Source organism: Procambarus clarkii, chromosome 7, assembly GCF_040958095.1.
Source record: "Procambarus clarkii isolate CNS0578487 chromosome 7, FALCON_Pclarkii_2.0, whole genome shotgun sequence".
NCBI lineage: Eukaryota > Metazoa > Arthropoda > Malacostraca > Decapoda > Cambaridae > Procambarus > Procambarus clarkii.
In genome coordinates, this window is record NC_091156.1 from 55,287,073 (window position 1) to 55,431,251 (window position 144,179).

At 41.4% G+C, this 144,179-nt stretch overlaps 1 protein-coding gene across 1 annotated transcript; it reads right to left on the reverse strand.

Annotated features, from left to right (window-relative positions):
* Positions 1-28,826: 28,826 nt before the first annotated feature.
* On the reverse strand, positions 28,827-94,739 carry LOC138358431 (uncharacterized). Its single transcript, XM_069316281.1, has 2 exons — positions 93,890-94,739; positions 28,827-29,007 (listed from the first exon to the last, which is right to left on the reverse strand). Exons 1-2 carry the CDS (start codon positions 94,584-94,586, stop codon positions 28,829-28,831), a joined length of 876 nt encoding a protein of 291 aa, XP_069172382.1. The 5' UTR covers positions 94,587-94,739; the 3' UTR covers positions 28,827-28,828.
* Between the last annotated feature and the right edge of the window lie 49,440 nt (positions 94,740-144,179).

Genomic DNA, 144,179 nt, shown 5'->3' on the forward strand with positions numbered 1-144,179 from the left:
TCCTTCCTCATCAACTCTCGCTTCTCTGGGCTGGCCCTATAAGCGCTCTGCTTAATGGGCCTGGCGTCCCTCACCTCTACCTCGTGCGTTACACTCTTGTGTCGTTGGGGCACTTCGGTAAAGAGAGAGGCATTCTCTCTCAACAGGTCCGTCAGGTCCACTCTCTGTTGTCCTTCCAGGTGTTGTAACTTGTCTTCGATATTCACCATACTCTCCGAATTGGAGAGATGGGTGCCGTCCGCCCTGGACCACTTTCCTTCCTCCGCTGGAAGTTCTTGCTCCATCTGCATGCACAAAACCACTTTCTGCTGGGGATCTCGAGTCATCGTTCCGTCCTGCACGGCGGCTCCTCCTTCCTCAGGGAAGAAAGGCTTCAGGCGGTCAATATGACATACCTGTGTCTTGCGGGGTCTGTCCGGCTTGTTAACTTCGTAGTTCACTGGGCCCAACCGTCGTAGTACCTTGTACGGTCCCTCAAATCGTGACTCAGTCACACGGCTCTTCCCTGGCAGCAAGACCATAACCTGGGACCCAACCTGGAACTCTCTTGGTGTAGCTTTCTTGTCATAACACTCCGACATCTTGCGCTGCGCCTCCTTCAAATGTTTTCCGGCTAGTTCCTGTGCCAAAGCGAGGCGCTCCTTAAACTTCTGAACATATTCGTTGACCGTTCCTACGGTCACTCCTGGTGCCCATTGCTCTTTCAACATGGACAGAGGACTCCGTACCCCATGTCCAAATACCAGCTGGAACGGTGAGAAACCTAACGATTCTACCACAGCGTTTCATATGGAAAACAATGCAGGGTACACTGACTCATCCCACTCAGTTCCTTGTTTTTCACAGAACACTCTCAGAATAGTTTTCAGGGTGGAGTGAACCTTTCGATCGCCCCTTGCGACTGCGGTCGATAGGGCGGCGACCGAATCTGAGTCACTCCCCAATTTGTCACGGTCTGTCTGAACCATTTGGACTGGAATACACTTCCACAGTCCGTGTGGATTTCCCTGGGCATTCCCACCCAAGAGAAAAAACGTTGTAACTGTCCGGTTACACTTTTCGACGTCAACCGTCGCTTCCGGAATCGGGACAGCTTCCGGAAATTTTGTCGACGCACACATGATGGTCATCAGGTAGGTATTTCCTTTCTTCGTCCGTGGCAACGGTCTTACCCCGTCGACCAACAGACGCTCAAATGCAGACCCAAATGCAGGAACAGGGACTAACGGGGCCCTTGGTATCGCGGGTTGGCTCTTCCCTGCCCTCTGGCAAGGTAAGCACGTCTTACAGTAACGCCTTACGTCGGTGTCCATACCCGGCCAGTAGAAATGGTCCCTGATCTTATGTAAAGTCTTGGTCACCCCCAGGTGACCTGCAGAATCCACGGAGTGCGACATATCCAGCACTGTCGCTCTGCACTGGGTTGGCAACACTACCTGGTGCCTCGTACCTAGTGATTCTTCTCCGGCCTCCATTCTCACAGGCCTCCATTGTCTCATCAGCATTCTGTCCTGCATATAAAAATGACTGGCCCTCTCAGGACCAACACGTCCTCCTTTGGCCTCCTGAATCAAATCTGGGAACTCCACCTGCTGCAACTCCCCCAGACGAGTGCGGTCCACTCCAAGAGAACTGGCGAGGGTCACTCGTAGCTCACCATCCGGGCTGCCATCGCCCTCCACTTGTCCTCCGGGTTCCACGAAGAGGTGATCGACTCCCAGGCTGTCAGACGACTCTTCTTCAGCCCCATCAGATCCATTCACTTCGTGTTCGTTACACCGTCTTGGGATCACAGCACACACAGGGAAAGCCACCTCGGCGATTTCCTTCTCGTTCCCACAGGCGTCCAATACTCCGCCTTTCTCTTTGTAGTGCTCCAAGCACTCTTCACTCTTCACGAGGTTAGGGAGGACACATCCTCCACAGGCGTCATTCCCGAGGATGACAGGATGACTTGCGCCTCCATCTTGGGCATCGAGGCACAGACCCCTACCACTAGAGTCTGGCAGCTATAGTCAGAATCTAAAGTCACCTCGTGCAGGGGCATCCTCACTGGGCCTCCCACAGTGGTCACAACAGCCACACCCCACACTGGTACTCTCATAACCCTCGGGGAACAGGGTTCTACTCACCAGGGTAAAATCAGCCCCAGTGTCTCTCAATATCTTCACAGGAATGGGGTCTGCGTCCCCCATCCTTACCGTCCCCTCACACACGAACGGGTGAACTCTTTTCTCCCCACTTGGTACGGGCTCATCCCGCACCCACTCGGCCTCTTGGTCCTCCACCCGAACGAAAGCAACGTTCCCCCGCTGCTTAGGGCGTCTGCATTCTCTCGAGATGTATCCCAATCCTCCGCAGTTGTAGCAGCGGGCCCTCCTTGGCGGTGACCTTCCACCACCGCTCAGCCTGGCAACGCCTCCAGAGGCAGTTGCTCCGTGGGTTTTCCTCGCACCTTCCGTCGTCTCCTTCCCAGCGTCTCTCGTCACAGCAACAACTCCTGCACTCTCAGCTAGGGGCTTTTTGGCCGGTTCCGCAGAACTCTTCGATCCCCTACCGTCTCCACTCGAGAGGTGGGACTTGGGAAAACTCGTTCCTGTCCTCCATCCGTCCATCTTTCTATAACTTCCCCCATATCCGGAGTATACTGGCGGTCGGTGTGGTCCCTTTCTGTGCGGTCGCATGGCTTCCTCCAACATGTCAGCCCTGTCAGCAGCAGCCCTCAGGTCCTTTATGTCCGCCTCCTTGACTCTAATCCTGATCTCAGGAAAGAGCATGGACATAAACTTCACCATGACCATTAACCTCTTGACATCCTCAGCTGACTTCGCTCCTTCATATTCCAGCCACTTCAGGAATTTTCTCTCCATGTCCCTCGCCGTCTCTGCATAAGACTTACCTGGCGAACGGGTACATTCTCTGAACCTTTTCCTATAACATTCTGACGTCAGCTTGAAAGAGTGGAGCACGGCTTTCTTCACAGCATCATAATTGGTGCATTCCTTGAGGTCAAGCATGTTGTAGGCCTCGCGAGCTTCACCGGTGAGCCTACCATGAACCAGCTCCGCCCACTCTGCTCTCGGCCACTTCTTCAAAGTAGCGACCCTCTCGAAGTGGTCAAAGAAGCCCTCAGCTTCATTGGGCACAAAGATCGGTAAATCTTTCTCTCGCACTCGGCGGTCTTCCTGCAGTGCAGGGGCAGGTGGGGCTAGCACTAGTTTAGCTCAACCTCTCTGTTAGCTTCAATTTCTTGCTGTTTCAGCTTAGCTTCCAGTTCGCGCTCCTTCCGTTTCAGCTGTGCTTCTTCACGCTTCAGCTGTGCTTCTGCTTCTCGCTCTTCACGCCTCAGCTGGGCTTCGTTTTCACGCTCTACCCGTCTCAGCTGTGCCTCTCGTTCTTGTTCCTCACGCTTCAGCTGTGCTTCTCGTTCTTCATGCTTCAGCTGTGCTTCTCGTTCTTCATGCTTCAGCTGTGTTTCTTCTCTCCTCAGCTGTGCTTCCAGTTGCAACTTCATTCTCTCCAGCTTGACACTGCGCCTGCTGCCGCTGGATCCCCTACTGCTTCCACCAATGCTCAAGTTCTCCCCTGCACTGGCAGGTGTCTATGGCCGTTCCTCCCCCAAAGCCTCATCACGGGTCCTCAGCTGTGCCACAATCTCAAGCCTCCTCTCTCCCACATTGGAGGATCTCAACTTTATCCCAATGTGGTCAGCTATCACTTGCAGCTGCGCCTTGGTGCAATCCACCAGCACCTTCTCATCCCTGGTATCAATAAACTTTGCCACCTTATCGTCCTCCATACTTATGCTATGAGTGATTATCTACTACCTGTACCTGATACTATGGCCACTACTGAGTACCACACTCGCAACAGTAATCGTTATCCTTGATCGTAATCCTGGCAGGTCGCTAATGTCGGGGTTTCGTTAGTCAGTAAGTAACATAACCGTACTTAATATCCTGGCAATATCGACAATGTCGGGGTTTCTCTACCTCTCACCAGCCACTACCAAGTACTAGTACTACCAAGTAGTACTAGTAACTGTTACTTACTGTAGCCCTGCGGGTCTTCACTCCATCCTCGAGGTGCCACTGTTCACCTGGAGAGCATCCCAGTCTACGTCCGGCCGACCTTATAACCTAAAGGCGAGAGGGAACACAATCTACTCTCTTGATCGTGTGCCCGCCCCGACAGAGGGCTCTACTGCTATCTGAAAGGTCGCCAACTGGTGTTCTCCGTGTCCAGTAACACGTCAGCGGTATTGTGGAATTGAGGTAATAGTGGCAGAGAGCTCACTAATTAAACCGAGTAACAGGCAGGTATGTATCTCAATCACTCTCTCTCTTTCAATGGACTCAATATTCTCAATAGCAACAAGTAATGGAGGGATAATACAAACACTAAGGTGGTTTTATAGTTTACTTAAAATATTAAAGTTTTATAGCACTGGATCCGCAACAACAACGAAGTACATGGCGTCATATCACTCCTTCTTCATAATCTGGACACTCAGTGACGGCAACACTCCCTCTCCTGTCATTCCCAGCTGCCACGCCCCCTCACTGTATGATCTTTTTGTACTTGTTGTTCTTGGCGTTAAGCGCCTATTTCTTTAAATTCACAGTAAACACAATACTGGCAATCAACACAATAACTTGCTATAATGGCGTTAAATGCAATAATCAATGCACTGGCCTTAAGCTCAATAATTCATTTCAATGGCAATTAACACAGTATCTCACAGTAATGGCATTAAACACCACACCGTATATCACAATAATGGTAATAATTGCAATAAAACACTGTACTGGCCTTAAACACCATAAGTCACTTCAATGGCAATAACAGTAAATCACTATACACATGAATATGTTATTCAATACTCCAGCATATATATAGATCACTTCTTCAATTAGGCAAATCGGGCCTTCCATAGTAGGCTGAGAAGTGCGTTCTGGCTACTAGGTACGACATATATATATATATATATATATATATATATATATATATATATATATATATATATATATATATATATATATATATATATATATATATATATATATATATATATATATATATATATATATATATATATATATATATATATATATTGTGATGGTAAAGCGTTGGTGTTCGGCTGTTTCAAAAGCTAGGGGCAGGGCCTCGTCACATAATCAAAAAAAGAGAGAAAAGTTGGTCCTTTCATCTGTGGTAAGGTAATGGGAAGACACACACAACACAAGTATATAAACAATGAAATTTTAATTACTCTAGAAAAACAAGGCATGAATAAAGTTAATCACATAAAATATGCAAGACAAGTCAACAAAAAAAAGTATATGAATAATCACTGGCAAATGAAAAGTTACTTTAAGACAAGTTAGTTACAGTGATAGCAAAATAAAATATTAGTGGTGCTGGAATACTGGCTTCGAGCTGCCACCTCCCTTAGTACACGAAAGCCAAGGCTTAGTCTACCAGCGAGAGATGTCAACTGCTTGGAGCACTGAGATATTCTGACGATACTGGCACACTGCAGCCCAGACGTCGACTTGTGGTGGAGGCGGAGGGCAGGTGCGATGGGACACCAGCCAATCAGCGACAGGCAGGCAGAGGATGAGTAGTTAGCTGGTTACGGCGGTGATAGCAAGTGTCACTATGTGCTGGGTACGATTTGCTCTCTGGGCAAAACGTTTGGCTATACTTGGAGGACGTATTTTCTATAGTCTTGTATATTGACGTACTTATGAAGGGAAGAGCAGGCTCTATCTCTCTTGAAAGAGATTATCGTCACAATATACATATATATATATATGTTTCTATAAGAAGCTATAAGTGCTATAAGAAGTGCTATAAGAAGACACTTGGACCGTTGGTATAATTCAGAACCTAGAACAGAAACCACAACACCCCCAATAAAATTATATTACAAATCAACCATGCACAGTGAACATATAAAAGAGGAAAGAATAATGAAAGAAATAATCCGTAAAGGAGTAAAAAGCACTACTCCTAACCAAAACATAAACCTGATAATATTCTACAAAACCAAGAAGACTTCCGAACTCCTTATCAAAAACAGCCCGAAGCCGACGGAGAACCCTCTACAGCAGTCAAGCGTTGTATACATGTACACTTGCCCCCACGAAGGATGTAACCTTCAATGTAAGTACATAGGTATGACGTCGACCAAGCTGACGAGGCGTTTGACATGCCATCTTCAATCTGGTGCCCCTAGGAATCACATGAGACAAGCCCATGACATTACTCTAACAAGAGAAATGTTGAACAAGAATACTTGCATAATAGACAAAACCCAAGATTCAAGAAGATTACAAATTCTTGAGGCAATTCACATAAGAATAGAGCGACCTACCATGAACACCCAAATCACGGAACTATTTACTCTACCCACCATGAGAGTAAGGACAAGACAAGAACATATCGATGCCAACACAGAAGACAATGTCCAAACATAACAGGCCAATTACACTGGATTAATCTTTGTGTTTAGATAGGAGATGCCTCGTATGGGCCAATAAGCCTTCTGCAGCCCCTATGTTTATCCCTTATGTATCCCCCCATGTTTTTCACCTTCATTGTATTATCACCTGACCTAATGCGGGTATAAAATCAACTAGTATTGTAAGATCTGTTCACTTGAGAATGAACCATGGAGGTTCGAAACGTCGTGCAAATTATACAAATAAGTGTAATACACTCTATAGTAAATCACTTCTTTTCTTCACCTTAAAAGTACGAAAATGAGTTTTGGAGAACTCCTATTCCAATTAAGCCCTGATGCTAAGAAAATAGTTAGAGGGATAGAAGCCCTAAACCAGAAAATAATAAATACAGAATATGCGGTCATATTCAATGAAACATGTTTGAAAGAAAACCTGCTGCCAGTATATATATATATATATATATATATATATATATATATATATATATATATATATATATATATATATATATATATATATTATATATATATATATATATATATATATATATATATATATATATATATATATATATATATATATATATATATATATATATATATATATATATATATATATAAAGTTTGTGAGGGTACCACCTCTGGTGCCAATGTGGGGACCCATAGCCTCGGAGAAGAAAATAAAAAGTATTCAGAGGAGACCTACTGGTTTCTCACTGAACACTAATATTATCTTCTCCTACCACCCCCCTTCTTTTGTATGTACACACACACACACATATATATATATATATATATATATATATATATATATATATATATATATATATATATATATATATATATATATATATATATATATATATATATATATATATATATATATATATATATTTATATTAGTATATTTTGGTAGCAGTCTTTCCTGTAGACATATATTATTAAATATGACCGAAAAAGTAAGATTAATAATTCTAACACGAATTTTCTCAATATTTCTTATATTTCTTTTCACTGTTGATGGTAATTGAAAAATCAATTCTCCAAAATTCATTTTTATTTCTAGTCTGACGCGACACTTGAACGCGTTTTGTAATAACATTACATTTTCAAAGACTTTTAGTTTTCACACACACAACTATAACCTGCAAACACTAGACAGAGTTCTGACTATTCTATGATTTAATCAGCTTTCATTTTATTTTATACCCGCATTTTGGGTGAAGTGATATGTTACAACAGTTTTGGATGAGGTGAACAAAACTTTCAACACAAGACAGAACACGAAACAATGGGTATTAATTGGGTAAATTGAAGGTAAGAATGGAAGTAACTGCAGAGGGCCTATTGGCTCATATTTCTTGATGTTTCTATATTGGAGCGGAGTCTTGAAGTGGGTAGAATATAGTTGTGCATTAATTGGCTGTTGATTGCTGGTGTTAACTTCTTGATGTGTAGTGCCTCGCAGATGTCAAGCCGCCTGCTATCACTGTATCTATCGATGATTTCTGTGTTGTATGCTAAGATTTCTCTGGTGATGGTCTGGTTGTGGGAAGAGATTATATGTTCCTTAATGGAGCCCTGTTGCTTATGCATTGTTAATCGCCTGGAAAGAGATATTGTTGTCTTGCCTATATACTGAGTTCATTGAGGCTTACAGTCCCCAAGTGGGCATTTGAAGGCATAGACGACGTTGGTCTCTTTTAAAGCGTTCTGCTTTGTGTCTGGAGAGTTTCTCATGAGTAGGCTGGCCGTTTTTTTGGGTTTTATAGTAAATCGTCAGTTGTATCTTCTGATTTTTGTCTGTTGGGATAACGTTTCTATTAACAATATCTTTCATGACCCTTTCCTCCATTTTATGAGCTGTGGAAAAGAAGTTCCTGTAAAATAGTCTAATAGGGGGTATAGGTGTTGTGTTAGTTGTCTCTTCAGAGGTTGCATGGCGTTTCCCCTTCCTTCTTATGATGTCTTCTACGAAACCATTAGAGAAGACGTTGTTGACTAGGACCTGCCTTACCCTACAGAGTTCTTCGTCGACTTGCTTCCATTCTGAGCTGTGGCTGAGAGCACGGTCGACATATGCGTTAACAACACTCCTCTTGTACCTGTCTGGGCAGTCGCTGTTGGCATTTAGGCACATTCCTATGTTTGTTTCCTTAGTGTAGACTGCAGTGTGGAAACCTCTGCTCCTTTCAATGACTGTTACATCTAAAAAGGGCAGCTTCCCATCCTTCTCCATCTCGTAAGTGAAACGCAACACGGAATTCTGCTCAAATGCCTCCTTCAGCTCCTGCAGATGTCTGACATCAGGTTCCTGTGTAAAAATGACGTCAACATACCTGCAGTATATGGCCGGTTTCAAGTTCATGTCGACTAAGATCTTTTGCTTGATGGTACCCATGTAGAAGTTCGCAAACAGGACACCTAGGGAAGAACCCACGGCGACCCCATCTACTTGCTTATACATGTGCCCATCCGGGCTCAAGAAGGGTGCCTCTTTAGTAAAAGCTTGGAGTAGTTTCCTTAGAATGTTTTCTGGTATGTCAAGAGGAGTACAGGCCAGATCACGATACACTCTGTCCTCTATCATCCCGATTGTTTCATCCACAGGTACGTTGGTAAACAGTGATTCTACGTCCAACGAGGCTCTTATCCCTGTGGCCCGTGTTCCCCGCAGTAAGTCAACAAATTCCTTTGGAGACTTCAGGCTGAAGGCGCAAGGGACATAAGGAGTCAGCAGGCCATTGAGTCGCTTCGCCAGTCTGTACGTGGGTGTGGGTATCTGGCTGATAATTGGCCGAAGTGGGTTTCCAGGCTTATGTGTCTTGACATTTCCATATGCGTATCCAGGTTTATATTCCCCAATAATCTTTGACAGGTGGAGTCCAGATTTCTTGGCGTTCACAGTTTCGATCAATTTGTTGACCTTTGCTTTCAATTCGGCTGTAGTGTCCTTCGTTACCCATTGGAATTTCGTTTAGACAGAGAGAATGAGGTTCCTTTTCGCCAGATATTCGACTATTTTAAGAATGACGTATATTGGCGACTTGTCACCTCTCGTGACGACTATCTCCTTGTTCTCACGAAGGCTCTTAGCTGCCGCTATGAGCTCGGGGGACAGTATGGTGCTTCTGGAGTTGCCTCGATTCTTTCCTCCTTCCGCAATAAGTTCTGCTTGTAACATGTCTTTGGTGGTGACCTTCTTTTGTGTCTCGAGGTCGAATATTTCGTCCAACAGGATCTCCAACTTTACTCCACAATGTAATAAGTTATTACGAAACGCGTTCAAGTGTCGGGTCAGACTAGAAATAAAAATGAATTTTGGAGAATTGATTTTTCAATTACCATCAATAGTGAAAAGAATATATATATAAGAAATATTGAGAAAATTCGTGTTAGAATTATTAATCTTACTTTTTCGGTCATATTTAATAATAAATATATATATATATATATATATATATATATATATATATATATATATATATATATATATATATATATATATATATATATATATATATATATATTAGTATATTTTGGTAGCAGTCTTTCCTGTAGACATATATTATTAAATATGACCGAAAAAGTAAGATTAATAATTCTAACACGAATTTTCTCACTCGTTCGTACATTACGCTTCACTGTTGGAGGTAAATCAAAAAGCACTTCTCCAAAATTCATTTTTATTTCTAGTCTGACGCGACACGGGCCAATTTTATTTCTAGTCAATAACGGCTTCTCCAATGGTTTCATCGAAGACATCATAAGAAGGAAAGTGAAAAGCCATGCAACCTCCGAAGAGACAACTAACACAACACCTATACCCCCTATTAGACTATTTTACAGGAACTTCTTTTCCACAGCTCATAAAACAGAGGAAAGGGTCCTGAAAGATATTGTTAATAGAAACGTTATCCCTACAGACAAAAATCAGAGGATACAACTGACGATTTACTATAAAACCAGAAAAACGGCCAGCCTACTCATGAGAAACTCTCCAGACACAAAACAGAACGCTTTAAAAGAGACTAACGTCGTCTATGCCTTCAAATGCCCACTTGGGGACTGTAAGCTCCAAAAAATCCAGTATATAGGCAAGACAACAACATCTCTTTCTAGGCGTTTAACGATGCATAAACAACAGGGCTCCATTAAGGAACATATAATCTCTTCCCATAACCAAACCATCGCCAGAGAAATCCTAGTAAACAACACAGAAATCATCGATAGATACAGCGATAGCAGGCGGCTTGACGTTTGCAAGGCACTACACATCAAGAAGTCAACACCAGCAATCAACAGCCAATTATTGCACAACTATATTCTACCCACCTCAAGACTCCGCTCCAATATAGAAGCATCAAGAAATATGGACCAATAGGCTTTCTACAAACACTTCTATTCAATACCCATTGTTTCTGTTCTGTCTTGTGTTGATACTTTTAATACCCTATTAATATCCCCTAGTGTTCTGTCTTGTGTTAATGCCACATCACCCTTCCCACCTCACTCAAATGTAATGCCACATCACCCTTCCCACCTCACTCAAAATGTAGATATAAAATCAGGGAAACGCAAGTTCTAATCAGTTGTGTATTTGTGAAGTCTTTGAAAATGTAATAAGTTTTACGAAACGCGCCCGTGTCGCGTCAGACTAGAAATAAAAATGAATTTTGGAGAAGTGCTTTTTGATTTACCTCCAACAGTGAAGCGTAATGTACGAAAGATTGAGAAAATTCGTGTTAGAATTATTAATCTTACTTTTTCGGTCATATTTAATAATATATATATATATATATATATATATATATATATATATATATATATATATATACCCCAGGAGTGACTCGAACCCATACTGCCAGGAGCAACGCAACTGGTATGTACAGGACGCCTTAATCCGCTTGACCATCACGGCTGGACATAAGGAAGTGATACCCGAAGCTATTTGAACCACTTCCCCACCGGCACTCGGATGGTAATCTTGGGCATAGCATTTTATCAAATCACCTCATTCTTTGGGGCAAACGTGAGGAACACAAATGCGAACAAGCCTGAATGGTCCCCAGGACTATATGCAACTGAAAGCTCACCCCCCAGAAGTGACTCGAACCCATACTGCCAGGAGCAACGCAACTGGTATGTACAGGACGCCTTAATCCGCTTGACTATCACAACCGGACATAAGGAAGTGATAGTCGAAGCTATTTGAACCATTTCCCCGCCGGCACTCGGATGGTAATCTTGGGCATAGCATTTTATCAAATAACCTCATTCTTTGGGGCACACGTGAGGAACACAAATGCAAACAAGCCTGAATGGTCCCCAGGACTTGTTAGACGACCCAATCCGCTAAGAAAAACGTTAAATTCGTGAAGGTGGTTGCGGTTACTGAGGGACGGGCTAATATACTACTCAGCACCGATTAAACAACTAAGTGATCGCACATTTAGTAGAGGTTGAGTCGTTTCTAGTCTAATTGTTGCCGAAAGTGGCGAGATGTTCTGTTAGAATCTAGGTGGTCGCAGACCCTAGGCTAGGCGTGGTACGGCGAGTCGGTAGGAGCGATTATAGGATTAAGTCGAGTGACTCTTTAATTAAGTGTAGTTTAATTTAAATAATGTATTTCCCGCATATTTGTGTTTTCTAGATATTAAAGATTTCCCCCAATTTCAGTTCCCCTGTGTTATAAATTTCCCAAGTGTTAAGTGTTCTCCCCTGAAAATTAGGCTGAGTCCACAAAATTATTATTTCTTTCCCAGTTGAAATTAGTCTAAGTCAAAGGCGTGTTTTCTAGAGCGTAGTTAATCCTCTGGACTTAGTACTTCATGTCGGTCACTACCTGTACGGTGAGTGAATTTATGTTGTTGAATGATAATGATTTTGTTGTAAAAGTTTGACCGATCTCGTGGAAAATTCCTAAGTATATTTTCGGGTAAAATTTTGTCTAAGTCCATGTTGGAAAATTCGGTTAACTGTGATTAATTTGTATTCATAGATCATGGGTATGATCCGGGTTTCATTAGGATTCCTTAGTCGATGCGAGTAATGTTTTTCTAGATTTACCATTAGGACAGTAGAATTTACATATTTTTTTAGACTTTAGAAAATTTGTTGGAAAACTTAGTTTGAAAAATTCTAAGTCCAGCTTGGGCTAAATTCTGACTTTTGGTGAAAATTCTAATTTTCGAATATCGGGAGTGTTCCAGGGCCAGTAGTGTTCCAGGGCTCTAGTGCGCGCAAGTGACGTAATTCTGGTCTTAAACATCAGGTGGTGTTAATTATATTTTTTGGCAAATTAAGTGATTTTTCGAGAAAAATCTTGATGTGAATTTTTTCAGAGTCCTGCTTGGGAGTAAATACAGTTTTTTAGGTGAAAATTCGATTTAATTAGACTGATGCATGTCCTGGGTGTCTGTATTATTTGTTGGAGCGTGTTATTAAAGTAATTTTTTCTATTTTTCCTTCAAATATACAATTTTGATTTTTAATCGTTTAAGCGAAAAAAACGTGGGACTTGTGTTTTTAGCGCGGCTGAACCCACTCCTTTAATAATCAGTCGCCATGCTGTTCACTTCAAGTACTTCTAGTGTACGAGCACAGTAAATAATCTTTATTAGCCCATCACGAGTGCAGCGCGATAGTTACTTTATTTTTTTTAATTGATTTATAAAAATAAGATTCTTTAATTTTTTAAAAGTAAACGACTAGTGTGTGGTCTGGTCAACATACTTCAGCCACGTTATTGTGACTCATCACCTGCATAAACGACTCAGTTTACAGTAAAAGGACCGCGGATTATTTCACGATCTGGTACTGCTGCAGTGCAGGCGCCTTCATTAATTAGTTTCACTTAAGTCATTCTCTCGAATAATCGACGTATTCTTATTTTTGGAATTTAGATAGTTTTTTTCTTTCAAAAAGAGGGCTGTAAATTTTGTGCTATTTGTGTAGATCTCGGTTGTAGTGAGAATCTGGGTCGTGTGTGAGGTGAATTGTAGTTACGAGAGACATGGTGCACCGGGAATTACAGGGAATGTTTAACCCAGACAGGGACCAGTCAGTAGGGGCCATGGGGGTGTACGCATAGAGGACGGCACCTCTACCGATACTACAGGGGATCTGGTGGACCGTTCAGGTAGCCTAGCTGGCGTTACAGGTGGAGTCAGTGGAGCTGAGGCGACGGTGCCACGGGTTCTGGGTATGACTGGGGAGTGTAGGGTGTTTTCACGTTCCAGTACTGACTGGGTGATAGATATGAGTGGGGAATCATTAGAGGATTCGTCCCAAGAGTGGGGGGTGCCGTCTTGGGTTCCCCCACCTACAACATCGAAGCCATTCCAACAGGAGATACAGGGGGCATCATTTAGCATGGTAGGACGTCCCGCTCCGTTAAGTAGGGAACATGACCAGCAATTTGTTCAATTAGAACATGAACCACACCCACAGCAGGAACTACCTCAAGTAACACCACTACCACAACATCCACTTATACCCCACCCATCACTGCAACATCAACCCCAAGCCACCCAACCCCAACCCAACCCCAACCTCACGCCCTATCCCAACCTCTAGCCACCCAGCCTCAACCTCAACCTCAACTCCTGTATCAACCTCAACCTCAACCCCTACCCCAACCCCAGACCACCCAATATCTACACCAACCCCCAGGCCACCCTTACCATTCCCCTACCCCAACCCTAGAACACCCAACACTTACCCCAACCCCAAGCCACCCACATCATACCCCAACCCCTGGCCACCCAAACCCAACCTAAACCCCAACCCCAAACCACTCACACCATACCCCCAACCTCAGGCAACCCAACCCCAACCACAACCCCTATCCCAACCCCAGACCACCCAATACCTACTCCAACCTCAGGTCACCCAATACCTACTCCAACCCCAAGCCACCCACACCATACTGCAACCTCAGACAATCCAACCCTAACCTCAACCCCTACCCCAACCCCAGACCACCCAGGCCTACTCTAACCCCAGGCCATCCACACCATACCACAACCTCAACCCCTACCCCAACCCCAGAACACCCAATACCTTTCCCAACCACAACCCCCTATCCCAGACCACCCCATACCTATTCCAACCCCAGGCGCCCCAACCCTAGCCTCAACCCCTATACCAACCCCAGGGGCCACCCACTTCCAGTAGCCTCGCTTCACACACACAGGGAATTATGAGTCAGGGGCCGGATTCAGGAAGGTACTTACGAAGGTTTTTCCTCTTAGCTAAGAGCGTTTTCCGTCTTAGCGCCTTCGTGGCGGCTACGTCCGTATTCAATTAACTACCCTAAGTGGAAAAACCTTCGTAAGTTCATTCCGGGATTTAAGTGTGGTTTCGAGCACTCGTAGCTTTACGTAAACTGGATATAAGTCATTTTTTCTCTACTACATAACACTGGGATCGATTTATGATATTGGAACATGACCAAAATATTATAGCTGGTGAATCTAGTGAAGAGGAGTCCTTCGTGTTAGTTATATATGCATTCTCTGCTTGAAACTTGAAGTAAATATGTGTTTGATGATAGTATAATTAGTTTTATAATAGCAAGATATTATACCAGTAGTTATTATGTAAATAAACACTGGTGAACATGAAATATGAGAGAAGGTGATGAGCCCTGCCTGATGGGATCATTTACTATCACCAAATGCCCCTGTTCACCTAGTAGTAAGGGTGTACCTTAGCTATACATACCCATTTCTAATTTATTTAGTTTGGTTTTATTTTGAAATTAAATCTGGGTGAGACATAAAATAAAAATATGCTGCACAAATGATGTTAGGTAAGGAAAAGGGTAAAAATGTCAAAAACTTTATTCATTGAATACTTAAAGCTATAATTATGACTATATAGATTATTAAAAAAGAGAGAGGGAAGTAGGGGTCCAAGACCTCTTCCTGTTATACAATTTGGGTGTGGAACAAGTAATTATCAAAAGAAGGCACCATGCCGGGAAGGCTATGTAGCAGTAAGGCAGTGAGGTGAGGCAGCTACTTATTTGAGAAATGCTTATTTTATTTACCTTACAAGCTGAGGCAACTTATTTTATTTGAGGAATACTCAGCTGATTCCTCTACATTTAGCATGGAACAAATTTGTGTCCAAGACCTCTTCCTGTTACTCAATTTGGCTGTGTGTAACCAAACTAGAAGTGCTCTACAAATCAAGGGACCCAGAATGTGGAATGACCTCCCGAATCATGTCAAAGGCTGTACCTCTCTCAACCAGTTTAAGAGTTAAACCAAGTACTGCCTAATTAACTCCATGTAACCTAACTTACCTCCTAAATGTCAACCCATGTCTTGCTATTTTTTAAACAACGCTGTTCACCAACATGTGCAATTGCTGATTTATGCTATGTTAACCCCCTTTTTGTATTTTTTATTCCTTCTTTCAACACAATTTATACCTAATCCCGATTACTATTAAGTTTTAGTCTGTGTTTTTTTCCCCCCACACCTTGCCCGAAATGCTATGAGTATTAGTGGCTTTAGGTATTGTATGTACTAGCTCTGCCTATAAATCCAACATTATGTTTGTAAATCTACTGTATGTACTTTTCCTGAATAAAATGTATTTATTATTTATTTTTTAATCAGTAAGTATTAAAAGAAGGCACCAAGCTGGGAAGGCTATGTAGCACCATTATGTGTAACAATAAACCAAATTTATTTTAACAAATAATGCACCTGTATGGGAAAACAAATCCTGTCAGCTGTAAAAATATTGATGCAGTTATTTAAATGAAAAATATAATGCAAGAAATATTACTGGTTTATTTTTATCCTATCTTTTTGTACTGTACAGTATATCCAAGGAAGTGAAAAATTGAGACATAATGCACAATTTAATGAATGATTAGCATGGATTAGCAGTTCAAAAGAAATATGACTTGTATTACATATCAACATGAGATCTTAATGATCCATGGTCAACATGATTTAATAAGGATAATACAGTACTGTATTTGTAATAATACAAACTATAATTTAAAATCTTTATTACTGATTTCTTTTATTAAGAAGATTAGGTATACACAGCAATGTGCTGCTACCCTATTCTATATGGAATATTACACAGTGTAGATAAAAAACTAGCTATAAGTTTATCTAATACTCCCATCTCACAGGATGGTTAAACATACTGTACATGGAATCAATTTAGAAAATACCAGCATCAATACAAAAAACAAATCAACTCTGACTAAACAACTCTAAGCAATTTTCACAAGAGGTAAGCACTGAATCATGGAAACATTATATTATAATTACTCTTACCAGTTTCTACAAAACTCCTCTCAAACAATGTATTTTTAAACATGTTTAGGTATACACAGCAATGTGCTGCTTCCCTATTCTGTATAAAGGACCACACAGTGTAGATCAAAAACCAGCTACAAGCTCACCCAACATCCTCACCTCACAGGATGGCCAGTCATACATGGAATTAGGAGAGAACAAAATACTTAATGCTGATCTATTAGTCTCCACTGGCAAAATCTGGGTGCAGCACAAGAATATCTTCTAATATTCCTGAGTGTATGAAGTAATTACAGAGCTCAAAATATCTCATACCATTTGGTATGAAGTCACTGATAACAGGACAATCACAGATATAGTGTTGGAGAGTATGTTCTCTCAAGTAGGACTGAAAACAGATGTTTTTTTTCCACCAAGAGGGCTATAAACCCATGGAACCGCCTACCCGCTGAAGTCGTAAATGCCAAATTCCAGCTAAAAAATATCATTAAGACAATTGGCGGGCCCTTTAACAAGCCGCCGGCTTTCTGTCCTCTTCGAGGTCACTAGATAGTTAGTGGCCCTTGGATAAATTCAGTAAACATATATACAATAATTGTCAGCGCATCTTCCGAGCAACAAGGACAGCTACACAGTATCTCTTAGAATTACGTAGGTAAACAACAAATGTAACATATTTGTTTACTACAATGTTGGTGCTGGCTATAGAAGTTGAAAAAACATTGTTTTACTTCGAAATATACTAATTTTATAAGAAAATTCGACGTAAATAGGAGGCAGTAGAGCTGCGATAAGCCAGCGCTAAATCTTCAATATGAAGAATGTTGCTGCTCTCTGATTGGCCAAACGAAACACAGTAGTGACCTCTATCGGCACGCAGGTGAACCAACAATTTTCTTCCTTAGTATACCTTATTGAATCGCACCTAAGCATCTTCTTAGGGCGCACTTAGGAACCTTCGTAGCAAACCCACTTACGAAGAAATACACAGAGCTTCCTGAATCTAGGTCCTGATTCCTAAGATGACTCTGCCGACACTCAGAGGTACGGAGTTGCCGTCCAACAAGGTGGAACGCAACCCCCGGGTGGAGGACTGACTGTGGAAGATGAGTGCGATGCTGGAGGCCGTCCCAAATGATGGTCTGAAAATTACTCTCGCCATGGGGGTTTGCGTGGACGTAGCCGGCCCACTGGCGAGGTTGAAAGAGTTTCGGCACCTGACGACATGGCCTCACTTTGTCCAGGCGATTAAGGACAGACATAAGGAGAAAGTGTCGGCAGATGAAGCTCAGGCATACCTTCAGTCACTTAAGAGGGACGATTGCAGTACAATAAAGGATTTCGGGACGTTGATAATGAGTAGGGTTGACGACCTTACCCAGGAGCTGGGGTACGATGAGAGTCAGGCGGAACGATTAGCTAAGCAGTTGTTCTGTAGAGCGTTACATCCTACCATGGGGCCGTTTATAGCTGCAGAGGGAGCGTTATTGAGTTTTTAGGAATTCGTCCAACATGCCGCCACAGTTTTGGACATTGAGATGAGAACAGAGAGGACTGGGGCTCAGTCGTCCCCATATGTTTAGGCGGTACGTATAGACGAGGAGGGAAAGACGAATGACTGTGGCGCTGGTTCGTCAGGCAGGAAGCAGACCACAGCTGCACGTTCGGGCCACCCTCCACGGTGTACCAACAGGGACCCGCGGGCGTGTTATTGGTACGGTAAGCACGGATACCTACGGATTGATTGTCCGAATGTTAGAACAAAAGAATGAAAGATTGCCCCTAGTGATGGTAGGCCTTCCTTTGAAGTAAAAGTGGAAGGTGTGAGATTGACAGTTTTTGTTGACACTGGAAGCTAGGCTAGTTAAAAAGTCAGCCTTCAGCAAATTTAAACATGCACGCCTTAAGCATTGTACGAAGACACTAACAGCAGTTAATGGGGAAAAGATTGATATCTTGGGTCAAGGTACCATTAACTTTGAAATTAATGGGGAATTGTAACCTCACACATGTACGATCGTTGAGAACCTTGATTTTCCTGGTCACATCTTAATGGGGACTGATTTTCTGTCTCGGTTTGATTACTCCTTGTCTGCACAAAAAGGGGCTAGGAACTGCAGGATGCAGTTGGGAGAGACTTCCTACCCAGTGGAGATGATCGACCATCCCCCAGTTGAAGCTTCAATTAAGTGGAAGCAGAAATATAATGCGCACTATCCAAAATTGATTTTGAAGTCTCTTTCAGACACCGTTAAGAGGCCATGTGGATTGCATGCATTGACCAAGCAAAGTTGTCCACCTCATTCTGTTAAATTTATTAAAGTAGCCTTGGGACGTAACATCCAACCAGGTACCACCCTTCAGGTGGCTGGGAGATGTGATAGTTTATTAATACCCCATCATTTAATTGTAGTGCTTAATAAAGGTGCACTCATTTCAGTAGTCAATCTCTAACGTAAGAATTTTCGCTTCAGGGCAGGTGATAGGGTATCTCAGGGAACTATGGTGAATGACACAGAAATCTTTCACAAGGAGCCGGCTGAGACGCCAACCATCACAGCACAAGGTAATGCTGTAAACATGACAGACAATAAGACACCATCAAAACTAAAGTATGAGATAAATGTTTCACGTATCGTAAAAGATCTAGAGAAGTTTATTTCGGCACTCGATTTGCAATATGTTCCACAGGCAGATAGAAAGTTGTTGAGAGGAGTTTGCGAAAATTCCCGAAATTGTTTGCAACAGAGGATGACCAGATTGGTCTCCTTGATAGGATTGAGCACACCATTCCAACTGGTGATCATTTGCCTGTGTACACAAGGCAGTGGAGGTGCCGGAACAGGCAAAGAATATCATCAGGGAGGAATGCCAGAAAATGTTCAGGCAAGGCGTGATAGAGCCTAGTACGTCACTGTGGTTCTCTCCTGTTGTGTTAGTTCGTAAACCTGATGGTAGTTATCGCTTCTGTGTTGATTACCGGAAGGTAAACGAAATAACTAAGGGTCACCCGAGTCACCCGAGTCACTCAAACATCAGCCACTAACTTGGACCACATATGTACAAACATAACAGCTCCCCTTGTATCTGGTATAATCTACGACAGAACAACTGACCACTATCCTACCTTTCTCATAGCGAACATGGACATAACACCACCAAAAAGCAAGAAACTTTCATTTAGGCTACACAGTGAATCAGCTTTAGACAATCTTACAGAGGCACTTTACAATATTAACTGGGATTCTGAATTCAATAATACCCATGATATAAATTCATTAGCTAACCTCTTCATCTCCAAAACTCTAAGCCTCTACAACATTCATTGTCCCCTTCTTACCAAGCAAGTAACTGACAAAAGATTAAACAATCCATGGCTCACAAGTGGCATTCTCAACTCAATCAACAAGAAACATAAATATGAAAAGAAAGTTAGGATTGGCCTAGTTTCAAAGGAAGTAGCTAAAAGGTACTCATCAATGCTTACCAGTATCATAAGAAAGGCAAAACTTGCATATTATGTGAATAGATTCAATGAAGCAAAAGGCAACATGAAAAGCACTTGGAAAACTATCTCTAGTATCCTAGGAACAAAACAACACTCACATAACCAAATAAAACTCTACAAGGATGGGGGTATACCGTCAACTGACTTAGAAATGGCAAATGAATTTAATAGTTTCTTTTCATCGGTTGGTGCTAATCTTGCCAGTAAAATCCCACAGACTCAGACACATATCTCTCAGGCAGCTATCCAAACTCTCTTCTCCTTTCACCAATCAGCCCGGCAGATGTTGTGTCCATCATACATTCTCTAAAAACCAAGGCAGGGAACACCAGTGAAATTCCGTCCATTGTGTACAAGAGAGCCTCCCATGCCCTTGCCCCACCCATAGCACTACTGTTCAACAAATCTATAGAGTATCACACCTTCCCTGATATCCTCAAAAAAGCAAGAGTAACGCCAGTCCATAAAGGAGGCAATCCGGCGGACATAAACAATTATAGACCAATATCAAATCTACCTATTCTATCAAAAATATTTGAAAAAATTATTTACAAACAGCTCTATTCCTACCTCGTAAAATTCGACATACTCAGCCCCTGCCAGTTTGGCTTCCGGTCCCAAAAGAGCACCAATGATGCAATCATTAGTCTCCTTGACATTATCTACTCAGCCCTTGACAAAAATGAGTTTCCGATTGGACTCTTCATTGACCTAAGAAAAGCCTTTGATACTGTTAATCACAACTACCTCTTACTTAAACTCCAGCATTATGGAATCCGAGGCCTTGCCCTTGACTACATCCGATCCTATCTTAGTGACAGACACCAATATGTAACCATCAATGATACAACTTCTTCCACTCTACCAATTACCGTTGGAGTGCCACAGGGCAGCATCTTAGGACCTCTTCTATTTCTTATATATATAAACGATCTGCCTAATGTCTCTAATATTCTCAAACCTATATTGTTTGCTGACGATACTACCCTTATCTACTCAAACCTCAACCCACATACACTAAATAATGTTGTGAATAATGAATTAAAAAAAGTCCACTTATGGATGTCAACGAACAAACTAACATTAAACATCGAAAATATTTACTACATCTTATTTGGAAGCAAATCATCAAATGCAATTCAGCTACAGATAGACAACATTAACATCAGTAATAAAAATGATGGCAAGTTTCTTGGCCTATTCCTAGACAAGAGACTCAACTTCAGCACCCACATTCAACACATAACTAAGAAAGTCTCTAAGACAGTTGGTATACTCTCCAAAATCAGATATTATGTTCCTAACTCTGCTCTCCTCTCACTATATTATGCACTAATCTACCCCTATCTTAATTATGGTATCTGTGCATGGGGGTCTACCACTGCAAACCACCTTAAGCCCATCATCACACAGCAAAAATCTGCTATCAGAATAATAACTAACTCTGCTTTCAGACAACACTCAGCTCCCTTGTTTAAACCCCTAAACTTGCTAAATATTAACTCCCTCCACACATTCTCTTGTGTCAACTACATTTACAAAACCCTGTTCTTAAATGCAAACCATGCTCTGAAACTCTCCCTGGACAGATGTAATAGGACCCATTATCACCACACCAGAAATAAATATCTCTTTGATATCCCCAGGGTCAAACTTAATCTGTGTAAACACTCTATGCAAATTAAGGGGCCTAGTCTATGGAACTCACTCCCTAGTGAATTGAAAAACTGTAAAACTTTTGCCTTATTTAAAAGCAAAACCAAAAAGTACCTAACTTCATCTATTTAGTTTCCTACACTGAGCTTTAAATTTGCTCTGTACCTAGTGTTACCCAATCTCCTAATTTTTATGTAATATCAAACAACCTTATTGTGTTCATTGCTGTCTTCTTTTATGTGCTAGCCATATGCTGTATTGTGACTACCAAATTTTGTCAACTACCATTCAAGCTGTCATTGCAATCAATCTTATATTGTTTCTGCTGTATTGTGCCTACCAATTTGTTGTCAACTACCATTTTAAGCTGTCATTGCAATCAATCATAGCTACCTATGTGCTTTAATATACTGTACCTATAATTTTCTCTCATCTTTTTTTTTCATTCCATGTAATCTGTTATCATTTTTTTGTCTATAAATTTTGCAAGTATTTACCACCTTAAAATTTTCTTAGATTAAGGACCTGCCCGAAACGCTGCGAGTGCTAGTGGCTTTACAAGACTGTAATTACCATATTTGTATCCTCACATTCCTTATGTACATTCTTGTATATGCATAAATAAAAATAAAATAATAAGTGATGTGTATCCATTGCCCCAAATACAGGAGATAATCGATCAGTTTGGTGCTGCAAAGTATTTCTCGACTCTTGACGCGAAATCGGCGTATTGGGCGATTCCCGTTGCAGAACAGGATAGGGACAAAACAGCATTCTCGGATGGTAGGCAAACTTATCAATTCCGTAGGATGCCGTTCGGGTTAAAGACAGCGCCTTCGTCATTTCAGAGGGACATTAACTTCATACTCAGTCCAGTCTTGGGAAGACATTCATTAGCGTACCTGGATAATGTTGTGATATATTCCAGGACGTTTGAGGAACACCTACATGACTTAAATGAGACTTTGACTTTGTTAGATCGGGCAGGTTTCAAGCTGAACGTCCAGAAGTGCACCCTGGCGGCCCAGAAATTCAAATTTCTGGGGTTCTAGGTGTGCCCAGACGGTATTTGACCTGACCCAGATTCTTGCCGCGCCATTGCTGACATGCCTACTCCAAGGACAGCAAAGGACGTGCGCAGGTTTCTGGGGGCGGCCGGATATTTTCGTCGTCACATTGAAGGTTTCGCTGGCATTTTAGCACCCCTGACTGATCTAACAAAGAAGAATGCGAAGTTCGTTTAGAAACTTGAACATGACGAAGCCTATCGGAAACTGAAGAGCCAACTAATTACGACACCGGTACTGACCATTCCTGATTTCGATAAAGAGTGGGAGGTGCACATTGACGCCAGCGGTATAGTTATTGGCGGGTGTTTAATTCAGCGAGATGCGGATAATTTCCCCCATCGGGTTGCCTATTTCAGTAAAAAGGTCAAGGGACCTGAAGTTCGATATTCGGCCACGGATCGGGAGGCACTGGCAGTAGTAGAGTCAGTTAGCTATTTCGAGCCATACCTATTTCAGCGCTATTTCGTAATTTACACCGACCATTGTGCTTTAACACACATTTTTAAAAAGCGCACTAAATGCCCACGAATGTCACGCTGGTCTCACGAACTTTCGGCCCACTCATTCCACATTTTGTATAAGCCTGGTCCAGCGCATGTTGTGCCGGATACTTTGAGCAGAAATATCGCATCAATTAAAATAAACCAGAATATTGAAACCATTCCATCAGATAAAATGAGAGAATACCAGATGAGCGAGCCTGGGTGGAAAGAGATTATTGAGTATTTGAAAGGGGGGAAAATACCCTTCAAAGAACAGATAATTACCTATTCATGAATTTGAAATGAAACAGGGCGTCCTGTATTATGTAAATAGCCAAAAAGATAGGGCAGTATTCCAGCAAGTTATTCCAGACGCGTTTTGGTCATCGGCGTTAAAGCTTGCACATGCATCTAAAGTTGCAGGGCATTTGGGTGTCTTTAAAACTCACTTAAAGGCAAAGACTCTATTTTATTTCCCAGGGTTGCTTTCTGAGGTAATCAATTATGTGAAGTCATATCTTCATTGCCAGTGGAGGAAAGGTACCCTTAAGGTACAAGCCCCACTTCAGAAATTTCCTGAAATTCGTGAACCATTAGATCGTGTGGGGCCAATTTGATTGATTTACATCACAGTCATTCGCGTAACATATACGTGTTGGTACCTGTTGAGCATCTGTCTAGGTACACTACTCTAGTTGCATTACCTCAGAAAGATTCTCGTACGGTTACAGATGCGTTCTTGCGTAGGTTCGTTACTGTATTCGGGCCTCCTAAAGTTTTAGTCTCTGACCGAGGTCAGGAATTCAACGGGAATATATTTAAGGAAGTTTGTAGAATTTTAGAGAGAATTTCGGCTTTTACAACAGCCTACCACCCACAAGCAAATGGCATGACGGAACATACTAATCGTTCAGTCAAGGATATGCTTGCAATCCTTGCTGATCATGATGAAAATTCATGGGAAGAACACCAACCCAATGTTCAGTTAGCTTTGAATACTGCCATCCATCAATCGATTGACACCCAACCCCTTCTTTTGTTTACTGGTCATTCATGCAATTTCCCCTCAGGTCTGCTTAACAGACATAATATTGCATACGGTGAGGACTATCCTTCAGAGGTCCTTGGAAAAATGAGAAATGCTTGGAATATTGCGGCGTCCAAGAAAGCACGGAATCGTTATGCTCACTTTTATGACAAGAAAGTGCGCCCTCTAAAGTTGAAAGAAAATAGCCTCGTGTTGAGAGTGAATGAGGTTGCGCCCGCCAATCCGAGTAGGAAACTAGCTCCTAGGTGGCGGGGTCCGTATAGAGTAATTAAAAGAGTGGGGCCGGTTAATCTTGTCATAAAAGGAGTATTCGAGGACCAGGTGAGAAGGACAATTCATGTAAATATATTAAAACGATATCATGCTAGAGAGGAATTAGAACTGCCTTCAGCAAGTCTAGTTCCTGACTCAGCAGTGCTGACTCATGGCTTAACCAACGAGTCAAGGGATGAGGATGACCCTCTGTCATCGCTCATCAGTAGTCAGGTGCAGATCTCGCCACCCTATGGTGACGAGATTTCGCGCTATACAGTAACAGTAAAGTAACTTCCTTGGTTAGTATAATTTAATATTCATTAGATTTTCCTGTAGAGGCAATGATGTGAATTATTACTTGTACTTAACTCGGGTAGCAGCTTTTACCGTGCTCTGGGGTTCCACCTCCATCACCCCCAGAGTTATATCTATGTTTCCGCCATGTTGTGTCTGTCTGTTCCCAGGTCAGACTGGTACACCGAACCAGCTGGTCCAGCCACACGTGAGCCCTTGTCTGTAAAGACCGAGGGGGGGAGGCACGTTACACAAAGTCCTCCTCCCCACCAGACCCAATAACCCACACATCAGTTACTTTTGGGTGGGTGACTGTCCAAGAGTAACCCGGCCGACACCTCACGTCACTAACGAGGTTGTCCGGGCCAGCGGACTGTCCACATTGAAGCAGTCACCGGATGTCAACGTCTAACACCGTGGGTAGCTGTCTCGAGGTCACCACTACCCACCAGCTGCATCGTCGACAAGACTGCAGCCATACCAGCAGTGTTTAGGAGAGGTCAAGAGAATAGGTGAGCCAGTAGCAGTACTCAAGAGCTTTCGTCAGAAGATTAATGATTACGTCGTCTGAGTTACAAGGAAGTGGAACTAAGACGGTCACAGGTGGAAGACACGGTCTCCCTACAGAGTTCCGGGACTTGCCATAGAAGGTCGCAAAATTGCCTCCTTTGGCCTAAAGTCAGCGGTACGAGGGTATACACAGTTGGTGTTTACGGCCTAGTAACCTCATGACATCAAGAAACGCCTGAGACGACATGAGCCATGATGGGAGGCGGGATCCACCGTTCTGCAAACAAGCCACCCGCCTTAACGACCCTCTGACACCACTACTTTCACGAGACACCGTTAGTACATCCAGTCCTGCTCTTCTGTGGTCATCTGCACCGTCAAGTTTACACCAAGACTGCCGTGTGAGCTGTGATTGGTATGAAGACGTGTGAACTGTTGGGAGTCAGGTCAATGGTCGAGTGACAGTATTCTACAGCTGGCACTTGGAGCTCCGCTCTGCTACACTCTGTCGTCATTCAAGAGTACCGGGAAGGGAGTACAAGAGGACCAGGGATCTACATCAACACATGGAAGAAGCAAGATCGTCATCGACACCATTGACATCGACTACATTCAGTTCATCATAAATTTTTTTTTATATATTTTAAAAGAACAATTGAAAAAAAAATAAAGTGAAGTAGGCTCTGAACACCTTTATTAAGCGCATCTGGACACTTCTGTTTAAATGTTGAAAAAGAGATTTAGAATCAAAATTATTCTGGTATAGTGAAAAGGGGAAAATTCTCCTATATAACTTGGTCACTAATTAAAAAAAAAATCCTCTGTGATTGTCTAAGCCCAGAACAAACGGTTATGGAAAATTATGTTGTGCTATTTTTTTCGGAGTTTTGAACACAGGAGGGGCGGATCAATACAAACATTGACACTCTTAAATTGAGTGCGGACACTTGGCTGTACAGTCAGCTGTAACCTGTGATTTAGTTGTAGAGAAATTTTTAGTTATATGTAATAAAAACTAGGTTGTTTTTATTGGCAGAATGTCAAGCACGACATTGGTTAGGGAGTGAATGATACACGATGTGAACTTCGTGAAGTTCAGTGTTCCGCTCCCGGTTCACTGGAAAGTTCAGTCTGTATATATTTGTTGTTTGTTTTGAATTGTGTGTCCGGCTCTAGGGAACACACGAGGTTGATTAATGAAGAGTTGAGGAATTTTAATAGCTAGCTTCTGCTGACAGATTAGGGATATTTTGTTTAGCTAGGTCAGGCAGGTGTAGGATGTATGTTTTCAGGTGTTGGATGATTGCTGTCAGTTGACAGTCGGGATTTTGATAAAATTAGTAATGTTTATTTTATGATGTTTGCTGTACAATCTGATGATTGTCATTTTATTAGATAGGGTAGCTTTTTGCTTGAGGCATGGGTTTATTGATTGTTTAATTAAGGGTTTGGATACTAAACCTCATTTTTTATGACATTAAAAACAAGGTTTATTAATTTACTTATGCGTGGTGGTGGTAACAGCTGAAGCTGTTTTAAATAAGTGATTGTATGGAAGGCTGTGGCATACGCCCTTATTCAAAATATGCAGTGACAAGGTAGTTGACCTGACTTTGGAAGCATGGGTTATCTCTCCTAGGATTTAGGGATTAACACCTTTAAAATACAAGATGGCCATCTCCTTTGTTTATAAGCAACATGTAATATGTCAACAAGATGCAGTAATAACTAATTTGGCTTATGTAGGTGTGTTAGGTTTACATGTAGGTAGAATGAAGGTGGAGATCAGGGTCGTATACAAGCAGAGAAATGACGGCATGTGGAGGGACTAGTTTGGGTCCTGGTTGACTCACCATGACAAAGATCACGCGGCCCATGAGAGTGATAACATTAGTAATTCACAAAGTTCAAATTCAGATCACTAGCAAATACTGTAATTGGAAATAGCCTTTCCATAATATGCCTGTACAATTACCATCAGTTTTATAAGGGTTCAACCAGCTGGGTTGTTCAGTACAATAGAGATTAGTTGTTCAATTTAAACCCTGCGTAGTAAAGTTATTAGACCTGGCGGAGTGATACTCACTAGCCTCAGTTGTGAGGAGAGGGCTAGGCGGGTCAATGTGGGTTCGTTCAGCAACTGGGGAGGTCAATCATTCTCACCTCTCCCGTGATCAGCATTCCATTGGCTGGTTCCATAGTAAAAGTTGCTGAGTTTTGTTATAGGGAAATAATTCATTCGTGTCTCAATAGGGAATATTAAAAGTTTTAAAGTGTTGTTTGGGAGTGTTAAATCAGGGAGTGATTTTTATTAGTTGTTTTTTTAGATTTGCATAAATAAATGATTAGATTGTCCCTCGGTATTTTATTATTTCCATCAATAACTTTGCATGTGTTGATATCCTTGCCATTTGGTCTCCACGAGTCTGTAAGGTTGTAAGCCTAGCCCAGTTTAGGAGCTAATAAATCCCCTTGTTTTCTGTAATTCCCCACTTAACGTAAATTCATCCCCCCCCCTTTTCCAAGTAATTTGGGGATTAATGCCCAAGGGTTAAATGATTGATTAATTGGTCCAGACCCCGATTAATTGACAGCTTTTGGTTAATGGTCTGGTAGTGGCGGCGTAAAGAGATCCTTGAGTTTTCAAGAAAAATGGTACGATGTCACCTGCCTGTAGAATCTTAGCCGATCAAGCGGTTAAGACCACGTAGCGTGGGACTTGGCTGAGAGTTAGCTCTGGGGTCCCTTGGAATTATGTTTAAGTAAACATATGCACGGGCCGAGTAAAGGACAAAGTAGAGCCAATACTTATCCCGTGTTACAATAATTTGATTTAATAAATTTGCAAAGTGCAGCATGATGCTGTCACATCGCCTGCTTTCTGAAGCAATATACAATCTGATGAATTCTATTCTGCTTTCTTTATAATACAATATTTTTCTTTATGGCATCATGGATAATAGTTGGAGATGTGGCAAATTTTAATCCCACTAATCCCATTTACAGTATTCAAAATTATTGGCTCAACTAAAACTGGCAAGTAGAATAGAGGACAACAACATAGAATATATGACAAAGATATTATTATCTTTTGTTTGATTTATCAAATTAAGAAGTAAACTTAACATTTCCTTTATTGTAACAATAGAATATCATTTGTCAAGTTTCCCATGGATCCGTGAATGAGCGTACTGGCCGCTCCTATTTCAAGCCAAGAATATTTAGAAGTATTATTTATTAAATATTAGGTATTAATAAATGTTGATATTTGAGTGAAGTCTTTCGAGTGCAACACACATCCCAACTTACCACAAGAAAGTTCGTCGGAGTTATCATCGCAGTCACGGTCACCATCACATTGCCACGTCATGGGTATGCATCTAGAACCATCCAAGCAGCTGAATTTATCCTCAGCGCATGCACCTATGGAGAGAAACAAAACTATTGATACACACGCTTTACCCAGCAATGCGTTGTTGTGGTTCAGCAACGCATGCACGTTGCTGAGCCACATCAATCATTCCCTGTCTGTCAGTCCTCCCCACCATTCCTCCCTCCCAAATCCCCTCGTCCTCCTAACCATTTCCCATTCCCCCGTCCCCCCAACCATTCACCCCTCCCATGTTTCCTTTTCCTTCCCACCATCCTCCACTCCTGTCCCCTCGTCCTTCCCACCATTCCCCCATTTCCCTCGTCCTCTCCACAATCCCCCCATCCCCGTCCCCTCGTCCTCCTCACCATCCCCCAATCCCCTACACCCCTTTCCCTTTGTCCTCACCATTCCCCCCTCTCCTGTCCCCTCGTACTCCCCAATATCCCCCACTCCTCTCTACCCTTGTTCTCAGTACCACTGTCCCCTCATCCTCCCCACCATCCCCCAATACTGTCCCCCATGTCCTCCCCACCATTCTTCACTCCCTCAACCGATGCGTTCCCAAATGATCTGATGTTGCCATCACTGAAAAATGAGAACAGTTAAAAAAATCGAAATGAAAAAAAAACGAAAAAATAACAAAAAACTATACTCACAAAATAAACGATATGGTAAACAACACAGCTCAATTCCAATGCAGAGTCACCCAAAATAATTAAAACAAAATGAAAATAAATTGAAATCTATGAAAATTCAATTTATCAATGCCATCAGAAACATTGAAATGGAATCGTAACATATTTAGAATATCATGTGTTGCTTTTACGTGCAAAAGATGGCATTGGTTTTTCCCCCCCCAAAAATTGTTTTTACCTGTCACAGGTGTGGCATGTATATAGTAGGTATATAAAACCCCATGTATATTCGAATATAACGTGTCAAAATTTCAAAGCAATCAAGGAAGAGCTTTAAGAGATTGCAGGGTGTGTTTCTTTTATGTGCAACAGATGGTGGTGTTTAAAAAAAAACATATTTTGACCTGTCACACGTGTGGCATGTATATAGTAGGTATATAAAAACATGCACGTATTTGAATGCAACGTTGTGTCAAATTCGAAAGCAATCGATAAAGATGTTTCAGAGATTTCCCACACATGAAAACTCACATGAAAAAAAAAATTAAAGAAACATGTTTTTACCTGTAATAGTAATTTCTATATAGTAGGTATATCAAAACACGCTCATATGCGAATGGAACATTGTGTAAAAATTTCCAATCAATCGGTGAAGATCTTTCGGAGATTAGCAATTTTGAACAAACGAACATTTACATTTTTATTCATATAGATTCTATTTTACACTATAAAATCTACTTGCAGCCTTTGCAACATATTTTTTTTCGTTATAAAACTCAACATTAATGGTATACACAGTTTTGCACTATAAACACCGCTCACAAAAGAAAGGGCACATAATGATAACTACTCTGGCAATGAATTTTAATGCTGGACTATTTTCTGGACTACAGAATACTTGCTGGTTGGTAAACAAGCTACTGTTGTTACCATAAAAACCATTCCTAAGGAAAAACAGGCCATAAATCCAACACCAAGCAAATGTATTATTATCACAAAATTTCTAAGTAACCAATGGTCAGGTTCACTTCTTACTCGGTAAGCTCTCTTTTGATAAGTTGCTGACGATTGCTTTCGTCGGCCGCTGATCTTGCCAGAACGGATTTATGTCTCACACTCTGGTAAATAATATTGTACACACTGTGAGGAATCCGTCAAGTGTAACCCACCCTTATTAGCCTTAGGAGATCAGAGCTTTAATTATTTGATTTGTTACCACACAAAGGCAATCTTTTAAATTTTATAAATATGGGAATTTTTTCTTAAGTACATCTGGCACAAGGGGAAATCCATCAGTGGTTAGGATGGGTCAATGGCTCCTGGAAACCATGGCTCATTACCTGGGCCCTTCACAGGGTAGGATATGGGCGATCCTCGGATGGTCCTCGTTTTTCCACATTTGTATTCATTGCTGCTACAGTTTCTTTGGCTCTGACTATATTCTCATTCCTTTCATGATTACGAAAATTGTTTTTGGTGCTGAGTTCGTAAATTGGCTAATAACTCACTTGTTAATCATATAAATTCAACTGGGTCTGGGACTCGATGAAGTTGCGTTCGAATTCTTGAAAAAGACATGTTTACTGTTGAGGTTTGTTCGTCATGACCGAGAATGATATTGTTACTGAACTAGCGGATCATCAGGCCGTTAACAAGAAGGTTATGACAATGTTGTTGAATAACGAGTGGTGGAAACTCATTCGTTAAACTTACTTTTGGATTAGAGAAAAAGAGTGTTAATTAGCAATTATTAGAAGGAGACTGGGAGTGACTATCGACGAGTGAAGACGTGCTTTGACACACACCAGTCAACCCGTCCTTGGACCAAGTCCGTTCTATCCAGCGGTCGACCCCAAAAAGGGTTTCATCAATTTTAACATTCTGTTTATTCAAAAGAGAACTTTTTCATATAAGTTAATATTATTATATATTAGCATATTGGTCATATTTAGGCACTGGTTAGGATAGGCTAGGTGTCTAGGTTCTGTTGGCAAATATTTGTAGTATGTGGGTGAAGCATTTACAGCACTGTAGTTCAAAGAAAAGTCGGCAGCGAAGCACTTGTTCCGGAAGTTTTCGGACGTCACCATTTGGTAGTCATGTGTAAACCGTTTTTCATTCATAAAAAGGGGGTTTGGCGGTTGCATGGAATGGATTTTGGGTCTTTGTTTGGAGGATAGGCTGCTCCAGTTGGTGGTTGATGGCCATGTGATTTGGCTGTCCATGATTTGGTGTCTACGAGTTCTCGTTCAACGCAGATGTAAGACCGCGGATGTTTATAATGGGCGCTCGTACGAATTCTTGAAATAGACATGTTTACTGCTGAGGTTTGTTCCTCATGACTGAAAATGATATTGTTACTGAACTAGCGGATCATCAGGTCGTTAACAAGAAGATTATGACAATGTTGTTGAATAACGAGTGGCTATGCCGGTCAATCTCAACTGAACCAGTTGGGCCCATTCCTCTTGTGGCCACTCCTTGATTGCACAGAGAAATCACACTAACGTGATACATCAAATGAACAAATCCACAAGGGCCGTGACGAGGATTCGAACCTGCGTCCGGGAGCATCCCAGACACTGCCTCAATCGACTGAGCTACGACAGGGTTAAAAGAGTTGAAACCGAAGTTCTACTGAACTTACTGGATCCCGTAGCCTCTCCGAGGCACAAAACCAGGATTTTACACAACTCCCCCCTGCACTTGAACTATGTCAATAGGCCGTTCTCCCTCTTCGCCCTTACATCATTACACACAGAAATCCCACTAACGTGATACATCAAATGAACAAATCCACAAGGGCCGTGACAAGGATTCAAACCTGCATCCGGGAGTATCTCAGACACTGCCTTAATCGACTGAGCCACGACAGGGTTAAAAGAGTTGAAACCGAAGTTCTACTGAACATATTGGATCCCATAGCCTCTCCGAGGCACAAACCAGGATTTTACACAACTCCCCCCTGCACCAGAGCTATGTCAATAGGCCGTTCTCCCTCTTCGTCCTTACATCATTACACACAGAAATCACACTAACGTGATACATCAAATGAACAAATCCACAAGGGCCGTGACAAGGATTTGAACCTGCGTCCGGGAGCATCCCAGATACTGCCTTAATCGACTGAGCTACGAAAGGGCTAAAAGAATTGAGTTTGTGCCTCGGAGAGGCTACAGGATCTTGTGGATTTGTTCACTCCTTGATATTGGCTACATTTTCGAAATACTCGAAGAATCTCTCTGCCTCTTCGGGCACAAACAGGGGAATATCCTTTTCCCTAACCCTATTATCTGGTGGGTGTGATACCTGGGTGGTGCTCTCTGGCAACCCATATTCAATCCTTTGTTCAGCCAAGGTTCTATTTGCTTCTATCTGCATTTGTTTGGTCCTCACTTTCTTTCTCCACCTTTAGTCTGGCTTTCTCTTTTTCTACCTCCAGTCTGGTTTCCTCTTTTCTATCTCCAGTCCGATTTTCTCTTTTTCTTTCCCTTGTTCATTTTTCATCTGCAGTTCTAACTTCAACCTTTCCAGTTGGAACTGTCTCTCCTCATGCTACATCTGGAGCCCTAGCTGTAATCTTTCCAAGCTCCTATTCCGGCTACTCCTGCTACTGGGATGAAGTAGCGGCTATCTGCGGCTACTCTTACTACTCCTACTTGATCCCTGGGATCTCACTTCATCCTGCCCATCATCCTCCTTTCCACTTTCAGCTCCTTTTTTGGCTCCTTGCTCTGCCGCTTCACTATGGCTCTCAGCTGCCTCTAGATCCCATCCTTCATCCCAGCCACTTTAGATGCCTTCACCCTGATGACACATCTTTCCGCTATCTGTTTCTACTGATCCCTGATGCAACCTTCGAAGTCCTCAGGCTTGCCTGACTCCACAAACGCTTGCACCTTATCTATCGTGTCCTGTGAGTCTTCCTAAGAGAGAGAATATACACCTGCAGGCACAAAGTCTACTTATTTCCACAAAGGGTGTACCAATCCACTCCCGGACAGGGTGTGGGTGTCAGTTCACTCTCCCGGACACAGGCCCCAAAATATTATTATGTGTCGGTCAGGTGCATACATCCCTTCCGTATAACCAACCAAAACTCGTAGAGTGCTTGTACTTTGGTCAGGACCTGCTACCTTGTACGCTTCCTGCTCTTGGAGAGGGGCTCAGCATCACACATTTAGGGGGTGCGGCTCCAACATTGGCCTCGTTGTCATGTGTACACACCTAGTTCGAGCCGCTGTGACTCCCCACTCTCTGCTTGATTGGTATGACCTCCTCAATCCGCCTTTCTTTGAATTATAATTCTGTACCACCCTGTCTACAGCTGTGGTTCTTTCTCTCTCTTTCTCTCCTACTTTCTGGGAAGCCTCACTAGGAAATGGGCAAACACCGGAAAACTATATATATTTACTTAGACAGTGAACATGTAGAACATACATTCAAGAATAATAATATGACTCCAACACTCTATGCTATTATAGTCAGGTTGCATTTAATCCCATCAGGACTATCAGCTGCTTATATCAAGTGGTAGCCCAACTCCTGGCTTGCCATTTATGCTACCAACGTCACCTAGTGGGTTAAATCTTGTAATACAATATGTCACTATCAGCTCTAGAATATATATAAATATACACAAGGAATCCAGCCTAAGGCTGCAACAACATAAACATCAATATAAATATTCCTTGAATCAAACGTCCAATCACTCACCTTCCACTGCGTCATGCACGCTAATTGTCACGGACCTTGGTGCCATCTACAATCCTGGCGCCAAACTATGGCCGTTGACCCTCCCATTATATGGAGTTTCCCATCTTTTAGTCTGCCTGGCTGAAAGGTAACGAGTAACCAGAGGCAGGCTAGGGAAGTGAGTGAAGCCAGGACAGTGGAAGACGTAGGTCGACCTAAAGGTGATAGCCAGTTGGGCTGGACAAGCGCTGTGGTCTTTACTCCTGGAAGGACTAGCCAATTGGGCTGGTCGAACGCTGTGGACTTTAATCCTGGAAAGGCTGGCCAAGTGGGCTGGTCGAGCGCTGTGGTTGAGCACTATAATCAGTGAGACTAGATGAACGCTTCGATTGATCGCTGTAGACTACGTTTCTGGAAGGTAACAGCCAGTGGGGCTGGTCAGGCGTTGCCAACTTTGTTGCTTGAGTGTACCAACGGGTGCGCAACGAAGACCTCATCAGAGGCACCTTGTGGTCGTCATCCGTGAAGCAGGCAAGCATAAGGGCTAGCAACGCCAATCCGGTTGACATCGCATAGACTTGTAAATATTATAATGATGATGGGAAAATAATAATGGGGTTATTTTAAGTGTTCTTTTACTTTTACCTTTAAACATTACACTATATTCCACCAAGATTAGGTTTCTCTGAACTTGAGTAGGATCATAGAGATTATGAAGAACCCGGTTACGAAGGGTTCGTAACACTAAAGACACTCAAACACTATCAACCCTCTATCAGTGGACATTAAGAACCTCCTCTCTACATCTAGAGGTCCACTACCAAGAATGTCTCCAGTTTCCTCCACAATTATCTACCATGGTCCTCTACAGCTCTTCCAGGCTGCTGCACTATGAAGTTTTCCCGGAACACCAATGATGCTTCACCACTGGTATCTCAGAAGCCCGTGAAACTCCACTCCACTGCTTCTCCTCTCACAGCCTGAGGTCCAATTCCTCACTATGGGACTGCTCTTCCACAGAGCTCGGTATTTCTTCAATAACCTTGGAGTTCCATCCACAGACTCCTCCTCTGACCTCGAAGTTCTCTCAGGAACTCCTTCCCTTGACAAACCTGCAACCCATTGACACGCCATAAAGATCTTCCTCTACAAACATATAACTAAAATAAACTGCACAATAAATGTCTCCACTCGACATCCCTCTGATTCCCACCTGCCATAAGGTGACTCCCCCATGCCCGGGCGAGTCCATTCTCCACCCTCCCGTGGCGGTCCCCCTGAGACTGCCAGCCAGCGGGCCCAGTCAGTTACCTCCAAGCTTTCAGCAGGAGATGATGTGCCGCTACTCTCCTCAGCTGGTTCCCTCATCTCTATTCTCTTATTTAGGCTTTCTACCTTAATAAAATATGCCTAATATATCAATAGACACTTGCTACGGTCGCTGGGCACACGACCACCACAGGCAATCACTGTCAACTGGTTTAAAATGGCTTACCAAAGAATTTGGTCCGCTCGTTGCGTTCACTGACTGAGCGGTCACCACCAGGGCACTCTAAGCTGCCCGCAAAACAGCTTTAAAGACTGCTCCACACTCTCCCTGCAGTCCATGACTTGAGCGGACACGTTCACAGACTTATTCCACAAGTGAGACGTCTGTCCACTTCCTTCTTCTTGAATGTATATCACTCTGGGGTTCTTCTTCAACAGGGGCTCAAATGGAGCACAACCTCCCCTCTCGATTTCTGCAGCTCAAGTAAGGTCAAACCCCTCTGAAACGAGCCTCACACCTCACTCAAATTCTCCACATCCCATATCAAGTCGTTTATTTATATTATTATTCACTGCCCATACTTTTAATCTAGTCGTCAAATTTAATCAAGTGTTTACTATATGTATTTTCAGGTCTATATTTCTTTAACCACGTAGGTCAGGCCTGGCAGAATAACTCTCAGGGCTAGACTCGTTTTTCAGCTACCTGGGATCATAACACTTGACATAACCACCTAGGCGTATGAGCGGTTGTACTACTGCATATTCTCGGGGTCCTCTACTTATCATGAACCCTGACAAGTTTAATTTCACCTGTGTGATTGGTTTTAATTTAAGTGCTTCTGCCGCTGTCTGAGTAATGAAAGTTTTCTGGGTCCCTAGTCGAATAGGCCACGAATGGTGATCTTGGTCCCTTTTTTCTTGACTTGGAGTAGGGCAGTGGACAATATTGCATTTACTTGAGATGCTGGTTATTGTATGATGTAAACTTCTCACACCTTGCAACACTGAACTTGTTTGAGATTTCTATCTCTTACTGTCTTCTCTAATTGTGCCGGATCGCTTTTCCTTTTCCTTATGTTTCGTTTTTCTCCCCCCTCTTCTCTTATCTGCTTGTCGTTTCCTGCCGACCTTTTGCTTGTTTTGGATCTTTCTTTGGACTTCTTCTATTTTGACGCCCGGGTGCTTGAGGAGGCATACTCTTGCACCCGTAGAACTGTAGTACCCAACGTCTCGTGCGAGGGGAACCTTTTATTGTCAATCCCCCTTTCGTCACTGAACCCGATCTCGACGGACTGACGGTTCTTAAGGTGGCGTTTGTGGGGCGTATACTCACGACGCACCCCTAGGGGGCCCCGGCATGATCGGCAATAGCTTCCTGTTGGATGTCCTGCCTCTTATTGTGGCTCCATGGTGGGTATGGGGGCACATTCGTGGATGAATTTCTTTCTTCGTTTCTATGTCGTTGAATGTTTCCGTTGTACCCTCTCCGGCTCGTGGGGTGGGCGACCAAGCCCCCGAGTCGGCCTGTATTGGAAGACCAGGCTTTGTAGCTCCCGCTGCGTTGGGCCCCGACCTTGCTCCTCCTTTGACCGTCCTGACTTCTTCCCCCAGCTCCCCTCCCTCCTCTGTGGTTGGGTCGAGCCTCCAGCCCCCGGTGGTGACCACTTCGTCCCCTGGTGCGGCTAAGTCTCTCGTTGTGACTACTGCGCCTTTTGACCCCTCTCTCTCTAGGGGTTCTCAACGCCGTTCGCGCCCCAGCCGCACTCGCTCGATTCCTTCCCGTGCTGATGAGCATCAGGCCTTGTTTGGTCCTGCTTCATGGGCCAAATACTTTGATCTCCCTCTTGATTCTGCGCCTCCTGATGATTTCTCCCTCCATCGGCATCTTGTAGATTCCGTGGATGCGTCTGTTACTTTCAACCCCACTCGTCTCGGTACACGTGTCGTTGCTGCTCCTTCTCAGGATGCGGCTTCCCGCTTGGCTGCCTTGTCTTGCCTTGGCGAGATCCCTGTTCGGGTCTCCAAGAATGTTCAGATGAATGCCAGTGTTGGCACTATTCTCCTCCCACCCCATGTTGCAACCGGTGTTCGGAATCTGCAGGATTGCCACGATGATATTTGGCATATCCTTGATGCCCAAGGCCATTCTGTCCTCCAGGTTGACTCGTTTACTCGTCCCCCTCGTGGTCGTCGCCGTCAACCCCTTCGCGTTGTGAAGATTACCTTTGATGGTAGGACCCTTCCATCCTCTGTCATTCTTGCTGGTGCTAGGTGCTCTGTCCAGAAGTACATTCCTTCTCCTCGACTTTGTAACAAGTGCTGGAGGTTTGGGCATGGTGCACTCCGCTGCTCTGGGACTGTCTCTCTCTGTCCTTTGTGTGGGGGTGAAGGTCACTCTAAGTCGGAGTGCACTTCTCCCCAAGCTCGCTGCCTCAACTGCGGTGAGGCCCATCCTACCTTCTCCCGTACCTGTGTCCATTACAAGCTTGAGGCAGGCGTCCTCAACCTGAAGCACCGGGAGCGTTTATCTTTTCCTGTGGCGAGACGCCAGGTTCGCCGGCTCCCGCCTTATACTAACATCTCTTATGCTCACGTGTTGCGCTCTTCCTCTCCTCGTCCTTCCCCCCTTCCTCAGACTCACAACCGTTTCCGGGCCTTGGACCCTGATACGCCCACTGCCCCCTCCTCTGTCCCTTTGTGTTCTGTCCCGAGGGGTCCCCCTCCTGGTCCTCTGTCTGGGGTTCCCCTTCTTTCTACCCGGTCTGTCATGTCTCCTGTGTCTTCTTCCTCGTCCCCCTCCGATCCTCCTTCCCATCCTCTTCCTCCATCTATCGGCTCTCCCCGCCGCCTATCGGTGCAGGCGGATGTCCATCGCTCTCCTAACGGCCGTCGTATGTGCTCTCGTTCAGCTTCTCCTGTTGAGACCCTGGAATCCGTTGCCCGGTACATGGTTGCTGGGACACCAGTCTCTTTAAGTCAGAAGCGTAAGCCTGGCTTCTCTCCTTCCTCCTCCCCGGCGGGTAAGAAGGCTTCGCTTTCTTCCTCAGCTCCTACTTCTGGCTCTGTTGCTCCTTCCCCTCCCGTTTCAGTGATTGCGCCCCCTGTTCCTGCTATGGAGGTTTCTTTGGCCCCTGCTTCCCTTTCGGTTGCTGCTCTTGCTGGGGTGCGCTCCCCTCTTTCTACTCCCCCTCTTCCTGCTGCTGTCCTTGACTGCTCCTCTCCGTTGTCTCCTCCTCCTCCGGACCCCGCCCGCCCACCTCTGATCTGTTCTCCCGTTTCCTTCCCTCTGTCTTTGCTCAGTTTACCCATGCCCCCTAACCCTGACTTTGCTGACCCTGATATTCTTTAACGTGCTCTGTTGCTCTTTCGCCTCTGTTTCTTCCTTGTTCTCTGTTTTTGTCCTTTCTCTTCTCGTCGTTGTCCATTCTTCAATGGAACGTTCGAGGTTATTACGCCAATTTCCTCGAACTCCAACTTCTGATTTCGCGGTTTTCGCCCCTTTGTGTCTGTCTCCAGGAGCCGATGCTTGGTGCTCGTCCTGGTCGTTTTCGTGGCTATTCCTTTCTCTCCCCCCCCCCCCAGCCGTTGCTGGGGCTTCTAATTCTTCTGCTCTCTTGATTCGTGCTGATGTTCCCTTTGTTCCTTTACTTTTTCCTTCGCCTCTCCATTGTTCTGCTGCTCGTATCTTTGTGGGGAAATGGTACACAGTTTGTTCCATTTATCTCCCCCGAGTGTCCCGCTCTCTCTTCCTGATTTGAAACACCTCCTAGACTCCTTGCCGGAGCCTGTGCTCCTGCTGGGTGACTTCAATTGTCGTCATTCTCTTTGAGGTGACGTTCTGACGAATACCCGGGGTCGCCTTCTTGACCCCGTTTCTTGACCCCTAGTTGCCGTTTCTCCTCTCTTCTTCCCTGTCTCTTCTGAATTCTGGTGAGCCCACTCATTTGGACTCTCGGACTCGCACCCTTTCTTGTCTTGATCTGCTCTTCTTCTCTTTACTTAGATTTCACGTGGCAGGTTCTTGATGACCTCCATGGAAGTGATCATTTCCCCATCCTTGTTTCCTTTTTCTCTTTTCGCCCTTCCCTCTCTTTCCCTCGGTGGCAGTTTGCTAAGGCGGACTGGACCCTATTTACCCTCAGTGCTGCTCTCTCTGACCTCTCCCTTCTGCCTCTCTCTCACGCTCTCCTCCTTTTCATTGACACTGTCTTCAACGCTGCCCTCCGCTCTATTCCTCGCTCTTCCTCTCGGGGTCCACGGAAGTGCGTTCCCTGGTGGAATGCGGACTGTGCTCGGGCTGTCCGCTGTAAGCGTGCAGTCAGGAAGAGGCACAGCCGTAGGCAGACGACCGATTCTTTTCTTTTCTTTCGGAAAGCGAGTGCGGTGGCCCGTAGGGCCATCCGTACGGCTAAACGTGAATGTTGGGCATCTTATGTCTCAACAATTACGTCCGAAACCCCTCTGGCCCAGATCTGGAAGCGTATCCGCAAGATAGCTGGTAAGTTCGTTCCCGATGTTTCACCGGTCCTTCACCTCCATGATACTCTTGTGGCGGACCCGTTGCAGGTCGCTTCCGAACTGGGTTCCCACTTTTCTTCTGTTAGCTCTGGTCTTCATCTTCCCCAATCTTTCCTTCTTCGTAAACCTGTCCTAGAGTCTCGTCCTTTAGATTTCTGCACTCATCTTCAGCTCCCCTATAATGATCCCTTCTCTCTCTCTGAACTTCGTTCTGCCCTGGCCCTCTGCGCTTCTACGGCGGCGGGCTCCGATGGTATTCATTATGAGATGCTTCGCCGTCTCCCTCCGTGCACGTCTCAGCATTTGCTGAGTCTATAATCGGATCTGGGAGTCGTCGTCAGTCTCTGAGGACTGGCTCGATGCCGTTGTCCTCCCTGTTCGCAAACCGGGGTCTCTGGGTACTTCCCCTAAGGACTTTCGCCCTATTGCTCTCACAAGTTGTGTCTGCAAACTCTTTGAACGTATGGTTAACGTTCGTCTGATGTGGTTCCTGGAACACCATCACCTCCTCTCCCCTTCTCAATTTGGTTTCCGCAAGTGCCGCAGCACGACAGATGTCCTGGTGAACTTGGAGGTCTATATTCGTACTGCTTTTGCTGCGAAGACCTCCGTTGTTGCCGTCCTTTTTGACCTGGAAAAGGCTTACGACACCACTTGGCGATATCATATTCTATCTCAACTTCATTCTTTTGGCCTTTGTGGTCATCTCCCTCTCTTTCTCCGCAGCTTCCTCTCTCGTCGTTCCTTTCGGGTGCGCCTTGGTACCGCTCTCTCTGCCTCTTTTCAGCAATACGAAGGTGTGCCCCAGGGTAGTGTTCTGAGCACTACTCTTTTTCTGGTTGCCCTCAATGGTCTTCTTTCCTCTCTTCCTTCTTTTGTCTTCTCCGCTCTCTATGTCGATGATCTTACCCTTTGCTGTCAGGGTGATGATTCGCCTCTCCTTCAGCGCCGGCTTCAACTTGCTATTGATGCCGTGTCCTCTTGGGCCACCGATCATGGCTTCAAGTTCTCTACTTCTAAGACTTGTGCCATGACTTTTACGCGGAAACGGGTCGTTCTTCGTCCCTCTTTGTCACTTTATGGTCATCCCCTTGAACACAAAGATTCCACGAAGCTTTTGGGGTTATTCCTTGACACTTGTTTGTCTTGGTCTCCCCATATCTCTTACCTCCGTGTTGAGTGCTGTAAGGCCCTTACCCTCCTTCGGGTCTTGTCCCATACTTCTTGGGGGGCGGATAGGCGCACTCTCCTAGCTTTACATTCCTCTCTCGTCCTGTCTAAGCTCGATTATGGTTGCCCTGCTTACTCGTCTGCTTCTCCTTCTACTCTTCGCCGTCTTGATGCTTTGCACCATACTGGGTTGCGCCTCAGTTCTGGTGCCTTTCGTTCGACTCCCATCCTTAGCTTGTATGTTGACACTGGCTTCTTGTCTCTCCAGGACCGCCGTGCTCGCTACTGTCTTCGCTATCTTGCGCGGTCCTTGCAACATCCTTCCTCTCGCCTCTGTCGTGCTTTAACTTTTACCCTTCCTGCGGTTAATGTTCCTCTTCACCACCTCCCTCTTTCTGTCCGGTTATCTCGCCTACAGGATTCTCTTTCCGTTCGTATTTCTGATGTTTCTCCTCGTGTTGTTCCTTCTTTGCCCCCCGTGGAGAGTCCCTCTTCCGCGGTTTTGTACATCCTTGACCCGTATCACTAAAGCTTTTACCCCTCCTATGGTTCTAAACCGCCTTTTCCTCGAGCGCTTTTCTTCTCACTCCCGCTCCGTTTCTGTCTTCACCAATGGGTCTAAGTCTGCGGATGGTGTTGGCTACTCTGTTGTCTTTCCTGATCGCACTTATATGTGTCGCTTACCTCCGGAGACTAGCATCTTTACAGCAGAGCTTTATGCTATTCTCTATGCTCTTCGTCTCCTGCTTTCTCGTTGTCAGTCTTCCTTTGTAGTTGTTGTTGACTCTCGTAGTGCCCTCATGGCTCTCGGGTCCCTTAATCCGGTTCATCCAGTAGTTGTCGAGATCCAGCATTGGCTGTTTCTTGTTCACAGTAAATTTAAGTCGGTTGAGTTTTGTTGGGTTCCCAGCCATATTGGTGTGTCTTTAAATGAGCGTGCGGATGCTGCCACCAAGGAAGCTGTCCGCTTTTGTCCCATCTCTCGTAAAGGTATTCCATATTCCGACTTTTACCCGGTTATCCATTCCTCCGTCCTTACCCGTTGGCAGGCTTCTTGGTCGTCTGTTACTGGTAACAAACTACGTACTCTTAAATGTTGTGTTTCCTCGTGGCCGTCCTCCTACCACCATAACCGGCGTTGGGAAACGGCTCTGGCAAGGTTGCGTATTGGCCATACTCGCTTAACCCATGGTCACTTGATGGAGCGCCGCCCTGCTCCTTATTGTCCTAGTTGCATTGTCCCTCTTACGGTCGTGCATGTCCTTCTTGAATGTCCTGACTTCCAGGACGAGCGTGTGTCTTGCTTTCCGACCGCCCCTCGAGGTCACCTGTCCCTCAATAGAATTCTTGGTGGCTCGGATACTTTTGATATCGTTTGCCTTATGCGTTTTTGTTCCCGTATTGGCATCCTTGGTGATATTTAGCGCCCTCTGATTATTCTGCACATTTGATGGTGCTACATAGCCTTCCCGGTTTGGTGCCTTCTTTTGATAATTACTTACTTACTTCTATCTCTTGCCTTGTGATTTGTATAATTTGTTTTAATAAATTTGCAAAGTGCAGCATGATGCTGTCCCCTTCTACACCTATTGCATGTGTTCAGTGGGGTCTTACAGCTTTTAGTATTAAGTGTTTGAGACACCTGGTACATTTTGTAACTGTTTGGGTCGTCTGACTCGGATGTCTCTACTAGGATAATTTATACATTTATATAAAGAATGTTTTTGATGACAAAACAAACACAACCCCCAGCCTACAGCATGCTTAAGGTTCACCGGTTTAGGTGAAACATTGTCTACAGGTTTTGAAGACTTTGTTGTTTGCATGTATTTATTAATTTATTTTTTTGTGAGTACTTGTTGTACTCTTGGGAGTAGCTATTGAGTTCTTGGGTGCACTTATTGGGCTCTTGGGAGTACTTATAGTACTCTTAGGTCTCACTGATAAATCAGTGTTTAACCTGTTAGTATTACATTGATTATTAGTACCCTTAATACCTAACGATTGGGCCACTTTAGGAGTTTCAGTTAAGGAATTTAATGTGGGTACAATTTCTGTTGATTCAGGGGTGGCATTAATTTATATGAATTTATATTTACGTTAATTTATATACTTCGATAGCAATTTGTATAATGATAAGTGGACTGTATTTCTGCAATAATCTCATAATCTCACAAATCGATCCTCTACACATTAGGGGGGTTTATATTAATTAAATTTGTATATATGCAGCCAATCAAACTACAGTAATAGACTACATACATTGAAGAGGTTCCTTATCTTATAGTACAGCAGGTTAGTCCACCAGGTATAACTAGGGTGTAGACACCAAATTATCCTCTTTGAGGTAGCTTCCATCACCCAGTAACTGATGACAAAATCTTGCTTCCTCGTCTTGACCTGTCAAAAGGGCGCTAACTGTGAAGCCAGATACCTATATATGACAAGCTATATCAGAGAAAACACTATACATGGAACAATAAAGACCTGGCTTAATTACCTTTAGTTTGAGGCTATGTCGTGCTCTAACCGGTTCACCCTATATAATGACATTAATGGCCATAAATGAAAGATACATGGGTTTCGGAAAGAACACTTAACTTGAATTTGTAGACAGCGTGTTGAAAATGGTACACCTTTAGTTTCCATAACACTACGTCCAAGTAAATTAACAGGAGCCGAATATGCTCCCGTGTGAGCCTCTGGTCTAGTCTCAACAATGGCTGCGTCTAACACTCCATACTATTGACGCCTGGCCGACATTGTCCAGATATGATAGGAGCCGAATTTGCTCCACGCGTCTCGGATGTGACACAACAATGGCTCCCTCCTTCCTCACTCACGCCTGGCTTACATTGTCCAGATTTCAGAAAGTGATAGAAGGGTCACATTTACTCTACTTTAATATTGATAATTAAGTTAATTTATATAAGATGTTTTTATGATGGTAAAGTCCAAAGACTAATGTATTTAAGAATAATTCCCACCATAATAGGTGGTGAATTATAATAGTATGTGGTGATGATATCCCGTTTTCTTTAAATGGTAATTCCACTACAAGTTACGTTTTCTATGGGTAACTTGTTTATACAACACAGCTATTATCTGTCTGTATAATATATTAAATGGTGTCGGATTTTCCGACATAATTCCCCAGGGGGCTGCTCACGGGTCGAAGTCCTCTTTGGAACAGACGAACACCGATACTCCTCCTTCGAATTATTAGATTAATTTGATGTTAGTAGTTAGTAATCACACATTTGTGCGCCTGTTCGTACAGGACGGATGTCCCGTACTAGAGTTGCAGGGGTTAGAAGTCTAACGCGATTTCATTTCCCTGTCAACTCTTGAAAGGCTAATATTCAAGCCTTATTACATATTATTTAACCCAGAAGACTGGATGTGATCAAGTACTACAGTCAAGTATGATTCAGTGACTGCAGTGAGATCAGTGACATTAGATATAACTTGAAGTTTGTTCAGGTAACTGGTCACTGATATATAAACACTGAGGCCCATGGAATACATCTTGATTAAATAATAAATGTATCAAATCAGTCATCATATTTATTGGGGTTTAATTTAGTTAATTGATTCAGAAGATTGAATAGCTCATCATTAAAGTAAAGTATGGTTCTGAGATTGCAGTGGGTTCAGTGACATTGGTCGCAGTGACTTGTAGCTGTTTTAGGCTACTGTTCACTGATTTGCCACTGAGGCCTCATGAACTCATCTTCAGCTTTAAATGATGATACTAACATCAACCTCTGTTGGTATAGTCAGCTGTAATCTCCTTAGTATAATGCTACTGGAGAAATATAATCAGCTGACAAATTTAGATTTCTACTGGTATTGTTTATCTGCAGGCATAGGTCTCCTCAGGCTTGATACTGGGCCTGAGAGTAATTTACCTCCTGCAGAGTTTAACATGGTTATACCCTGATATTTAGTAGGGCTACCGATGAATCGATGACAATAGTCTGTCCCTACAAGGAGACCGAAGTCGGTGAGGTGATCAGACTTAATATTATCTGCCAATTTTATTCCTCTATTTCTCAGGAATTTGGCTGTTGCTCTCAGACCTTGAACTTGTAGGTCTACTGGTATTTTGTCCACCACAATGGCTTGTACTCGACAGACGTACCTGCCTAAACGTACTGATGGTTGTACCACCTGGTAGACTTGAGGTCCTGCATCTGTTACAAACCCTGAGATGTTGAATGACGTCTGGGCTACAGGCCTTAATTGTAGTTCATCTGCCAGCTTTTTAGTGATATATGTTCTCTGGGATCCTTGGTCAAACAACCCACGGGTATGGACCTTGGCCCTCTTATTCAGGATGGTAATTTGGGCAGTAGGCAAAGTCGTATTACCTTTAGACTTTGCCGATTGGACACTCTTTGTTTGTTGCACCTTGCAGTACTGTACTGAGGTGGGAATGCTATCTTCCACCTTGGGGTTTGGAGACGTTGTTTTGGTGTCTCTGCACAATGCTGCATGGTGCTGACCTTTGTTACACCTATTACAGATGTGTAATTGGGTATCACAGTCGTTGATGTTATGTTTCCTGAGGCACCTCGTGCAATGTTGCAAATCTTTGAGTCGCTCAACACGGGCGTCACTATCAGGAAAATTAGGGCAGTGGTACATTGAATGTTTCTCATTGCAGAACAAACATGTTCCATAGCTTCCAGTACCCTTTGGTGTCACGTTCTTGGGTGACACAGTAACTATAGGCTTGGAGGGTCCCACTGCATATACGCCCACACTGCTACTGTTCCACTTTGGTGTTGAATTATATTGTCTAGATTGATTTGGAGTACCTTTGGTACTCTGTGGTTTACTATTATTGGTTTCTGAGGGTTTACTTGGTGGTTTTAATTTGTCATGTGTTCGTAATTGATGAACTACTGACTTTAAACCTTCAGATATTTCATTCATGGATAAGATACTTTTATTGTAATGAGCACTCATTTGTCTCAATATGTCCCTAGGTATTTTCTCCTGGACAATTATTTTCAAGACCCACTCAGCCCCGTTTGTATCTGCTGTCAGGCTGAGGGCATTGATCAATGATTCTATCTCCAGCTTGAAAACTTGGAGTGAATCAGCTGAAGCCTCCGGTGGGGGTAAATGCAACATCTCATGAACTAAATGTGATGTTCTTACTTCTGGATCAGCATAATTATCCTTAAAGAGTTTTACTGCCAGATCATAGCCGTCATTAGTTAATCTCAGATGGGATACTACTGTTTTAGCCTCACCTGATAATTGGCCTTGCAAATAAGAGAATTTACTACTCTTTGGTAATGATTGTTTTGAGTCTACAAGGTCAACGAATTTGTTCCAAAATTCGTCCCAATCTTCCTCATCTTTTCCTGAGAAAGTGGGTAAATTAATTGGAGGGAGTCGAGCTTCTGCTTGACTCGTATTAGATGCAACTGTTGTTGTTGTTGCTGTTGCCTTGTTCTGGGCAATTAATTTGACATAAGGCTGTAACGTGGCCTGAGTGTGATCTTCATAATTCGCAAGATCAACCATAATGTCGTCTATTTCTGTTTCTGATAAATTGGTATTGGCAAGTTCAGCCACATATGTTGCTATTTGACATTTGATTTGCTCAAATTTACCTGCAGCTGCTTGATAATAGCTTTCCAGGTCAGCATAATCAACTTGAGATTGTTGTGACAAATCTTCACATTTCTTGATCTGTCTTGTTAAGTGGCCTTTAAGACCTGCAAGGGTTCTTTTCATTCTCCCTGCATTATTCATACTGGCTAGTTGGTGAAGCCTTGTGGGGCTTGTACTTGGGCTGCTCATAATACTGAACAAGCACTGATGGTAGCCTAGGGTCAAATTCTGCACTCACTAGGCAATAATCCTACCTCTACTAGAGGTTAGCACTTAAAATTAATACACATTATATATATACAATCATACACACTAATGATTTGAGTGATAAACCAGTGTCACTGGAAGTACCTTTAGGTTAGCTTTTCTATATCACCCTAGGATGGTAGAGACACTAATTAATCACTCAAAGGTGTAATGATCATAAGTAAATTATTATATATACAACTCAACTCGAGTTGATAAATATTACACCCAAAATAGGGTCTGGACCATTCATTAATGGTGTTAGGTTGTTGAATATAGTACAACTGACTATGGTAATAATGGGACTAGGATGAGCAATAATAGTTCAACTAGTCATATCCTACCCTGTTGTGGGTTGGCAATTAGTAAATATTATACTGTGATCACTAGTGCAATATATATTAAATAATTCTCTATTTTGGAGAAATAATATACACAATTATTGATAATAGCCTCTTAATTAGCCTCTATGAAACTTCTAATATTATCAAGAAGTATTAAATATTATTAGTGACCTCGCGAAATAAAGTCCACAAAATTCGTGGATAATCTCTCGCGAAATGTAACACCACGAAATCCGTGAACAATCTTGCGAGGACACAGCCACTAATTTGGCTGGCTTCTATATTAGCGCTGTCATTTCACGAAATAACACGCCACCAAATATCTGTGGGTGTCCCTGAAACCGCTGATGAGGCAGATCTGAACTGAGCGGGGCTCGTGAACTCGCACGAGTCAACGCCGCCGTCTTGACTGGCTTTGTTTAAATAACACTGCACTAGTATATTTAATGAATCCACTGGTTAACTGGTTCATCCGGTACTAAGATGACCAAATGTGGGTTCAAAGGACCGAATATTCCGGTTCCGAAGGTCCAAATAATGTGGGAACCGACCTGTGAGATTTATATTTATTTAATTTATATGAATTTATATTTACGTTAATTTATATACTTCGATAGCAATTTGTATGATGTTAAGTGGACTGTATTTCTGCAATAATCTTATAATCTCACAAATCGATCCTCAACACATTAGGGGGGTTTATATTAATTAAATTTGTATATATGCAGCCAATCAAACTACAGTAATAGACTACATACATTGAAGAGGTTCCTTATCTTATAGTACAGCAGGTTAGTCCACCAGGTATAACTAGGGTGTAGACACCAAATTATCCTCTTTGAGGTAGCTTCCATCACCCAGTAACTGATGACAAAATCTTGCTTCCTCGTCTTGACCTGTCAAAAGGGCGCTAACTGTGAAGCCAGATACCTATATATGACAAGCTATATCAGAGAAAACACTATACATGGAACAATAAAGACCTGGCTTAATTACCTTTAGTTTGAGGCTATGTCGTGCTCTAACCGGTTCACCCTATATAATGACATTAATGGCCATAAATGAAAGATACATGGGTTTCGGAAAGAACACTTAACTTGAATTTGTAGACAGCGTGTTGAAAATGGTACACCTTTAGTTTCCATAACACTACGTCCAAGTAAATTAACAGGAGCCGAATATGCTCCCGTGTGAGCCTCTGGTCTAGTCTCAACAATGGCTGCGTCTAACACTCCATACTATTGACGCCTGGCCGACATTGTCCAGATATGATAGGAGCCGAATTTGCTCCACGCGTCTCGGATGTGACACAACAATGGCTCCCTCCTTCCTCACTCACGCCTGGCTTACATTGTCCAGATTTCAGAAAGTGATAGAAGGGTCACATTTACTCTACTTTAATATTGATAATTAAGTTAATTTATATAAGATGTTTTTATGATGGTAAAGTCCAAAGACTAATGTATTTAAGAATAATTCCCACCATAATAGGTGGTGAATTATAATAGTATGTGGTGATGATATCCCGTTTTCTTTAAACGGTAATTCCACTACAAGTTACGTTTTCTATGGGTAACTTGTTTATACAACACAGCTATTATCTGTCTGTATAATATATTAAATGGTGTCGGATTTTCCGACATAATTCCCCAGGGGGCTGCTCACGGGTCGAAGTCCTCTTTGGAACAGACGAACACCGATACTCCTCCTTCGAATTATTAGATTAATTTGATGTTAGTAGTTAGTAATCACACATTTGTGCGTCTGTTCGTACAGGACGGATGTCCCGTACTAGAGTTGCAGGGGTTAGAAGTCTAATGCGATTTCATTTCCCTGTCAACTCTTGAAAGGCTAATATTCAAGCCTTATTACATATTATTTAACCCAGAAGACTGGATGTGATCAAGTACTACAGTCAAGTATGATTCAGGGACTGCAGTGAGATCAGTGACATTAGATATAACTTGAAGTTTGTTCAGGTAACTGGTCACTGATATATAAACACTGAGGCCCATGGAATACATCTTGATTAAATAATAAATGTATCAAATCAGTCATCATATTTATTGGGGTTTAATTTAGTTAATTGATTCAGAAGATTGAATAGCTCATCATTAAAGTAAAGTATGGTTCTGAGATTGCAGTGGGTTCAGTGACATTGGTCGCAGTGACTTGTAGCTGTTTTAGGCTACTGTTCACTGATTTGCCACTGAGGCCTCATGAACTCATCTTCAGCTTTAAATGATGATACTAACATCAACCTCTGTTGGTATAGTCAGCTGTAATCTCCTTAGTATAATGCTACTGGAGAAATATAATCAGCTGACAAATTTAGATTTCTACTGGTATTGTTTATCTGCAGGCATAGGTCTCCTCAGGCTTGATACTGGGCCTGAGAGTAATTTACCTCCTGCAGAGTTTAACATGGTTATACCCTGATATTTAGTAGGGCTACCGATGAATCGATGACAATAGTCTGTCCCTACAAGTAGACCGAAGTCGGTGAGGTGATCAGACTTAATATTATCTGCCAATTTTATTCCTCTATTTCTCAGGAATTTGGCTGTTGCTCTCAGACCTTGAACTTGTAGGTCTACTGGTATTTTGTCCACCACAATGGCTTGTACTCGACAGACATACCTGCCTAAACGTACTGATGGTTGTACCACCTGGTAGACTTGAGGTCCTGCATCTGTTACAAACCCTGAGATGTTGAATGACGTCTGGGCTACAGGCCTTAATTGTAGTTCATCTGCCAGCTTTTTAGTGATATATGTTCTCTGGGATCCTTGGTCAAACAACCCACGGGTATGGACCTTGGCCCTCTTATTCAGGATGGTAATTTGGGCAGTAGGCAAAGTCGTATTACCTTTAGACTTTGCCGATTGGACACTCTTTGTTTGTTGCACCTTGCAGTACTGTACTGAGGTGGGAATGCTATCTTCCACCTTGGGGTTTGGAGACGTTGTTTTGGTGTCTCTGCACAATGCTGCATGGTGCTGACCTTTGTTACACCTATTACAGATGTGTAATTGGGTATCACAGTCGTTGATGTTATGTTTCCTGAGGCACCTCGTGCAATGTTGCAAATCTTTGAGTCGCTCAACACGGGCGTCACTATCAGGAAAATTAGGGCAGTGGTACATTGAATGTTTCTCATTGCAGAACAAACATGTTCCATAGCTTCCAGTACCCTTTGGTGTCACGTTCTTGGGTGACACAGTAACTATAGGCTTGGAGGGTCCCACTGCATATACGCCCACACTGCTACTGTTCCACTTTGGTGTTGAATTATATTGTCTAGATTGATTTGGAGTACCTTTGGTACTCTGTGGTTTACTATTATTGGTTTCTGAGGGTTTACTTGGTGGTTTTAATTTGTCATGTGTTCGTAATTGATGAACTACTGACTTTAAACCTTCAGATATTTCATTCATGGATAAGATACTTTTATTGTAATGAGCACTCATTTGTCTCAATATGTCCCTAGGTATTTTCTCCTGGACAATTATTTTCAAGACCCACTCAGCCCCGTTTGTATCTGCTGTCAGGCTGAGGGCATTGATCAATGATTCTATCTCCAGCTTGAAAACTTGGAGTGAATCAGCTGAAGCCTCCGGTGGGGGTAAATGCAACATCTCATGAACTAAATGTGATGTTCTTACTTCTGGATCAGCATAATTATCCTTAAAGAGTTTTACTGCCAGATCATAGCCGTCATTAGTTAATCTCAGATGGGATACTACTGTTTTAGCCTCACCTGATAATTGGCCTTGCAAATAAGAGAATTTACTACTCTTTGGTAATGATTGTTTTGAGTCTACAAGGTCAACGAATTTGTTCCAAAATTCGTCCCAATCTTCCTCATCTTTTCCTGAGAAAGTGGGTAAATTAATTGGAGGGAGTCGAGCTTCTGCTTGACTCGTATTAGATGCAACTGTTGTTGTTGTTGCTGTTGCCTTGTTCTGGGCAATTAATTTGACATAAGGCTGTAACGTGGCCTGAGTGTGATCTTCATAATTCGCAAGATCAACCATAATGTCGTCTATTTCTGTTTCTGATAAATTGGTATTGGCAAGTTCAGCCACATATGTTGCTATTTGACATTTGATTTGCTCAAATTTACCTGCAGCTGCTTGATAATAGCTTTCCAGGTCAGCATAATCAACTTGAGATTGTTGTGACAAATCTTCACATTTCTTGATCTGTCTTGTTAAGTGGCCTTTAAGACCTGCAAGGGTTCTTTTCATTCTCCCTGCATTATTCATACTGGCTAGTTGGTGAAGCCTTGTGGGGCTTGTACTTGGGCTGCTCATAATACTGAACAAGCACTGATGGTAGCCTAGGGTCAAATTCTGCACTCACTAGGCAATAATCCTACCTCTACTAGAGGTTAGCACTTAAAATTAATACACATTATATATATACAATCATACACACTAATGATTTGAGTGATAAACCAGTGTCACTGGAAGTACCTTTAGGTTAGCTTTTCTATATCACCCTAGGATGGTAGAGACACTAATTAATCACTCAAAGGTGTAATGATCATAAGTAAATTATTATATATACAACTCAACTCGAGTTGATAAATATTACACCCAAAATAGGGTCTGGACCATTCATTAATGGTGTTAGGTTGTTGAATATAGTACAACTGACTATGGTAATAATGGGACTAGGATGAGCAATAATAGTTCAACTAGTCATATCCTACCCTGTTGTGGGTTGGCAATTAGTAAATATTATACTGTGATCACTAGTGCAATATATATTAAATAATTCTCTATTTTGGAGAAATAATATACACAATTATTGATAATAGCCTCTTAATTAGCCTCTATGAAACTTCTAATATTATCAAGAAGTATTAAATATTATTAGTGACCTCGCGAAATAAAGTCCACAAAATTCGTGGATAATCTCTCGCGAAATGTAACACCACGAAATCCGTGAACAATCTTGCGAGGACACAGCCACTAATTTGGCTGGCTTCTATATTAGCGCTGTCATTTCACGAAATAACACGCCACCAAATATCTGTAGGTGTCCCTGAAACCGCTGATGAGGCAGATCTGAACTGAGCGGGGCTCGTGAACTCGCACGAGTCAACGCCGCCGTCTTGACTGGCTTTGTTTAAATAACACTGCACTAGTATATTTAATGAATCCACTGGTTAACTGGTTCATCCGGTACTAAGATGACCAAATGTGGGTTCAAAGGACCGAATATTCCGGTTCCGAAGGTCCAAATAATGTGGGAACCGACCTGTGAGATTTATATTTATTTAATTTATATGAATTTATATTTACGTTAATTTATATACTTCGATAGCAATTTGTATGATGTTAAGTGGACTGTATTTCTGCAATAATCTTATAATCTCACAAATCGATCCTCTACACATTAGGGGGGTTTATATTAATTAAATTTGTATATATGCAGCCAATCAAACTACAGTAATAGACTACATACATTGAAGAGGTTCCTTATCTTATAGTACAGCAGGTTAGTCCACCAGGTATAACTAGGGTGTAGACACCAAATTATCCTCTTTGAGGTAGCTTCCATCACCCAGTAACTGATGACAAAATCTTGCTTCCTCGTCTTGACCTGTCAAAAGGGCGCTAACTGTGAAGCCAGATACCTATATATGACAAGCTATATCAGAGAAAACACTATACATGGAACAATAAAGACCTGGCTTAATTACCTTTAGTTTGAGGCTATGTCGTGCTCTAACCGGTTCACCCTATATAATGACATTAATGGCCATAAATGAAAGATACATGGGTTTCGGAAAGAACACTTAACTTGAATTTGTAGACAGCGTGTTGAAAATGGTACACCTTTAGTTTCCATAACACTACGTCCAAGTAAATTAACAGGAGCCGAATATGCTCCCGTGTGAGCCTCTGGTCTAGTCTCAACAATGGCTGCGTCTAACACTCCATACTATTGACGCCTGGCCGACATTGTCCAGATATGATAGGAGCCGAATTTGCTCCACGCGTCTCGGATGTGACACAACAATGGCTCCCTCCTTCCTCACTCACGCCTGGCTTACATTGTCCAGATTTCAGAAAGTGATAGAAGGGTCACATTTACTCTACTTTAATATTGATAATTAAGTTAATTTATATAAGATGTTTTTATGATGGTAAAGTCCAAAGACTAATGTATTTAAGAATAATTCCCACCATAATAGGTGGTGAATTATAATAGTATGTGGTGATGATATCCCGTTTTCTTTAAACGGTAATTCCACTACAAGTTACGTTTTCTATGGGTAACTTGTTTATACAACACAGCTATTATCTGTCTGTATAATATATTAAATGGTATCGGATTTTCCGACAAGTGCCTATGCAGGCAATGAGTCACAATAACGTGGCTGAAGTATGTTGACCAATCCACACACTAGAAAATGAAGGGACGACGATGTTTTGATCCGTCCTGGACCATTCTCAAGTCAATTAAGTGACTAGTTTGCTTGTTTATTATTTACTATAATACGCAAACCTGTTAACACATCTTGTATTGTCAGGACGGTATTATTCTGATATGAATATAATTCATTTAGCACTTCGCTAGACAATTTTCTTTGGATGACAATTTTAGTCATCCACTCAGCAGCTGGTTAATCCATTTCAATGCTGAAGGATTTTAACAGTGACTCGAATTTTAAAATAAATGTTTGCAAGGAGTCAACTGATTGATCTGGTTGAGATAAGTCCAATAGTTGATGTACAAGATTTATGATACCTTTCTCATTCTCAGCACTTTCTCTAAAGAGCTGGATAGCTTGATTGATGCTAACACATTCGGTATTACCTCTGGAGGTGCCTGACAGCTGAGTGGACAGCGCTTCGGATTCGTAGTCCTGAGGCTCCGGTTTCGATTCCCAATGGAGGCGGATACAAATGGGCAAAAAGTTTCTTTCACTCTGATGCCTGTGTTACCTAGCAGTAAATAGGTACCTGGGAGTTAGACAGCTGCTACGGGCTGCTTCCTGTGGATGTGTATAAAAAAGGAGGCCTGGTCTAGGACCGGGCCGCAGAGACGTTAAGCCCCGAAATAACCTCAAGATAGGAGACTGGTTTGAGTGATTAAGACTGTCACTAACTTGGTTTAAGGCTTCTTGCCTAGCCTCAGTTTCAATTTCAGCTTCAGCTTTTAATACAACTTCAGCTTTCAGTTCAGCTTCAGCTTTCAGTTCAGCTTCAGCTTTAATTTCAGCTTCAGCTGCATCTTCATCCCCTGTTTCAGCTTCACTTGTTTCTCCAGATTCTTATGGAGAAGCTTGTCAATTCAGTAGCCTCACGGATTGAATTCTCAGAATCCATGGAAAATATGGATATAATATCTGAAAACTGTTAAGATCCTGTTAATGAGTCATTCGGTGAAATTGTATTAGAGGAGACTGTAGAAAATGAATGTTTAACTTTAATTATTGATCCTTTGTAAGGGTCAGACTTGATTAGAGGAATATCCTCATCTTGAGGTAGCTAATTTATTTCATCTGATGAGCTTGTTGCTTGTAGTATTGGTATACTATAAGGATGTTCTAATCCAACAGGTGCATTTTCTGTTGCAAGCATCTTATTATAGTAATTCAATCTGGCCTGAATTTTGCCTTCATAGTTAACTACGTCAGATATGACTAGATCTATTTCGTCTAGGTCAGTATTACTGACATAAAGTGCACCTATGTACAACACAATAAATTCTTGTACCTGTTTGAATTTCTGGTTAGCTATTGTTGCTGAGAATTCCAACGATATGAGATCAACTGGGGCTACTTCTACCCAGCCGTCACATTTGTTGATCACCCTTGTCAAGTGACTTTGAAGGCATATCAAAATTCTTCCAGTTTTTTCTGATGTAGCCATGTTGGCTATGGGTTGAAGCCTTATAGGGCTTATATAGCTAATTATACACAGCTATGATACTTGCTCATAAATGTGGAGCAGGTATGGTTATTAATATCCTAATATTTGATTTCTTGGTTAGGCTGATTGTAATTTACTAGTAATAATAATTTAAGCTAACCTCATATAGAAGTTAGCTTACCTACCTAATGGTAAATAGCTATGATTTGAGTGTTTCTTTAATGCCACTACGGTTGTACGACCAGTTAGCTCTTCTTTATCACCATCAGTTGGTATAGTGACACCTAGTAACACTCAAAGATGTACAGTAACTATGTAATAAAATATAAGTACACAATTGTGTGAAATAATAAATTCACCCTACTTAAGGTTTGCACAACATTAAATCATTAAATAGTAATGAACAGTATTGTCTAACCCAGTACTAGTTAGAAATCCACTGAACTGCGCAAAGCGCCTGCAGGTCATCGACGGGGGGGGGGGGGGGGGGGTTGCCCAACGCGCCTCCCGGTATTTTTAGTTTTAGCGTATGATTTAACACTCCCGAGGCTACATGGATTTCAAATCAGCTTCCTCAAGACTCTTGTAAACAGGCGCCATTTAAAAAAAAATCGTCGGCAACATTCCCGTGTGCGCGGACCTCAGTACTGAGTGGGCAACCAACGCTGCCGCACGCAGCATTAGCTCACAGCACTGCTGTTAAGCTTGTGGCCACAGCATCGCCTAATAATGTCAAATATATATATATATATATATATATATATATATATATATATATATATATATATATATATATATATATATATATATATATATATATATATATATATATATGTCGTACCTAGTAGCCAGAACGCACTTCTCAGCCTACTATGCAAGGCCCGATTTGCCTAATAAGCCAAGTTTTCATGAATTAATTGTTTTTCGACTACCTAACCTACCTAACCTAACCTAACCTAACTTTTTCGGCTACCTAACCTAACCTAACCTATAAAGAAAGGTTAGGTTAGGTTAGGTAGGGTTGGTTAGTTTCGGTCGTATATCTACGGTAATTTTAACTCCAATAAAAAAAATTGACCTCATACATAATGAAATGGGTAGCTTTATCATTTCATAAGAAAAAAATTTGAGAAAATGTATTAATTCAGGAAAACTTGGCTTATTAGGCAAATCGGGCCTTGAATAATAGGCCAAAAAGTGCGTTCTGGCTACTAGGTACGACATATATATATATATATATATATATATATATATATATATATATATATATATATATATATATATATATATATATATATATATATATATATATATAAATATATATATATATATATATATATAACTTTAGAACACTTTCCCACCAGGAGACTCGAACCCTAGCCAGCACAGAAGCCTTCCAGCAACTGGCATAACAGGTACGCCTTAACCCTCTCCACCACCTGCTCAGACCCTTAAAAGAGATGGTAATTTCGGAGTATTTAAATACAACAAAGATCACCACCTCCCAAGAGCACTAGAGCAAGTGAGGGGTCATTTAGATGTTAATTTCATCAAGTCCCTGTTAATATGGGAAGACACAGTGTCTATGCTTAAGGCACAACTCTCCTAAACACGAGAGTCAAGTATACAACTTTAGAACACTTTCCCACCAGGAGACTCGAACCCTAGCCAGCACAGAAGCCTTCCAGCAACTGGCATAACAGGTACGCCTTAACCCTCTCCACCACATGCTCAGACCCTTAAAAGAGATGGTAATTTCGGAGTATTTAAATACAACAAAGATCACCACCTCCCAAGAGCACTAGAGCAAGTGAGGGGTCATTTAGACGTTAATTTCATCAAGTCCCTGTTAATATGGGAAGACACAGTGTCTATGCTTAAGGCACAACTCTCCTAAACACGAGAGTCAAGTATACAACTTTAGAACACTTTCCCACCAGGAGACTCGAACCCTAGCCAGCACAGAAGCCTTCCAGCAACTGGCATAACAGGTACGCCTTAACCCTCTCCACCACCTGCTCAGACCCTTAAAAGAGATGGTAATTTCGGAGTATTTAAATACAACAAAGATCACCACCTCCCAAGAGCACTAGAGCAAGTGAGGGGTCATTTAGACGTTAATTTCATCAAGTCCCTGTTAATATGGGAAGACACAGTGTCTATGCTTAAGGCACAACTCTCCTAAACACGAGAGTCAAGTATACAACTTTAGAACACTTTCCCACCAGGAGACTCGAACCCTAGCCAGCACAGAAGCCTTCCAGCAACTGGCATAACAGGTACGCCTTAACCCTCTCCACCACCTGCTCAGACCCTTAAAAGAGATGGTAATTTCGGAGTATTTAAATACAACAAAGATCACCACCTCCCAAGAGCACTAGAGCAAGTGAGGGGTCATTTAGACGTTAATTTCATCAAGTCCCTGTTAATATGGGAAGACACAGTGTCTATGCTTAAGGCACAACTCTCCTAAACACGAGAGTCAAGTATACAACTTTAGAACACTTTCCCACCAGGAGACTCGAACCCTAGCCAGCACAGAAGCCTTCCAGCAACTGGCATAACAGGTACGCCTTAACCCTCTCCACCACCTGCTCAGACCCTTAAAAGAGATGGTAATTTCGGAGTATTTAAATACAACAAAGATCACCACCTCCCAAGAGCACTAGAGCAAGTGAGGGGTCATTTAGACGTTAATTTCATCAAGTCCCTGTTAATATGGGAAGACACAGTGTCTATGCTTAAGGCACAACTCTCCTAAACACGAGAGTCAAGTATACAACTTTAGAACACTTTCCCACCAGGAGACTCGAACCCTAGCCAGCACAGAAGCCTTCCAGCAACTGGCATAACAGGTACGCCTTAACCCTCTCCACCAAAACTCCACTCTCCATCTCTTTTAAGGGTCTGAGCAGGTGGTGGAGAGGGTTAAGGCATACCTGTTATGCCAGTTGCTGGAAGGCTTCTGTGCTGGCTAGGGTTCGAGTCTCCTGGTGGGAAAGTGTTCTAAAGTTGTATACTTGACTCTCGTGTTTAGGAGAGTTGTGCCTTAAGCATAGACACTGTGTCTTCCCATATTAACAGGGACTTGATGAAATTAACGTCTAAATGACCCCTCACTTGCTCTAGTGCTCTTGGGAGGTGGTGATCTTTGTTGCATTTAAATACTCCGAAATTACCATCTCTTTTAAGGGTCTGAGCAGGTGGTGGAGAGGGTTAAGGCGTACCTGTTATGCCAGTTGCTGGAAGGCTTCTGTGCTGGCTAGGGTTCGAGTCTCCTGGTGGGAAAGTGTTCTAAAGTTGTATACTTGACTCTCGTGTTTAGGAGAGTTGTGCCTTAAGCATAGACACTGTGTCTTCCCATATTAACAGGGACTTGATGAAATTAACGTCTAAATGACCCCTCACTTGCTCTAGTGCTCTTGGGAGGTGGTGATCTTTGTTGTATTTAAATACTCCGAAATTACCATCTCTTTTAAGGGTCTGAGCAGGTGGTGGAGAGGGTTAAGGCGTACCTGTTATGCCAGTTGCTGGAAGGCTTCTGTGCTGGCTAGGGTTCGAGTCTCCTGGTGGGAAAGTGTTCTAAAGTTGTATACTTGACTCTCGTGTTTAGGAGAGTTGTGCCTTAAGCATAGACACTGTGTCTTCCCATATTAACAGGGACTTGATGAAATTAACGTCTAAATGACCCCTCACTTGCTCTAGTGCTCTTGGGAGGTGGTGATCTTTGTTGTATTTAAATACTCCGAAATTACCATCTCTTTTAAGGGTCTGAGCATGTGGTGGAGAGGGTTAAGGCGTACCTGTTATGCCAGTTGCTGGAAGGCTTCTGTGCTGGCTAGGGTTCGAGTCTCCTGGTGGGAAAGTGTTCTAAAGTTGTATACTTGACTCTCGTGTTTAGGAGAGTTGTGCCTTAAGCATAGACACTGTGTCTTCCCATATTAACAGGGACTTGATGAAATTAACGTCTAAATGACCCCTCACTTGCTCTAGTGCTCTTGGGAGGTGGTGCTCTTTATTGTATTTAAATACTCCGAAATTACCATCTCTTTTAAGGGTCTGAGCAGGTGGTGGAGAGGGTTAAGGCGTACCTGTTATGCCAGTTGCTGGAAGGCTTCTGTGCTGGCTAGGGTTCGAGTCTCCTGGTGGGAAAGTGTTCTAAAGTTGTATACTTGACTCTCGTGTTTAGGAGAGTTGTGCCTCATATATATATATATATATATATATATATATATATATATATATATATATATATATATATATATATATATATATATATATATATATATATATATATATATATATATAACTGGTATTATTTAGCCATGATAGTATTACAGAAGAGCCTGAGTGTGATAATGACTGTGTACAATGTTCATATATCAGTGAATCAATGCTGTTCACGATGTTCACAGCGCTAGCAACAGCATTATTTCGTCCATCTAGGAATCTTCAAGCAACTTCATGTTACTCTACAAAGAAAACTTGTGGTCATTTATTCGTTTACGGGATTTAGTGACCAGGATTGTGATAATAGTAGGATAGTGGTGATAATTAGCGCTGTGCTTAGTATTGTGGAAGGAGGAAGTTTGGTGAAGGAGGGAGGAAAGGGAATCCAGATAGCGACACTGTGTGTAGCAGCCACTCTTGTTTTGCTCACCATACTAGCTTAGTGGTTTGCTATGGTGAACACACATGCACATGGGTATATACAATGTGTGTATATACCCTTGTACATATGTGCGTAGTATTGTAGGAGGAGGAATTTTGGTCGGGGGAGGGAGAAGATCGAGGTAGCGTCACTGTGTGTGGCAACCACTCCTGTTATGCACATCATACTAGCTTAATGGTTTGCTATGGTGAACACATATATACATGGGTAAATACAATGTGTGTATATAGTGTAATAGCAGCAACAGGAGTTTGGTGGGAGGAGCCTTTTTGGTGAGGGAGGTAGCGACATACCCGTAGCATCGTCTGCTGGCTGCTGTGTGATCTCTCATGCAGTGTATGATGGCCACTATGCTGTTTGGACACAATACCAGCTTACTTGCAGAGTTATGGTGAATAAAATATGTAGATACGAATACATAACGTGTGTAAATCTATATAAATAAAAATGGAAATGTTCGTTTGTTCAAAATCGCTAATCACTGAAAGTTCTTCACCAATAAGAACATAAGAACAAAGGTAACAAAGGAAGTCTAAGAAATAAAATTAACGAATTAAATGCTCTTGTCTGCACAGAAAAAATAGATATTATTGCACTTACCGAAACGTGGATGAATGTAGAAAATAGAGAACTATTAGCTGAATATCAAATATATGGATTTAAACTATTTCACACAGATAGATATATTAGACGAGGAGGTGGAGTAGCCATATATGTTAGGGACAATTTGAAATGTAGTCTCAAAGAGGGAATCAAAACAGAGCCACACACAGAAACTATTTGGATTGAATTAAACGAAAAAGCTAATAATATTATAATAGGAGTAATATATAGGCCACCAAATTTAGACAGAATGGAAGCAAAGCATCTATGGGATGAAATATCTAGAGCATCTAGATCTAACAGTATTTATGTCATGGGTGACTTTAATTTTAGCGGAATAAACTGGTTGAACAAAACAGGGAATAGTGAAGCAGAAGATTTTCTAGAATTAATTGACGATTGCTTTCTTACGCAACACATTAAGGAACCAACACGGGAAAATAATATTTTAGATTTAGTGTTAACTAACAGGGAAACGCAAATTAATGACATCGAAATAGGGAGTGAGCTAGGGAGCAGTGATCACAAAGAAATCAGATTTAGCATAGAATGGAATAGACCAGTAGGAGAAAATTCTGTTAAAGTGCCAGATTTTCGAAAAGCTGATTTTAATAGCCTAAGAAATTTTTTGGGTCAAATTGATTGGAAAGTCTTGGGTATGGGGTGTGGGCCGGTCTTGGAGCGAGACATGAACCCAGCGATAGGTGACTTAAATGGGGATTTCGATGTGGATTCAATATATAACTTATTTAAGAATATTCTAAACAAAGCACAGGAACGTAGTATACCATACAAATTGAATAGATCGAATACTAATGACCCAAAGTGGATAACAAAGAATTTGAAGAACCTTATAGGTAAAAAGAGAGCTTGGTACAAAAGGATTAAAAATGGGGAGGTCACTTTAGAACAGGAATTCGTACAACTGGTTAGAAATGTTAAAAAAAGAGATAAGGAAAGCAAAAAGAAACTATGAAGTTTGCATAGCAGGGCAAGCAAAGACAAATCCTAAAGGGTTTTTTCAGTTATATCGTACTAAGACTAGGGAAATGATAGGTCCATTAAAAACTGAGACAGGTCAAATAACAGATAGTGATGAAGAGATGAGTAGTATCTCTTTTTGAGTAGCAACATTTGCAAATTTGCCGATGATACGAAAATCGGTAGGGAAATTAATTCGGAGGAGGACTCACTATCACTTCAAGTTGATCTAGATAGGGTTTTGAAATGGTCAAAGGATTGGCAGATGCAGTTTAATGCTGATAAAAGTAAAGTTCTGAGGTTAGGTAATGATGATAGAGTTACAAGATACGAGCTAGATGGTGTTGTGATTGCGAAGTCGGATTGCGAAAGGGATCTGGGAGTTATGATTAGTAAGAATTTAAAACAAAAGGATCAATGCATAAATGTTCGTAATAAGGCAAATCGGACACTTGGATTTATTAATCGCAGCGTTAGTAACAAGACACCTGGTGTGGTTCTCAAGCTATATCTTGCTCTAGTTAGGCCCCATTTAGATTATGCAGTTCAGTTTTGGTCGCCATATTATAGAATGGATATAAATTCACTTGAACGTGTCCAGCGTAGGATGACTAAGTTAATTCCCCAAATTAGAAATCTTTCATATGAAGAAAGATTAACAAAGCTTAAGTTGCATTCACTGGAAAGGCGAAGAGTTAGGGGTGACATGATAGAGGTTTACAAGTGGTTCAGTTTTGGTCGCCATATTATAGAATGGATATAAATTCACTTGAACGTGTCCAGCGTAGGATGACTAAGTTAATTCCCCAAATTAGAAATCTTTCATATGAAGAAAGATTAACAAAGCTTAAGTTGCATTCACTGGAAAGGCGAAGAGTTAGGGGTGACATGATAGAGGTTTACAAGTGGATGAATGGACATAACCGGGGGGATATTGGTAGGGTGTTGAAGGTGTCAACACAGGACAGAACACGAAACAATGGATATAAATTGGATAAGTTTAGATTTAGGAAAGACTTGGGTAAATACTGGTTCAGTAACAGGGTTGTTGATTTGTGGAACCAATTGCCGCGTAACATTGTGGAGGTGGGGTCCCTCGATTGTTTCAAGCACGGGTTGGACAAGTATATGAGTGGGATTGGGTGGTTATAGAATAGGAGCTGCCTCGTATGGGCCAATAGGCCTTCTGCAGTTACCTTTGTTCTTATGTTCTTATGTTCTTAAGTGGATGAATGGACATAACCGGGGGGATATTAATAGGGTATTAAAAGTATCAACACAGGACAGAACACGAAACAATGGATATAAATTGGATAAGTTTAGATTTAGGAAAGACTTGGGTAAATACTGGTTCAGTAACAGGGTTGTTGATTTGTGGAACCAATTGCCGCGTAACATTGTGGAGGTGGGGTCCCTCGATTGTTTCAAGCACGGGTTGGACAAGTATATGAGTGGGATTGGGTGGTTATAGAATAGGAGCTGCCTCGTATGGGCCAATAGGCCTTCTGCAGTTACCTTTGTTCTTATGTTCTTATGTTCTTATGTATTTTTAATAAATATTTTGTATCTGTATTTACTAAAGAGGAACTTAACAATATGCCTTCAGCCGAACAAGTCTATGTGGGTGGGGACGAGGACAGGTTGACGAGTTTAGCAGTTACCAGGGAGGATGTTCTTAAACAAATAGTAAAACTCAAACCAAACAAATCCCCAGGGCCGGATGAAGTGTTTGCCAGGGTGCTTAAAGAATGCAAAGAGGAGCTTTGTGACCCACTGTCAACCATATTTAATAAATCAATAGAGTCAGGCAGAGTGCCAGAGTTTTGGAAAGTTGCTAATGTGATACCAGTTTTTAAGAATGGAGATAGATCACTTGCTTCTAACTATCGACCAATTAGCCTAACGTCTATTGTGGGAAAGTTACTCGAATCTATAATAGCAAATAAAATTCGTCTTCATCTTGAAAAACGTAAATAAATAATTGAGTCGCAACATGGTTTTATAAATGGCCGTTCATGTTTAACAAATTTGTTATCTTTTTATTCTAGCATTGTTGAGGCAGTTGATAGTGGTAAGGATTGCGATGTTGTATACCTTGACTTTAGCAAAGCTTTTGATACAGTGCCACATGAAAGACTGATTAAAAAGATAGAGTCTCATGGTATTGGGGGTGCTATATTAAGCTGGATTAGGGCATGGCTATACCAAAGGAAACAGAGAGTTAGTATAAATGGAATCAAGTCAGACTGGGAAAATGTTGTAAGTGGAGTGCCTCAAGGCTCTGTCCTGGGACCTCTGTTGTTTATAATATATATAAATGATTTAGATTCAGGTTTGAGTAGCAACATTTGCAAATTTGCCGATGATACGAAAATCGGTAGGGAAATTAATTCGGAGGAGGACTCACTATCACTTCAAGTTGATCTAGATAGGGTTTTGAAATGGTCAAAGGATTGGCAGATGCAGTTTAATGCTGATAAATGTAAAGTTCTGAGGTTAGGTAATGATGATAGAGTTACAAGATACGAGCTAGATGGTGTTGTGATTGCGAAGTCGGATTGCGAAAGGGATCTGGGAGTTATGATTAGTAAGAATTTAAAACAAAAGGATCAATGCATAAATGTTCGTAATAAGGCAAATCGGACACTTGGATTTATTAATCGCAGCGTTAGTAACAAGACACCTGGTGTGGTTCTCAAGCTATATCTTGCTCTAGTTAGGCCCCATTTAGATTATGCAGTTCAGTTTTGGTCGCCATATTATAGAATGGATATAAATTCACTTGAACGTGTCCAGCGTAGGATGACTAAGTTAATTCCCCAAATTAGAAATCTTTCATATGAAGAAAGATTAACAAAGCTTAAGTTGCATTCACTGGAAAGGCGAAGAGTTAGGGGTGACATGATAGAGGTTTACAAGTGGATGAATGGACATAACCGGGGGGATATTAATAGGGTATTAAAAGTATCAACACAGGACAGAACACGAAACAATGGATATAAATTGGATAAGTTTAGATTTAGGAAAGACTTGGGTAAATACTGGTTCAGTAACAGGGTTGTTGATTTGTGGAACCAATTGCCGCGTAACATTGTGGAGGTGGGGTCCCTCGATTGTTTCAAGCACGGGTTGGACAAGTATATGAGTGGGATTGGGTGGTTATAGAATAGGAGCTGCCTCGTATGGGCCAATAGGCCTTCTGCAGTTACCTTTGTTCTTATGTTCTTATGTAACTGCAGAAGGCCAATTGGCCCATACGAGGCAGCTCCTATTCTATAACCACCCAATCCCACTCATATACTTGTCCAACCCGCGCTTGAAACAATCGAGGGACACCACCTCCACCACGTTACGCGGCAATTGGTTCCACAAATCAACAACCCTGTTACTGAACCAGTATTTACCCAAGTCTTTCCTAAATCTAAACTTATCCAATTTATACCCATTGCTTCGTGTTCTGTCTTGTGTTGATATTTTTAATACCCTATTAATATCCCCCCTGTTATGTCCATTCATCCACTTGTAAACCTCTATCATGTCACCCCTAACTCTTCGCCTTTCCAGTGAATGCAACTTAAGCTTTGTTAATCTTTCTTCATATGAAAGATTTCTAATTTGGGGAATTAACTTAGTCATCCTACGTTGAACACGTTCAAGTGAATTTATATCCATTCTATAATACGGCGACCAAAACTGAACTGCATTATCTAAATGGGGCCTAACCAGAGCAAGATATAGCTTAAGAACAACACCAGGTGTCTTGTTACAAACGCTTCGATTAATAAATCCCAGTGTCCTATTCGCCTTATTACGAACATTCATGCATTTGATCCTTTTGTTTAAAATTCTTACTAATCATAACTCCCAGATCCCTTTCGCAATCCGACTTCGCAATCTCAACACCATCTAGCTCGTATCTTGTAACTCTATCATCATTACCTAGCCTCAGAACTTTACATTTATCAGCATTAAACTGCATTTGCCAATCATTTGGCCATTTCAAAACCCTATCTAGATCAACTTGAAGTGATAGTGAGTCCTCCTTCGAATTAATTTCCCTACCGATTTTCGTATCATCGGCAAATTTGCAAATGTTGCTACTGAAACCTGAATCTAAATCATTTATATATATTATAAACAACAGAGGTCCCAGGACAGAGCCCTGAGGTACTCCACTAACAACATTATCCCCCTCTGACTTAACCCCATTTATACTAACTCTCTGTTTCCTTTAGAATAGCCATGCCCTAATCCAAGTTAATATAGCACCCCCAATACCATGAGCTTCTATTTTTTTAATTAGTCTTTCATGTGACACTGTATCAAAAGCTTTGCTAAAGTCAAGGTACACAACATCACAATCCTTACCACTATCTACTGCCTCAACTTTGCTGGAATAAAAAGTTAGCAAATTTATTAAACATGAACGGCCATTTGTAAAACCATGTTAAGACTCATTTATTTATTTATGTTTTTCAAGATGGAGACGAATGCCTTCAGCCGAACAAGTCTATGTGGGTGGGGACGAGGACAGGTTGACGAGTTTAGCAGTTACCAGGGAGGATGTTCTTAAACAAATAGTAAAACTCAAACCAAACAAATCCCCAGGGCCGGATGAAGTGTTTGCCAGGGTGCTTAAAGAATGCAAAGAGGAGCTTTGTGACCCACTGTCAACCATATTTAATAAATCAATAGAGTCAGGCAGAGTGCCAGAGTTTTGGAAAGTTGCTAATGTGATACCAGTTTTTAAGAAAGGAGATAGATCACTTGCGTCTAACTATCGACCAATTAGCCTAACGTCTATTGTGGGAAAGTTACTCGAATCTATAATAGCAAATAAAATTCGTCTTCATCTTGAAAAACATAAGTTAATAATTGAGTCGCAACATGGTTTTATAAATGGCCGTTCATGTTTAACAAATTTGTTATCTTTTTATTCTAGCATTGTTGAGGCAGTTGATAGTGGTAAGGATTGCGATGTTGTATACCTTGACTTTAGCAAAGCTTTTGATACAGTGCCACATGAAAGACTGATTAAAAAGATAGAGTCTCATGGTATTGGGGGTGCTATATTAAGCTGGATTAGGGCATGGCTATACCAAAGGAAACAGAGAGTTAGTATAAATGGAATCAAGTCAGACTGGGAAAATGTTGTAAGTGGAGTGCCTCAAGGCTCTGTCCTGGGACCTCTGTTGTTTATAATATATATAAATGATTTAGATTCAGGTTTGAGTAGCAACATTTGCAAATTTGCCGATGATACGAAAATCGGTAGGGAAATTAATTCGGAGGAGGACTCACTATCACTTCAAGTTGATCTAGATAGGGTTTTGAAATGGTCAAAGGATTGGCAGATGCAGTTTAATGCTGATAAATGTAAAGTTCTGAGGTTAGGTAATGATGATAGAGTTACAAGATACGAGCTAGATGGTGTTGTGATTGCGAAGTCGGATTGCGAAAGGGATCTGGGAGTTATGATTAGTAAGAATTTAAAACAAAAGGATCAATGCATAAATGTTCGTAATAAGGCAAATCGGACACTTGGATTTATTAATCGCAGCGTTAGTAACAAGACACCTGGTGTGGTTCTCAAGCTATATCTTGCTCTAGTTAGGCCCCATTTAGATTATGCAGTTCAGTTTTGGTCGCCATATTATAGAATGGATATAAATTCACTTGAACGTGTCCAGCGTAGGATGACTAAGTTAATTCCCCAAATTAGAAATCTTTCATATGAAGAAAGATTAACAAAGCTTAAGTTGCATTCACTGGAAAGGCGAAGAGTTAGGGGTGACATGATAGAGGTTTACAAGTGGATGAATGGACATAACCGGGGGGATATTAATAGGGTATTAAAAGTATCAACACAGGACAGAACACGAAACAATGGATATAAATTGGATAAGTTTAGATTTAGGAAAGACTTGGGTAAATACTGGTTCAGTAACAGGGTTGTTGATTTGTGGAACCAATTGCCGCGTAACATTGTGGAGGTGGGGTCCCTCGATTGTTTCAAGCACGGGTTGGACAAGTATATGAGTGGGATTGGGTGGTTATAGAATAGGAGCTGCCTCGTATGGGCCAATAGGCCTTCTGCAGTTACCTTTGTTCTTATGTTCTTATGTTCTTATGAATTGTATTTGCAATTATTGATTCAAGTAACTTTCCCACAATAGACGTTAGGCTAATTGGCCGATAGTTTGACGCAAGTGATCTATCTCCTTTCTTAAAAATTGGTACCACATTAGCTACCTTCCATGACTCTGGCACTCTGCCTGACTCTATTGATTTATTAAATATGGTAGACAGTGGCTCTGAAAGCTCCTCTTTGCATTCTTTAAGCACCCTGGCAAACACTTCATCCGGCCCTGGGGATTTGTTTGGTTTTAGTTTTTCTAATTGTTTAATTACATCCTCACTGGTAACTGCTAAACTAGTCAACCTGTCCTCATCCCCACCCACATAGACTTGTTCGGCTGAAGGCATATTGTTAAGTTCTTCTTTAGTAAATACAGATATAAAATATTTGTTAAAAATACTACTCATCTCCTTGTCATTATCCGTTATTTGACCTGTCTCAGATTTTAATGGACCTATCCTTTCCCTAGTCTTAGTTCGATATAACTGAAAAAAACCTTTAGGATTTGACTTTGCTTGCTCTGCTATGCGAACTTCATAGTTTCTTTTTGCTTTCCTAATCTCTTTTTTAACATTTCTAACCAGTTGTAGGAATCAACTGGTAGGAATCAACAGTAGGAATTGTTACTTGAATCAACACAGGACAGAACACGAAACAATGGATATAAATTGGATAAGTTTAGATTTAGGAAAGACTTGGGTAAATACTGGTTCAGTAACAGGGTTGTTGATTTGTGGAACCAATTGCCGCGTAACATTGTGGAGGTGGGGTCCCTCGATTGTTTCAAGCACGGGTTGGACAAGTATATGAGTGGGATTGGGTGGTTATAGAATAGGAGCTGCCTCGTATGGGCCAATAGGCCTTCTGCAGTTACCTTTGTTCTTATGTTCTTATAATTCCTGTTCTAACCTGACTTCCCCATTCTTAATCCTTTTGTACCAAGCTCTCTTTTTACCTATAAGGTTCTTTAAATTATTTGTTATCCACTTTGGGTCATTAGTATTCGATCTATTCAATTTGTATGGTATACTACGTTCCTGTGCTTTGTTTAGAATATTCTTAAATAAGTTATATATTAAATCCACATCGAAATCCCCTTTTACGTCACCTGTCGCTGGGTTCATGTCTCGCTCTAAGACCGGCCTACACCCCATACCCAAGACTTTCCAATCTATTTGACCCAAAAAATTTCTTAGGCTATTAAAATCAGCTTTTCGAAAATCTGGCACTTTAACAGAATTTTCTCCTACAGGTCTATTCCATTCTATGCTAAATCTGATTACTTTGTGATCACTGTTCCCTAGCTCACTCCCTATTTCGATGTCATTAATTTGTGTTTCCCTGTTAGTTAACACTAAATCTAAAATATTATTTTCCCGCGTTGGTTCCTTAATGTGTTGCGTAAGAAAGCAATCGTCAATTAATTCTAGAAAATCTTCTGCTTCACTATTCCCTGTTTTGTTCACCCAGTTTATTCCATTAAAATTAAAGTCACCCATGACATAAATACTGTTAGATCTAGATGCTCTAGATATTTCATCCCATAGATGCTTTGCTTCCATTCTGTCTAAATTTGGTGGCCTATATATAACTCCTATTATAATATTATTTGCTTTATATCTATCTGTGTGAAATAGTTTAAATCCATTTATCTGATATTCAGCTAATAGTTCTCTATTTTCTACATTCATCCACGTTTTGGTAAGTGCAATAATATCTATTTTTTCTATGCAGACAAGAGCATTTAATTCATTAATTTGACATTTTCACACAACGTTCCATTTGCATCCAAGCGGGTTTTTATATACATATTATATAGATGTCACGTTTGTAACGAGAAAAAAACATGCTTTTTTGAAAAACTGTTTTTCATTTGTTTTTTATGTGAGGGAAATCTTCGAAACCCCCTTTACCAATTGCTTTGAAATTTTGACACAACGTTGCATATGAATAGGAGCGTGTTTTTATATACTTAATATATAGATGCCACACCCGTGTCAGGTAAAAACATGTTTTGTTTTGTTTTAAACGGCGCTATCTGTTGGACTTAGAGCAACACAAGATGTGATCTCCGAGAGTTCTTCATCGATTGCTTTGAAATTTTGACACACTATTCCATTCGAATACGCATATGCTTGTTTATACCTAGTATATAGATGCCACACCTGTGACAGGTAAAAACATGTTTGTTTGAAAAAACAGCACCATCTGTTGCACGTAAAAGCAACACAGGCACTGTGAATACGTTATGATTCCATTTCAATGTTTCCAGTTATATTGATAAATTAAATTTTCATAGATTTTTATTTATTTTCATTTTGATTTAATTATTTTGTGTGACATTCTGTTGCAATTGAGCTGTGTTGTTTACCATGTCGTTTATTTCATGAGTACAAATATTGATGCCTCACCTGTGACAGGTAAAACCATACTTTAAAAAAAAACAGTGCCATTTGTTGCATGAAAGAGCAACACACTTTATAATAAATATGTTATGATTCCATTTCAATGTTTCTAATTGCACTGATAAATAGAATTTTCATAACTTTCAATATATTTTTATTTTTATTTAATCATTTTGAGTGATATTGGCTTGGAATTGAGCTGTGTTGTTTACCATGCCGTTGATTTCGTGGGTATTGTTTATTTTTATATTTTTTCATTTTTTTTTAATTTAAATTTCTTAACTGTTATTCCTATTTTTCAGTGATGGAAACATCAGATCATTTAATGTTCCCAGTTTTCTGATGGGAACATCAGATCATTTGGGAATGCATCGGACGAGGGAGTGGGATATGGTTGGGAGGACAATGGGACAGGGGAGAGGGGGATAGTGGGGAGGAAGAGGGGACAGGGGAGGGGGGAAATAAAAGGTAGGACGAGGAGGTGGGGGAGTGGGAGATGGTGGGGAGGATGAGGGGATGGAGTGGGGAATGGTGGGGAGGACCAGGGGATGGGGGAATGGTGGGGAGGACGAGGGGATGGGGAATGGTTGGGAGGATGAGGGGACGCAGGAGGTGGGAGGACTGGAGAACAGGGGTGGGGAGGACTGGAGAACAGGTGTAGGTAGTTGTGGCTCAGCAGCGCAAATGTGTTGCTGAGCCACAACAACGCGTGGCCTGGTACAACTAGTAGTATAATAAAAACAATAACAGTATGGTGGGGGGAGGAACATTGGCGACTAAGGTGTAAGGAGTAAGCTAGGTGTTGGAGGAGTGAGGGAAGGGTGGCTGGGTGTAGCAGCTCACAATTGCAGAGTTCTGAGTGTGTTTATGGTGAATGTATATAGTGTTTGATAGTGTATAGTATGTAAATATGTTGAAAATATACATAAATGAACATGAAACATTGGATATATGAGCAATATATGTGGACACATTTGAGACATATAACAAAGTCTTGGGACAGTGCTGATGTTCTACTGCCATAATATTGTGTATGTGTTCATTATACATAGGATTGGTTTCTTTTCAAGAAAAAATAAAACAAATGTATATGGAAATGAACGCAAAAAATGAAACAAAAATATTTGTGGGAACTCGTGCATGTTGAAGCTGGCAGGCGACTGGCTCCGGGAGTCTATGTCACGGATGACCACCAAATCGTGAATTCACACGCCATTTTCCGGACCCCATTGCGCCCAAAGTAATTCCCCGCCAAACGCACACCGAAACTACGACGTTGGTGCAACGTTCGAACAAGTTTTAACACCTAACCAGTTATAACAACCAATATAGCAAGTTGTAACAACGTTCTAATACGTCATAAGCAAGTTAAGCCAAGATGTAACATCTTTATTACAAGTTGTAACAAGCGGAAAATAGAGACATTTGCAGTTTGTGTTTCCAGGGATTTAGGTACAATTTCGACTTTTTGTTAACATATCCATACTCACGGAAGGGTTTTTGACACTTTCAAAAGAGAAAAGAATTTTTTTTCCAGAGAATTTATTTCCTGCGCACACGGAAGAGGGTTACCGTATTTGGAAGCTGAGCAGCCCAGTGCATAAGTTGCTAAATAGTTTAGGCTAGAGTTGTACATACCATAGTACAATTCCAGTCTAAAAATATCCTACCCCTGTGGGTTGGCATAAAATACGATAAATGATGTGCAATATTGGTATACATATAGTGTTATTTTTTTTAATTTTTTTGTTAGTTTTTGATATACAGAATATACACTTGTAGGAAATACGTGTATATGAAATTTAACTATATACAGTTACTGTCGTTTCTCTGGCCACAATCTGGCCAAGCGTTTCTCTGGCCACATGGATTATATAGGACCAGTAATTTAATTTGGTATACTGGAACGTATATATTGTAAATATTGGTGAATTTATACTGGTTTACGTAGATCAGTAATTTATATTAATGTGTTGGTCTATGAACCATTAATTTTTAATGAACTGATTTATCCGCTTCTAAGTCGACCGAAAAGGATGTGCGGAAATCTGGCTCCAGAATAATGATAATAAATCTAATATATAATTCGAAGGACCATTCTTATGAAAATAAAATAAATTAGAGAACCAGTGCCCATGGATATCTTATATAAAGCGTAACTGAAATCTATTAATGTATAATAATGAACTGTAGTGTACTGTAAACAACGGAGCCAAATCCCTACACACACTTTGGGGGGAGGGGGATTAATTTGTAAAGAGAAATTAATGCCCTCTAAATAATAAAAAAATGAGATGTTAATGCATAGAAATTCATATATCACATGTATGAATAATAAACAGGCATATGATATTAATAAATCAATGAATACTACTAAAGGTTATCTACAAATAAATTATAGACAGCTTAGCTGTTGGTAGGAATAATAGCATGCGCCTTGTAAACTCATAAAACTCGTCACCGTAAACTTGTTTCAGCAGGCTACTCTGGGAACATGTGATTGTTGTGGAAGTTATCGTCTCTCTTACGCTTGTACTCCAGCTGAAAGACAATTCACATGTAAAATTCATTTGAGAATATATAGTTCCTCACGTTTTCATAAAAAATTAATGTGGGGAGATAGGGGGAATGAAACTTACGGGTTTGTTTTAAAGGGTACGTATCATGACAGCAAACCCATCCTATCTAACTTATTAAATGCGGCCACAAAAAATACTGTTGGACAAACTGGTTTGCCGGGCACAGTGTCTGTGAGATAATGAAGCGGTTGCGTCTTGATGGCGTTTGTAGATGCACGGATAGCTCGATATTAAAACGATGATACGACCAGCTTGAGACACACTCCCTGATCATGGTGTCGCTTGCCAAGTCTCCCTTCTCTCGGGTGGCTCGCGCATGCGCAGTCATGCTGAGACGCGCTAAATATTTTCTATGATATGTCATCCTGAGTTAATGGAGCTAAGGTTTATCAGAAATTAAAGAGATTTAATTTGTCTTACTTGACAACATTTAAATTCTTGTTTCTTAATAATTAAATGAACGTTGTTCAATAGAAGAGAGTGCTGGATAGAAATTCAGTCATATGTGAATGCGCTGGAGTAACGGTTCGTAACTGTATGAATTATTACCAGCAAATAAACTATATTGCTTAATTGCATATAAATATATTAGCAGATTTAATTCACTGAATATATTCGGGACAATAAAATTATTAAATTTTGATTCTCATTAAAGAATGTGAAAATAAGGAGAACTTAATACAATTCTCGTGAATGTAAATAATTTCCCTTTAGTCGTGTGGGTTGATGCAACACCCGACTATAATTTCTAGGAAAATGAGGCGTTAATTAAATTATGTTAATTTGACTACTCTACTGGTTAGTAGTGTTAGTAAAATATAATAACTAGTACAAGAATTGTTTCTTAAGGTACTAGGTGCTAGTAAATAAGTGTTGGAAATTTCCAACACCATTAGCCAGATCCATCAACCACCAACCATAACAATCACTGCCATCAACAATAACCATAACCCACCATTGCCACCAATCACAAACTACTACCACTAACACCAACCAAAACCCACCTTCAACAACCACCACCACTAGGGATTCTCCATAAAGTGAAAATAATGAAAAAACAATTCTGAACCCACCTTTATTATGCTCCTGTTTTATTTCTACTAAATGTAGAAATATATTTTTTATATATTTCTACATTTTAATTACCATCACTTACGAAAACGACATTTATACAACATTTAAGGTTACCAAAAGGTCTCAAATTTGGATTAACCAACGTTGTGCAGTAAGTTGTGGCACCCTATTTACGACTCCATGCAATAACATTTCTATTACGTTGTTAAATTGTTAAATTTCTGGTTGTATACTTGGTAAAGCTGTAGTGGATGAGGCTTTATCCTCGTTGATTGATTCGATGAAAGGATTTAACCTGGCTTGAGATTTATTCTCAAATAATTCATCCTCCCAGATTATCCTTAATATCATCCATTTTATTTCAAGTACTGGCTGCTTTCTCTGAGGCAAGTTTACTGAATAAGTGATCAAACCTGGCTTGTGTTTCATCTTCATACTGGGCTAGATCAGACATGAATTGTTTCATGCCTTACCGTTTAATTTTGTTGTCGTGGAGCTGGGATTTGGTAAGATTTGCTTTAAGTATATTTGGTTAGAAAAATTGATCCAGTTGGAAGTGGATCTGTGATAGTGGGATTTTCAACTAACGATAATTAACTAGAAGCTCATGTAACAACTTTTCATATTGACTGAGTTGTCAGTTGACGTTTACATGCTGCTAAAGCACTTTTTGCTTTCTGAGGAATAGTCATAGTGACTGTTTAGTTGGATTTTGCAGAGCCTAGAGTATTATTACTAATGTAACTAGGGTACTTGCTTATAATCCTGAGAAAGTACTAATGATAGTAGCCTACGGTCAGATTTCTATCACTAGGGTAAAATCCTACATCCTTGGAGGTTATTTCCTTTACAGGAACTTTTTTTCCACAGCTCATAAAACGGAGGAAAGGGTCCTGAAAGATATTGTTAATAGGAACGTTATCCCTACAGACAAAAATCAGAAGATACAACTGACGATTTACTGTAAAACCAACAAAAACGGCCAACCTACTCATAAGAAACTCTCCAGGCACAAAGCAGAACGCATTAAAAGAGACCAACGTCGTCTATGCCTTCAAATGCCCACTTGGGGACTGTAAGCCTCAAAGAACTCAGTATATAGGCAAGACAACAACATCTCCTTCCAGGCGATTAACGATGCATAAGCAACAGAGCTCCATTAAGGAACATATAACCTCTTCCCAAAACCAGACCATCACCAGAGAAGTCTTAACAAAAAACACAGAAATCATCGATAGATACAGTGATAGCAGGTGGCTTGATATCTGCGAGGCACTACACATCAAGAAGTTAACACCAGCAATCAACAGCCAATTAATGCACAACTATATTCTGCCCACTTTAAGACTCCGCACCAATATAGAAGCATCAAGAAATATGGACCAATAGGCCCTTTGCAGTACTTTCAGGACCTTTTCCTCCGTTTTATGAGCTGTGGAAAAGAAGTTCCTGTAAAATAGTCTAATAGGGGGTATAGGTGGTGTGTTAGTTGTCTCTTCAGAGGTTGCATGGCGTTTCACTTTCCATCTTATGATGTCTTCCACGAAACCATTGGAGAAGCCGTTGTTGACTAGGACCTGCCTTACCCTACAGAGTTCTTCGTCGACTTGCTTCCATTCTGAGCTGTGGCTGAGGGCACGGTCGACATAAGCGTTAACAACACTCCTCTTGTACCTGTCTGGGCAGTCACTGTTGGCATTCAGGCACGTTCCTCTGTTTCCTTAGTGTAGACTGCAGTGTGGAAAACTCCGCTCCTTTCCATGACTGTTACATCTAGAAAGGGCAGCTTCCCATCCTTCTCCATCTCGTAAGTGAAGCGCAACACAGAATTCTGCTCAAATGCCTCCTTCAGCCCCTGCAGATGTCTGACATCAGGTACCTGTGTAAAAATGTCGTCAACATACCTGCAGTATATGGCTGGTTTCAAGTTCATGTCGACAAAGACTTTTTGCTCGATGGTACCCATGTAGAAGTTTGCAAACAGGACACCTAGGGGAGAACCCATGGCGACCCCATCTACTTGCTTATACATGTGTCCATCCGGGCTCAAGAAGGGTACCTCTTTAGTACAAGCTTGGAGTAGTTTCCTTGGACTGTTTTCTGGTATGTCAAGAGGACTACAGGCCGGATCACGGTACACTCTGTCGGCTATCATCCCGATTGTTTCATCCACAGGTACGTTGGTAAACAGAGATTCTACGTCCAACGAGGCTCTTATCCCTGTGGCCCATGTTCCCCGCAGCAAGTCAACAAATTCCTTTGGAGACTTCAGGCTGAAGGGGCAAGGGACATAAGGAGTCAGCAAGCCGTTGAGTCGTTTTGCCAGTCTGTACGTGGGTGTGGGTATCTGGCTGATGATTGGCCGAAGTGGGTTTCCTGGCTTGTGTGTCTTGACATTTTCATACGCATATCCAGGTTTATATTCCCCAATAATCTTTGGCAGGTGGAGTCCAGATTTCTTGGCGTTCACAGTTTCGATCAATTTGTTGACCTTTGCTTTCAGTTCGGCTGTAGTGTCCTTCGTTACCCTTTGGAATTTAATTTGGTCAGAGAGTATGAGGTTCATTTTCGCCAGATATTCGTCTTTTTTAAGAATGACGTATATTGGCGACTTGTCGCCTCTCCTGACAACTATCTCCTTGTTCTCACGAAGGCTCTTAGCTGCCGCTTTGAGCTCGGGGGACAGTATGGTGCTTCTGTAGTTGCCTCGATTCTTTCCTCCTTCCGCAATAAGTTCTGCTTGTAAGGTATCTTTGGTTGTGACCTTCTTTTGTGCTTGGAGGTCGAATATGTCGTCCAACAGAATCTCCAACTCCACTTTCCGGGCCATCTCACTCGGTCTGGACATAACGTGACAGTTTATACCCAGATTTAGGAGAGTGACTTGGTCCTCAGTGAGGTTGATTCCTGCAAGGTTCAGGAAGCCATCTCTTGGTCGCGGAATTGCCATAGGTCCTCCATATAACGTTGTTAGTTTCTTGATTATCCTTGTTTCAGTGCTGAGGTGATGTCGGTCTGTGAGGATGTCGAGCTGTTGTTCAATGCGAGTATGGAGACTTTCGTCGATGTTGCTGTTTCTCCATTTGTTTGTAGCATGAAGTAGTTGCACTTTGTTGTCTTTGATTTCATTTTCTGCCTTGTATATCTGATCACGAATCAGATCTTGGCGATATTTTATCGTGAAGGCTTGATTCCTTGCTGCTGGGTCGTGCGTTTTAATATTAGTATATTTTGGTAGCAGTCTTTCCTGTAGACATTTATTATTAAATATGACCGAAAAAGTAAGATTAATAATTCTAACACGAATTTTCTCGATCTTTCTTACGTTTCTTTTCACTGTTGATGGTAATTCAAAGATCAATTCTCCAAAATTCATTTTTATTTCTAGTCTGACGCGACACTTGAGCGCGTTTCGTAAAACTTATTACATTTTCAAAGACTTTAGTTCACACAAACACACACAACTTTAACTGAATAGAGCTTAAACATCATTCGAGTTTTTATACCTACATTTGGGTGAAGTGACATGTTACAATAGTTTTGGATGAGGTGAAAATAAACTTTTAACACAAGACAGAACACGAAACAATGAAATACAAACAGGTATTAAAAGTAGGTAACTGCAGAAGGCCTATTTTTATTGGCCCATATTTCTTGATGCCTCTATATTGGAGCAGAGTCTTGAAGTGGGTAGAATATAGTTGTGCATTAATTGGCTGTTGATTGCTGGTGTTGACTTCTTGATGTGTAGTGCCTCGCAGACGTCGAGCCGCCTGCTATCGCTGTATCTATCGATGATTTCTGTGTTGTTTGCTAAGATTTCTCTGGTGATGGTTTGGTTGTAATGTATGTAATTTTGAGAGAAAACAAAATTACTCTTTATCCATCATTATCTCACTTGACACTATCTTAGTGTCGTCTTTCCCTTTTTGAAATCAAAGTTTAATATTTGCACTCGCGTCTCGATTCTGTTCATGTTCCACAAGATCTCACCATGCCTTATCACTGTTCTTTTTACCTTGATCCCCACTTACCGGTTGTACTGTGCCCTCGCTACGTTTCGGTGACTCTTCGTGGCCTTGGTCACGGTGAACTTCAACGGCAACAACCTGCTCAATTTTTTCAGAGACTTTTAGTTTAGCGGCGCAGTCCTTCATACGTATCAGATCAATACTCCGAGTAAATTTTTTCCCACGTTTCTTCACATGACTGGTTACAGAACCAGCCTTCACACCCCCAGCCTTCACACTACCCTTACCCTTTCTATCAGACCTTACTGAAGAGGGTGGAGTTGCTCTTTGCACAGACATTTCTACATCACTATCCTCCATGGTGTCATCCTCTACATCAAGTTGACAACCAATTACTTATTCCATCATCACCTCACCAAGGTCATCACCACCGCCAGCATCGCAGCTCTTCGCAGCGTCAGCGCCTATGTTATGGGCGTCCACATGTATAGTGTCCAGACTTACCTCACCCTCACCAGGGTGACCAACAGCAGGTAAAGCGTCCTGAGCAGTGTCGTCTGCACCCTCCTTGTCTGCATTACCTTTAACATCCTGAGTAGTGTCGTCTGCACCCTCCTTGTCTGCATTACCTTTAACATCCTGAGCAGTGTCGTCTGCACCCTCCTTGTCTGCATTACCTTTAACATCCTGAGCAGTGTCGTCTGCACCCTCCTTGTCTGCATTACCTTTAACATCCTGAGCAGTGTCGTCTGCACCCTCCTTGTCTGCATTACCTTTAACATCCTGAGCAGTGTCGTCTGCACCCTCCTTGTCTGCATTACCTTTAACATCCTGAGCAGTGTCGTCTGCACCCTCCTTGTCTGCATTACCTTTAACATCCTGAGCAGTGTCGTCTGCACCCTCCTTGTCTGCATTACCTTTAACATCCTGAGCAGTGTCGTCTGCACCCTCCTCGTCTGCATTACCTTTAACATCCTGAGCAGTGTCGTCTGCACCCTCCTTGTCTGCATTACCTTTAACATCCTGAGCAGTGTCGTCTGCACCCTCCTTGTCTGCATTACCTTTAACATCCTGAGCAGTGTCGTCTGCACCCTCCTTGTCTGCATTACCTTTAACATCCTGAGCAGTGTCGTCTGCACCCTCCTCGTCTGCATTATCTTTATCGTCCTGATCTAAGTTACCTTCACCGGCCTCATTCGCACTGGGAGTCACTCCCACAGACGTTTCACTTACAGAGTTGTGGGTTACTTCATCTACCTCATCTGGAACTGCAGTATTTACAACAGCGGGTTCATTACCTGATACACTATCCTCTATTAACGGCGGAAAGTCATGTTCATGAAAAATGTTGATCCGTTCCGATGCCTCCACCAGGCAGGCAGCAGCCATGTGACCAGTACGCCTACACTTAAAACAAGTTGGCATTTGGCCCTTGTATATAAATTTAATATAATGACCTGCTACTGACATTGATGAAGGAATATTACGGTGAAGTTCCATCTTTACTGTTCTTGTTCCATTAAAACACCCTTTCCCTGGGCCATAGGTATATTTATTAAAACGAACATTGTCCACTTTCCCATATTGTTCCAGTATGTGTGTAATAGTTCTATTCAACATTTCAAATGGCGCATCCCTCACAGAAACGTATGTAAACGTTTTGCTCAAATTAATCACTTGTACTGATCCTTTCCTATTAGGTAAACTTAGAATGTCATCATCATACTTCTTAAGAAACTCTGAAAACGCCACATTGTTTTCAAATTTTAACACCACTCTGTTCCCTGGCAGTGGTTGGTAACCAAATATTTCTTCCTGCTTGATCTGTAACACATCGAAGATCGTCGTGGATACAAGGTCGGGATCAGCATGACAACTAAACTTGAGTCCTATGGGCTCCTTCCGCTTTAGTGGAGGTCTGTAGGACCCCATGACGGCACATATACCACCCCCAGCGTGACGTTATCCGCCCATCCGTCAACACGCAGGCCAACAGCGACGACAAACACGTCCACCCACCAGACGCCAGTAGCAGAGCGAATCAAAACACGTCTGCTCACCACCACGTCCACGACGAGACACTCTTTAATGAAAAAGTGGCTAATTCTGGTTCATCCGGTTTGATGTAGACCAATCATGTTGGGAAAACTGACTTATGGGATTTATTTGTTTATTTTATTTATATATTAAGTAATTTATATTAATTTATTTCACATGTTAATGCATTTGTTTCAATAATGGACGGTTTGATACTAAATTTCCACAAATCATTTCCTATACAAGCTGGGGCGTTCATTAATTATATGATATATCAATCGAAATTAATCACTTGGTAGACATTTACTACAAATGTCAAGACACCTAGGTTAGTAAACTAAACTAAACAAATGTAGCTGATCTGTATGGTTGTTTATGACCTGGTCAACCAGATATGAACCCCAATGATCAATAGATTAATACTCTCCAAGGTGATGCTAGTGTAATCACATGTCATGTATTGTAACAGTTAATTGTTGCTAATTCTTCTTCACCTTCAATTACACTTGTCAAAAGGGTATGGAACACAGTAATAATCGTAACCAATATATGGTGGCTATATCAGGGGAAATTATTGAAATTTATTAGATAAGATTATATTAGTATTTACCCTGTTGGGTGGCTCACTGCGTGTCCTAACCGGTATACCACTAATCTACCTGCATTACTGGCAAGGAATGACTAGATTTAATTAATGGGTTATCGGGTAAAGAACACTTCCCTTATTGTTGACGAAGATCGTAATGATGATGGAAGTTTGTAACTCACATAACCCTGCGTCTAGAGGAATATAATTCTGTAGCTACAAGCATTTTCCAAGCGAGACTTGTTGATGTTAAAATTAATGGCGTTTGCCTCCTTCCCGGCTTGAGAGACGTATCTCTCTCGCTAGTTCCTATAATGTACTTTTATTGACAATGGGAGGCAGACTTTAATTTTTTAGTAATTATATTCGTTCCAGTCATATAGAATACTTTTCGTTAATTCTAATGCATACACTGGTGTTTAAAGTGATTCACATTATTATTAGCTGGTGAATTTAATTGCGACGTGGCAGTGATATCTCGTTTTTCTCGAGAAAAATTCCACAGCAATCTCGTTTCTTTGAGTGAATTTGTTAGTACAAAAACAGCAGCAATATTAACTGAATATTGTATTACAGGTTAGTAAATGGTGTCGGTTCTTCTGATCTTCATCCTAAATCTTCAGAAGATGTATAAAGTAAATCTTCAGAAAACATTAATAAACATCCACATCCAACTAACTGTGGTGTGGCTAGATAATGAAGCAGTACTGCAATTGAAATGCAACTATAGTAGCAAAATGCTCTATGTCAGTAACAACTCTAAAGTAATTAGAGATTTATCATTTGAATACAAACTCTGATAGTCCCAACTAAGGAGAAACCAGCTGATAATCTATCTAAAGGACTGATATTAAAGCAAATAACTAAAGCCGAGATGTGGTTCCATGGGCTTCAGTGGATAGTCATTTACAAGTGGCCCCAACAAAAGTCACACGTCATAGTGACCAATGTCACTATTCTCACTGAGATCCCAAGCCTCACTTGACTTCAGTAATTGACTGTTCTCGGTGCTCTGCTCTGAATAAAATACTCAGTGTAACCCAAAATGTGTTTGATTTCTTGCTAAAGTAGGTATCAAGCACAAGTAAATAGATTATTAGGAGCACAAGGTGCTCCTAAGTACTGGGTCAAACATGCACAAGTGTAAACCTAGAGTGAGGACTATGAAACTTCTCAGCAAAAAATATAAGTGACTTAAATCTCTGGATTAACCAAGACAATCAGAACGTTCTGCATTGCGGGGGAAGATTACAGCACACAGACGTTGATCTTGAAGTAAACAACCTCAGTTCCTCCCCGAGGAATCTTTAGATAAGTAGATTGCTTGTGCTTTACTTTCACGACCACTGCGCACTCCATGGTGGGGTACTGGCTTCCCTAATGTTGCCAAACTGTTAAGTTAATTCTTAAATCCTGTCTGCCTGAGGTGCGATGCTCGATGTGTCCTTTCCCTGGACCTCCACCACATCCTAGGGACCGAGAACTGCACCTTCATTCTTTTGAGACTACTGTGGTAGACATCACAGGAGCTATTATCCTAACAGGCAACAGGGATAAAGTCCCTGTTAAGGCTGTTAAGGCCTTTTTACTTGTGCCACCACTCGAGGAGCTCACCTGGAAGTAACTCCCCAATGAATGTTGAATCATTCATCCAGGCCTTCCACAAGTTTGGTGTATGTAGATCCTGCCCCAAGTTGATGATATGCGATAACGGGTCCAGCTTGGTGGCTGGTGAAGCATGCCTATTGTAGGTCTGACACCACCCAGTTGTTCAGACTGCCCTGAATCAATGGCAGTGATACTGGCAATTTTACCACCCAGAGCACTGTGACACGGGTGTTCTACGAGAGGATGGTAGGGACAGTGAAACGCTGTCAAAGGAAAAAACTCTGAACTACCAGAAAATAGATCTCCATGAACTCCAATCCGTTGTCACAGAAATTAATTCCCGAGTCAATAACCGACCACTGACTTACCTCTTTGACGACAACTCACAACACGAGCCTGTTAGTCCATCTCATCTGATGTATGGAGGATCTGTCACCCCTATTGCATCTCTCACTAATGAAGAACGTAGAGATCCTTCAAACGTTGGGGAAAATGGTTTACCTCGGAGTTATAAACACCTGTCACAGGTAATCAGTCGGTCGAATGAATTTTGGACAAGGAAGAATTAAATGTTCTGCGTGAGTATCACAATGGGACTACCAACCCCTATAACCGAATTCACTTACAACCATGGCGATGTTGTTCTAATGGACAGCAACAGCCGCACGTTCAGAGTGGCTTATAGGTTGAATTGTTACTGTTCACCCACACAGCCAGGGTACCTTGACGATAGTAAAAGTAAAGTGCAAAGGCACCACTAGCCTCAAGACATTGTAAAAGTTGGCTGGAGAAGAAGTCGCCAAGAGACCTCCAATACTGGAAGTCCATCCTGTACGTACTGCTGCACAGGAGTGCAAACTAAAACTAAAACAATATTTAAAAAATCTGAAAATGAGTAATGAAGTGTTCGGCTAGTCCTAAACAGTGGGTTCCGATCCATATTTCTTTTCCCTGGAATTATGTGGGAAATTTCCCACACAATATTTATTTATAGTTATTATATTTTACCTAACTAAATATACATCAGGAAAAGATAGTTTCTGTTGCTGTGTAGAAATATCAAAACAAAATTAAAGTTAAGTTTATCTTCAATAGGAAGAAATGTAAATAACTCCTCCACTCATTGTGGAGAAAATGTGACCGCCACGTCACAAACATGTAGAGTACAGAGCGTATTTGTGTCTATACATAAATATTTAATTCATAGAATCTGTTTATGGTTTTCAGCATAAATTAACAAAATAAATAAAAGCTGAAATCATTTTAAAGAAAGTAAAATTTAAATACCTCTCCTCTGGGATTGTGATAAAATATTTATGGGCAAGAGCGCTCCTTCACTGAGAAAGGAGACTCGCCATATTACACTTAACCCAAACGGAACACACTCTAAGGGAGTACCTAAGTAACAGAAGACAGCGAGTCACTGTGTGGGGTGAGGTCTCAGATTGGCGAGACGTCAGCAGTGGGGTCCCGCAGAGTTCAGTTCTTGGACCCATACTGTTTCTTATATATGTCAATGATCTCCCAGATGGTATAGAATCATTCCTCTCATTGTTTGCTGATGATGCAAATATTATGAAGAGGATTAAGACGATGGAAGACAGTATGCGACTACAAGATGACCTAGACAGACTGCATGAATGGTGCAACAAATGGCTACTAAAGTTCAACCCGAGTAAATGTAAGGTAATGAAACTAGGCCGTGGAAACAGGAGGCCAGACACAGGATACAGAATGGGAGATGAAGTCCTTCATGAAACGGACAGAGAGAGAGATGAATCTAGGAGTTGATATCACACCAATCCTGTCTCCTGAAGCCCACATCAAAAGAATAACATCTGCGGCATATGCGAGCCTGGCTAACATCAGAACTGCCTTCAGTAACCTGTGTAAGGAATCATTCAGAACCTTGTATACCACATATGTAAGACCAGTCCTGGAGTATGCGGCCCCAGCATGGATCCCGTACCTTGTCAAGCACAAGGCGAAGCTTGAAAAAGTTCAGAGATATGCCACTAGGCTAGTCCCAGAACTAAGAGGCATGAGTTACGCGGAAAGGCTGAGAGAAATGCACCTCACGATATTAGAAGACAGAAGAGTAAGGTGAGACATGATCACTACCTACAAAATTCTCAGAGGATTAACAAGGTAGATAAAGATAAACTTTTTAAAACGGGTGGTACGCGAACAAGGGGACACAGGTGGAAACTGGGTACCCAAATGAGCCACAGGGACGTTAAAAATAAACTTTTTCAGTGTCAGAGTAGATGTGGTGGAGGCTGACTCCATACAGAGTTTTAAACGTAGATAGGATAAAGCCCAGTAGACTCAGGAATCTGTACACCAGTTGATTGACAGTTGAGAGGTGGGACCATAGAGCCAAAGCTCAAACCCCGCAAGCACAATTAGGTGAGTATACTTGATGCAGGGCTGGAGTTTTGAAGAGTATTAAAGTTCTGTGGTACACTCCGCTGATTGACTTCTTCTACAATAAGGGAAGTGCCTTGTTCCATTTCTGATAGTTATAGGGAGGTGGCCCTTCTTAGTTTACCAGCCTCATATGGTTATGTGGCATGATTAACCAGCCCCGAAGGGTAAGTATTCCCGATAATAAATCACCCTATTTCGTGATTTAATAATTCAATAAATTTTCTATGCATTACTGCAATGTATATTGTAGGCAGGCTGGCGTCCAGACTGAGAGCAAGACCATATAACAAAGCAACGCCTTAAATCCAAATTCTAAACTTAATTAACAGATTTTTTAAAGATTAGTTATTTAGGGTTTAAATATAATCCCCCCCAAGTGTGTAAGGAATCAGTTGTACAGACTAAGTCCACTACTTTTAATAAAATAAATTTATAATGTAATTAAATATATAATTAACCAAAATTTAAAATAATTATTCATATAAAATTAAACTTATTAAATATTGCTCTCATATGTAAATTCCCACAGTCCTTCCTTGGTGTCCACGGGAAGAGGTGGGTCTGACTAAAGGTGACCATGGGAAGAGGTGGGTCTGACTAAAGGTGACCATGGGAAGAGGTGGGTCTGACTAAAGGTGCCTATGGGAAGAGGTGGGTCTGACTAAAGGTGCCTATGGGAAGAGGTGGGTCTGACTAAAGGTGCCTATGGGAAGAGGTGGGTCTGACTAAAGGTGACCACGGGAAGAGGTGGGTCTGACTAAAGGTGCCTATGGGAAGAGGTGGGTCTGACTAAAGGTGACCACGGGAAGAGGTGGGTCTGACTAAAGGTGCCTATGGGAAGAGGTGGGTCTGACTAAAGGTGCCTATGGGAAGAGGTGGGTCTGACTAAAGGTGACCACGGGAAGAGGTGGGTCTGACTAAAGGTGCCTATGGGAAGAGGTGGGTCTGACTAAAGGTGTCCATGGGAAGAGGTGGGTCTGACTAAAGGTTCTGATACTCTAGCTTGCTAGAGTTAGTTGCCATTATTAATCTGATAAAAATGCAGCATGTCTTTAGGGTCCCAAACTACTCCATACTTACTGCTCTGTTTAACAATTCCTCCATCATATATTTAAGGCTCAGACACAACCAGATTAACCAAATTTGGTTACTGACCATCTTAACTCAAGGCTGCCTCCCTTCTGCCCATCTCCCACCTTTCCCAACCTGCCTGTCAGCTAGCCTGCCAGAGTGCGTTCTAGCTAGCCTACCTGCCATCCTGTCGGCCTACCTACCAGCCTGTCTGCCAGCTTACCTACTGTTCTGCCTAGCAGCCTGCCTGCCAGCCTGTATGCCGTTCTGCCAGCCTATCTACCGATCTGCCTGCGAACCTGTTTGCCGTTCTCCCAACCTGCCTGCTGTCCTGCTAGATAGCCTGATATTAGAACAAACATTAAGCAGGTTAGCCTAATTTCCGTCCTGCCATCTAGGCTGCCATTCAACCTGTCAGTCTCCTAACTTGTCTGCCGTCCTACCTGCCATCTTACCATTCTGCCAGCTTCCCTGACCTCATGTCAGCCTGCCTGAGGGGGAATCTGGCTCTAGTTTAATACTGATAAAGTGTATAATTCTATAAATGCAAATAATAATAATTCTAATATAGCTCGAAGGACCAGAATGCGTTGTTAAATGAGAGAACCTGTGACTTATTGATCTCTATGATTATATGTAATAAATTCTAATATTCTATTCTGCAGTGACTAAATTCTATTCAATCTAGATACAGCTTCCCATGACACATCTTGGGGGGTATTCTATGAGATTAATCTACGTGCAACATATATTATGTAATAATAATAATGATAATATGTACACACATAGATAATGATAAAAACTTGTAATGCAAAAATACTACTGCATGATAAAGATTATTAAGTAATCAATGCAATATAGTATGTATTGACTCTCAATAATTAAAAAGTACTATCTACAATGAAAACTGATTAAATTTCAGCTGTGACAGAGGGACGAAGGTGGAGTCCAATCTCTACAACAGTCTGGAAACAGCTTGAGATAGTGATCCTTGGAACACGTGAGTATATGAGTCACAGGCTTCCTCAGTGGTGTTGCCCCAGGCCTCAATAATTAAATTCTATAATTTCCACTCCAAATTAGTATTCACACACATAAATGCAATATCTAAATATTTGGAGGGGTGGAAACAACACTTACATGGGGTTTATTTTATCGCCTGCAGCGTCACGATATGGCACCTATATTAATTATTATTAGAGCTTAAAATAATAATACAAAAGGTAAAAATGTCTGCCGAACTGGTGTCCGTGATTCTGGTAAGCTGCGTCCTCAATCTGAAGCCGATGATGTATGGATGCTTGCTAGATTGTGGGATTTGTAAGGACCGCTTCGGAACACCGTACTGCCAGTTGATAAAAAATGGCGAGAGTCCCCTTCCCTCTCTGGACGTGCATGCTCGATAGCTCCCAGTCGGGGCCCCGACCATAAATTATATTTAATTATTTGAAGTTTAAAAGGGAAGGAAGTGTTTATGACGAATATTTACGTCATATATAAATGCATTATGTGGTAATATATTTTCTCGTAGTGCTACTGTGTTAATGTAGACTGCACAAATAAAACGACAATCCTTTGGAGGTGAAAATCCTTTTAGATTATAATATTATTTACTGGCACAGCTATCAAGCTTGGTAAAGAAAATCCAGTAAACTGTTGTATACTAAATAAAGTAAACCTATTACTAAATAATTATCCTTGATAACGGAAAGTAAATGGTTGAACTTCTATTACAACTACAGATATGTGGAAATTTATTCTCCGTGGGTGGCTGACGCAACACTGCCACAATTCTAGGAGAAATTACATAATGTCCCACATCCTAATGCAATGAATTCTGTGATACTAAACTACGGATTAGTAGTGTTAGTTAATTACTACGTTTAGTACAGGAAATACATCCCATTGCACTAAGGATTAGTAAATGAGTATTAAATGAGTGTGAAGTGTGTGTATACAGGAAATACATCCTATTGTATTAGGGATGAGAATAACTGTTGGAAATTTCCAACACTGCCTGCCGTTCTGTCGACCATCAAAGCCTGTTTACCGTCCTGCAAGTGTGCCTGCAGTCCTGCCATCCTGCTAGCCTGCCTGCCATTATAGCAGCGTGTCTCACAGACTGATCGCCAATCTTTCAGCTTCCTGCCTGACGTCCTAACAGCCTGTATGCCTTCCTGTCAGCCTACCTACTATCTTGCCTGCAATCCTGTCAACTTTCCTGCCATCTTGTCAACCTTACTGCCGTCCTTTCAACCATCCTGTCAACCGACCTGCCAGCCTGTTGCCGTTCTTACTTCTCTCCTGCCAGCTTACCTGCCGTACTGCTAGCCTGCCTGCCGTCATGACAGACTGCTTGCCATGATATCAGTGTGCCTCACAGCCTGTCAGCCAATCTGCCAGCCTTTCTGCAAGTCTGCAGGACGTCCCGCCTGCCATCCTGCCTGCCAGTTAATCTGCTGTCCTACCAACATGCCTCTCATCCTTCCCGCCTGAATCATGCCTCCCAGCCTGTCTGAAACCCTGCCTCCCAGACTCCATGCCATCCTGTCAACCTGCCTGCCATTTTGCAAACCTATCAGCCTGATTGTCATTCTGCTTCACCTCCTGCTTTCTGGCCATTCTGCAAGCCTGTCTTCCTTCCTGATGGCCTGCCTTCCAGATCGCTTGCCTCTATGTCTGCTTTTCTGTCTCCCTGCCTACCATCTTGCCTTCATGTCAGCCTGACAGCCTGCTTGCCTATTTTCTTGAATGTCGGGCTAGTTTACTGACTAACTTGTGTGAGGGCGTCTGCTGGTGTGGGTGGAGTTGTACAATTTATTTACATACTTCGTAATACAGGTGTTCACTTCTTTGTTTATCCATAGTTTACATGGGCTTGCACCATATTCTCCAATTCTTTGTTCGCTGGGTGCAGTTTGTGCAGTGGGTGAGAGGTCTAGGTGTGTATGAGTTCATCACACTTGTCTTGTATCAGTAGCGTCACTCACTGAGGCCATCCACACACACACACACACACCCATGATTGTTGGTGTCATGTAGACGTCAGTAGTGAAGGTGGCGTCTCTGGTCTTGACGTATACGTCGAGGAGAGGGAATGCACAGTCGATACGAAGATCATGTGTGAACTGGAGTACTGAGGAAACGGTAAAAATTGAAAGACTCATGGATCACAACCGCATGGAATGTAAAATGGGACAAATGGAAAATTTTTACTTTGCTCATGTGTATCATGTAAATGGAAATGTGAAACCAAAATGCTCCGTAATCCGAAATGTCAAAGTTATGAGTTTTTTCAGGGTGGTTAACCCAATACTATAATACATAGTTTGAAAGTGAAGAGGCTACATGTATTATTGTGTTAAAGACTATACATTCTCATATATAATGTATTCGAGAATCGGAGACCTAAAAGTGAGTTTATTGCCTAACGTTAATTATCATTTCGACAGGGAATTTCCATCAGCACAATGGGATTTGAATTTTAGATTATTAAGGTCTGCCCTAATTGCACAATAAAGTTATGTAGACATACAAGTGTGAACAGATCACTACCAGTGTTTGGTTGATGTTATACTATGTAGCCAGCATTTGAGTAAGAATATATAATTATGTTGACCAAACCACATACTAGAAATTGAAGGGACGACGACGTTTCGGTCCGGCCTGGACCATTTTCAAGTACATTAACTTCCTTTCCTACCATCATCCTCTTCAGAAAAATATTCTTGTTTCTCTTCCTCCGCGCTCTACGCATCAGCGACCCTCAGGTTATTGATTCTGAAATTTCCTTTATCTATAAATCATTCTCTCGCCTAGGTTACCCGTTTTATTTTATCAACTGTGTCTATTCTCAAGCTAAACAAAATTTCTTTCATCCTAAACCTACTTCCAGCACAATTAGCACTGCTCTGCCTTCCCTTTATTTCTGAACTCAAAACTCCTACTAATACCTTTCGTTCTCTTGACATAAAGCTTGTCTTTCGACAAACTAACACTCTTCGTAGCAATCTAGTTCACACTGCTCCTCCTGCTGCTGGTGTCTACTCTATTCGCTGTTCGTTTTTTCCTCTCCAATACTTTGGTGAAACTATCCGAACACTAAATGACAGACAAAAGGAACACAAAAGGGGAGTTAGGTCCGCAGACACAAACAATGCTCTCTTCTGTCATGTTAGAGATCCTAATCATCCTATTCATTGGTCTTCCTCTAAAATAATCTTTCCTACCTCTACACAGACGCCGTCTTGTCGAATCGGCTCTGATACACAACCTAGTCCTGGCTTTGTTGCTGTTGACTCTTCCCTTTCACAGTATGTACTCAAATGGCTTACACTTTCTAATAAACGTGACCTAACATAATCTTACCCTTCCTTTTATGTTAGTTTTTTTTATCTTACGATCCCTTTCTTATTCCTATTATTACACCCTTTATTACACCTTACCTTCCGTACCTTTTGCCTTTCTCTTATCTTCCTCTAAGATTTCCATCTCCTCATTTCTCTCTTGCCTAATTAATGCCCATGCCCCCCGCGTCTCATCACAATCGACTTGATAATGGTCCAGGACGGACCGAAACGTCGTCGTCTCTTAAATTTCTAGTGAGTGATTTGGTCAACATATTTCAGCCACGTTATTATGACTCATCATCTGAATATATAATTATACATAAATAAATGGATCCAGATAATATGTGCATGGAGATAGATGTTATACTCACCTGACAATCACTGTAACGTTAGATTACAGGCCGAAGGCACAACTTGAGGATTCCTGAGGTCCCTTTCTGCCTCTTTAACTCAAACTTCAAGACATAGTCAGTAATGATTATAAATTGTCAGGTGAAGAGCATTGTAGTTGCATAAGTATATCAAGTTAATATTAGAGACAGAGGTAAAGTGTTCAGTCAATCCCTCTATGCGTCTCATCCTTGGGGCTCCAAAGTCCACGAGAATAGTTAACATGAGAGCAGAGTTAAAATTACCTACCATAAGTGAGAGAATCTTGTCTATTAGCACAGTTTTCGGCGTGAAGGCATTGAGTAGATCTAGACAACACATGAAGTTTCAAGCTAAACTTTCTAATATGCTACACTCACCTGAGGTCTATAGAAGAAGAACGAAATCTGATTATGTATATTGGTTCTACAAGGTAGCCAACTCCATCAAAATATTAAATATGTACCCAACTCGACTAATGATTAATCAGCCAATTACTCCATGGGATAACTGGGATCTATCAGTTGATTTTGTAAATGCGCCCAAGAAAGATAGTGTGCACACTACATTATTAAAACAGTTAACACTGAAAAGCATCACTGAAAGTACTCAGAGTATGGGTAACGATGTTTATCAGTGCTATACCGACGGCTCTGTAGAAGAAGGTGGACGATGTACCGGATGTGCATGTAACATATTTGAACAATCTTCTCTCGTACATACAGCAATGAAGCGCGTCAATGACTGGGCAAGTACAACTCAAACCGAACTTGCAGGCATATACCTTGCCACTGAATTTTTAAAAGACAAAGGCAGTGGACTTATATACTGTGACTCGCAGACTGCACTCCTGGCATTGAACGCACATAGTAGTGACACCCAGAAAATAGTCAGTGATATTCGAATGAATGTTTTAGCTGCCAAAGAAAACAGATTTGAGATTAAATTCCTATGGATACCATCACATCTTGGCATCTCAAGGCATGACACTGTTGATATGCTTGCTAAGTCAGCCTGCAGAAAACCAGTGGTAGAAATTGATATGGGTGTTTCATTAGCAGTGACAAAGAGAATACTTAAACAAATATCTAATGAAAATCTCACCGACCTAATAAATTCTCAAAGACCTGAAAGTTGTAGCATTAAATATTATGATAGATATCGTGAGGAGACATTAACATATGGGACTAATAGAACCAGAACCCGGCAATGTGATGTTATAGTGGCCAGAATACGCCTGGGATATAGACGTATCTGGCAGCTTTCTCAAACCCAAATGTCGAGTACACATTGTGTCAACTTTGTGAAAGAGAAAACATGCACTCTCTTGAACATTATATTGTAGAATGTCCCATACTGACTGACTTTCGCCCTCCTGGGCTAAGGTATGCTGAACTCTGTAGTTACTATATGAGTACTGGAACACTTGATGATATATTGGACTTGTATCCAAAATTGACCATGTAATATATCAATCATACAATGTATATATATGATGTAACTATATAACCTGAGCTTGTAAAAGCACCTTCATCACCTTCAGTGATTAAGTGCTTAATTGCACACTAGTTTCTTTATCAGCTACCTCACCCTGTCAGGGTAAATGAGACAAATGTATGTGAATGCATGTGTGTGTGTATATATGTATGTGTGTGTGTGTATGTATATGTATGGGTATAAAGCATATATGGAAGCTGATCAGAATTACATTTCACCTTTGTGAATGTACATTAATGACACTATGTAAAAGACACATCTATTACTTTATGTTGGGCATACGTAAATCTGTGAATCTATGTATTTACGTATGTAGGTTAGCTTAGCATTTTAAAAGCACCGAATCACCTTCTGTGGTTGAGTGTTCAATAAACCCCTGAACTGTATGTTTAACACTTCTCTAACCCTGTCCATGGAGGACAGAAGAAAATTTATATATGCTGGTTAGCATTGTAAATGTGTGGCCACGTCTGTGGTAGAAAATAATAATAAAAAAAAAATCCCTCTTATACCGACCCAATAACAGGGATTTAAGTATCCATATGATGCAGACGAAGGGCTGCTCGCTGCTCCAGCGGCGTTCTCCCATACGTTTCTAACGTACTAAACTGATGTACTAAATTTCCTGAAATTACCCTACACGAGGACCCACTAACAGAAAACAGAGTACGAACATTTTGCGAGCCTCTACGATTTATGGTGCTTCAGTTTTTGGCCTAAGTAACTATGTCAAAAATCCGATGTAACTTTGGAGCAGCAAGCAACCCATTCCTTAACATTTTCTATGTTTACACATTTACCAGTGGTCATACTTATTAATAATTATCTTGATAACATAATTCTTTAGAGTTTGATGGAAACTTTAATGTGCATATAATTGTCATTATTGTGCAGCATTGAATTGTGTCAAATGTGGAAAGATATGACTGTTTTAAATTTCAAATAATACAAATCGTGTTTGTCGTGATTCAATTGTTGACTCTATTTTATTAACTAGGCTATCGTTCTGGTGTTAAAATATCCACATTCAAGATATTGTATTGTGTTGATATTATTTAATGGTAAAGCTTACTCTACCTGTTATTTCTCCCTGCCATGGGGAAAAATCTTTCCCTCATTAGAAACTTATAGAAAGAGTTTACAAGATTTTTGTCACTTATGCAGTTTCTCAAATTTTATTTTACAATCAAATTTTTATTACTTTATAAAAAACTGTGGAAATATTTTCATCTTATATTGTAACCCACTTATTGAATACTTAACCCTAAAACAATCATTTAACTTAAAGGTAAAAAAGGTAGTTAATTGTTGGAGTAGTTGCCCAGTAGTACATGTTCTATATCTACTACAGCAATAGACAAACTGACTTTTAACTTTGGGAGGCGGTAAAGTTACTAGCTTTCTCACTCCGTGTAGCCAAGTATACTTTAACAGACACGTGTAGCTAAAATAACAGGTAACATAGCATGTATTATATATACCTAATAACAATGAAACATCTCCAGGTATGTAGTATATTGGCACCCACGAAAAACCCGTTACAAAGTAAAATATTTCTGAAATCAGTGGTATACATCCGTCCCTTTACACCACAGCTGGAAATGTAGCAGAATTGCACCTTCAGCTGGTGTATGAAATTTCATGACAACTCTCTGTTGACCATTAAATTAAAGCTATATGGACATAGGGCACCTCTGTTCAATTACTTTATAACTCTTAAGGTATGGTAACTATGCTTACAAACTGCTTATGATCTATTACACTAATCTCTGTGAATCACAAGAAAAACTACAACCTAATACATGAAGCATATCAAGACATTAGCCTAGTTTCTTGATACGTTATTACATAGACATATAACAGGATTTGTATGTTATTCCAAATTAGGTACTAACATTTCAAAATGCTGCCATCACAAATAAGAATTAACTAAAACATTCAATTTCCCACATAAACTTAACACATTACATGCCTACTGGTCAATTTGCATATGCTGACTGTTTACTTAATCATAAACTTTTATTTGCATACTTAACATGCCTCATGTGCTTTTGTAAGTAATCTGTTCTCATCTGGTGTGCAATTTCACCTACGTTAATGAGCCTCTGTTATTTTAAATTATGAAGAACAGCCTTGTTCATAACATGATAACACATACCTTGACGAGTTGGATAAGTTGAGGGCAGAGTAGATGGAAACAGGTAGGCAGTTGTCCGGTCAGCAGGTGATGGATCAGCAGATGATGGATCAGCAGGCGATGAGTCAGCAGGTGATGGATCAGCAGGTGATGGGTCAGCAGGTGATGAGTCATCAGATGCTGAATCTATTAGTATTTGGTCAACTCGTGCTGGAGTAGTAGATGCTGTATCAGCAGGTACCATGTCAGCAGGCAGAGTGTCAGTAGATAACGTTTCAACCGGCAGGATATCAGCAAGCACCGTGCCAACAGGCAGAGTGTTAGTTGGAACCATGTCAACAAACACCATGTCAACAGTCACCATGTCAGCAGGTACTGTGCCATCAGGCACCATATTAACAAGCTCGGTGTCAGCAGGGGCCTGAAGAGGCAGGGTATCAGCAGGTGCCGGGAGAGGCAGGGAGTCAGCAGGGGCCGGGAGAGGCAGGGAGTCAGCAGGGGCCTGGAGAGCCAAGGTGTCAGCAGGGGCCGGGAGATCCAGGGTGTCAGCAGGGGCCTGGAGAGGCAGGGTGTGGACAAGAGGCACCGTAGCAGCCATCACAATAAACAGCCGCAACACTGCAGAAGTCGTCACCAAACTCTGCCTCTTCCTTGCACTGTTAATCCTGACTTTCTTGTTGTGTTGTTTCCGGTGGCCATTGTGGTGGTGTTGACTCATCTTTGGCTCTGGCCACAACTGCTGCTGCTATAGAGTACTTATGGATGTGCAGCTTATTCCTGTGTTGCTGCTGCTGTTCTCAGGCACTGCTCTGTCGCCTGGTCTTGCAACAGCTGCTGTACTCATCAGATACTGCTCTTGCTCCTAGCAATGTTCTTCACTGTAATAGAAAAGAGATAAAATATTGCAATTAAAATCAAATTTGTATATAAAATCCAAATGCTTAAGTTATTGCCATGCAATAACGTATGCATTATATTTAAGTCTTTATTTCTTATTTCTTGCTGGAACCATTTAAACCTTCCTATTAGTTCCACTTTATACTATGACCATCCATTAATTAATAATTAAATCAATTATACATCATAAGTAAAATTACACTAAATTAAATAATTTTTTAATATCTATTTTTTTTAATTATCAAGGGAAAGCGCCAAGCTCTTACGAATTTATAGAGCTGGGAAGGGGTCAGGATAAGGATTTGGGATGGAACGGGGGGAAAGTAATGGTGCCCAACCACTTGGAAGGTCGGGGATTGAATGCCGACCTGCATGAAGCGAGACCCACAATACCTGCCTGGCGAGTACATCCTCGCACCATGACCATCCATAACTTACTGGCAACAATGTTGTATCCACATTATTTTGTAAACATTAGTTAGTCTCTCAACGTACCGGCGGCGTAAGTAGTGGATGGAGCGTGAAGAGGAGTATGTAAGTGGCAAATGGATTGGAGCCAGTGAGCGGGAGGCAATCTGGGTCAGCGGTCAGGGTAGGCAAGGTGTGGCTACACAGGACTCCAGTAGAGGCAGCGAGTCACAGACGTGACCTCAAGAGCAATATGAGACGGTCAGTGTTAGGCCTCATTTATTGTGAGAACACTGTTGACATGTTGACCGGATGTGGTTTGGGAAGGATCAATACTTAGAGGAGGTTGAATAAAAGAGACGCCAGCAATGTTGCATATTTCATTCTGCAAAGGACCATGATGCTGGTGGTGGTGTGGACCTGGTATGGTGAGGACCATGATGCTGGTGGTGTGGACCTGGTATAGTGAAGACCTTGATGCTGGTGGTGTGGACCTGGTATGGTGAGGACCGTGATGCTGGTGGTGGTGTGGACCTGGTATGGTGAGGACCGTGATGCTGGTTGTGTGGACCTGGTATAGTGAGGACCTTGATGCTGGTGGTGTGGACTTGGTATGGTGAGGACCGTGATGCTGGTGGTGGTGTGGACCTGGTATGGTGAGGACCGTGATGCTGGTTGTGTGGACCTGGTATAGTGAGGACCTTGATGCTGGTGGTGTGGACCTGGTATGGTGAGGACCGTGATGCTGGTGGTGGTATGGACCTGGTATGGTGAGGACCATGATGCTGGTTGTGTGGACCTGGTATGGTGAGGACCATGATGCTGGTGGTGTGGACCTGGTATAGTGAGGACCTTGATGCTGGTGGTATGTACCTGGTATGGTGAGGACCGTGATGCTGGTGGTGTGGACCTGGTATGGTGAGGACCATGATGCTGGTTGTGTGGACCTGGTATGGTGAGGACCGTGATGCTGGTGGTGTGGACCTAGTATGGTGAGGACCACGGTGGTATGGACCTGGTATGGTGGGGACCGTGATGCTGGTGGTGTGGACCTGGTATGGTAAGGACCATGATGCTGGTGGTGGTGTGGACCTGGTATGGTGAGGACCGTGATGCTGGTGGTGTGGACCTAGTATGGTGAGGACCACGGTGGTATGGACCTGGTATGGTGAGGACCATGGTCGTGTGGACCTAGTATGGTGTGGACCATGGTGGTATGGGTCTGGTATGGTGAGGACCATGGTGGTATGGACCTGGTATGGTGAGGACCATGGTGGTGTGGACCTAGTATGGTGAGGACCATGGTGGTATGGACCTGGAATAGTGAGGACCATGGTAGTATGGACCTGGTTTGGTGAGGACCATGATGCTGGTGGTGTGGACTTGGTACGGTGAGGACCATGGTGCTGGTGGTGTGGACCTGGTATGGTGAGGACCATGATGCTGGTGGTGTGGACCTGGTATGGTGAGGACCTTGATGCTGGTGGTGTGGGCCTGGTATGGTGAGGACAGTGATGCTGGTGGTGTGGACCTGGTATGGTGAGGACCATGATGCTGGTGGTGGTGTGGACCTGGTATGGTGAGGACCATGATGCTGGTGGTGGTGTGGACCTGGTATGGTGAGGACCATGATGCTGGTGGTGTGGACCTGGTATGGTGAGGACCATGATGCTGGTGGTGGTGTGGACCTGGTATATTGAGGACCATGATGCTGGTGGTGGTGTGGACCTGGTATGGTGAGGACCGTGATGCAGGTGGTGTGGACCTAGTATGGTGAGGACCATGGTGGTATGGACCTGGTATGGTGAGGACCATGGTGGTGTGGACCTAGTGTTGTGTGGACCATTGTGGTAAGTTGAGGACCATGGTGGTATGGACCTGGTATAGTGAGGACCATGGTGGTATGGACCTGGTATGGAGAGGACCATGGTGGTGTGGACCTAGTAAGTAGTGTAAAAGGAGACACATGGGGAATCGATTTTTAGAAACGGTTGGGCACTTCCATGCCGACTCGACTCCCGGGGGCCAGATCGTGAAAATCTTTTTCAAGCAGTTGGGTCAGGATGCGCTGGACGCGCACCTGGCTGGCTGGCTGGCAGGGTGGGGTGGTCCATTCCCCCCCCCCCCCCCCCAGGGGTACCAAGAAATTGAAAATTGAAATTGAAATAAGTTTATTGAGGTAAAATACACACAAAGGGATGAGGTAGCTCAAGCTATTCTCACCCCGTTCAGTACAACGTGTTAATATATACATATACACACATCACAAATAAACATATTACCAAACATTCTGAGAGGTAAAAATATACATTTCCTCCCTCACAAGTAGTATGGTATCAGACGTACACACAAATACTTTTATGACCTAGGTATACTGTATAGACAATTGGGTACCAAGGGCCCACCACCCAGGATGTACCTGAGGAACTGGTGCCCTATCCTAACCTGTTTTTTCTCGTGCTTTTAAGATGAGTCTAAGGCATCAAGAAGGGTGTCCCCTACTTATGGGAGGTACGGAGGATGAATGTTCAATAGATGAAAACCAAAAAATACACTGGTGAAAGGCATATAAACGTTTTTGGAGTATTTTAATGGCATGAGCAAAAATTCACGATTTGGCCCGGGGGTGTTACGAGAGTACTACGGTATCAATTTGGGGGCCCTTACTTTTGAATGGATCAGAGGGTGAATGTTCAATAAATTCAAACCAAGAAACACAGTTGAAAGCGAATATAGAAGTTTTTGGAGTACTTTAATGAGGCTATGACTGAATAGTACAGGGGGCCCTTGGGCACAGCTCCATTTTCTGTAATGGTCAGAGGTGAGCGGTGAGAACGGGGCGCGATTTTTTGACCAATCAGGAGCCGAGTAGAAAAATTCTCTTTCTGTCTCGGGGTCATGGGCCAATCAGGTGAAATTTTCCTTATTTGTCGCGGGGGTGTCACGTGACATGACGTCGTCAATAGGGACCCCCTACCTATGATTACCCCAGTGGGGTCAAGCATAGAAGGGGGGGTCAAGATTCCTTACAAAGACCAAGTTGGTTATATAGGTGTAGTAAGCCTTATCTTGAATTTGCATGATACTGTGGGGTACATTGACATGAAGGGCGAGTCATAGAACAGGATCTGCATGTGAGATGGGTCATATTAGGGTTTTAAAGAAGTTAAGATAGCTTTAAAGAGTCCTGTGTGCTTGAATGTGGGTAAATGTTCAGTCAATAATTCTCGTGTTTTGAATCTGAATGAGGGGTCCTAGTTTGCGTTCTAGTCATAAAATGAGTTCCTTAGTATATTTGCTATGGAAAATGAGCTTTCAGTACTCTATATAATTTGAAATGAGGTCAAGAAAGACATGTTAATGTGCGAGAAGAGTCAGGTTGGAAACTGTTTATTCCAGTCATCCCCCCTTGGCTTTGCTCCGTTTTCTGTAGCTAGAGTAAAGATTCCATTTTCTGTGGCATTCAGTTGATTACTGGTGAAAAAGGCATACTTGCTTTTGTATGGTTCTAACCTGTTTATAGATTTTTATAGATATATTTTTTGGGCCTCAAATTAGATTTTAATATGAAAAATAGCATCAAATGTATGTCTATCTTTTGTAATAAACCTTACAAGCATTAACAATACCTGTGATATTTCATAGAATACGAAAAGAAGGTTAAATAGTGGGGCCTCAGCCATATTGTGTTGGGTTTGACACTCCAAACATTAATTTGACACTCGTAAATATACTATAAAGGAAAGTAGTCGAGTGGTTCAAGCAATATAATATGTACAAGAAATCTGTTCATAATCTGTATTAAATTGCAATTTTTAACATAATAGTTTGCAGCTATTGTGGTGGGGGCCCAATAACGTCATGTAACGCATTGACTGGCACTATCTGTTGCTATGAAATGCTTTTTGAAATCATGTGTTAAAATTTAAAAGTCGACTCCATCAGTTGCCATTTATGTCAGTGCCATGGTATATCAAGCGCAAAGGTTTTCAGAAAATGTTACACCTCCACCTTTCAAAAGTGAAAAGATGAATTCATTTTGGCATTACTGTCATTACTTTGGAAGTTTTTAATGATAGCACATGCTTAAACAAACTCGCTCACAAAAACAAACTCATTTTTTTTTGGTTCAACTTACACAAATAAACCCAGGGCTTTCACATTCGCGCAAAATACTTAGTCCCCCCCCCCTAAACTTAAAACAGTTGCACAATCTTACTTAAACACATTGCTAAACTCTTATACACAAACAAAAAACTCAATTTTTAACTTACACAAATAAACACCGGGGCTTTGCACATTCACACACAAAAAAAATGCTTAGTTCCCCCTAGACTTGAACACTCACAATCTTACGGTGCTTTAATTGCCAAAGCCTTCCAAACCTGCACTGGGTCGTTAGTCATACATAGAATCAGGGAGAAAAATATCTACTTCAATATATAAAAAAAAATAATACAACTCTTGAATAAATAGTCCAACCACTTGGGCTGGACGGTAGAGCGACGGCCTTACTTCATGCAGGTCGGCGTTCAATCCCCTGACCATCCAAGTGGTTGGGCCACAATTCCTTCCTCCCATCTTATTCCCAAATCCTTATCCTGACTCCTTCCCAGTGCTACATGGTCATAATGGCTTGGCGCTTTCTCCTGATAGTTCCATTCCATTCCATTCTTGACTAAATAACTAGCATTAAGTTTTAAGTCAATCTAATATCCCTATCTCACGGGATCCCCAGAACTCTGCACATTCCCGCCCTCCAACAAATTCCAAAGCCTTACAAGAGCCCACTCAGTCACTCACGCGGCAATAAACATGTTTTTCGCCCAACTGTATTTATTTAAAATAATAATACGTCAGATAGAAAGAGTTTCGCATTGCTATTTTATTTACCTTATAAAGCCTCTCTATAAAAATGATATGCCACTGTGTATTATGATTGTTTTATAATAAATATTGCATAAATACTTACACGATTTCATAAACAAAAAATTATTTTAATGAGCCATGTTTGGAAGGCATTTTATTACGATAAATACAAACTTTTAAAACTAACTAAAAATATATATCTCATAGAGGAAGACTTATTCTTCAGGATATATGTTATTGTTTAAGGGTTTCATTCTTTATAAAAAAGTTGCCAGTATTATCGAAACTCTAGCCACAATTTTTTTTATTTTTTTAAAGGTTTTCCAAGGGAGTAAATCTTGCTTCCTCGCTTTCTCCCACGTGTTTCCTCATTTGGACTGGATGCAGAGTAACCTTCGTGCCAGTCCTGACTCAGTTCCCTAACGTCCAAACTATTGGACATTGCAAAATTTCACTAAATAATGCGGTATTTTAGTTGCCCCCTCTAATTATAGAGATTTTAATCTCTAAACATTTGAGTGCCAAGAACAACTCTCGTGCAGGCCCGCGTTCAGTCCCCGACGTTCAAGCTTTTTGCTACAGTAAATGTCTCTAAAAATGAGGCGTATCTCGCCCTGACGAACTGTTTTTGGCTTAATTGTAACCCATCCAGCTGCAGTCTGCTGGATAGAAGAGCAGTGGGCCTGATAAAAAAATAAAAAAATAAAAAACAAATTGTTAGACTAGCTCTTTACATATGCTAGTTGTTTAATTTATTAACTGCTACTAATGCAATGATGATGCAAAAAGAGCCAGTACACATCTATGGATCAACCAATAAAAGCAGCAGACTTCTAGATGTTACTACTGCTCAGCTTAGCCCCCCCACTGGATGGGCGGCAGTGTGCAGGAAAAACAGATAAATTATGACACTAGTTCGCCACATATCCCAGTCTTGGTTTTAATTTAGAAACTGCACTTGCGGTCTTTCTCGTGCCCCATTGTTGATGTGTGACAATGACCATTGGATTTAAAAAAAAAAATAGCTCATTAAGATTGCGAAAACTTGCTTTAGCTAAATGAATTGTGTAGGTTCTGACTCTGAGGCCCATTATGCAGCCCTTTTCCGCTATTGCCTGCAAGATGGGATTGATTGATTGATGAAGATTAAGCCACCCAAAAGGTGGCACGGGCATGAATAGCCCGTACGTGGTGGCCCTTTTTGAGCCATTACCAGTATCAATAGCTGATACTGGAGATCTGTGGAGGTGCGACTGCACCTTGCGTGACAGGAGATGTCTCCCCCCCCGTGGCAAGATAGGAATAGGGGGGGGGGGGCTGCATTAATAAAGGAATTAAAACTAACATTCAATTATATATTCTCAAACTTATGCAAAAAAACTTTACAATCACATTTGCAAACTTGCACAAATTAATTTTGGCAATTTCGTTTACCCATTATTTGTTTGTTTTTCATGCTTGAGCCAAAAAATGAATTGTTGGGTTCATTACCAGAGTCCATTTCCCACTGTGGTAACCCCTTCCCACTACCCGCCCCACATGATGGGATTCATAATAAATGAACTAAACTAGCATTCAATTATATTCTCAACAAACTTATGCAAACCCCATACAATTACATTAGCAAGCTAACACAAATTCATTGAGCAAGTTTAACTATTATCATACTTTGCGTCATTATATAATGGAATACGAAAAAGAAATTCGCAGAATTCAGAGATAACACCATCAATAGAGTCCAAGAAATACGCATGTACTTCATTCATAATGATGCCATGGTGGTGTGGACCTGGTATGGTGAGAACCATGGTAGTATGGACCTGGTATGGTGAGGACCATGGTGGTATGGACCTGGTATGGTGAGGACCATGATGCTGGTGGCGTGGACCTGGTATGGTGAGGATTATGGTGGTGTGTGCCTGGTATGGTGAGGACCATGGAGGTATGGACCAGGTATGGTGATTACCATGGTGGTATGGACCTGGTATGGTGAGGGCCATGGTGGTATGGGCCTGGTATGGTGAGGACCATGAAGCTGGTGGCGTGGACCTGGTATGGTGAGGACCATGATGCTGGTGGTGGTGTGGACCTGGTGTGGTGAGGACCATGATGTTGGTGGTATGTACCTGGTAGGGTGAGGACCATGATGCTGGTGGTGTGGACCTGGTATGTTGAGGACCTTGATGCTGGTGGTGTGGACCTGGTATGGTGAGGACCATGACGGTGGTAGTGTGGACCTGGTATGGTGAGGACCATGATGCTGGTGGTATGGACCTGGTATGGTGAGGACCGTGATGCTGGAGGTGTGGACCTGGTATGGTGAGGACCGTGATGATGGTGGTGCTGACCTGGTATGGTGAGGACCGTGATGCTGGTGGTGTGGACCTGGTATGGTGAGGACCGTGATGCTGGTGATGTGGACCTAGTATGGTGAGGACCATGATGCTGGTGGTGTGGACCTGTTATGGTGAGGATCATGATGCTAGCGGTGGTGTGGACCATGTTGCTGGTGGTGTGGACCTGGTATGATAAGGACCATGATGCTGGTGGTGTAGACCTGGTATGGTGCGGACCATGAGGCTGGTGGTGTGGACCTGGTATGGTGAGGACCATGATGCTGGTGGTGTGGACCTAGTATGGTGAGGACCATGATGCTGGTGGTGTGGACCTGGTATGGTGAGGACCTTGATGCTAGTGGTGTGGATCTGGTATGGTGAGGACCATGATGCTGGTGGTGTAGACCATGGTATAGTGAGGACCTTGATGCTGGTGGTGTGGACCTGGTATGTTAAGGACCATGATGGTATGAACCTGGTAAGGTTGATTACCATGATGCTGGTTGTGTTGCCCTGGTATGGTGAGGACCATGATGATATGGACCTGGTATGGTGAGGACCATGATGCTTGTGGTTTGGACCTGGTATGGTGAGGACCGTGGTGGTGTGGACCTGGTATGGTGAGAACCATGGTAGTATGGACTTGGTATAGTGAGGACCATGGTGGTATGGACCTGGTATGGTGAGGACCATGATGCTGGTGGCGTGGACCTGGTATGGTGAGCACTATGTTGGTGTGGACCTGGTATGGTGAGGACCATGGAGGTATGGACCTGGTATGGTGATGACCATGGTGGTATGGACCTGGTATTGTGAGGACCATTGTGGTATGGACCTGGTATGGTGACGACCATGGTGGTATGGACCTGGTATGAGTAGTAGGATAAGGCACAACTCGCTGCAGTTTTGCTTTTTCCGACTGCAGCGAGTTGAGTCGTGTGTTTTTCGTTACCCCAGTGAGATTGAACTGCAGCGAGTTGAGTCGTGTGTTTTTCGTTACCCCAGTGAGATTGAACTGCAGCGAGTTGAGTCGTGTGTTTTTCGTTACCCCGGTGAGATTGAACTGCAGCGAGTTGAGTCGTGTGTTTTTCGTTACCCCGCTGACCCACGCACAGGCGTCGCAAATGGTCAATGACGTCACCAGGTAGTCGCTCAGCGTTCCTGCACAGGCACGTTCAAGGGGATTAAAAAGCCGGTCTATGAGTCGTGTGTTTTGCGATACAACAGTGACCTTGAAACCTAACTTAAAAATACCATCATCCCTAGTCTATTTTTAATTTCATATTTACCTCCAACCATCGCCCATTACATTTATCAAAGGGGATCATGTATGTAAGGGAAGAACATAACTTCAGCACTGCAAGAAGTTATGTGTGTATTTTCGAGTTCGTCCCCTGCTGCTTGTATTTACCCAGGTCTTTTTCCTAAATATATAACTTATCCAATTCATTCCTATTCTGTTTCACGTTGATACGTTTAATAGGTTATTAATATTCCCCTTTACTATGACCATTCAGTCACACCTCTATCATGTCACCCCTATTTCTTCTTCTTCGTCGTCGTTCTAGAGAATGTAATTTGAGCTTTGACAATCTTTCTTGAAGGATCGTTTATTATGCATAGGGCAAAAAATAAAATGAAAAAACTGCTATCAGTCATTTATATTAAAAAATAGAGGCCTGGGCATTGGTGATTTCAATGCGTTTTCAGTAGTAACCAATATTGTCCTTAACCTCATACACGTCTCACATTCGCTCAAAACATACCTCCCACACCTTGCTGTGGCATATAACAAATAAAAAAATCTCATTCAGTAAAAGCAAGCCTCTCATGTTTTAAAATAAGGCCTTCTGCGGCGCGAGGCGCGCTAAATGCGGATCCCAGGGGGTTCACACATAAGTGTGAACTCTTAATCTGGCTTAATACCTCAACTGTACTCTGTGCTTCATCAAAGTTGATATTCAGCTACAATAGCTCGTATTTTCGCTCATTGCTTATATTTTCTGTTATTCATAAACCCGATCAAACCATCCTAACCTAACCTAACCTAACTTATTATATATAACAAACTAATACATTCTACAGACCAGTTATTGTTGTTGTTTAGTGACATCGTGAAAAGCGAACTCAGGTATAGGGATAAGGTATTAATGGTCATTAGCATATAGGTGTGAAGGTATTACAGCACCTTACTGGTCAACTATGTATGACTGCGACCTTTGGCGTCCTACTGGCATGAGTATTTGCTGTTATTAATCAAAAATGACTAGACTATCCATCCCCACCTAACCTAATCAGAGGTATAAAAATATACATTTTAGTCATCCACAACTGTAATCATTATTCAGTGATAAGTTCAAAAGTATAACAGAAGCCCAAATGTCATACTGCAATTTAAGCAGAATCGTACATCTGGCAGCATAGCAGGTGAGCTGAACATAAGAATAAAGGTAACTGCAGAGGTCCTATTGGCCCATACGAGGCAGCTCCTATATATTTCCACCCAATCTCATTCATGTCCACCCTATGCTTAAAACAACCAAGGGATCCCACTTAAAGTATTAGTTTACAATAAAAGTTTTAATAAATAGCTCTTATTCTAGTTTTATACACAACAGCAATTATGAAAACCCTATATCTAGATATTCTATTATAATCCACAAGTAGTTACCACACATCTGGCAGTACAGCGGATTAGTGGCTGTGTTCATAGGCTAGTCAACTGTCCTCACATCCATCAAATAGATATCCAAATGTCGCACTGTTACGGCCCTCTCGGGACGCAACGGGGTCCTTACTCTGATGTTGTTAGAGGAAGATATATGTATCCGTTCCCAAGCCAGTAGTGGCTATCAAGGGATGAGATCCGTGACGCAAGTAACTTAAAGGGAGTAGGGAAAGAAAGCTAAGAACTTAATATTATAATTATTACCATCATCGATTAAATATATAAAATAAATGAGTGCACAAGGGGGAGGGGTATTAACACTTGACAAGGGGATTCTTCACAATGTAGTCTTCTGCTGAAGACTCTGGTGCCATAACTCTCGGTGCCGAGTCCTTGGTGCTTCTTCGTGGCCTCACAACGAATTCTCCAAAGAAGTTGAGCCTACCCTGGCCACAGGTCAGCCAAAACACAGGTCCACTGGGGGCACCACCGTGGAGGCCGTCAACCACACGTCCAGCTGGTCTGCTGGCAGGTTCTGAGCCAACAAGGCTGGTACGGCCACTCCACGAACGATAAAAGGGGAACGCCCTAGACAGGAGCCTCGTGTGACAACACAAATCACTCTCCTGTCTTCAGTACCCCAGTGGATGATCGTCTCCAACAGTCGGTCCCGGGTAAATCCTTTCACTGCCACTCCACTGGCAGGCTAACACACCACAGTATTCTTCCGGGGGGGGGACGACTTCACAATAGCTGCAGCAAACTTCAAGGTATGGAGACTCGCTGCCTCGGGTAGACTGACTCCACTTCCATCACAGCAGTCCCAGGTCGGCTCTGTAAGCAGACACGTCATCAATAACTGGGACACTAAAACACCTCACTTACGGGCTCGGGCACAAACACCTGACGTATCCAGTCCATAGATGGCGCTGTCGTCGGAGCACCACCTCACCGGGGGTCAGGAGCGGCTGTGTTGTGAGCTGCACAGGACTGGAAACTGGCCCTTGTGGCTGGTACACCTTGTCCTCACCAGGTGTCGTCGTCCGTTTGGCGGGGGTTTCGGGAGCTGGCCAACAGATGGCGCGGTCGTTACTACTCCGTGCTCGGACGCTGGATCCGGGTTCGTAACACGCACCTCAATTCATCCATCTAGCAACTCAGCTGGATGTTAGCCACTATATTCATAGGCTAATCATTTCTACACCTCAAAAAATCCTAGTCTTGCTACGCAAATCAGCTTACTTGTTTCTAAACCAACACTCGCAAATACAATCATGCATACCTACACATACTTCAAAACCGATGCATTCATAGAGAATAGCCTAGTTTTTGCCACCATTTCCCCATTAATCAGATGTAATTTATGCCATACACACAGAAAATACAGCATTTACACACCAAATATGCCATTTATGCACAAAATGTATTATTTACACTCAAAATATACCATCACATAAAAAAATATTAGATTTTCATACAAAATATGTCAGTTGCAAACAAAAATATACCATTTACACAATATTGCATGTACACTCAGAGTATGACATTTACACAAAGTACGGTATTTTGCACAAATATATCAAAATGCTTATACATTTAGACAATCAAAAATGCGCTTTAACTAAAATTACACAATTTCACAAACGTAATTTTCACAAAATACCCACACATTGCCTCATAAACCAAAATACACTTACACCATAAAGATCTATTTTATCAAATTACAGAGCTCACACAAAATACACAATTTTCACACACAAATACAGTTTCACCAGTTCCACTTCAACAAATTAAAAACACAACGTGCATAAATGCACTATTATCACAAAAATTATTACACAGTTTGTGTAATTATTTTACATCTTTGCACAATTAATACAAGAAAACTTGCTATATAATTACTCAGCTTGCACAATGACAATCAATACCCAAAGGTATAAATAAACAATTCGTCCATATGCAATTACACAACATGCGCAATTAATACACAACTTATACAATATTACACATCTTTCATATTTATTACACACAACTTGCACAAATGCATATCTAGCACAAATACGTACAATACATAACTACCCCAAATATGAAAATACACAACTAGCATAAATACACGATTTACACAAATACAATTGCGACATTTACACAACTAGCTCAAAAATATAATCAATACACAACTTACCAAAATATGAACAATACATAACTAGCACATATTCATTAAATACACAACTATGCAATTTCTGCAAATACACATACAAAAACATATACAATTAATACATACAACTTGCACAAAACAATACACAATTTATAGAAATATAATCAATACATAATTTCAATAATCATACAACATATGCAAAATACATAATCTGCACAATTAATTCACAAGTATATTAATTGTGCTATATATGTACAAACACAACCAACTGGGTCAAACAATACACAATTTGCATGATATTTTTCTGGGTATATTTAGGACATTAATTATAATATGCTGAGTTTAACCAACTCCCCAAAAGTCAGAATTTCACATATAAAAATGTTTCTTATAACTTCCAATGAGCTCAATATATAACACATTCTTTTTCCATTAAGATATCAACATTATTAGTGCTAAACTATTCATCTAACATATGTCCACTGTTTTTATGTCTTATTAATACCTTCCTTGTTACATTCTCTCCAATCAGACCACCATATTTATGTATTTATTCAAACCATCTAACAGACTTAATCCAAATGTCGCACATCAATTCATCCATCTAGCAACTCAGCTGGAAGTTAGCCACTATATTCATAGGCTAATCATTTCTACACCTCAAAAAATCCTAGTCTTGCTACGCAAATCAGCTAACTTGTTTCTAAACCAACACTCGCAAATACAATCATGCATACCTACACATACTTCAAAACCTATGCATTCATAGAGAATAGCCTAGTTTTTCTTGCCACCATTTCCCCATTAATCAGATGTAATTTATGCCATACACACAGAAAATACAGCATTTACACACCAAATATGCCATTTATGCACAAAATACATTATTTACACTCAAAATATACCATCACATAAAAAAATATTAGATTTTCATACAAAATATGTCAGTTGCAAACAAAAATATACTATTTACACAATATTGCATGTACACTCAGAGTATGACATTTACACAAAGTACGGTATTTTGCACAAATATATCAAAAGTCTTATGCATTTAGACAATCAAAAATGCGCTTTCACTAAAATTACACAATTTCAGAAACGTAATTTTCACAAAATACCCACACATTGCCTCATAAACCAAAATACACTTACACCATAAAGATCTATTTCATAGTTATAAGGGATATAACTCACCAAAACTATTTAAATACCATTTACCTTATTTTCCTTATCCTATCCCATAACCAGAGGGTTTAGACCCCCCTTTACCTCGAAATTAGAGTACAGGGTTAAATTAGGGAATGTTAGGTTTATGTGTGAAAATATATTCCTACCTTAAATATATAGTATAATTTCGAGGTAAAGGGGGGTCTAAACCCTCTGGTTATGGGTTAGTATAAGGAAAATAAGGTAAATGGTAATTAAATAGTTTTGGTGAGTTATATCCCTTTCTAACTAAGGTTAGGTTAGGGATGGTTAAGTTGAACTGATGTAGAGAAAATTCCCATTATTATCATATTTTTCATTAACCTCCCTCCCCCAGGTAATAGAGGTTAGATTGAGGATGGTTGAATTATGTGAAAAAAAATATGCTACGAGTATGATGCAATGTTGAACCAAGATTCGTGTATCAGAGGTTAGGTCCAGGGCGGTTGGGTTGATGCATAAACAACACCTTCTTCCCATAAATACAATAAATTTGAAGTTAGATAAAGGGAGGTTAGGCCCAGGATGGGTGGGTTGATGCACAAATAACACGGTCCTCCCATATTTATGATAAATTTGAAGTTTGATAAATGGAGGTTAGGTCAAGGACGATTGGGTTGATGCACAAACAACACGTCCTTCCATATTTACGATAAATTTGAAGTTAGATGAAGGGAGGTTAGGTCCAGGACGGTTGGGTTGATGTGTAAAAACAAAACACATACCCAACACTATATCTACAATATTGAACACAGTTCCAAGTTTTAAAGGAGAGGGTCTGTTAGGTCCATATCCAAAACATCACTTTTCTGTGAATATGGTTACAATGTTCAACAAAGATCCTAGCAGGTTAGGCACAGTGCGGATAGGTTCATATCCAAAACTTCAGTTTTTGAAGAAAAATAGATAAAATATTCAACAAAGCTCCAAGACTCTTGCAGGTTAGGCACGGGCATTTAGGTTCATATCCAAAAAACATCACTTCTCTGAGTATATGTAGTATCAGAGGCTAGGTCCAGGTTTAGATGGAATGGATGAAAATGTGGGTAAAATGGGTTTTGGCTGTGCTATGATACACAACATTTAGGCATATTTGGTGGAAATTGTCGCCAATTTGATGGCGATAGCTTACATTTCCCCAACTTTAATCAAATCTGCTAGGTCAGGGATAGGTAAGGCTATGTAGGGTAGGTTGGAATATGTGAAAACTCGGGTAAAATGGTCTTTGGCTGAGCTATGTAACAAATCATTTTGGGTATATTGGTAGAAATTGTCTTAAATTAGGTTGAATTTAGGTAAGTAAGCATAAATTTCACGAACTCTAATCAAATCTAGCTTGGGATATGCTAGGTCAGGTTAGGTAAGGCTGTGTAAGGTAAGATGGAATAGGTGAAAAACTTGGGTGAAATGAACTTTGACCATGCTAAGATACAAAACATTTGGGTATATTCGGTGGAAATTGGCATAAATTAGGTAAAATTTAGGTGGGAAAGGCATAAATTTTGCCAACTATAATCAAATCTGACTTTGGATATGCCAGGAGAGGCCGGGTAGGGATGTCTAGGACAGGTTGGAATAGGCGAAAACTCAGCTAAAATAAACTTTGACTATGCTAGATACAAAAACATTTGGGTATATTCGGTGGAAATTGGCTTAAATTAGGTAAAATTTAGGTTGGAAAGGCATAAATTTCGCCAACTATAATCAAATCTGACTTTGGATATGCCAGGAGAGGATGGGTAGGGTTGTCTAGGGCAGGTTGGAATAGGTGAAAACTCAGCTAAATGAGCTTTGGCCGTGCTATGTTCCAAAACATTTTTGGATATATTTGGTGGAAATTGTCTTAAATTAGGTCAAATTTATATGGGATAACTTAAATTTCGCCTACTTTAACCAAATCTAGGTTTGGATATGCTAGGATAGGTTAGGTGAGGTTGCGTAGGGTAGGATGGTATAGGAGAAAATGTAGGTAAAAATGGGCTTTGGCAGTGCTGTGATACAGAACATTTGGATATATTTGGTGGGAATTGCCTTAAATTAGATAGAATTTAGGTGGGATAGCTTAAATTTCGCCGACTTTAACCAAATCTGGGTTTGGGTATGCTAGGATAGGTTAGGTAAGGTTGCGTAGGGTAGGATGGAATAGGAGAAAATGTAGGTAAAAATGGGCTTTGGCAGTGCTGTGATATGAAACATTTGGGTATATTTGGTCAAATTTAGGTGGCATAGCATGAATTTCGTCGACTTTAACCAAATCCAGGTTTGGATATGCTAGGTCAGGTTAGGTGAGGTTGTGTAGGATAGTATGGAATAGGAGAAAATGGGCTTTGGCGATGCTATGATACACAACATTTGAGTATATTTGGTGGAAATTGCCTTAAATTTGGTGAAATTTAGGTGGCATAGCATACATTTCGCCAACTTTTACCAAATCCAGGGTTGGATATGCTAGGTCAGGTTTGGTGAGGTCGTGTAGGGAAGGACATATATAATATCTTAGGGTAATGAACTAGTATGTTTATGAAATAGTGTAAATTTTCCTATTTGGGGTTCGTGCTATATGGCAGACTCATATAATGTATGGACAGAGGTGACATAGGCTTGTATGTGAGGATATGGGATGCTCATATTTAGTAAGTTTAGCTAGGTAGAATTTAGTCAAATTTGCGTAGTATAAGTATATTTTTGATAGATTTAGATGAATTTAAGTTTTAACAGGATGCATTTTGATAAGATATAACAAATTTGTCTAAAATTATCATAGAAAATACTGACTCCACCTAACCCCACCTGCCCTAACATAACTAAGGCTAGAACAAATAAGTCTGTTAGATGGTTTGAATAAATACATAAATATGGTGGTCTGATTGGAGAGAATGTAACAAGGAAGGTATTAATAAGACATAAAAACAGTGGACATATGTTAGATGAATAGTTTAGCACTAATAATGTTGATATCTTAATGGAAAAAGAATGTGTTATATATTGAGCTCATTGGAAGTTATAAGAAACATTTTTATATGTGAAATTCTGACTTTTGGGGAGTTGGTTAAACTCAGCATATTATAATTAATGTCCTAAATATACCCAGAAAAATATCATGCAAATTGTGTATTGTTTGACCCAGTTGGTTGTGTTTGTACATATATAGCACAATTAATATACTTGTGAATTAATTGTGCAGATTATGTATTTTGCATATGTTGTATGATTATTGAAATTATGTATTGATTATATTTCTATAAATTGTGTATTGTTTTGTGCAAGTTGTATGTATTAATTGTATATGTTTTTGTATGTGTATTTGCAGAAATTGCATAGTTGTGTATTTAATGAATATGTGCTAGTTATGTATTGTTCATATTTTGGTAAGTTGTGTATTGATTATATTTTTGAGCTAGTTGTGTAAATGTCGCAATTGTATTTGTGTAAATCGTGTATTTATGCTAGTTGTGTATTTTCATATTTGGGGTAGTTATGTATTGTACGTATTTGTGCTAGATATGCATTTGTGCAAGTTGTGTGTAATAAATATGAAAGATGTGTAATATTGTATAAGTTGTGTATTAATTGCGCATGTTGTGTAATTGCATATGGACGAATTGTTTATTTATACCTTTGGGTATTGATTGTCATTGTGCAAGCTGAGTAATTATATAGCAAGTTTTCTTGTATTAATTGTGCAAAGATGTAAAATAATTACACAAACTGTGTAATAATTTTTGTGATAATAGTGCATTTATGCACGTTGTGTTTTTAATTTGTTGAAGTGGAACTGGTGAAACTGTATTTGTGTGTGAAAATTGTGTATTTTGTGTGAGCTCTGTAATTTGATAAAATAGATCTTTATGGTGTAAGTGTATTTTGGTTTATGAGGCAATGTGTGGGTATTTTGTGAAAATTACGTTTGTGAAATTGTGTAATTTTAGTTAAAGCGCATTTTTGATTGTCTAAATGTATAAGCATTTTGATATATTTGTGCAAAATACCGTACTTTGTGTAAATGTCATACTCTGAGTGTACATGCAATATTGTGTAAATGGTATATTTTTGTTTGCAACTGACATATTTTGTATGAAAATCTAATATTTTTTTATGTGATGGTATATTTTGAGTGTAAATAATACATTTTGTGCATAAATGGCATATTTGGTGTGTAAATGCTGTATTTTCTGTGTGTATGGCATAAATTACATCTGATTAATGGGGAAATGGTGGCAAAAACTAGGCTATTCTCTATGAATGCATCGGTTTTGAAGTATGTGTAGGTATGCATGATTGTATTTGCGAGTGTTGGTTTAGAAACAAGTAAGCTGATTTGCGTAGCAAGACTAGGATTTTTTGAGGTGTAGAAATGATTAGCCTATGAATATAGTGGCTAACATCCAGCTGAGTTGCTAGATGGATGAATTGAGGTGCGTGTTACGAACCCGGATCCAGCGTCCGAGCACGGAGTAGTAACGACCGCGCCATCTGTTGGCCAGCTCCCGAAACCCCCGCCAAACGGACGACGACACCTGGTGAGGACAAGGTGTACCAGCCACAAGGGCCAGTTTCCAGTCCTGTGCAGCTCACAACACAGCCGCTCCTGACCCCCGGTGAGGTGGTGCTCCGACGACAGCGCCATCTATGGACTGGATACGTCAGGTGTTTGTGCCCGAGCCCGTAAGTGAGGTGTTTTAGTGTCCCAGTTATTGATGACGTGTCTGCTTACAGAGCCGACCTGGGACTGCTGTGATGGAAGTGGAGTCAGTCTACCCGAGGCAGCGAGTCTCCATACCTTGAAGTTTGCTGCAGCTATTGTGAAGTCGTCCCCCCCCCGGAAGAATACTGTGGTGTGTTAGCCTGCCAGTGGAGTGGCAGTGAAAGGATTTACCCGGGACCGACTGTTGGAGACGATCATCCACTGGGGTACTGAAGACAGGAGAGTGATTTGTGTTGTCACACGAGGCTCCTGTCTAGGGCGTTCCCCTTTTATCGTTCGTGGAGTGGCCGTACCAGCCTTGTTGGCTCAGAACCTGCCAGCAGACCAGCTGGACGTGTGGTTGACGGCCTCCACGGTGGTGCCCCCAGTGGACCTGTGTTTTGGCTGACCTGTGGCCAGGGTAGGCTCAACTTCTTTGGAGAATTCGTTGTGAGGCCACGAAGAAGCACCAAGGACTCGGCACCGAGAGTTATGGCACCAGAGTCTTCAGCAGAAGACTACATTGTGAAGAATCCCCTTGTCAAGTGTTAATACCCCTCCCCCTTGTGCACTCATTTATTTTATATATTTAATCGATGATGGTAATAATTATAATATTAAGTTCTTAGCTTTCTTTCCCTACTCCCTTTAAGTTACTTGCGTCACGGATCTCATCCCTTGATAGCCACTACTGGCTTGGGAACGGATACATATATCTTCCTCTAACAACATCAGAGTAAGGACCCCGTTGCGTCCCGAGAGGGCCGTAACAGTGCGACATTTGGATATCTATTTGATGGATGTGAGGACAGTTGACTAGCCTATGAACACAGCCACTAATCCGCTGTACTGCCAGATGTGTGGTAACTACTTGTGGATTATAATAGAATATCTAGATATAGGGTTTTCATAATTGCTGTTGTGTATAAAACTAGAATAAGAGCTATTTATTAAAACTTTTATTGTAAACTAATACTTTAAGTGGGATCCCTTGGTTGTTTTAAGCATAGGGTGGACATGAATGAGATTGGGTGGAAATATATAGGAGCTGCCTCGTATGGGCCAATAGGACCTCTGCAGTTACCTTTATTCTTATGTTCAGCTCACCTGCTATGCTGCCAGATGTACGATTCTGCTTAAATTGCAGTATGACATTTGGGCTTCTGTTATACTTTTGAACTTATCACTGAATAATGATTACAGTTGTGGATGACTAAAATGTATATTTTTATACCTCTGATTAGGTTAGGTGGGGATGGATAGTCTAGTCATTTTTGATTAATAACAGCAAATACTCATGCCAGTAGGACGCCAAAGGTCGCAGTCATACATAGTTGACCAGTAAGGTGCTGTAATACCTTCACACCTATATGCTAATGACCATTAATACCTTATCCCTATACCTGAGTTCGCTTTTCACGATGTCACTAAACAACAACAATAACTGGTCTGTAGAATGTATTAGTTTGTTATATATAATAAGTTAGGTTAGGTTAGGTTAGGATGGTTTGATCGGGTTTATGAATAACAGAAAATATAAGCAATGAGCGAAAATACGAGCTATTGTAGCTGAATATCAACTTTGATGAAGCACAGAGTACAGTTGAGGTATTAAGCCAGATTAAGAGTTCACACTTATGTGTGAACCCCCTGGGATCCGCATTTAGCGCGCCTCGCGCCGCAGAAGGCCTTATTTTAAAACATGAGAGGCTTGCTTTTACTGAATGAGATTTTTTTATTTGTTATATGCCACAGCAAGGTGTGGGAGGTATGTTTTGAGCGAATGTGAGACGTGTATGAGGTTAAGGACAATATTGGTTACTACTGAAAACGCATTGAAATCACCAATGCCCAGGCCTCTATTTTTTAATATAAATGACTGATAGCAGTTTTTTCATTTTATTTTTTGCCCTATGCATAATAAACGATCCTTCAAGAAAGATTGTCAAAGCTCAAATTACATTCTCTAGAACGACGACGAAGAAGAAGAAATAGGGGTGACATGATAGAGGTGTGACTGAATGGTCATAGTAAAGGGGAATATTAATAACCTATTAAACGTATCAACGTGAAACAGAATAGGAATGAATTGGATAAGTTATATATTTAGGAAAAAGACCTGGGTAAATACAAGCAGCAGGGGACGAACTCGAAAATACACACATAACTTCTTGCAGTGCTGAAGTTATGTTCTTCCCTTACATACATGATCCCCTTTGATAAATGTAATGGGCGATGGTTGGAGGTAAATATGAAATTAAAAATAGACTAGGGATGATGGTATTTTTAAGTTAGGTTTCAAGGTCACTGTTGTATCGCAAAACACACGACTCATAGACCGGCTTTTTAATCCCCTTGAACGTGCCTGTGCAGGAACGCTGAGCGACTACCTGGTGACGTCATTGACCATTTGCGACGCCTGTGCGTGGGTCAGCGGGGTAACGAAAAACACACGACTCAACTCGCTGCAGTTCAATCTCACCGGGGTAACGAAAAACACACGACTCAACTCGCTGCAGTTCAATCTCACCGGGGTAACGAAAAACACACGACTCAACTCGCTGCAGTTCAATCTCACTGGGGTAACGAAAAACACACGACTCAACTCGCTGCAGTCGGAAAAAGCAAAACTGCAGCGAGTTGTGCCTTATCCTACTACTCATACCAGGTCCATACCACCATGGTCGTCACCATACCAGGTCCATACCACAATGGTCCTCACAATACCAGGTCCATACCACCATGGTCATCACCATACCAGGTCCATACCTCCATGGTCCTCACCATACCAGGTCCACACCAACATAGTGCTCACCATACCAGGTCCACGCCACCAGCATCATGGTCCTCACCATACCAGGTCCATACCACCATGGTCCTCACTATACCAAGTCCATACTACCATGGTTCTCACCATACCAGGTCCACACCACCACGGTCCTCACCATACCAGGTCCAAACCACAAGCATCATGGTCCTCACCATACCAGGTCCATATCATCATGGTCCTCACCATACCAGGGCAACACAACCAGCATCATGGTAATCAACCTTACCAGGTTCATACCATCATGGTCCTTAACATACCAGGTCCACACCACCAGCATCAAGGTCCTCACTATACCATGGTCTACACCACCAGCATCATGGTCCTCACCATACCAGATCCACACCACTAGCATCAAGGTCCTCACCATACCAGGTCCACACCACCAGCATCATGGTCCTCACCATACTAGGTCCACACCACCAGCATCATGGTCCTCACCATACCAGGTCCACACCACCAGCCTCATGGTCCGCACCATACCAGGTCCACACCACCAGCATCATGGTCCTTATCATACCAGGTCCACACCACCAGCAACATGGTCCACACCACCGCTAGCATCATGATCCTCACCATAACAGGTCCACACCACCAGCATCATGGTCCTCACCATACTAGGTCCACATCACCAGCATCACGGTCCTCACCATACCAGGTCCACACCACCAGCATCACGGTCCTCACCATACCAGGTCAGCACCACCATCATCACGGTCCTCACCATACCAGGTCCACACCTCCAGCATCACGGTCCTCACCATACCAGGTCCATACCACCAGCATCATGGTCCTCACCATACCAGGTCCACACTACCACCGTCATGGTCCTCACCATACCAGGTCCACACCACCAGCATCAAGGTCCTCAACATACCAGGTCCACACCACCAGCATCATGGTCCTCACCCTACCAGGTACATACCACCAACATCATGGTCCTCACCACACCAGGTCCACACCACCACCAGCATCATGGTCCTCACCATACCAGGTCCACGCCACCAGCTTCATGGTCCTCACCATACAACGCCCATACCACCATGGCTCTCACCATACCAGGTCCATACCACCATGGTAATCACCATACCTGGTCCATACCTCCATGGTCCTCACCATACCAGGCACACACCACCATAATCCTCACCATACCAGGTCCACGCCACCAGCATCATGGTCCTCACCATACCAGGTCCATACCACCATGGTTCTCACCATACCAGGTCCATACTACCATGGTTCTCACCATACCAGGTCCACACCACCATGGCATCATTATGAATGAAGTACATGCGTATTTCTTGGACTCTATTGATGGTGTTATCTCTGAATTCTGCGAATTTCTTTTTCGTATTCCATTATATAATGACGCAAAGTATGATAATAGTTAAACTTGCTCAATGAATTTGTGTTAGCTTGCTAATGTAATTGTATGGGGTTTGCATAAGTTTGTTGAGAATATAATTGAATGCTAGTTTAGTTCATTTATTATGAATCCCATCATGTGGGGCGGGTAGTGGGAAGGGGTTACCACAGTGGGAAATGGACTCTGGTAATGAACCCAACAATTCATTTTTTGGCTCAAGCAAGAAAAACAAACAAATAATGGGTAAACGAAATTGCCAAAATTAATTTGTGCAAGTTTGCAAATGTGATTGTAAAGTTTTTTTGCATAAGTTTGAGAATATATAATTGAATGTTAGTTTTAATTCCTTTATTAATGCAGCCCCCCCCCTATTCCTATCTTGCCACGGGGGGGAGACATCTCCTGTCACGCAAGGTGCAGTCGCACCTCCACAGATCTCCAGTATCAGCTATTGATACTGGTAATGGCTCAAAAAGGGCCACCACGTACGGGCTATTCATGCCCGTGCCACCTTTTGGGTGGCTTAATCTTTATCAATCAATCAATCCCATCTTGCGGGCAATAGCGGAAAAGGGCTGCATAATGGGCCTCAGAGTCAGAACCTACACAATTCATTTAGCTAAAGCAAGTTTTCGCAATCTTAATGAGCTATTTTTTTTTTTAAATCCAATGGTCATTGTCACACATCAACAATGGGGCACGAGAAAGACCGCAAGTGCAGTTTCTAAATTAAAACCAAGACTGGGATATGTGGCGAACTAGTGTCATAATTTATCTGTTTTTCCTGCACACTGCCGCCCATCCAGTGGGGGGGCTAAGCTGAGCAGTAGTAACATCTAGAAGTCTGCTGCTTTTATTGGTTGATCCATAGATGTGTACTGGCTCTTTTTGCATCATCATTGCATTAGTAGCAGTTAATAAATTAAACAACTAGCATATGTAAAGAGCTAGTCTAACAATTTGTTTTTTATTTTTTTATTTTTTTATCAGGCCCACTGCTCTTCTATCCAGCAGACTGCAGCTGGATGGGTTACAATTAAGCCAAAAACAGTTCGTCAGGGCGAGATACGCCTCATTTTTAGAGACATTTACTGTAGCAAAAAGCTTGAACGTCGGGGATTGAACGCGGGCCTGCACGAGAGTTGTTCTTGGCACTCAAATGTTTAGAGATTAAAATCTCTATAATTAGAGGGGGCAACTAAAATACCGCATTATTTAGTGAAATTTTGCAATGTCCAATAGTTTGGACGTTAGGGAACTGAGTCAGGACTGGCACGAAGGTTACTCTGCATCCAGTCCAAATGAGGAAACACGAGAAAGCGAGGAAGCAAGATTTACTCCCTTGGAAAACCTTTAAAAAAATAAAAAAAATTGTGGCTAGAGTTTCGATAATACTGGCAACTTTTTTATAAAGAATGAAACCCTTAAACAATAACATATATCCTGAAGAATAAGTCTTCCTCTATGAGATATATATTTTTAGTTAGTTTTAAAAGTTTGTATTTATCGTAATAAAATGCCTTCCAAACATGGCTCATTAAAATAATTTTTTGTTTATGAAATCGTGTAAGTATTTATGCAATATTTATTATAAAACAATCATAATACACAGTGGCATATCATTTTTATAGAGAGGCTTTATAAGGTAAATAAAATAGCAATGCGAAACTCTTTCTATCTCACATATTATTATTTTAAATAAATACAGTTGGGCGAAAAACATGTTTATTGCCGCGTGAGTGACTGAGTGGGCTCTTGTAAGGCTTTGGAATTTGTTGGAGGGCGGGAATGTGCAGAGTTCTGGGGATCCCGTGAGATAGGGATATTAGATTGACTTAAAACTTAATGCTAGTTATTTAGTCAAGAATGGAATGGAATGGAACTATCAGGAGAAAGCGCCAAGCCATTACGACCATGTAGCACTGGGAAGGAGTCAGGATAAGGATTTGGGAATAAGATGGGAGGAAGGAATTGTGGCCCAACCACTTGGATGGTCAGGGGATTGAACGCCGACCTGCATGAAGTAAGGCCGTCGCTCTACCGTCCAGCCCAAGTGGTTGGACTATTTATTCAAGAGTTGTATTATTTTTTTTTATATATTGAAGTAGATATTTTTCTCCCTGATTCTATGTATGACTAACGACCCAGTGCAGGTTTGGAAGGCTTTGGCAATTAAAGCACCGTAAGAGTGTGAGTGTTCAAGTCTAGGGGGAACTAAGCATTTTTTTTGTGTGTGAATGTGCAATTTCGTTTACCCATTATTTGTTTGTTTTTCTTGCTTGAGCCAAAAAATGAATTGTTGGGTTCATTACCAGAGTCCATTTCCCACAGTGGTAACCCCTTCCCACTACCCGCCCCACATGATGGGATTCATAATAAATGAACTAAACTAGCATTCAATTATATTCTCAACAAACTTATGCAAACCCCATACAATTACATTAGCAAGCTAACACAAATTCATTGAGCAAGTTTAACTATTATCATACTTTGCGTCATTATATAATGGAATACGAAAAAGAAATTCGCAGAATTCAGAGATAACACCATCAATAGAGTCCAAGAAATACGCATGTACTTCATTCATAATGATGCCATGGTGGTGTGGACCTGGTATGGTGAGAACCATGGTAGTATGGACCTGGTATGGTGAGGACAATGGTGGTATGGACCTGGTATGGTGAGGACCATGATGCTGGTGGCGTGGACCTGGTATGGTGAGGATTATGGTGGTGTGTGCCTGGTATGGTGAGGACCATGGAGGTATGGACCAGGTATGGTGATTACCATGGTGGTATGGACCTGGTATGGTGAGGGCCATGGTGGTATGGGCCTGGTATGGTGAGGACCATGAAGCTGGTGGCGTGGACCTGGTATGGTGAGGACCATGATGCTGGTGGTGGTGTGGACCTGGTGTGGTGAGGACCATGATGTTGGTGGTATGTACCTGGTAGGGTGAGGACCATGATGCTGGTGGTGTGGACCTGGTATGTTGAGGACCTTGATGCTGGTGGTGTGGACCTGGTATGGTGAGGACCATGACGGTGGTAGTGTGGACCTGGTATGGTGAGGACCATGATGCTGGTGGTATGGACCTGGTATGGTGAGGACCGTGATGCTGGAGGTGTGGACCTGGTATGGTGAGGACCGTGATGATGGTGGTGCTGACCTGGTATGGTGAGGACCGTGATGCTGGTGGTGTGGACCTGGTATGGTGAGGACCGTGATGCTGGTGATGTGGACCTAGTATGGTGAGGACCATGATGCTGGTGGTGTGGACCTGTTATGGTGAGGATCATGATGCTAGCGGTGGTGTGGACCATGTTGCTGGTGGTGTGGACCTGGTATGATAAGGACCATGATGCTGGTGGTGTGGACTTGGTATGGTGCGGACCATGAGGCTGGTGGTGTGGACCTGGTATGGTGAGGACCATGATGCTGGTGGTGTGGACCTAGTATGGTGAGGACCATGATGCTGGTGGTGTGGACCTGGTATGGTGAGGACCTTGATGCTAGTGGTGTGGATCTGGTATGGTGAGGACCATGATGCTGGTGGTGTAGACCATGGTATAGTGAGGACCTTGTTGCTGGTGGTATGGACCTGGTATGTTGAGGACCATGATGGTATGAACCTGGTAAGGTTGATTACCATGATGCTGGTTGTGTTGCCCTGGTATGGTGAGCACTATGTTGGTGTGGACCTGGTATGGTGAGGACCATGGAGGTATGGACCTGGTATGGTGATGACCATGGTGGTATGGACCTGGTATTGTGAGGACCATTGTGGTATGGACCTGGTATGGTGACGACCATGGTGGTATGGACCTGGTATGAGTAGTAGGATAAGGCACAACTCGCTGCAGTTTTGCTTTTTCCGACTGCAGCGAGTTGAGTCGTGTGTTTTTCGTTACCCCGGTGAGATTGAACTGCAGCGAGTTGAGTCGTGTGTTTTTCGTTACCCCAGTGAGATTGAACTGCAGCGAGTTGAGTCGTGTGTTTTTCGTTACCCCGGTGAGATTGAACTGCAGCGAGTTGAGTCGTGTGTTTTTCGTTACCCCGCTGACCCACGCACAGGCGTCGCAAATGGTCAATGACGTCACCAGGTAGTCGCTCAGCGTTCCTGCACAGGCACGTTCAAGGGGATTAAAAAGCCGGTCTATGAGTCGTGTGTTTTGCGATACAACAGTGACCTTGAAACCTAACTTAAAAATACCATCATCCCTAGTCTATTTTTAATTTCATATTTACCTCCAACCATCGCCCATTACATTTATCAAAGGGGATCATGTATGTAAGGGAAGAACATAACTTCAGCACTGCAAGAAGTTATGTGTGTATTTTCGAGTTCGTCCCCTGCTGCTTGTATTTACCCAGGTCTTTTTCCTAAATATATAACTTATCCAATTCATTCCTATTCTGTTTCACGTTGATACGTTTAATAGGTTATTAATATTCCCCTTTACTATGACCATTCAGTCACACCTCTATCATGTCACCCCTATTTCTTCTTCTTCGTCGTCGTTCTAGAGAATGTAATTTGAGCTTTGACAATCTTTCTTGAAGGATCGTTTATTATGCATAGGGCAAAAAATAAAATGAAAAAACTGCTATCAGTCATTTATATTAAAAAATAGAGGCCTGGGCATTGGTGATTTCAATGTGTTTTCAGTAGTAACCAATATTGTCCTTAACCTCATACACGTCTCACATTCGCTCAAAACATACCTCCCACACCTTGCTGTGGCATATAACAAATAAAAAAATCTCATTCAGTAAAAGCAAGCCTCTCATGTTTTAAAATAAGGCCTTCTGCGGCGCGAGGCGCGCTAAATGCGGATCCCAGGGGGTTCACACATAAGTGTGAATTCTTAATCTGGCTTAATACCTCAACTGTACTCTGTGCTTCATCAAAGTTGATATTCAGCTACAATAGCTCGTATTTTCGCTCATTGCTTATATTTTCTGTTATTCATAAACCCGATCAAACCATCCTAACCTAACCTAACCTAACTTATTATATATAACAAACTAATACATTCTACAGACCAGTTATTGTTGTTGTTTAGTGACATCGTGAAAAGCGAACTCAGGTATAGGGATAAGGTATTAATGGTCATTAGCATATAGGTGTGAAGGTATTACAGCACCTTACTGGTCAACTATGTATGACTGCGACCTTTGGCGTCCTACTGGCATGAGTATTTGCTGTTATTAATCAAAAATGACTAGACTATCCATCCCCACCTAACCTAATCAGAGGTATAAAAATATACATTTTAGTCATCCACAACTGTAATCATTATTCAGTGATAAGTTCAAAAGTATAACAGAAGCCCAAATGTCATACTGCAATTTAAGCAGAATCGTACATCTGGCAGCATAGCAGGTGAGCTGAACATAAGAATAAAGGTAACTGCAGAGGTCCTATTGGCCCATACGAGGCAGCTCCTATATATTTCCACCCAATCTCATTCATGTCCACCCTATGCTTAAAACAACCAAGGGATCCCACTTAAAGTATTAGTTTACAATAAAAGTTTTAATAAATAGCTCTTATTCTAGTTTTATACACAACAGCAATTATGAAAACCCTATATCTAGATATTCTATTATAATCCACAAGTAGTTACCACACATCTGGCAGTACAGCGGATTAGTGGCTGTGTTCATAGGCTAGTCAACTGTCCTCACATCCATCAAATAGATATCCAAATGTCGCACTGTTACGGCCCTCTCGGGACGCAACGGGGTCCTTACTCTGATGTTGTTAGAGGAAGATATATGTATCCGTTCCCAAGCCAGTAGTGGCTATCAAGGGATGAGATCCGTGACGCAAGTAACTTAAAGGGAGTAGGGAAAGAAAGCTAAGAACTTAATATTATAATTATTACCATCATCGATTAAATATATAAAATAAATGAGTGCACAAGGGGGAGGGGTATTAACACTTGACAAGGGGATTCTTCACAATGTAGTCTTCTGCTGAAGACTCTGGTGCCATAACTCTCGGTGCCGAGTCCTTGGTGCTTCTTCGTGGCCTCACAACGAATTCTCCAAAGAAGTTGAGCCTACCCTGGCCACAGGTCAGCCAAAACACAGGTCCACTGGGGGCACCACCGTGGAGGCCGTCAACCACACGTCCAGCTGGTCTGCTGGCAGGTTCTGAGCCAACAAGGCTGGTACGGCCACTCCACGAACGATAAAAGGGGAACGCCCTAGACAGGAGCCTCGTGTGACAACACAAATCACTCTCCTGTCTTCAGTACCCCAGTGGATGATCGTCTCCAACAGTCGGTCCCGGGTAAATCCTTTCACTGCCACTCCACTGGCAGGCTAACACACCACAGTATTCTTCCGGGGGGGGGACGACTTCACAATAGCTGCAGCAAACTTCAAGGTATGGAGACTCGCTGCCTCGGGTAGACTGACTCCACTTCCATCACAGCAGTCCCAGGTCGGCTCTGTAAGCAGACACGTCATCAATAACTGGGACACTAAAACACCTCACTTACGGGCTCGGGCACAAACACCTGACGTATCCAGTCCATAGATGGCGCTGTCGTCGGAGCACCACCTCACCGGGGGTCAGGAGCGGCTGTGTTGTGAGCTGCACAGGACTGGAAACTGGCCCTTGTGGCTGGTACACCTTGTCCTCACCAGGTGTCGTCGTCCGTTTGGCGGGGGTTTCGGGAGCTGGCCAACAGATGGCGCGGTCGTTACTACTCCGTGCTCGGACGCTGGATCCGGGTTCGTAACACGCACCTCAATTCATCCATCTAGCAACTCAGCTGGATGTTAGCCACTATATTCATAGGCTAATCATTTCTACACCTCAAAAAATCCTAGTCTTGCTACGCAAATCAGCTTACTTGTTTCTAAACCAACACTCGCAAATACAATCATGCATACCTACACATACTTCAAAACCGATGCATTCATAGAGAATAGCCTAGTTTTTGCCACCATTTCCCCATTAATCAGATGTAATTTATGCCATACACACAGAAAATACAGCATTTACACACCAAATATGCCATTTATGCACAAAATGTATTATTTACACTCAAAATATACCATCACATAAAAAAATATTAGATTTTCATACAAAATATGTCAGTTGCAAACAAAAATATACCATTTACACAATATTGCATGTACACTCAGAGTATGACATTTACACAAAGTACGGTATTTTGCACAAATATATCAAAATGCTTATACATTTAGACAATCAAAAATGCGCTTTAACTAAAATTACACAATTTCACAAACGTAATTTTCACAAAATACCCACACATTGCCTCATAAACCAAAATACACTTACACCATAAAGATCTATTTTATCAAATTACAGAGCTCACACAAAATACACAATTTTCACACACAAATACAGTTTCACCAGTTCCACTTCAACAAATTAAAAACACAACGTGCATAAATGCACTATTATCACAAAAATTATTACACAGTTTGTGTAATTATTTTACATCTTTGCACAATTAATACAAGAAAACTTGCTATATAATTACTCAGCTTGCACAATGACAATCAATACCCAAAGGTATAAATAAACAATTCGTCCATATGCAATTACACAACATGCGCAATTAATACACAACTTATACAATATTACACATCTTTCATATTTATTACACACAACTTGCACAAATGCATATCTAGCACAAATACGTACAATACATAACTACCCCAAATATGAAAATACACAACTAGCATAAATACACGATTTACACAAATACAATTGCGACATTTACACAACTAGCTCAAAAATATAATCAATACACAACTTACCAAAATATGAACAATACATAACTAGCACATATTCATTAAATACACAACTATGCAATTTCTGCAAATACACATACAAAAACATATACAATTAATACATACAACTTGCACAAAACAATACACAATTTATAGAAATATAATCAATACATAATTTCAATAATCATACAACATATGCAAAATACATAATCTGCACAATTAATTCACAAGTATATTAATTGTGCTATATATGTACAAACACAACCAACTGGGTCAAACAATACACAATTTGCATGATATTTTTCTGGGTATATTTAGGACATTAATTATAATATGCTGAGTTTAACCAACTCCCCAAAAGTCAGAATTTCACATATAAAAATGTTTCTTATAACTTCCAATGAGCTCAATATATAACACATTCTTTTTCCATTAAGATATCAACATTATTAGTGCTAAACTATTCATCTAACATATGTCCACTGTTTTTATGTCTTATTAATACCTTCCTTGTTACATTCTCTCCAATCAGACCACCATATTTATGTATTTATTCAAACCATCTAACAGACTTAATCCAAATGTCGCACATCAATTCATCCATCTAGCAACTCAGCTGGAAGTTAGCCACTATATTCATAGGCTAATCATTTCTACACCTCAAAAAATCCTAGTCTTGCTACGCAAATCAGCTAACTTGTTTCTAAACCAACACTCGCAAATACAATCATGCATACCTACACATACTTCAAAACCTATGCATTCATAGAGAATAGCCTAGTTTTTCTTGCCACCATTTCCCCATTAATCAGATGTAATTTATGCCATACACACAGAAAATACAGCATTTACACACCAAATATGCCATTTATGCACAAAATACATTATTTACACTCAAAATATACCATCACATAAAAAAATATTAGATTTTCATACAAAATATGTCAGTTGCAAACAAAAATATACTATTTACACAATATTGCATGTACACTCAGAGTATGACATTTACACAAAGTACGGTATTTTGCACAAATATATCAAAAGTCTTATGCATTTAGACAATCAAAAATGCGCTTTCACTAAAATTACACAATTTCACAAACGTAATTTTCACAAAATACCCACACATTGCCTCATAAACCAAAATACACTTACACCATAAAGATCTATTTCATAGTTATAAGGGATATAACTCACCAAAACTATTTAAATACCATTTACCTTATTTTCCTTATCCTATCCCATAACCAGAGGGTTTAGACCCCCCTTTACCTCGAAATTAGAGTACAGGGTTAAATTAGGGAATGTTAGGTTTATGTGTGAAAATATATTCCTACCTTAAATATATAGTATAATTTCGAGGTAAAGGGGGGTCTAAACCCTCTGGTTATGGGTTAGTATAAGGAAAATAAGGTAAATGGTAATTAAATAGTTTTGGTGAGTTATATCCCTTTCTAACTAAGGTTAGGTTAGGGATGGTTAAGTTGAACTGATGTAGAGAAAATTCCCATTATTATCATATTTTTCATTAACCTCCCTCCCCCAGGTAATAGAGGTTAGATTGAGGATGGTTGAATTATGTGAAAAAAAATATGCTACGAGTATGATGCAATGTTGAACCAAGATTCGTGTATCAGAGGTTAGGTCCAGGGCGGTTGGGTTGATGCATAAACAACACCTTCTTCCCATAAATACAATAAATTTGAAGTTAGATAAAGGGAGGTTAGGCCCAGGATGGGTGGGTTGATGCACAAATAACACGGTCCTCCCATATTTATGATAAATTTGAAGTTTGATAAATGGAGGTTAGGTCAAGGACGATTGGGTTGATGCACAAACAACACGTCCTTCCATATTTACGATAAATTTGAAGTTAGATGAAGGGAGGTTAGGTCCAGGACGGTTGGGTTGATGTGTAAAAACAAAACACATACCCAACACTATATCTACAATATTGAACACAGTTCCAAGTTTTAAAGGAGAGGGTCTGTTAGGTCCATATCCAAAACATCACTTTTCTGTGAATATGGTTACAATGTTCAACAAAGATCCTAGCAGGTTAGGCACAGTGCGGATAGGTTCATATCCAAAACTTCAGTTTTTGAAGAAAAATAGATAAAATATTCAACAAAGCTCCAAGACTCTTGCAGGTTAGGCACGGGCATTTAGGTTCATATCCAAAAAACATCACTTCTCTGAGTATATGTAGTATCAGAGGCTAGGTCCAGGTTTAGATGGAATGGATGAAAATGTGGGTAAAATGGGTTTTGGCTGTGCTATGATACACAACATTTAGGCATATTTGGTGGAAATTGTCGCCAATTTGATGGCGATAGCTTACATTTCCCCAACTTTAATCAAATCTGCTAGGTCAGGGATAGGTAAGGCTATGTAGGGTAGGTTGGAATATGTGAAAACTCGGGTAAAATGGTCTTTGGCTGAGCTATGTAACAAATCATTTTGGGTATATTGGTAGAAATTGTCTTAAATTAGGTTGAATTTAGGTAAGTAAGCATAAATTTCACGAACTCTAATCAAATCTAGCTTGGGATATGCTAGGTCAGGTTAGGTAAGGCTGTGTAAGGTAAGATGGAATAGGTGAAAAACTTGGGTGAAATGAACTTTGACCATGCTAAGATACAAAACATTTGGGTATATTCGGTGGAAATTGGCATAAATTAGGTAAAATTTAGGTGGGAAAGGCATAAATTTTGCCAACTATAATCAAATCTGACTTTGGATATGCCAGGAGAGGCCGGGTAGGGATGTCTAGGACAGGTTGGAATAGGCGAAAACTCAGCTAAAATAAACTTTGACTATGCTAGATACAAAAACATTTGGGTATATTCGGTGGAAATTGGCTTAAATTAGGTAAAATTTAGGTTGGAAAGGCATAAATTTCGCCAACTATAATCAAATCTGACTTTGGATATGCCAGGAGAGGATGGGTAGGGTTGTCTAGGGCAGGTTGGAATAGGTGAAAACTCAGCTAAATGAGCTTTGGCCGTGCTATGTTCCAAAACATTTTTGGATATATTTGGTGGAAATTGTCTTAAATTAGGTCAAATTTATATGGGATAACTTAAATTTCGCCTACTTTAACCAAATCTAGGTTTGGATATGCTAGGATAGGTTAGGTGAGGTTGCGTAGGGTAGGATGGTATAGGAGAAAATGTAGGTAAAAATGGGCTTTGGCAGTGCTGTGATACAGAACATTTGGATATATTTGGTGGGAATTGCCTTAAATTAGATAGAATTTAGGTGAGATAGCTTAAATTTCGCCGACTTTAACCAAATCTGGGTTTGGGTATGCTAGGATAGGTTAGGTAAGGTTGCGTAGGGTAGGATGGAATAGGAGAAAATGTAGGTAAAAATGGGCTTTGGCAGTGCTGTGATATGAAACATTTGGGTATATTTGGTCAAATTTAGGTGGCATAGCATGAATTTCGTCGACTTTAACCAAATCCAGGTTTGGATATGCTAGGTCAGGTTAGGTGAGGTTGTGTAGGATAGTATGGAATAGGAGAAAATGGGCTTTGGCGATGCTATGATACACAACATTTGAGTATATTTGGTGGAAATTGCCTTAAATTTGGTGAAATTTAGGTGGCATAGCATACATTTCGCCAACTTTTACCAAATCCAGGGTTGGATATGCTAGGTCAGGTTTGGTGAGGTCGTGTAGGGAAGGACATATATAATATCTTAGGGTAATGAACTAGTATGTTTATGAAATAGTGTAAATTTTCCTATTTGGGGTTCGTGCTATATGGCAGACTCATATAATGTATGGACAGAGGTGACATAGGCTTGTATGTGAGGATATGGGATGCTCATATTTAGTAAGTTTAGCTAGGTAGAATTTAGTCAAATTTGCGTAGTATAAGTATATTTTTGATAGATTTAGATGAATTTAAGTTTTAACAGGATGCATTTTGATAAGATATAACAAATTTGTCTAAAATTATCATAGAAAATACTGACTCCACCTAACCCCACCTGCCCTAACATAACTAAGGCTAGAACAAATAAGTCTGTTAGATGGTTTGAATAAATACATAAATATGGTGGTCTGATTGGAGAGAATGTAACAAGGAAGGTATTAATAAGACATAAAAACAGTGGACATATGTTAGATGAATAGTTTAGCACTAATAATGTTGATATCTTAATGGAAAAAGAATGTGTTATATATTGAGCTCATTGGAAGTTATAAGAAACATTTTTATATGTGAAATTCTGACTTTTGGGGAGTTGGTTAAACTCAGCATATTATAATTAATGTCCTAAATATACCCAGAAAAATATCATGCAAATTGTGTATTGTTTGACCCAGTTGGTTGTGTTTGTACATATATAGCACAATTAATATACTTGTGAATTAATTGTGCAGATTATGTATTTTGCATATGTTGTATGATTATTGAAATTATGTATTGATTATATTTCTATAAATTGTGTATTGTTTTGTGCAAGTTGTATGTATTAATTGTATATGTTTTTGTATGTGTATTTGCAGAAATTGCATAGTTGTGTATTTAATGAATATGTGCTAGTTATGTATTGTTCATATTTTGGTAAGTTGTGTATTGATTATATTTTTGAGCTAGTTGTGTAAATGTCGCAATTGTATTTGTGTAAATCGTGTATTTATGCTAGTTGTGTATTTTCATATTTGGGGTAGTTATGTATTGTACGTATTTGTGCTAGATATGCATTTGTGCAAGTTGTGTGTAATAAATATGAAAGATGTGTAATATTGTATAAGTTGTGTATTAATTGCGCATGTTGTGTAATTGCATATGGACGAATTGTTTATTTATACCTTTGGGTATTGATTGTCATTGTGCAAGCTGAGTAATTATATAGCAAGTTTTCTTGTATTAATTGTGCAAAGATGTAAAATAATTACACAAACTGTGTAATAATTTTTGTGATAATAGTGCATTTATGCACGTTGTGTTTTTAATTTGTTGAAGTGGAACTGGTGAAACTGTATTTGTGTGTGAAAATTGTGTATTTTGTGTGAGCTCTGTAATTTGATAAAATAGATCTTTATGGTGTAAGTGTATTTTGGTTTATGAGGCAATGTGTGGGTATTTTGTGAAAATTACGTTTGTGAAATTGTGTAATTTTAGTTAAAGCGCATTTTTGATTGTCTAAATGTATAAGCATTTTGATATATTTGTGCAAAATACCGTACTTTGTGTAAATGTCATACTCTGAGTGTACATGCAATATTGTGTAAATGGTATATTTTTGTTTGCAACTGACATATTTTGTATGAAAATCTAATATTTTTTTATGTGATGGTATATTTTGAGTGTAAATAATACATTTTGTGCATAAATGGCATATTTGGTGTGTAAATGCTGTATTTTCTGTGTGTATGGCATAAATTACATCTGATTAATGGGGAAATGGTGGCAAAAACTAGGCTATTCTCTATGAATGCATCGGTTTTGAAGTATGTGTAGGTATGCATGATTGTATTTGCGAGTGTTGGTTTAGAAACAAGTAAGCTGATTTGCGTAGCAAGACTAGGATTTTTTGAGGTGTAGAAATGATTAGCCTATGAATATAGTGGCTAACATCCAGCTGAGTTGCTAGATGGATGAATTGAGGTGCGTGTTACGAACCCGGATCCAGCGTCCGAGCACGGAGTAGTAACGACCGCGCCATCTGTTGGCCAGCTCCCGAAACCCCCGCCAAACGGACGACGACACCTGGTGAGGACAAGGTGTACCAGCCACAAGGGCCAGTTTCCAGTCCTGTGCAGCTCACAACACAGCCGCTCCTGACCCCCGGTGAGGTGGTGCTCCGACGACAGCGCCATCTATGGACTGGATACGTCAGGTGTTTGTGCCCGAGCCCGTAAGTGAGGTGTTTTAGTGTCCCAGTTATTGATGACGTGTCTGCTTACAGAGCCGACCTGGGACTGCTGTGATGGAAGTGGAGTCAGTCTACCCGAGGCAGCGAGTCTCCATACCTTGAAGTTTGCTGCAGCTATTGTGAAGTCGTCCCCCCACCCCGGAAGAATACTGTGGTGTGTTAGCCTGCCAGTGGAGTGGCAGTGAAAGGATTTACCCGGGACCGACTGTTGGAGACGATCATCCACTGGGGTACTGAAGACAGGAGAGTGATTTGTGTTGTCACACGAGGCTCCTGTCTAGGGCGTTCCCCTTTTATCGTTCGTGGAGTGGCCGTACCAGCCTTGTTGGCTCAGAACCTGCCAGCAGACCAGCTGGACGTGTGGTTGACGGCCTCCACGGTGGTGCCCCCAGTGGACCTGTGTTTTGGCTGACCTGTGGCCAGGGTAGGCTCAACTTCTTTGGAGAATTCGTTGTGAGGCCACGAAGAAGCACCAAGGACTTGGCACCGAGAGTTATGGCACCAGAGTCTTCAGCAGAAGACTACATTGTGAAGAATCCCCTTGTCAAGTGTTAATACCCCTCCCCCTTGTGCACTCATTTATTTTATATATTTAATCGATGATGGTAATAATTATAATATTAAGTTCTTAGCTTTCTTTCCCTACTCCCTTTAAGTTACTTGCGTCACGGATCTCATCCCTTGATAGCCACTACTGGCTTGGGAACGGATACATATATCTTCCTCTAACAACATCAGAGTAAGGACCCCGTTGCGTCCCGAGAGGGCCGTAACCGTGCGACATTTGGATATCTATTTGATGGATGTGAGGACAGTTGACTAGCCTATGAACACAGCCACTAATCCGCTGTACTGCCAGATGTGTGGTAATTACTTGTGAATTATAATAGAATATCTAGATATAGGGTTTTCATAATTGCTGTTGTGTATAAAACTAGAATAAGAGCTATTTATTAAAACTTTTATTGTAAACTAATACTTTAAGTGGGATCCCTTGGTTGTTTTAAGCATAGGGTGGACATGAATGAGATTGGGTGGAAATATATAGGAGCTGCCTCGTATGGGCCAATAGGACCTCTGCAGTTACCTTTATTCTTATGTTCAGCTCACCTGCTATGCTGCCACATGTACGATTCTGCTTAAATTGCAGTATGACATTTGGGCTTCTGTTATACTTTTGAACTTATCACTGAATAATGATTACAGTTGTGGATGACTAAAATGTATATTTTTATACCTCTGATTAGGTTAGGTGGGGATGGATAGTCTAGTCATTTTTGATTAATAACATCAAATACTCATGCCAGTAGGACGCCAAAGGTCGCAGTCATACATAGTTGACCAGTAAGGTGCTGTAATACCTTCACACCTATATGCTAATGACCATTAATACCTTATCCCTATACCTGAGTTCGCTTTTCACGATGTCACTAAACAACAACAATAACTGGTCTGTAGAATGTATTAGTTTGTTATATATAATAAGTTAGGTTAGGTTAGGTTAGGATGGTTTGATCGGGTTTATGAATAACAGAAAATATAAGCAATGAGCGAAAATACGAGCTATTGTAGCTGAATATCAACTTTGATGAAGCACAGAGTACAGTTGAGGTATTAAGCCAGATTAAGAGTTCACACTTATGTGTGAACCCCCTGGGATCCGCATTTAGCGCGCCTCGCGCCGCAGAAGGCCTTATTTTAAAACATGAGAGGCTTGCTTTTACTGAATGAGATTTTTTTATTTGTTATATGCCACAGCAAGGTGTGGGAGGTATGTTTTGAGCGAATGTGAGACGTGTATGAGGTTAAGGACAATATTGGTTACTACTGAAAACGCATTGAAATCACCAATGCCCAGGCCTCTATTTTTTAATATAAATGACTGATAGCAGTTTTTTCATTTTATTTTTTGCCCTATGCATAATAAACGATCCTTCAAGAAAGATTGTCAAAGCTCAAATTACATTCTCTAGAACGACGACGAAGAAGAAGAAATAGGGGTGACATGATAGAGGTGTGACTGAATGGTCATAGTAAAGGGGAATATTAATAACCTATTAAACGTATCAACGTGAAACAGAATAGGAATGAATTGGATAAGTTATATATTTAGGAAAAAGACCTGGGTAAATACAAGCAGCAGGGGACGAACTCGAAAATACACACATAACTTCTTGCAGTGCTGAAGTTATGTTCTTCCCTTACATACATGATCCCCTTTGATAAATGTAATGGGCGATGGTTGGAGGTAAATATGAAATTAAAAATAGACTAGGGATGATGGTATTTTTAAGTTAGGTTTCAAGGTCACTGTTGTATCGCAAAACACACGACTCATAGACCGGCTTTTTAATCCCCTTGAACGTGCCTGTGCAGGAACGCTGAGCGACTACCTGGTGACGTCATTGACCATTTGCGACGCCTGTGCGTGGGTCAGCGGGGTAACGAAAAACACACGACTCAACTCGCTGCAGTTCAATCTCACCGGGGTAACGAAAAACACACGACTCAACTCGCTGCAGTTCAATCTCACTGGGGTAACGAAAAACACACGACTCAACTCGCTGCAGTCGGAAAAAGCAAAACTGCAGCGAGTTGTGCCTTATCCTACTACTCATACCAGGTCCATACCACCATGGTCGTCACCATACCAGGTCCATACCACAATGGTCCTCACAATACCAGGTCCATACCACCATGGTCATCACCATACCAGGTCCATACCTCCATGGTCCTCACCATACCAGGTCCACACCAACATAGTGCTCACCATACCAGGTCCACGCCACCAGCATCATGGTCCTCACCATACCAGGTCCATACCACCATGGTCCTCACTATACCAAGTCCATACTACCATGGTTCTCACCATACCAGGTCCACACCACCACGGTCCTCACCATACCAGGTCCAAACCACAAGCATCATGGTCCTCACCATACCAGGTCCATATCATCATGGTCCTCACCATACCAGGGCAACACAACCAGCATCATGGTAATCAACCTTACCAGGTTCATACCATCATGGTCCTTAACATACCAGGTCCACACCACCAGCATCAAGGTCCTCACTATACCATGGTCTACACCACCAGCATCATGGTCCTCACCATACCAGATCCACACCACTAGCATCAAGGTCCTCACCATACCAGGTCCACACCACCAGCATCATGGTCCTCACCATACTAGGTCCACACCACCAGCATCATGGTCCTCACCATACCAGGTCCACACCACCAGCCTCATGGTCCGCACCATACCAGGTCCACACCACCAGCATCATGGTCCTTATCATACCAGGTCCACACCACCAGCAACATGGTCCACACCACCGCTAGCATCATGATCCTCACCATAACAGGTCCACACCACCAGCATCATGGTCCTCACCATACTAGGTCCACATCACCAGCATCACGGTCCTCACCATACCAGGTCCACACCACCAGCATCACGGTCCTCACCATACCAGGTCAGCACCACCATCATCACGGTCCTCACCATACCAGGTCCACACCTCCAGCATCACGGTCCTCACCATACCAGGTCCATACCACCAGCATCATGGTCCTCACCATACCAGGTCCACACTACCACCGTCATGGTCCTCACCATACCAGGTCCACACCACCAGCATCAAGGTCCTCAACATACCAGGTCCACACCACCAGCATCATGGTCCTCACCCTACCAGGTACATACCACCAACATCATGGTCCTCACCACACCAGGTCCACACCACCACCAGCATCATGGTCCTCACCATACCAGGTCCACGCCACCAGCTTCATGGTCCTCACCATACAACGCCCATACCACCATGGCTCTCACCATACCAGGTCCATAACACCATGGTAATCACCATACCTGGTCCATACCTCCATGGTCCTCACCATACCAGGCACACACCACCATAATCCTCACCATACCAGGTCCACGCCACCAGCATCATGGTCCTCACCATACCAGGTCCATACCACCATGGTCCTCACCATACCAGGTCCATACTACCATGGTTCTCACCATACCAGGTCCACACCACCATGGCATCATTATGAATGAAGTACATGCGTATTTCTTGGACTCTATTGATGGTGTTATCTCTGAATTCTGCGAATTTCTTTTTCGTATTCCATTATATAATGACGCAAAGTATGATAATAGTTAAACTTGCTCAATGAATTTGTGTTAGCTTGCTAATGTAATTGTATGGGGTTTGCATAAGTTTGTTGAGAATATAATTGAATGCTAGTTTAGTTCATTTATTATGAATCCCATCATGTGGGGCGGGTAGTGGGAAGGGGTTACCACAGTGGGAAATGGACTCTGGTAATGAACCCAACAATTCATTTTTTGGCTCAAGCAAGAAAAACAAACAAATAATGGGTAAACGAAATTGCCAAAATTAATTTGTGCAAGTTTGCAAATGTGATTGTAAAGTTTTTTTGCATAAGTTTGAGAATATATAATTGAATGTTAGTTTTAATTCCTTTATTAATGCAGCCCCCCCCCCTATTCCTATCTTGCCACGGGGGGGAGACATCTCCTGTCACGCAAGGTGCAGTCGCACCTCCACAGATCTCCAGTATCAGCTATTGATACTGGTAATGGCTCAAAAAGGGCCACCACGTACGGGCTATTCATGCCCGTGCCACCTTTTGGGTGGCTTAATCTTTATCAATCAATCAATCCCATCTTGCGGGCAATTGCGGAAAAGGGCTGCATAATGGGCCTCAGAGTCAGAACCTACACAATTCATTTAGCTAAAGCAAGTTTTCGCAATCTTAATGAGCTATTTTTTTTTTTAAATCCAATGGTCATTGTCACACATCAACAATGGGGCACGAGAAAGACCGCAAGTGCAGTTTCTAAATTAAAACCAAGACTGGGATATGTGGCGAACTAGTGTCATAATTTATCTGTTTTTCCTGCACACTGCCGCCCATCCAGTGGGGGGGCTAAGCTGAGCAGTAGTAACATCTAGAAGTCTGCTGCTTTTATTGGTTGATCCATAGATGTGTACTGGCTCTTTTTGCATCATCATTGCATTAGTAGCAGTTAATAAATTAAACAACTAGCATATGTAAAGAGCTAGTCTAACAATTTGTTTTTTATTTTTTTATTTTTTTATCAGGCCCACTGCTCTTCTATCCAGCAGACTGCAGCTGGATGGGTTACAATTAAGCCAAAAACAGTTCGTCAGGGCGAGATACGCCTCATTTTTAGAGACATTTACTGTAGCAAAAAGCTTGAACGTCGGGGACTGAACGCGGGCCTGCACGAGAGTTGTTCTTGGCACTCAAATGTTTAGAGATTAAAATCTCTATAATTAGAGGGGGCAACTAAAATACCGCATTATTTAGTGAAATTTTGCAATGTCCAATAGTTTGGACGTTAGGGAACTGAGTCAGGACTGGCACGAAGGTTACTCTGCATCCAGTCCAAATGAGGAAACACGTGGGAGAAAGCGAGGAAGCAAGATTTACTCCCTTGGAAAACCTTTAAAAAAATAAAAAAAATTGTGGCTAGAGTTTCGATAATACTGGCAACTTTTTTATAAAGAATGAAACCCTTAAACAATAACATATATCCTGAAGAATAAGTCTTCCTCTATGAGATATATATTTTTAGTTAGTTTTAAAAGTTTGTATTTATCGTAATAAAATGCCTTCCAAACATGGCTCATTAAAATAATTTTTTGTTTATGAAATCGTGTAAGTATTTATGCAATATTTATTATAAAACAATCATAATACACAGTGGCATATCATTTTTATAGAGAGGCTTTATAAGGTAAATAAAATAGCAATGCGAAACTCTTTCTATCTCACATATTATTATTTTAAATAAATACAGTTGGGCGAAAAACATGTTTATTGCCGCGTGAGTGACTGAGTGGGCTCTTGTAAGGCTTTGGAATTTGTTGGAGGGCGGGAATGTGCAGAGTTCTGGGGATCCCGTGAGATAGGGATATTAGATTGACTTAAAACTTAATGCTAGTTATTTAGTCAAGAATGGAATGGAATGGAACTATCAGGAGAAAGCGCCAAGCCATTACGACCATGTAGCACTGGGAAGGAGTCAGGATAAGGATTTGGGAATAAGATGGGAGGAAGGAATTGTGGCCCAACCACTTGGATGGTCAGGGGATTGAACGCCGACCTGCATGAAGTAAGGCCGTCGCTCTACCGTCCAGCCCAAGTGGTTGGACTATTTATTCAAGAGTTGTATTATTTTTTTTTATATATTGAAGTAGATATTTTTCTCCCTGATTCTATGTATGACTAACGACCCAGTGCAGGTTTGGAAGGCTTTGGCAATTAAAGCACCGTAAGAGTGTGAGTGTTCAAGTCTAGGGGGAACTAAGCATTTTTTTTGTGTGTGAATGTGCAATTTCGTTTACCCATTATTTGTTTGTTTTTCTTGCTTGAGCCAAAAAATGAATTGTTGGGTTCATTACCAGAGTCCATTTCCCACAGTGGTAACCCCTTCCCACTACCCGCCCCACATGATGGGATTCATAATAAATGAACTAAACTAGCATTCAATTATATTCTCAACAAACTTATGCAAACCCCATACAATTACATTAGCAAGCTAACACAAATTCATTGAGCAAGTTTAACTATTATCATACTTTGCGTCATTATATAATGGAATACGAAAAAGAAATTCGCAGAATTCAGAGATAACACCATCAATAGAGTCCAAGAAATACGCATGTACTTCATTCATAATGATGCCATGGTGGTGTGGACCTGGTATGGTGAGAACCATGGTAGTATGGACCTGGTATGGTGAGGACAATGGTGGTATGGACCTGGTATGGTGAGGACCATGATGCTGGTGGCGTGGACCTGGTATGGTGAGGATTATGGTGGTGTGTGCCTGGTATGGTGAGGACCATGGAGGTATGGACCAGGTATGGTGATTACCATGGTGGTATGGACCTGGTATGGTGAGGGCCATGGTGGTATGGGCCTGGTATGGTGAGGACCATGAAGCTGGTGGCGTGGACCTGGTATGGTGAGGACCATGATGCTGGTGGTGGTGTGGACCTGGTGTGGTGAGGACCATGATGTTGGTGGTATGTACCTGGTAGGGTGAGGACCATGATGCTGGTGGTGTGGACCTGGTATGTTGAGGACCTTGATGCTGGTGGTGTGGACCTGGTATGGTGAGGACCATGACGGTGGTAGTGTGGACCTGGTATGGTGAGGACCATGATGCTGGTGGTATGGACCTGGTATGGTGAGGACCGTGATGCTGGAGGTGTGGACCTGGTATGGTGAGGACCGTGATGATGGTGGTGCTGACCTGGTATGGTGAGGACCGTGATGCTGGTGGTGTGGACCTGGTATGGTGAGGACCGTGATGCTGGTGATGTGGACCTAGTATGGTGAGGACCATGATGCTGGTGGTGTGGACCTGTTATGGTGAGGATCATGATGCTAGCGGTGGTGTGGACCATGTTGCTGGTGGTGTGGACCTGGTATGATAAGGACCATGATGCTGGTGGTGTGGACTTGGTATGGTGCGGACCATGAGGCTGGTGGTGTGGACCTGGTATGGTGAGGACCATGATGCTGGTGGTGTGGACCTAGTATGGTGAGGACCATGATGCTGGTGGTGTGGACCTGGTATGGTGAGGACCTTGATGCTAGTGGTGTGGATCTGGTATGGTGAGGACCATGATGCTGGTGGTGTAGACCATGGTATAGTGAGGACCTTGATGCTGGTGGTATGGACCTGGTATGTTGAGGACCATGATGGTATGAACCTGGTAAGGTTGATTACCATGATGCTGGTTGTGTTGCCCTGGTATGGTGAGGACCATGATGATATGGACCTGGTATGGTGAGGACCATGATGCTTGTGGTTTGGACCTGGTATGGTGAGGACCGTGGTGGTGTGGACCTGGTATGGTGAGAACCATGGTAGTATGGACTTGGTATAGTGAGGACCATGGTGGTATGGACCTGGTATGGTGAGGACCATGATGCTGGTGGCGTGGACCTGGTATGGTGAGCACTATGTTGGTGTGGACCTGGTATGGTGAGGACCATGGAGGTATGGACCTGGTATGGTGATGACCATGGTGGTATGGACCTGGTATTGTGAGGACCATTGTGGTATGGACCTGGTATGGTGACGACCATGGTGGTATGGACCTGGTATGAGTAGTAGGATAAGGCACAACTCGCTGCAGTTTTGCTTTTTCCGACTGCAGCGAGCTGAGTCGTGTGTTTTTCGTTACCCCAGTGAGATTGAACTGCAGCGAGTTGAGTCGTGTGTTTTTCGTTACCCCAGTGAGATTGAACTGCAGCGAGTTGAGTCGTGTGTTTTTCGTTACCCCGGTGAGATTGAACTGCAGCGAGTTGAGTCGTGTGTTTTTCGTTACCCCGCTGACCCACGCACAGGCGTCGCAAATGGTCAATGACGTCACCAGGTAGTCGCTCAGCGTTCCTGCACAGGCACGTTCAAGGGGATTAAAAAGACGGTCTATGAGTCGTGTGTTTTGCGATACAACAGTGACCTTGAAACCTAACTTAAAAATACCATCATCCCTAGTCTATTTTTAATTTCATATTTACCTCCAACCATCGCCCATTACATTTATCAAAGGGGATCATGTATGTAAGGGAAGAACATAACTTCAGCACTGCAAGAAGTTATGTGTGTATTTTCGAGTTCGTCCCCTGCTGCTTGTATTTACCCAGGTCTTTTTCCTAAATATATAACTTATCCAATTCATTTCTATTCTGTTTCACGTTGATACGTTTAATAGGTTATTAATATTCCCCTTTACTATGACCATTCAGTCACACCTCTATCATGTCACCCCTATTTCTTCTTCTTCGTCGTCGTTCTAGAGAATGTAATTTGAGCTTTGACAATCTTTCTTGAAGGATCGTTTATTATGCATAGGGCAAAAAATAAAATGAAAAAACTGCTATCAGTCATTTATATTAAAAAATAGAGGCCTGGGCATTGGTGATTTCAATGCGTTTTCAGTAGTAACCAATATTGTCCTTAACCTCATACACGTCTCACATTCGCTCAAAACATACCTCCCACACCTTGCTGTGGCATATAACAAATAAAAAAATCTCATTCAGTAAAAGCAAGCCTCTCATGTTTTAAAATAAGGCCTTCTGCGGCGCGAGGCGCGCTAAATGCGGATCCCAGGGGGTTCACACATAAGTGTGAACTCTTAATCTGGCTTAATACCTCAACTGTACTCTGTGCTTCATCAAAGTTGATATTCAGCTACAATAGCTCGTATTTTCGCTCATTGCTTATATTTTCTGTTATTCATAAACCCGATCAAACCATCCTAACCTAACCTAACCTAACTTATTATATATAACAAACTAATACATTCTACAGACCAGTTATTGTTGTTGTTTAGTGACATCGTGAAAAGCGAACTCAGGTATAGGGATAAGGTATTAATGGTCATTAGCATATAGGTGTGAAGGTATTACAGCACCTTACTGGTCAACTATGTATGACTGCGACCTTTGGCGTCCTACTGGCATGAGTATTTGCTGTTATTAATCAAAAATGACTAGACTATCCATCCCCACCTAACCTAATCAGAGGTATAAGAATATACATTTTAGTCATCCACAACTGTAATCATTATTCAGTGATAAGTTCAAAAGTATAACAGAAGCCCAAATGTCATACTGCAATTTAAGCAGAATCGTACATGTGGCAGCATAGCAGGTGAGCTGAACATAAGAATAAAGGTAACTGCAGAGGTCCTATTGGCCCATACGAGGCAGCTCCTATATATTTCCACCCAATCTCATTCATGTCCACCCTATGCTTAAAACAACCAAGGGATCCCACTTAAAGTATTAGTTTACAATAAAAGTTTTAATAAATAGCTCTTATTCTAGTTTTATACACAACAGCAATTATGAAAACCCTATATCTAGATATTCTATTATAATCCACAAGTAGTTACCACACATCTGGCAGTACAGCGGATTAGTGGCTGTGTTCATAGGCTAGTCAACTGTCCTCACATCCATCAAATAGATATCCAAATGTCGCACTGTTACGGCCCTCTCGGGACGCAACGGGGTCCTTACTCTGATGTTGTTAGAGGAAGATATATGTATCCGTTCCCAAGCCAGTAGTGGCTATCAAGGGATGAGATCCGTGACGCAAGTAACTTAAAGGGAGTAGGGAAAGAAAGCTAAGAACTTAATATTATAATTATTACCATCATCGATTAAATATATAAAATAAATGAGTGCACAAGGGGGAGGGGTATTAACACTTGACAAGGGGATTCTTCACAATGTAGTCTTCTGCTGAAGACTCTGGTGCCATAACTCTCGGTGCCGAGTCCTTGGTGCTTCTTCGTGGCCTCACAACGAATTCTCCAAAGAAGTTGAGCCTACCCTGGCCACAGGTCAGCCAAAACACAGGTCCACTGGGGGCACCACCGTGGAGGCCGTCAACCACACGTCCAGCTGGTCTGCTGGCAGGTTCTGAGCCAACAAGGCTGGTACGGCCACTCCACGAACGATAAAAGGGGAACGCCCTAGACAGGAGCCTCGTGTGACAACACAAATCACTCTCCTGTCTTCAGTACCCCAGTGGATGATCGTCTCCAACAGTCGGTCCCGGGTAAATCCTTTCACTGCCACTCCACTGGCAGGCTAACACACCACAGTATTCTTCCGGGGGGGGACGACTTCACAATAGCTGCAGCAAACTTCAAGGTATGGAGACTCACTGCCTCGGGTAGACTGACTCCACTTCCATCACAGCAGTCCCAGGTCGGCTCTGTAAGCAGACACGTCATCAATAACTGGGACACTAAAACACCTCACTTACGGGCTCGGGCACAAACACCTGACGTATCCAGTCCATAGATGGCGCTGTCGTCGGAGCACCACCTCACCGGGGGTCAGGAGCGGCTGTGTTGTGAGCTGCACAGGACTGGAAACTGGCCCTTGTGGCTGGTACACCTTGTCCTCACCAGGTGTCGTCGTCCGTTTGGCGGGGGTTTCGGGAGCTGGCCAACAGATGGCGCGGTCGTTACTACTCCGTGCTCGGACGCTGGATCCGGGTTCGTAACACGCACCTCAATTCATCCATCTAGCAACTCAGCTGGATGTTAGCCACTATATTCATAGGCTAATCATTTCTACACCTCAAAAAATCCTAGTCTTGCTACGCAAATCAGCTTACTTGTTTCTAAACCAACACTCGCAAATACAATCATGCATACCTACACATACTTCAAAACCGATGCATTCATAGAGAATAGCCTAGTTTTTGCCACCATTTCCCCATTAATCAGATGTAATTTATGCCATACACACAGAAAATACAGCATTTACACACCAAATATGCCATTTATGCACAAAATGTATTATTTACACTCAAAATATACCATCACATAAAAAAATATTAGATTTTCATACAAAATATGTCAGTTGCAAACAAAAATATACCATTTACACAATATTGCATGTACACTCAGAGTATGACATTTACACAAAGTACGGTATTTTGCACAAATATATCAAAATGCTTATACATTTAGACAATCAAAAATGCGCTTTAACTAAAATTACACAATTTCACAAACGTAATTTTCACAAAATACCCACACATTGCCTCATAAACCAAAATACACTTACACCATAAAGATCTATTTTATCAAATTACAGAGCTCACACAAAATACACAATTTTCACACACAAATACAGTTTCACCAGTTCCACTTCAACAAATTAAAAACACAACGTGCATAAATGCACTATTATCACAAAAATTATTACACAGTTTGTGTAATTATTTTACATCTTTGCACAATTAATACAAGAAAACTTGCTATATAATTACTCAGCTTGCACAATGACAATCAATACCCAAAGGTATAAATAAACAATTCGTCCATATGCAATTACACAACATGCGCAATTAATACACAACTTATACAATATTACACATCTTTCATATTTATTACACACAACTTGCACAAATGCATATCTAGCACAAATACGTACAATACATAACTACCCCAAATATGAAAATACACAACTAGCATAAATACACGATTTACACAAATACAATTGCGACATTTACACAACTAGCTCAAAAATATAATCAATACACAACTTACCAAAATATGAACAATACATAACTAGCACATATTCATTAAATACACAACTATGCAATTTCTGCAAATACACATACAAAAACATATACAATTAATACATACAACTTGCACAAAACAATACACAATTTATAGAAATATAATCAATACATAATTTCAATAATCATACAACATATGCAAAATACATAATCTGCACAATTAATTCACAAGTATATTAATTGTGCTATATATGTACAAACACAACCAACTGGGTCAAACAATACACAATTTGCATGATATTTTTCTGGGTATATTTAGGACATTAATTATAATATGCTGAGTTTAACCAACTCCCCAAAAGTCAGAATTTCACATATAAAAATGTTTCTTATAACTTCCAATGAGCTCAATATATAACACATTCTTTTTCCATTAAGATATCAACATTATTAGTGCTAAACTATTCATCTAACATATGTCCACTGTTTTTATGTCTTATTAATACCTTCCTTGTTACATTCTCTCCAATCAGACCACCATATTTATGTATTTATTCAAACCATCTAACAGACTTATTTGTTCTAGCCTTAGTTATGTTAGGGCAGGTGGGGTTAGGTGGAGTCAGTATTTTCTATGATAATTTTAGACAAATTTGTTATATCTTATCAAAATGCATCCTGTTAAAACTTAAATTCATCTAAATCTATCAAAAATATACTTATACTACGCAAATTTGACTAAATTCTACCTAGCTAAACTTACTAAATATGAGCATCCCATATCCTCATATACAAGCCTATGTCGCCTCTGTCCATACATTATATGAGTCTGCCATATAGCACGAACCCCAAATAGGAAAATTTACACTATTTCATAAACATACTAGTTCATTACCCTAAGATATTATATATGTCCTTCCCTACACGACCTCACCAAACCTGACCTAGCATATCCAACCCTGGATTTGGTAAAAGTTGGCGAAATGTATGCTATGCCACCTAAATTTCACCAAATTTAAGGCAATTTCCACCAAATATACTCAAATGTTGTGTATCATAGCATCGCCAAAGCCCATTTTCTCCTATT

Excerpts from the sequence above, each read along its gene's own strand:
- LOC138358431 (XM_069316281.1), bottom strand. The coding sequence starts at position 94,586 with ATGAGTCAACACCACCACAATGGCCACCGGAAACAACACAACAAGAAA. Across the intron at positions 29,008-93,889 it reads AACTTATCCAACTCGTCAAG|GTGCATGCGCTGAGGATAAA; the intron begins GTATGTGTTATC and ends TTCTCTCCATAG.